Genomic DNA, 125,746 nt, shown 5'->3' with positions numbered 1-125,746 from the left:
TCTTGCAAAGTGTCTCCCAGAAGGTTGAGATGAAGATGTGAACATTGTCCAGATACACAAGGAGGGACTGAAATGAAGGTTGCCATAAGCTTTGCCCAACCATTCTGGATTTTTGCGGAGATCTCCATGGGGTGGGCGAAATCACTTCCTGATCCAGGAATATTGCTAGACCACCTGACTTGTTCTTTATCACCCACAACATTTTTCCAGATTTATCTGCTGTTATACATCACTTGAGTTGAATCTTTATCTTTGAAGTTACTTCAGCTGCTGTTAATAAAATGAAATAACGAGTGCAACTTATCTAGGGCCAGGAGATAGGAACCATATGAAATAATTATAAGGGAAACAAGTAAAACAATTACCAATACAGATGTATCAATGTAAACAGTCAGCAAAATTTACTAACAGGAGAAAGACAGAGAACCAATCTAATCACCCTGAAAATGATTTGAAACACGTTATGATTACAACTTTGGCTTGTCAGTAAGAAGTATCTAGTTTATAATTCTGTGAAGACATAAAACATATTTATTTATAAATATGATTAAGCTTTTCCATAAAATTAACTTTTGTACTTTCATTAACATTTTTACTCAAATGTCCCAGCATGGAATGGCATGGAATTTGATTCCTTTCCACAACTGCTAATCTCTCACCTTGAAGGGATTTTATTATGGTTTCCAGCATGCACCAGTTATTTTTTTTCTCTCATATATTTGTCATGGCCTGAAGAAATTATGAGGGTGTGTTTATTTCGGAATGACTTTCGAATTTGCTACAATAAAAGCATTTGAACTTATTGCAAAATTCTGGTGGGAAAAGCATGTTTACATGCTTATATTTACCTCAGATGGAGAAAGGGAGTCTGGTAGAGACTTAAGCAATAGAACCTTCACAATGGATTTTTCTCAGGTTGAATATTCAAAATGGATTGCTCATATGTATTTGCATATTAGCACTCTGGTGAAAATATCCACCTTTGGTGATTGATTAAAAGCATAAAAAGGAGGATATTTAAAGCTGTTATTTGTGAGCAATAAGCATGTGATGCATCCTGTTGACCTGATGTCATTCAAGATTAGCTCACTATGATAAGCATTTGGCCTGCGAGTGCTTAGCACATGATAAACTGAGTTAGCAGTTGGTTTATTAAGTGTGATGTGAGATTCCCCATGGTCCAGGGAGCTGTTGACTGCACATATATGGCCATTCACACCCCTTATTTAAACCTGAGGTGTTCAGGAACAGGAAGGAATTCCTCTTCCTCAATGTAACATTTGTGTGCAACTGACAGCAATGAGAGCTGCCACCGTGCATTTACAATGAGACAGTCATTTGACCCACAGACGCAGTGCATCATTCATGGTGTTTTTTTTTGTATTCCCTCATCGAATGTAGGCATCGCTGGTATTTATTGCCCGTCCTTGAGAAGGTAGTGATGAGCTGCCTTCTTGAGCTGCAACAGTCCATTTGCTGTTAGGGAAGGAATTTCAGGATCTTGAGAAGGTGCAGTGGGAAGGAGGGTGAATTGGAGTCAAATCAGGTACAGAAGGAATACTAAGGCGAGAAAAGGTCAACCAAACAAACACATAAAGATATAGAAAGAAATGTTTTGGAAGACTGTTTTCAATTCTGGTCTCACTGCTATAGAAGGATATCGTGAAACCTGAAAGGGTTCAGATAGGAGTTACAAGGATGTTACCAAGGTTGGAGGGTTTGAGCTATGGGGAGAGGCTGAATAAGCTGAGCTGTTTTCCTTGAAGCATCAGAGGCTGAGGGTTCACCTTATCAGTTTATAAAATCATGAGGGGCATGGTTAGGAGAAATAGACAAGATCTTTTCCCTGGGGTGGGGAAATTGAGAACTAGAGAGCATAGGTTTAGGGTGGGAGGGGAATAATTTAAAAGGGACCTAAGGGGCAACGTTTTCATACAGAGGGTGATGCATCTATGGGATAAGCTGCCAGAGGAAGTGATGGAGGCTGGCAGAATTACAGCATTTAAAAGGCTTCTGGATGGGTATATGAATAGGAAGGGTTTGGAGGGATAAGAGCCAAATGCTGGCAAATGGCACAGGATGAATTTAGGATATCTGGTTGGCATGGACGAGTTGGATCGAAGGGTCTGTTTCCATGCAGGACAACTCCCAAGACTCTATTAGTGTAGGAGCTAGAAAAATAATCTTTCGAAGGAGTTGACCACATTGACATCTTTCCTTTCAGATCAAAAATGTTTATTGGCGCTACTTTAAAGAATTAAGACATACATGTTCATGATCAGTGAAAATCTGTGGTTAGTTGAATAAGCAATTATTATGCAAGTTTTTGCAAATATTATGAAAATGCCATTTGCGTACTTGGTGACAAAAGATCTTCCATGCTATGTCTCTTGACACCTCTGAGAAACCACTAAACACCAGCTCTGCACTCTTATAGTGAAACTCAGCCACCAGAGCTAGCATGGAGCAGACCAAGGGGATCCTGAAGCTGGAGAATTAGGTGCCTGAACAGAAAAGGAGGTGTTGCACGGTATTTGGCCACAGAAGTGTCTAGATTCATGGTGACTTACTGCACTATTCACAATGTGTCATTATTGAAATACCAGCCATTTTCACCAGCAGTTGTGCCAGACAGTCAAACTAACGATTCTCAGAGGAGAAAGAGGGAAATGCAGGGGACAACAGCAAGCACCAGATGTGTTCGGGAAGTGAGCCAAACCAGATGCTCACTGCCATCTGTTTAAAAATTACTTTGGTGATATGTGATCCAGCATCAGCCCCTGGTGCATTGTTGCCACATGGGTGCTTGCTACAACTTACAGTGCATCACACCGTCCGTCATCTACTCTTAGTCATTTCAACCCCGTTCTTTTGCTTGTCACTATGCCTTGGTACACGTGACAATAAATTCAACTCAATTCTGAAGATCACAGTAAAAAAAAATCACAACCCAATATCATTCTTTATCTACATCAAAACCAAATAAACAAGGGAAACTGGCAACTTCACAATGCTATTAGGCCTTTACTCGTTTATATGTAATGAACTAAAACCAGCAAAACCATTCTAAAAGATGAAAGATTTAATCTAAGTTTGTTTAGTATACTTCAGCCACACGATGCTGTAACCTTTTGCTATAAATTCTGTGTCTTCTGGTCCTCCTCCACAACCACCTGATGAAGAAGCAGTACTTCAAAGGCTAGTGCTTTTAAATAAATCTATTGGACTATGACCTGGTGTTGTGTGATTTTTAACTTTGTCCACCCCAGTCCAATACTGGCTCCTCCGCATCATATAAAATGATACATTTTGCCCAGTGAATTTTTCTACATAGTCCTCAGCATTCTGCAATTACAGGTGAACATAACATTTCAACATACCTTTGTCGCTATTTCAGGTCTGTGTCACAAACTTTTATTGTAATTGCAGTTATCAGACATTTCATTATATCTCTGACCACTGGTTCAACTGTTTGAGGTAACTATACTTATTGCTTTTCAGTTTTCACAAGAGTGATAAATAAAACTTTCATGTACTGTTGACAATTTTGTGTCTGTTATTTTATTACTTTATTGATTGTTATATTTTACTACCTCTATAGTATCCTCTTGCAAAATGTCACAATTGATAATTATGCTGCTCACTGGTATAATGGGGAGGAGCTCTACCTTTGATAAATTGGTGTGAAGATTCTGGCTGGAACAAGACGATGGTTTACTAACAAAGGTTACTAACCAACAAAGCTGTAGGCCTCAAAATACTTACTATATATGCAGGATTCATTGATCTGCTATCAATGTCAAATCAAATATATCTACTTGTATTGTCCCTGACAATTATTGACATCACAAGGCAAGACAGGGTCCCTAAGTCATGTCCTCAAATTTTGCAATACAACTGGAATTGAGACTCCTGTGGAATGGAGACATTAAAGTCTCCATAGAGGTTGATAACTTTTCGAAAGATAGTTGAATTTCCAATGGTTGAGAGAAATGAATCACACAGAGTTTCAAGTTTTGAGGATAGTTACTAACCAACCTGTTCAGAGATGTTATTTCCAAACTCCAGAGCAGGTAGATCTGGAATGCTTGCCTCCTGTCCCAGAGATAGGGGTACTACCACTGTGTCATAGAGTAATAGAAATGTTCAACACGGAAATAGACCCTTCGGTCCAACTTGTCCGTGCTGAGCAGATATCCCAACCCAATCTAGTCCCACCTACCAGTACCCGGCCCATATCCCTCCAAACCCTTCCTATTCATATACCCAACCAGATGCTTTTTAAATGTTACAATTGTGCTAGCCTCTAACATTTCCTCTGGTAGCTCATTCCATACACGTGGCACCCTCTGTACGAAAATGTTGCCTCTTAGATCTCTTTTATATCTTTCCCCTCTCACCCTAAACCTATGCTCTCCAGTTTTGGACTCCCCTACCCTAGGGAAAAGACTTTGTCTATTTATCCTATCAATGCACCTCATGATTTTATAAACTTCTATAAGGTCACCCCTCAGCCTCTGACACTTCAGGGAGACCAGTCCTAGCCTATTCAATTTTTCCCTTTAGCTCAAATCCTCAAATCCTTGCAACATCATTGTAAATTTTTACTGAACCCTTTCAAGTTTCACAACATCCTTCCGATAGGAAGGAGACTCGAATTACACACAATATTCCAAAAGTATCCTAATTGATATCCTGTACAGTTGCAACATGACCTCCCAGCTCCTGTACTCAATACTCTGACCAATAAAGGAAAGCATACCAAACGCCTTCTTCACTATCCTATCTACCTGTGACTCTACTTTCAAGGAACCATGAACCTGCACTCCAAGGTCTCTTTGTTCAGCAGCACTCCCTAGGACCTTACCATTAAGTGTGTAAGTCCTACTAAGATTTGCTTTTCCAAAATGTAGCACTCGCATTTATCTAAATTAAACTCCATTTACCACTCCTTGGCCCATTTGCCCATCTGATCAAGATCCAGTTGTAATCCAAGGTAACCTTCCTCACTGTCCACTACACCTCCAATTTTGGTGTCATCTGCAAACTTACTAACTATACCTCTTACGCTCATATCCAAATCATTTACATAAATGATGAAATGTAGTGGACGCAACACTGATCCTTGTGGCATTCCACTGGTTACAGGCCTCCAACCCTCCACCACCACGCAGCCTGTGAGTTTTAATGCTTATACTGTAATAAATAAACTAAAAGCACCCTGTCTAAATATTATTCAAGTAGCAATTTATATCCTAAACCACAAAAAAGAGGCCCCATTTAAATTATTAAGCAACAAAATATCCCCTTGTGATTGTATTTTACTCTGTTGCTTTAAGTGTACATTTCATTCTCCAGTCCAAAGTTATTCTCAGTTTTAAATTATTTATTTCCACTGTCCTTTTGAAGCTAGATAATTACTGATTCTCAAACTACCTTCCACAGTGAGGGACTAATTGAAGATCCTTTCCTCTGTAGCCAAGTTACGTGAATCTTCCAATTTTCTTTTAATCATCACAAACCTGGTCTCCCCTATCTCGGGGCGAGCAACTATATATTTCATGGTTACTGACAGGACCGATGTTTTCTCTGTTTAAGGTATAGAACTAGCTGCTTATATTTTCTTTTTCTCTCTCATATACTGTCTCCTTCCTATTGTAAGGATATTGTGAAACTTGAAAGGGTTCACAAAAGATTTACAAACCTGTTGCCAGGGTGGGAGGGTTTGAGCTATAGGGAGAGGTTGAATAAGCTGGGGCTACTTTCCCTAGAACGTTGGAGGCTCAGGGGTGACATTGTAGAGGTTTATAAAATCACGAGGGGCATGGGTAGAGTAAATAGACAAGGTCTTTTCCCTAAGGTGGGAGAGTTCAAAACTAGAGGGCATAGGTTTAAGGTGAGATGGAAAGATATAAAAGAAACCTAAGGGGCAACTTTTTCACATAGAGGGTGTTGCGTGCATGGAATGAGATGCCAGAGGAAGTGGTGGAGACTGGTACGATTGCAACATTTAAGAGGCATCTGGATGGATATATGAACAAGAAGGGTTTGGAGGGATATGGGCTGAGTGCTGGCAGGTGGGACTAGAACGGGTTGAGATATCTGGTCAGCATAGACGAGTTGGACTGAAGGGTCTGTTTCCATGCTGTACACCTCATGATTCTATGTTCTTACAGCCTGATCTGTCTGGGAGATTCAGTTATCTTTCAACAAAAACATGAGTCAACTACAAATTGATTGCTTGTTCACTTCTCAGTACTAATCACTATGCAGCATGAATCACGTGGACCTTGAATCAGGTTGAAATGTTATGTCACAGACAAAAAGGAGGGGGCATTTAATTTTAGTGTCTTGGAGGTATATAACATTGAAATAAGCCCTTCAGACCCCGACATCTATGCTGTCCAACAAACACCAAACTACATCATTCCCATTTACCAGCACTTAATCCTGGCATTTAAGGACTCATCCAGATGATTCTTAATTGTTGAAAAAGTACCTGCCTCCACCATCCTCTCAGGCGGCATGTTCTATATTTCTACCACTGTCTGTGTGAAAAAAAATCTTTCTTAGATCTCCTCTAAATCACTTGCTGCTCACATTAAACGTATGCTTTCTGTTCTTAGGCATAGTTGGTTGGGGGAGAGATTTTCAGGATCTACTCTGTCCATACCTCCCATAATTTTGTATCCCTCAATCAGAAGCCCCCTTAGCCTGGTCTGCTCCAAGGGAAACAAACCTAGCCTATCCAGTATTTCTTCACAGTTGAGAGTTTTCATTCCAAATAAGATCCTGATGAATTTCCTATGCTCCATCTCCAATGCAATCATGTCTTTCTGATATTGTGGCGACCAGAACTGCACACAGTATTCCATCTGTGGCTTAAACATCATTGTATAAAGTCGTAACAATATCTCCTTGCTCCAGACATTTCGTATATCTTCTCCACTATCCTAACTACCTGTACTGACACCTTTGCGATCCATGGACTTGAACAGCAAGGTCCCTTTACTCCTTAGTAGACCCTTGGGACCCACCATTCATTGTGTATATCCTTCCCTGATTAGCCCTCTCAAAATGCATCACCTCTATTGGCATTAAACTCCATTTACCATTGCTCTGTCCAATTTACCAGCTGATCAATTTCAAACTGTAGCCTGGGACCATCTGCCTCAGTATCAATAGCACCACCAATTTTCATGTCATCCGCAAGCTTACTAAATATTCTTTCTAAATTCACATCCAAAGATCTCAGCACTAAACCCTATGGTTCACTGTGGGCCACAGGCTTCCAATTATACAAACAACCCTCCACCATCATCTTTGTTTCTTATTTGTGAGGCAATCTTGAATCCAGTTTGCTAACTTGCCTTGGATCCTATGGGCTCTTACCTTCTGGACCAGCCTTCCATGTGTGACCCAGTCAAAGACTTTACTGAAGCTCATATAAACCACATCAACTGCATTACCTTCATCAACATATTTAGCCACTTTTAAAAAAAATTAGATAGGACTGTGCCATTTAACAAATTCATGCAGACTATCCCTGATGGATCCTGTCTTTCCAATTATTGATTAATCATAGAATCCTAGAGTTATACATGGAAACAGAGCCTTCGGTCCAACTCATCCACATCGACCAAATATCCTAAACTGATCTAGTCTCACTTGCCAGCATTTGGTGCATATCCGTCTAACCCATTCCTGTTCATGTACCCATCCAGATGATGGGAGAAAGTAAGGACTACAAACACTGGAGATCAGAGTCAAAAAGTGTGGTGCTGGAAAAGCACAGCCAGTCAGGCAGCATCCGAGGAGCAAGAGCATCGACGTTTCAAGCACAAGCTGTTCATCAGAAATGTGATAAACAGCTTATCCAGATAACGTTGTCTTTCAGAACTCTTTCCAATAATTTCCCTGTCACTGATTTTAAACCAACTGGTCTGTAATTACTCAGGCTATCCCTGCTGCCTTTCTTGAACATAGGAACCACATTAGCTATCCACCAGATATCTTATTTTCACTCTTCTGTCTGGAACAAAAGTGTTCGATAATGTTATTTTCCCTTTTAATGTTATATTTCCGAAAACCCAGTTTGTGAAATCCAATTTAAAATGACTCACAGCAAATTCTTGAAGTTTCAAACGAAATAATGTTTATTTATATATCTAAAACCCAGGAGAATGATTCATAAGACACATCCACATACACATGCATCCAAGAAAGAAAGGAAAGGAAAAAAGTTATAAAGTCAAAATATCAAAGGCATCAGAATCACTTCACGTACGTTAGAAAGTCCAGTAAGTCAATGTCTAATGGAATTTCTTTTGGTTATCCCTTTTGGAAAACCTCAGATACAGTCAAATTTCTGATGAAAGTCAAATTGTCTAATTTGTAAATTGGTTTACTTCAGAGACAAAATACAGGATTCTTTCCAAGATACAGCCTTTGAGAGTGAGTTGAGATCAGTGGGTGCTGTTATTTGAGCCTGTAGCTACTTTGAGCTGGTGTTTTAATCTGACTAACAAAGAAATCAACAACTGCACAATTAAAGGCTATTCAAACAAGCCAGCTGTTTCACTCTAGTTCAGAGCTGGTTGAGGCTCTCACCTTGTGTATGATTCCTTTTGTTGACTTGGGTGGCGATGCAAGGAGTGTCTCTTTCTAGAAGGATGATGTAACCATTTGTCCTCTGGCTACTGCTGATCAGAATTTTTCAGAAATTGGTGTCAATAGCGTCATGTGATCAGCGATATCCATGTTCTGAGTTCAACAAAAGTGTCAATGTTTAATTAAAAATTTAGGATAGTGGGAATCCAAGATGGCGGTGTCCTGTTAGGGTTGCTTTTGCTGAGCTTCATGCCACAACACTGACCTGACAGAACTTGAACCCGTCCCATTCACTTTACTGTGAGTAAAAACACAGTAAAGGAGCTAGAAACCTGAAAAAACAATTTGCAGCTGAAGAATGCCAAAAAAAGGAGGAAGCTCACCTGGGGAGGTCCTGGGGAAGCAGATTGAGGAAAAAAATCGAAGGGAATCTGGCTCTTACATCTGCTACGCTGCAAGACCTGGGAAAAAAGACTGATGAACTCGAGCGCGCGCTGCAGGGATTGAGGCAGAGACTGACTTCTCCATGAAGCACTGGAAACACAGGTCTGTGGTCTGTTGGCTCTGTAAATGATGTCAAAAACAGGGGCAGGAGAAAGAACCTACGTGTTGTTGGCATACCGGAGGGACGGAAGACGAGCAAACGGTGAAGTTCTTCGAGACGTGGTTTCCGGAATTCCTTAATTTGGAGGCTGAAAAGAGAAGGATAACAATTGAGAAATCCCACCAGATCGTGGCATGAAAATCAGGTGCAGATCAGCATCCACGCCCTGTCCTGGTAAGGCTCCACCATTATAAAGACAAGCAGAGGGTCATGGAAGCCTCTAGAGTCTGGGGGAGGGATTTGAGGGGGTTGGTATGTGGTGGCTCTTTCAAGACTTCTTAGCGGCAGTGGTCTGGAAAAGAAAGTCCTACAATGGCATCAAGAGGAGATTGAGACAGCTTGGGATCCAGTTTTCTCTAAGATATCCAGCGGTGCTTCAGATCAATCATAATGGATCCATACATTTGTTCGACTCACCTAAGAAAGTATAGAACTTTGTGGATATATTGGCTTAAGTCGATTGGCTGAATAGGATAGAGAACAGAGCTGTTCGGGTTGGTTCTTCTTTAAAAAGGACTTGGTGGAGTCTCCTTTCTGGTAATAATGATGTCTGGGATGGATAGAGTATTTATCTTTAATCTCCAAGTTATGTTAAGGGATGGGTGACATATTTATTTTCAGTTTACTTGTCTATTGTACTAACCTTGCTCTTGGTATTTTCTTTCATTACCGAGTATGTGGTGCAACCCTAGCTGGTAGGAGTTGAGATGGTGGCTGGGATGGTTAGTAGGTTGTGGGATGTGTTGGTACCCCCTTTGAATGGGGTTGGGGAGGGTGGGTAAATTCCTCCAATCAGTGCTTTTGGCAATTTTTGTTTTTCTGTTTTTCCTGTATATAGTTTTTGTAAGCTTTGTAGATTTGTTGGCTGTACTTATTTTAGTCTATGGGTTTTGTAGATTCTTTTGCATTAAAGCTCAGTGATCTATAATTCAGGTTCTTCCTCTCTGGAGTCTAAACGGTGGTAGAGAAGGTTATGGCTCACGATGTGTTTAAATGGTGCACCTGGAACATTAAGGGGAGTCATTAACCGGTCAAGAAGACGAAGGTACATTCCAGTCTTAAACGGGAGAAGGTGAATGTTGCCTTATTACAAGAAACACACCTGAATGATGTAGAGCATTTGAAACTGCAACAGTATGGGTATGACCAAGTTTATTTTTCATCTTTCAATATGAGGCATAGAGGAGTGGCTATTTTAGTTAGAAAGAATCTCCCATTTAAGTTGTTAGAGTGCATTAAAGACACACACAGGTGATTTGTAATCCTTAAAGCTTTGATACATGGGGAAGAATATGGGATCTTGAATGTTTACTCTCCCCCAGCCCACCCTCTTAATTTCTTGACAGACATAATTTCTAGACTGGTGAACTTTGCATCTCAACATATTATCATAGGAAGGGATTTCAATTGTCTAATAGACCCAAAGATTGCCCAAAGGCCCGCCGATATCATCTTCATGATCTAAATAATTAAGAGATTTGTGTGCTGAAATAGGATCAGTAGATGTTTGGAGTCACCTTCACCCTACTGGCAGGGACTTCGCGTTCTTTCAACCCCACATAAATGCTACGCCAGGATTGATCTTTGTTTTACCCCCACAGCATATTGGGCTTTGTGGCGTAATGTACAATGGGCAATATGACTATTTCTGATCATGGCCCAGTGTATTTAATGGTTAAGAGTAAGTGGTAGGCTTGAGGCACTGGCGATTGGACCCTTTCTTCCTCAAGAATAGCAAGTTTATCAAATTCTTTTCTACTGAATTCAGGGATTTTTTTTTAGATGTTAATTCGGGCTTGGCCAGTCACCCATCTATTCTTTGGGAAACAGCTAAAGCCTATGCTAGGGGATTGGTTATTTCCTATTAGCCAGTAAGAAGTGCCAGATGGGTGAGCAGCAACGCTTGCTCAAGACACGTCTGAAAGCAGCTGAAAAGGCATACTTTGACAGACCCTGGCTGGCTAAACCAGTGAGGATCAGAACGCTTCAGTGTATGCTGAATTCCATGCTCACACAGACAGCCAAGAAGGAGCATATATTTGCAAGTCAAAGGTTGAGCAGGAGGATAAGCTGGGCAAGTACTTAGCGTACCCAAGCCATTACCGCGACCAGGGAAGACACTGGAAATTTAACCTAATCTAAAAGAATTAATGCAGCATTTCAGAAACGTTACTCTGAACTATACCAATCTGAAAGCTGTGAGGGTGGACGGGTTAGGATGGAGCTTTTTTTTAAAGAATTTGGATCTTCTGGGAGCGACCCTGAACAAGAATCTCTCCTCAATGCTCCATTGTCAGAGCAAGAGGTGCAGGAGTCTGTGAGGCAGCTCCAGAATGGAAAAGTGCTGGATCCTGACAGACTTCCCAATGAGTTCTATAAGGAATTCATAAGTATATTTTCAGGATTTATGCTTAGTAAGTTTAATGACTCATGTAGTTGTGGCCTCCTCCCGCCATCTCTAAGAGAGGTGATCATCTCTCTCATTCTTAAAAAAGGGAAGGCCCCAGAGGACTGCAATTCCCATAGGCCCATTTCACTCCTGAATGTTGATTTCGAAATCCTGTCTAAGACCCTGCTAGAAACTGTACTGCCCTCCATTATTAAGGAGGACCAGACAGGGTTCATAAAAGGTCGCAGATCAGTGGATAATATCAGGAGTTAACTTAACATTATTCAAGTACATCAGCAGCAATCAATACAGGATTGGTGATCTCCTTAAACGCATAAAAAGCATTTGACAGGTCGAGTGGCCATATCTTTTCCATACTTTGAAGTAGTTTGGCCTGGGCGAGACCTTCATCAGATGGGTGGAGGTTTTGTATAGTGACTCTCTTGCTGTGGTCCTCACCAATGATGTGTGGAAAAGCAATTTTAGTATTTGTTGGGGCAGTCGACAGGGCTGTCCCTTATCACCATTGCTTTGCACATTGGTGATCAAACTGCTGGTGGAGGCAATACGTAGGGATCCCAATATAACCGCTCCAGAAGTGGGGATGAAGTCACATAAGATCGCATTGTATGTTGATGGTGATCTTGTCTTCTTACCAAACCCAAAAGTCTCAGTGCCACACCTGATACAATGCATCAATCTATTTGGTGGCTTCTTGGGTTAGAAGATCAACTTTGCGAAATCAGAGGCCATGCCCACGGGTGGTCTCCTGAGAATGCCTGATCCTGAGGGTGGATCTCGGTTCCCCTTTAGATGGTCGCAGGAGGGCTTTCTCTATTTAGGTATATATATTATTCCCATTTTTGATCGGCTATTTAAAACCAATTTTGCCCATTTATTCGACAGAATCAAGCAGGACCTTTGTAGATGGAAGGTGCTTCCGATCTCTTGGTTAAGTCGGATAGCCATCATTAAAATGAACATTCTGGCCCACCTGTTGTATCCTATGTGAATGCTTTTTCTGTTTTTCACTGAGCAAATACTTAGAAGACTGAACAGCTGGTTCAGTTCTTTTATCCGGTATCGCAAGTGACCCCTAACTAAATTGACCAAATTGCAGTTATCTAACAGTTTGCAAAGACTGGGTCTCCCAGATATCAAAAACTATCAATTAAGCTTGTTGCTGTGTTACGTGAAAGATTGGGCCTGGGACAACCCACACTCACTTTGGTTGGACATCGAAGCATCTCAGGCAAGACACTCCTGCTGTTCTTGGACAAAATGAGAACAGTTAAGGACTATTGCCATAGCCCAGTGGCCATCAATACTGTCAAGGGCAATGCGTCAGGGTGAGGGCAATATTGCCAAAACATCATTTTTGATACCCATAGTTGGTATGCCGGGTTTTCAGCCAGGGATAATGGACTCTGGATTTAACGTATGGGCATGTCTTGCCTGGGTGATTTGTTTGAGTTGGTTCAGAAATACGAATTGCCCAGTAGGGACCTCTTTCATTTTTTCCAAATTAGAAACTCCATACAAAAACAGACCACACTTCCAACTGATCCTTATTGGACTGACATGTAGAAGAAGGTGTTGAGTGCTCAGGGTACATTATCTGTTAGCAAGGCTTATCATCTACTGGGAGAGCGTCTCTTGGATGAGACCGAACGTCTCTGTAAGATATGGGAGAGGGAGCTAGACGTTGACATCTCTTCTGAAATATGGGAGGATATCTGGGAAAATGCAAGAAGGATCTCAATTTGCAACAGAACTCACGCCTTGAGATTGAAAATTCTCCACATGGTCCATTTGGCTCCAGAATGCCTTGCTAAATTTAAAGTGGGAACATCTCCAGTGTGTCCTAAATGTAGAGTGAGCATGGGCACACTTACTCCTTGTCTTTGGTCCTGCCACAGACTGCGGGCATATTGGAGCGCTGTGGTTGGCGAAATAGAGAAGGCCTTGTGGAAGGAGGTAGAGATGTACCCACTATCTCTTCTTCTTGGCTTTGTTAATTCACGTTCATTAGATACACACAAAAAAAGCTTTTCAGTAACCTCACTCTTTGTGTAAGAAAGAACTTTCTATTAGAGTGGGTGTCAGAAAATCCCTTGGGGCTGTTTGGCTGACATAAGCTAGCCATGCAGCACATACTCTTGAACTTTCTTACAAGTATGGTTCACCATGAAACTGGGAATTTTTATAAGACATGACAGCCCTTTTTGAACTACCTGGATACGGATTTGTTTGCCATACTAATAACAGCCTTTGTATAGCCATGACAAATCTATGTAATGAATCTGGTATCCAGCGAGGAGGAACTATGAACATATGAATATGAATAAACTTATATGCTCAATGATTGAGGACTATTGCTTTGTTTCATTGAGTTGTGTTATTGTTATTATTATTACTGTTAAGATTTTCCTTTTTTAGCTCAGTTATTAATTATTTTTAATTTATCTATGTAATTAGTTGTTTTTTTTAAACATTGGTTTGAATTGTTTGGCTTTGTATTTGTTGTGATATTCAAAAAACATTTTTTTCCATCTTTTTTCAATCAAAATATATTTTAAAAATTTAGGTTAAGTGTCTTCCTGCTGTCTGATTGCCTTCTAAAGTCTAACTTCATTCTATCTTGGCATTAAATAGATGGTTTAAAATATAACCATTTTTATAAAATCATCCATTTTTATAAAATCATCCATTTAACATTTCCATGTTATTTGGTTATTAGTAATTATTACACCATTTCAAGAAACCTGTCCAGATCATTGAGATGCCAATATCCATTTTTCAAGGACCAATAGCATGAGGCAAAGTGTCTTAAATCAAGATTTGAACCCTAAAAACGTTCACTCCGCATCCATTGCATTGCAAATGGACAATATATTGATTGCAAATTAAATATTATTAATGTATGAGGAATACATTTGCCTCTTCAATGTCCTAATGTTTAGCAGGTATGGATCCTATACTTTCAAATTGATACAGAATTCACAACCCCATGGGCATTATCCTAGTTATTTACCAGTTGCAGTTAACGTCTGGTGAACAGCAAGTGATGGCAAGGAACATAGTTTATGTTGGACACTGTCCATGCCAGGTTCTGCCTGTTCGTCAGGTACTCTCCATTGTCTCCATGTACTGTATTACCTTGCAATGTCCTGACAGCCCATTTACACTCATCTCCCCATGTGGAGACCCAACACATTGAACTTTACATCCAACTTTCCTGATTGCCCTCCAAGCCCCAACATTATGCCTTACTGATACCATTTGTGGTCCTGCATGCCTCTCCTGTAAAAGTTATGGTAATAGTCACTGCCAATAACTCCTCCTGTAGCTAATAAAGCTCTCTGTTACTGTATCACAAACTCCCTTTATACCTTGCCCTTCCTCCACATCACTGTTCTTGTTCGCAAGATGCTGTTGTCAGATGCTGTTTCTCCTCCCACTGCCTTGACTGTCCCATGCCCTTTGGGCAACAAGCTCCCCATTACTCTGACAACTTCTTTGTATCTTCCCCACCAATTAATGCACAGAATCCCAGGGTTGTGTTCCTCATAATTGCCTTAAAGGAATAGCCCCTAGACATCACTGACCAGAATCCTGAGCACTGAGTCTGCAGTTCACCCAGCTGATGACACGCGATTCCCTGACTACTTCTGATGGTCCTATAGGACTGACTACTGGCCACCATGAACTGTAGTCAGATATATCACCTGATTGTGACTGGATTGAGCAGACCATTGACCAGACCAAGCTGGTGGACTGCTTACAGACTGAGCTTGTGACTTATATGACCATGATCCCCTGACTGACAGTGGATGGAGGATTACCTCCCACCTTTCAGGATAAGTTAGGCAAGCATTTCTTGCCCATCCCTAATTACCCATGAGAAGGTGTTGGCGAGTTGCCTTCTTGAACTGCTGCAGTCCGTTTGGTGTAGATAGACTCACAGTGCTGCAAGTGCCTTGATGACAAAGACAGTAACCCTAACTTCTCCTCTTCAGTTCAGCTCTTTTGGATAGATTTGGACCAAGGCTACAATGAGGCCAGGAGCTAATTAAGCCTAATGGAACCCAAACTGGGCATCGGGAGCAGAGTATTTTTGAGAACATGCTTGTCACATCATTGTTGATGACACCTTCTATCACTTTGCTCATAACTGAGAGCAGACTGATGGAGTTGTAATTGGCCAAGTGAGATTTCTCTTGAATTCTGTGGACAAAACACACATGGGCAATTTTCTACACTGCTGGGTAAATGGCAGTGTTGTAACTGTACCGAACAGCTTGGGTATAGTTATTGTAGTCCTGGAGCACATGTCTTCAGTTCTATTACTAGAATGTTGTCAGGACCCACAGCCTTTGTAGTATTCAGTATCTTCAGGCATTTCTTCACATCATGTGGAGTGAATCAAATTAACTGAAAGCAGGCATTTATGATAGGGACTTGAGATTGAGGTTGAGGTGTATTGTCCAATTTGCATGCCTGAATATAGATTCTTGCAAATGTTTCAATTTTGTTTTTTGCACTGATGTGCAAAATGGGCTTCCTCCACCAGTGAGGATAGAAACCTTTGTGAATTTTCCTTTTCCAATGAGATGCATAACTGTCCACCACCATCCATGACTCAATGAGAATGGACTATGGAGCTTCAATCTGATTCACTTGTTATGGGATCCTTTATCTCTGCCTATTACATTTTATTGTTTGCCATCTATGTTAACCTATGTTTAGCTTCACCCGCTTGACATCTCATTTATAAGTATGCCAGGTACTGCACTGGCATGTTCAACTCCATCTTCATTGATCCATTAGTTTGGTGGGAATGGTAGGGTGAGGACAACCTGGGCTTTATTGGTTATCAATTGTAGTTGAATATTATTCTGCTGTTGCTGATGCTCTTGAATTGCTTGATCTGTTCAAAATCTATTGCATGTGATACTGTAGGTAAAGTCCCATAATCCTACTGGACCATATGCCTATTGTCTCAGAGAGAAATAACTGTTGGTGGTTTAACCTGAGGGTCACCGTGCCTCAGGTGAAGGGAGAGGTTAAGAAGGAGAGTCCTTCATGGTAATCTCAGCTGGCACAGGAATTGAATCCACAGTATTGGCATCACTTTGCATCACAAAGTGATCATCCAGTAACTGAGCTAATTGACTCCTCTAATGTGTAGTGCCACAGATTGCAATGGAGACATCCTCAAAGTAAGAGCAGAAATTGGCCTCCACATTCACTGTGTCACCCTTACTGATAGTTGAGTGTAGTAAGCTCACAATAATATCACAGAGACATAGTCAGAGTAAAGATAAGTTTGTAGGAGACAGACAGGGAGCTACTGTGCTCTTAATAGTCTCTGTTGTAGTGTAGGACATATCCATATAATCTGTAAATAATTGCAGGGGTGCAATAAGCTCCATATTGCTTTTTTTAAAACAAGACTCTTCTAATAAAACCAGGATTCCTATCCACAACTGACATTCCTATCCACAACTGACCACTTCAGGCATGATTGAACTCACACACAACATACTGAGCAGCAATGGCTGACAGGTGCAAATCCTGCACACCTTCTCGCAACACTCAACACAGAGGAATACTTCAGAGAAGAATACAGAAAGCATTTCAGACCTGACAAAAGATGTGCAGGAACAGATAGGGACAACCTGCACCTCTAAAACAGAGGTATGTCGCAAGGTGATGGTCTGTGGGTCTAGTCCTGAATCCGCGTTGAGCCAAATTATTAACTAAACACTAAAACCAAAAATTCCTTTTAAAAAAGGGAAACCTTAAATGGTGAAGTAATTCAAAAGTAAAACAAGTTGCAGCTCTAGTTGAGTGGACAATACTACCTAACCTTTCCCAAAGTCCCACAGTCATTGTCAGTGTTCAACCTGACCCCCATGTAACATTAGGACACAGCCTGGTATATTGGTAAGTGCTGAGACTATGGTTCTGAAAACATTCAGGTCATGGTGCTGATGAGCTGTATGACAGGTAGCAGTTCATACATGATGCCACTTAAAGCTTTTTATTTCTCAGGACACCTATGAATGGACAGTAAATGTAACATCACCACCATCAACAACAAAAAGGGTCTTCGTAAAGGTAATTTACGTGAAATATTTCCCTGTTTCTTTTTCCATAGATGTGCCTGACTGGGTGAATATTTACAACAGTTTATTTTGACTAAAAAATGAGGGATTTGGCTTGAAACAGGCAAATAGAAAGTTGATCGGTTCCTCTCCTGATCCTAATTTAATGATTAAAATATAAATTTTCATTTTAAAGTAAAAAAAAGGCCACTGTGAGAAACTGAAAGTTTTCCTTCAGGTGCACTGGCTTCCTGCAGAAACTGGCCTCTTGCTTCTTGACCTCCTACCTTATCCGACCACCACTGTCACAGCTGAAACTTGATAACTCCCTCTCTTCCCTTACATTCTGTTTGGGGTGCTTCTTTTACATCAATACCTGACAAGATAGTTGTCACTTGCAACTTTCAGGTCCATTTTAAGAGAATGAAGTCAGCTCTAAGAGGCCTGGAATAGCTGATTTGTATTAATTATACAAACCTCTGGGTCTCCACTTAGGCATTCAGTCAGTCAGCACCATGGGCCACAAGTGACTGAATGCTATAATCACTCAAATGAGGAGCTGCATGATACTTGCATGGTTGCATGGTACCTGCTTCAGACACAGGCTGATTAGGAATCACATACCCAAAAATTCTCAGAAACAGGAACAAATCACATTTTTGTCTTGTGTGATATGCCATCAAAATGTCTAAACTTGAAATAAAAATTACATTCTGTACTGATATATTGATAAATCTTGATTGTAAATTATAGTTTCAATAATTAGTTGAAATTCACATTGTTAAATAGAACTTTGTAAATGCCATCATGTTCATGGCAAAGCTGAATCTGATTTCCTCAGTGGACAGGATGTAGCTTTTAATAGCATAGCGAAGAAGTATTAATAAATGAAATTATGCCTCAGGGAGGGGAATGTTAAATTGTTTTTAATGACTTTTAATTTGCCACAGTTCTCTGGACTGCATCTTTTTTTTGTTGAAAACTAAACATAAATGCACTTTAGTATATTTATAATTACTTATGTAAATTCAGTTCTGTGAGTAAGTTTCGTTCTTTCAGGAATGCATTTTAGCTCTGGAACTATGCCATTGAATATTAGAGCACAATTTTTTTTATGGGTTAATCATTCTTTTTTCTTGTTTAAAATAAATTGATTCTTGCCTCTCTGGAAAAACTGTGTTTAGAACTATTCTGTTAGTATTCCATGTAGTTTCAGGGCTTGATGCTGCTTAATATTGATAAGATTCAGCTTTCATCACCTTTATCTTTGCATATTGAGCAGTTTGGTCATGTGGTGATACAATATTCATTCACCTTTTAAAGCATGTTGGGTATTTTTCTTGTTCCATTTTAAAAATACTCATCAAATAAAAAGCTTAACCATGGCATGGGAAATTGGCAGTGACATAATGCAGTTTCCCATGTTTTATTTATTGGTTTTGTTCCTTTGATGGATTATAAAGAAATTGCATTGAATACCTTTCAACAAATATTGTAACAAATGAATTGAGAGTGTTACAGAAAGGATTTTTCAACTGTAACAAGGATTGTTCCTTGTTCTGGATTGATGTTTATTTTATAATAAATGTTGATAAAGAACTTGCATTGATAAAGTGCCTTTTACAATCTCTGAATTTCCCACAATGCATTATAATCAATTGAGTACTTTTGAAGTGTAGTCCCAAATGCAATATACATACATGGCCACACAAAAAGATAAATAATTGGATATTTAATCATTTTGTATTTGAATGTGTGTATTGAGGGATATATACTGGCTAGAAAACAGAAGAAATCCCTATTGATTTAAAGTCTCATCAAAAGGACACATCCTTCAGCACCCCTCCACCATTACTGTATTAAACTATCAGTTTGGATAATCTACTGTCTTCTAACCCAGAGACAGAAGTGCTATCACTCAGCTACGGTTCAGTTTACTTACCAACATCAACAAAGTGATGAAAGTGCAATTGTCAATTGTATCAAGTAGCACTCAGACAGCAATAAATTGCTTACCTACGGTCAATTTGGGCCCACCAACATCATTTGGTTCCTGACCTCATTACAGCCTTAGTTCAAATTAAACAATGAGAATTGAACTCAACTGGAATAGCCATATAAACACTGTGGCTATAAGACCAGGCGAGGGGCTGGAAATTCTGAGTGATTCACTTTTTGACTACCTGAAAGCAATTCCGCACATACAAGTCAGGAGTGTGATGGAATATGAAGCACTTGGCTGGAAAAGTGCAACTTCAATATCAGTCAAGAGCTCAACTTCAACCAGGATAAAGCAGTCAATTTAATTTACACATCATCCACCTTCTTAATCACTGACTCTCTCTGCCACCAACACAATACACAAAAGGTTAAAGGCACCAACATATGGGAACACAACCACCTCCAAACTTTTCTTCAACTCACAAACCATCCTGGCATAGAACTATATCACTGTTCTTTCACTGTTGCTCAGTGAAAATTCTGGAACTCCTTTCCTAAGAGCAACATTGGTGTACCTACATCACATGGGCTGCAGCAGTAGGGATGGGCAACACTGAACCTCACCCAGATTTACATCCTATAAAAGAATAAGCAAACTAAGAGTGGTATCTTATTAAAAAGACTTTTCTTTTATAGTGATGTGTAATTAATACACATACAGCACTTTGCTATCATTAAAGCAGTGCATCACCTCTCCATTGTTACTTGGGTTGCTATTTGCTGCAGAGCCAGGCAAAACAACATAGGTTTTAATTTTTACTATGTTTCTTAAACTGCAATAAGAACATCTTTCAAAAGACATTAAGATAACATTAGTTATATTGTTTGTCTATAAATAATCTAAGTATTAATACATAGATTTAACAGGCAGAGATGAGTGATATTTTAAAAGCCAACATATCAAATAAAATATTCCTGTTTCATATTAAAACAACAAACAGCTGCTGATTTTTGCATTGTCATTTTATTTCTTGGTTTCTAACAGCATTTTGTTGCAGTATTCTTTCCAGATGGTACATGCCTTCAGATATCTGGCATAGTACTCTGTTTATATTTCCTTAATTAATCCAACCCTTGTCTAATTTAAGCTCTCAGTCATAATTTATTTGCTGTAGCAACTTTTCAGCTTAGTTGCATGCATTTTTAGACATTAAAAAAATCTTTGATAAAATTACCAAAACACAGCTTGTACAAAAATGTAAATATTTTGTGAACATTAATCTGAGTATAAAACATAAAATCTGAAACATAAAAATAACATTTATTGTACAATATTCAGATGTTATTGAGGTATATGTGTGGACAATGATTACCTGTTTAAAACCTACAGCCACAAAACTTAAATACATGAATTTATTTGTCTCATACTTTAAGAACCTATTTTAAATAATTAATAATTTAAAAGAACACAGATGCAATATTATCAAAATATATTGCCGTAATTGACTAATATTTGCCCCATATATTTTAAAAATCATAATCTGGACTCAGCTACTGTATTAGCAATCTGACTTGCAATAAAGTTTGAATAAATGATTGAAAATCTAAGATAGTCTGACTGATATTGTTATTCTTTCTCCTACACTGTTATGCAACTATCCAAAGTAAACTTTACTGTTGAACTTATTCTAACACAGCTTGTGGTGTGATATATAAAACAACTTGTGCTTTTATGCGCTATTTCAACAGAAATGAGCACATCCATCTTTAAGAAATATTATGATATGATAAACAAAAACTTTTTTTATTGGAAGCAAATGTTTCAAAGCAAATTCCAACAATAGAAAATGACAGTTTAATATTTCAGCCAATGTAAATATGTTGTGAGTTTTCAAGTTGACTACAACAGGAAATGGAAGGACTGCTTGAGTACATGAAATAGTTTGAAAAGTATAGCTGCAAACCTGTAGGTTATTTGAATGTAGGTTTGGATGTTGATTCGTTGAATGTACTTTGTAAAAGAATACTTTTATTTAGCTCGTCTATATGACAAATCTAATAAGAATTTTAAAATGTCATACCATGCTATAAACTGTATAAAAATAAGATTGCAATGTTGTCCACAATAATCACTTATTCAGAAGTAAATTCATGCTTGAGAAAAAGATCTTTAATTTTGGATGAGAGATTTAACAAGCAATCCATACAATTTCAACATACAATTTCAGTTACATCACACTGTAAACTTTTGCTATAAATTTTGTGCCTTATGATGTTAACAAATTCCCTACAGTATGGAAACAGGCCCTTCAGCCCAACAAGTCCACACTGAATCTCCAAAGAGTAACCCACCCAGACCTATTCCCCTACGTTTGCCCCTCACTAACACTGTGGGCAATTTAGCATGGCCAATTCACCCAACCTGAACATCTTTGGATTGTGGAAGAAAACTCATGCAGACACGGGGAGAATGTGCAAACTCCATACAGACAGTTGCCCGAGGTGGGACACCAACGAGGGTCCCTGGCACTGTGAGGCAGCAGTGCTAACCACTGAGCCACCATGCCACCCTGCACTTATACTCCACAACCACCTGATGAAGGAACAGTGCTCTGAAAGCTAATGCTTCCAAATAAGCCTGCTGGACTATAACCTGGTGTTGTGTGATTTTTAACTTTAATTTTGAAAAGAGGCTGTGAAAACATGAATTTGCTGAGCCTCTCAAAAATAGAACCTCCAACTTTTAAATCCTGTAAAGATGGAAATGAAACTTACCATTTAAGGAGGTAGATCATTTTTAGGATTGTTGATCTGCATTATAAGGATTACTTCAAACCTTTTCAGAGAGTAAGGTTTAATAACACGGTGGCTCAGTGTATAGCACTGCAGCCTCACAGCACCAGGGTCTCAGGTTCGATTCCAGCCTTGGGTGACTGTCTGTGTGGAGTTTGCACATTCTCCCCGTGTCTGTGTGGGTTTCCTCCGGGTGCTCCCGTTTCCTCCCACAGTCCAAAGATGTGCAGGTCAGGTAAATTGGCCATGCTAAATTGCCCATAGTGTTAGCTGCATTAGTTAGAGGGAAATGAGTCTGGGTGGGTTACTCTTCAGAGGCTCGGTGTGGACTGGTTGGGCCAAAGGGCCTGTTTCCACACTGTAGGGAATCTAATTGAATCAAATGACGCTGTCCTGATAGTGAATAATGGGATGTTCCAGCACAATCAGCCCACAGTTATTTGGAAGGTCTCTGTGCCACTGTGTAAGTGCAACTTCTCCTTCTCCTCGCCAATTCCCACTCTCATAGGAAATTGCATATGGAATTGTTTTGCTTAGCTTTCATATCTAATCACAACTTCATGTAAATTTCCTCCATTTTTTGTGTTTCTTTCAAGATAGGTCCACCACACTCTTCTACAACTCGTTGATATGGACAGTAATTCATTCTGAACTGTTCCAGATTTTCTTCTGCTGTTTCCTGGTTTACTTGAGTAATGAAAGATTAACTGAGATTTTTGGAATTTTATAGCGATACTCCCATAATTTAAAAAAAACTGACCTGAACTAAACTTAACCAACCTATAATAGCAGGAGCAGCAGCTCCATTACTTTCACCCACATTGATGACTTTGTATTCACATTTGATTTATACCAGTTTTTAGATTTTGGTGCCATCAAAGGACTGGCACAGATCATTTGGCTGCAAGTTGCCATGGCAAGATTGTGGCATAAACCAGCATAAATTTCAGTATTGGACCCAGATCTTCTGATCTAACTCCGTAATCCTAGGTGCCAGGAGGCTGGACTGTCAGGTAATTGTGTACATGTTTAGAATATGTTGGTGGATTGGTGGTGTTAGTTGGGGGCTGCCAAGTTGGGTCCTGTTGGGGGGTGGGGGGGTGTGTGGGGCGGTGGGGAGGGTTGGCTTTCAGTTTGGAGGATTTCATGTCAAAGTTAGAAATGCAGGTCCCTTTAAGGTGCACAAAGCTTTGTTGATTGCAAAGTTGATTCTGGGCCAGAAGGTCCAAGTTCAACTCCCATCTGCCATAGATACAGGCATGTTTGAGTGTAGTTTACTGGCCAGCAAAGTTAGATGACTGAGGTTGGCCATGATAGCCAGATGTGCAGGTAATTCTATGGGAAAATATAAGAATTGGCTAAATGTTCAATATAAGGGACAAGGAGTGAGGGTTTTGGATTTGCAGCAGGGCATATGATAGTGAAGAACTAGAAAACAGTTCTAGTACTGATTTGGGGAATATATTTAAGTGGAAAAGGTCACACATAGTTTTCTGTCAATGTCAGCAACTAAAATACACATGGGCCAACTTAAGTTTTCAGTCAACTGGCACAGACGTTTCTTATCATGATCATTCTCAGAACTATCTGTTTCATGACTTACTTTAAATATGTAACTGCTCAAATGTTTAGCAGACATCCTGTTAGGAGTAGTGCAGAGAGATTTCAACCTGGGAAAAGGTTGCAGCCAGACAAAGCAACTGGGTAGCATGGTTAATGGAGAGCTTTCTCAAATGATAGATAATAGGAGAAATCCCCATGATCTCAAAGTGTTTGAGGCTACTAGTGGAATGGAAGATACATATCATGCAAAGGATTAAACTAAGGGAGTTACAGAAGTGGAAATAATCCAGCGTCTATTAGAAGGTTGATGATAGTGACTAACTTGCATTCTCACACAGGTGGATTTACATAGTAACCTCTTCCCAGATGGGACCTATAAAGCCAAGGCTAGCTTGATAGCTACAACTTTTATGGAATGTCTATGGAGAAGAGGGATTATGGGAGACTTTTCTGAATCTGGAAAGGAAATTTTCAAATATGCTTTAACTACTTTAACATCTTTTCAAATCTGTGAAGCTGCATAGATATCAAAGCAGCACTCCTTCTGGGCAAGCTGCTCAAGGGGAAAGTAGTTTTACAGGCCGCAGAAGCACCAGAATTACAGGAAAGAAAACACATGCATTTATGGGTTAAATGGTACTTCACGGGTTTTTATCAGAAAGGCCAGCTCAGTTAACTTCAGGGTGCTCATAAATGAAGGTGGACCTGACAATCTAATGGCAAAGTAATGGAAATCTTCCAGGCATCTTTATGATACAAGTAACTTTCTTTTTGTGGGAAGGGGGAAGAGTTGGGATGGTGCATCCAATTTTGACTATGAAGGAAATATCAGTCAAATTGGGAAAAATGTGCATTTGAAAATTAAGCAGGGTGAGCCAAATGTAATTCCAAAAGAATCATACTTCAACAATGCCAATTCTATTGCAATTAGTCATACTAGATCGGGACAGAAAGATGAGGCTGCTACCGAGGATGAGATGGAATAGCTGAGGAGCATCATTAAACAGTTGAACTGGTAAGGCTCACAGACCAGACCAGATGCAAGTTTTGCTGTGCTGAAGCTTAGTCTGGCCATTAAAAATCCAAAGTCAGATGATACCTTAACAACAAATATAACTTTAACAAAAACGAAAATAGTGATGTATAGGCTGAAGTTCTCAGCTTTGGGTGATCTCAATATTGCGACATTTATCATTTTTAGTGATGCACTGCATGCAAATCTTTGTGATGGATTTTCTAGTTGTGGTATTCCCTGGAGAAAATGAGAAATGTTGCTCACTGACATGGGCAGCAAAGAAAATAAGAAGAGTGATAATCTCTGGTTCTCATTGATGATGTTGGTATGGTATGGGATCCATTTGTCTAAGGTCTTGGAGGAAGTGTTACATGTAAAAACGACAAGAAAAAGAATCCGAATAGAATGCTCCAAAGATAATTGGTCCTTGTGATAATACACATTCTACAAAAAGTGTGAATGATAAAAAGGCTTAGGTTAGATGGAGCCAGTTTAAAGGAGAAGGCGGAATGGAAGGACATCTATAAGCTAAAGAGGATAGATCTGATCATCAACTATCAGAATGTTTTAATAAGAGTTTCAATAATGCCTCGACTGAAAAATTGTTGAAGGCTCTCGAAGGAGGATGACTCCCTCTCAAACACTGAGGATCTGATTTTGTTTCCGTAGCTACGTACTCTTGGATAATTACAATTTTCTCTAAAGGTAAGGGAGGCTGTCAGAGTTAGATATGCAGGTCCATTTTTGGAGCAAACAGGACAGCTCTAAAGTTAATTGAGAGAAAGTAATGCTCATTGGATTTGGGTATTTAAAAGCTGATTTCTCCTCTTTTCTCTGGCTGCATTCACACCAAGGTGCCCTTAAAGAGGGGAAGTGAACAGTGCATGGTGGAATACATTATTCCCCCCTCCAACTCCATTTTAATTTCGGACCCTCCTTCTCCCTACTTTTCTCTCGCTTTTGTTATCATTGCACTGTTCCTGATGGCTGTGTTTGTAAATTGTTCTCTGAACTAGAAACATGATTATGCCAAAAAAATACTGAGGTGCACAATAGCATTTCTGGAGAGAAAAAAATTCAAAAAAAGCTGAGTTGTAAGGGCTATGATGGTGCAGTGGCAATGCCCCAACTTCTCACAGTCATACTGCACGGGAACAGACCCTTTGGCCCAACTCATCCATGCTAATCAAGTTTCCTAACTAAACTATCCCCATTTGCCTGTGTTTGGTCTATAACCTCTAAAGCTCTATTCATTTACCCACCCAAATGCCTTTTACATTTTGTAACTGTACCTGCATCTACCACTTTCTCTGGCAGTTCATTTCACATAGAAGCCACCCTCTATGTGAAACGGTTGCCCGTCAGATCTCTTAAATCTTTCTCCTTTCAGCTTAAACCTATGTCCTTTAATTTTTAACTCCCCCATCCTAAGGAAAAGAGCTTTGCTATTTCCTTATCCTTGCCCCTCACGATTGTATAATCCTCTGTGAGATTATCCCTTAACCTCCTATGCTCTAGTGGAAAGAGTTCCAGCTTATTCAGCCTCTTCTCATAGCTCAAGTCCTAGCAACATCCTGGTAAACCTTTTCTGGACCCTCTCCAACTTAATAAAATCCTTCCTGTAGCAGGGCGACCAGGATTGTATGCATTATTTGAAAAGTGGCCTTACCAACACCCTGTACAACTGCAAGATGACATACCAACTCCTGTACTCAGTGCTCTGAGCAATGAAGTCAAGCGTGCTAAACACCTTCTCAACCACTCTACCTGTGATGCAACTTTCAAAGAACAATGCATCTGAAGCCCTGAGTCTCTCTAGTGTTTGGCAATGCTACCCAGGGCCTTACCATTAACCGTACCAGCCCTGCCTTTGTTTGTTTTACCAAAATGCAATACCTTGCATCTATCCAAACTAAACTCCATCTGCCACTCCTCAGCCCATTAAATAAAATGATCAAGATCCCTTTGTAATCCTTCTTCACTGTCCACTATACCACCAATGTTGCTGCTATCAGCAAACTTACTGATTGTGCCTCCTAAATTCTCATCCAAAAAGTTTACGCTGAGTCTGTGTGAAACCCCTGCCCTCCTTCCACCCTCCCCAGAGTTTAACTCCTTAGTCATTTGGTGGAAGAGAATGCTGTAATTGGGAAAGGCTCCTCATTGGTGGTGAACAACCATGTCCTGACAGAGAGGCAAGTGCTGGAGTGTGTGGACATAGAGCTTGTGAGGAAGCTCACTGGGGCCCAATGTCTGCACAAAGGAATGATTCTGAGCCGGGAGGCTTGAGTTCGAGTTCCACCTACTTCAGAGGTGTTATAACACATCCGAACAGGTCGATTTAAAAAAACAAATAACTGAGTTCTTTCCCAGTGAGATTTTGGCTCCTGGACAGGGAAGGGAAAGGGAGATATTGATGTTTGTGCTAAACCATAAACTTACAATAAGCTCTGTAAATCTCTGAATATGTTTTGCTGCCTAATTCATTGCATGGAGGTTGCTGTATGAAATAGGGTGGTGTGAGACTGGGTTGGATCAGGAGTGGAGGGATTTCTGATTCAGAGTGCAGGGAGGGAGAGGGGGCGGTGACAGGTTGAGTGGGTTTGGAGTGAACCTGATCTGGTCTAGTATGTGTTCATGTGGGTTATCCATTGGGAGTGAGGATGGTGGAGTCTGTGAGAGTGACTGTGGTGTCACTGAGTGAGATGCAGTTGTATAATTAGCCTGGAGTTACAGCAAGTTTTAAGTCTCATAACCTTTCCTGGCTAACTCAAAGAAGTAAATCAGTTAGAACCCACCAACTCTAATGCAGAGTTGGGTCTTTGTCAGAGGATTTCAGTGCTTGGTAATTGCCCATTTTAAGCTTCATATTCCAGGCCAATTGCTGCGTAGTGTGTCAGGACTTTTGCATGGTCCTGATATACATGTTATACAGTGACACAGTCATACAGATGTACAGCACGGAAACAGACCCTTCGGTCCAACTCATCCATGACAACCAGATATCCCAACCCAATCTAGTCCCACCTGCCAGCACCCGGCCCAGTTGTTGGGTACATCTAGTCTCCAACTATTCAGAGACCAGAATGTCGGGACCATTGCGTCGAGTAAATTACATAAATATACTTCTTCATGATAAGCATTATTTTCTCCTTTAAAAGTTACTAACATTCAACACACAAATTAGGAAATAACCTTTGTCAATGCGCTTCGGCGGGTCGGTGTGGACTTGTTGGGCCGAAGGGCCTGTTTCCACACTGTAAGTAATCTAATCTAATCTAATCTAATATTTGTGATGATTATTAAAATGTGTTTTATGTTATTTGATTTCCTCTATGTTCTGGTAAGTGTATGTCCATTAATATTGGAAACATGTAGATCAATAGTATTATGTGGTTTATGTTTCAGACATTGAACTTAAAAAGTCTGCCATTGCATAAGACAATAGTCATGGATTTTCTAAAATGATCAAACTACTCCATTAACTCAGATTTCCTCCTTTACAGAAAAGGAACTTGTCAGTTAAATGACAACTGCAAGTGGAGTTTTACTCCATCCTTTGAAATGCACATCTACAGTCCTGTTACATAGACCTCTTTGCCATCACCCGAAGTTAGTACTCGTGTATGGGTACGGCTCTGCTGCAGTTCATTGATGCTTTCATAATAGTTTTCTGTTTGTGCCTCACGTGCAATCTTCTGTATTTTGCCACTCTTAATAGCAACATTAATTTTCTTCCATTTTATGTTAATTGCTTCGTAGCCTGGGTCAGGTTCTTCTTCTTCCTCCTCCTCCTCTTCTTCTTCTCTTCCTCTTCCTCCTCCTTCATTTCTGAATTTCATTCCCCAGGTCCTCTCATTGACTGAGGCATAATCAGGTTCATCCCCTGTTATCTGAGTGCCTGAGTGCCACCGTGGGCTCTTGATGGACTCATATTCTGATTCTTCTTCATTTAAATTCCCAGTTGACCAGAAGTGATGATTCAACTTGCCTTCTTTTTGGAGTCCTGGATTCAGTGATAATGGTATTTCCTTTCTGGGACTTTTTTTAACCACCTTGGAATACATTGCTGCAATCTGTAAGAGAAAATGTATATCGAGTACAGAATATGATGGTATAGATTCCAAGAAGGAAATAACTTAAATTTGTGGAATATGAAGTTCATAATTAATGAAGTCTCATTAATGAAGTCAGAGAATTCCTCTCTGATATTTGCCCTGATCCTGGGCTTGTGATTAATGATGAACAATTACTTAAAACATCCATATGAACTATTACAGTTTATTATTAATTGATTGTCAATATTAAATGAGAGGAATTAAGGCCTTATTAAAATAAAAGCAACATTCTTACAAATTTGTCATGTTTACCTGACTCAATTTCAAAACAATGATTCCTATTGTCTCAATAATGCAGGGGAGGCAACAGCCTAGTAGCGTTATTGTTGGACTATTAGTCCAGAAATCCAGGTAATGTTCTGGGGAACTGGGTTTGAAGCCCGCCATGACGGACGATAGAATTTGAATTCAACAAAACTCTGGAATTAAGAGTCCAATGGATGACCATGAATCCATTGCTGATTGTTGGAAAAGCCCATCTGGTTTGCTAATGTTCTTTAGGGAAGGAAACTGCCATCCTTACCTGATCTGGCCTACGTGTGACTCCAGACACAACAATGGGGTTGATTTTTAACCGCCGTCTGGGCTATTATGGAGGGGAATTAATGCTGACTTAGGCAGTGATGCATGCATCCCATGAATAAATAGAAAAAACAATTATGTGGAAAATAATAATTATAGCTGAGTTACTGTGTCAAGACTCTTGTATGTAAATGATACAAATTAAATTAGGGGTCATAGCTTTAAGCGGGTTGGAGGCAAGTTTAGAGGGATGTCAGAGGCGGGTTCTTTGCACAGAGTGTTGTGAGAGCATGGAATGCGTTGCTAGCAGCAGTTATGGAAGCGAGGTCATTGGGGACATTTAAGAAACTGCTGGACATGCATATGGTCACAGAAATGTGAGGGTGTGCATACATGAGGATCAATGGTTGGCACAACATTGTGGGCTGAAGGGCCTGTTCTGTGCTGTACCTTTCTATGTTCTAAACAATTAAACAAGGAAATAACATTTGTATTGCGGTATAAATTCAATATTGCTTTATCATTCCAACTGGGATATAGGCAAAAGTGAGGACTGCAAATGCTGGAAATCAGAGTCTAGATTAGAGTGATGTTGGAAAAGTACAGCAGGTCAGGCAGCATCCGAGGAGCAGGATGCTCCTCAGATGCTGCCTGACCAACTGGGATATATCCTAATGGCTGATCCCTTATTCTCAAACTATGAACAATTGTTCTTAAATATCCAGCTAAGACATACAGCCTCTCAGCATCTACCCTGTCAAGGCCTCTAAGACTTTTATTCATTTCAATATGATCATCTCTCATTAATTGCAAGTCCAGATAATATAGTCTCATGCTATTCAATCTATTCACATCATTTCCTAGGATGCAAGGACTGTCCAGTCTAATAAATCTTTGTTGCACCCCTTCCTTCAGCGAGGACACCAAACTGTACATTGCATTCCAGCTGCAGTCTCACCAAAACTGTCTCTAGCTGCAGCAAGATTTGCTGATGTTCTGATCAAGTTGGATACCTATTTCCAATCCTGATCAGACAAAGTAAAGCACGCATTTATCTTGACAGGTGTTCTCTGTGTGGATATCCAAGGTGGTAGCTTTCTCAGCTGATGCAGTCTAGTCCAGGACAGAAATATACACAGAAATGTACAAAGTGCCTTGGTGCTGATGCCACTTTCACAGTCACTGAGACATGTAAAGGTAAGGGTGAGATTGGGTAAAGGCGTGTGGAGAATAGGGTGCTGAAATCATTGAGGTGGATGAAGGGGTAGGGTGCCAGGTGGATGCAAAGGCATGGTACCAGTTAGGTGAAGGAGGTGGTGCCAGGTAGGTAACTGAGTTGTGATGGCTAGTGGGTGAACGGGTGAAATGCCAAGTAAGTGAGGGGATCAGGTGGCAGAAGGGAGGAAAAGTAGGATAACAGATGAGTGACAAGTCAGGATTGCAGGTAGTGCTCAGAGTAAGTTGGGGTTGGGTCATATCCAGGGTTTGGGAGATTTGTGGGCTGTCGCGACCGATCTGGTCAGGGAGGGGGGGGCGGGGTGCAAAATGGTCTTCAGGAACAGGAAGGATGCAGTTGGGTCAAGTCAGGTTGGGGTGTGAGGTGTTTGGGTTTGTGGCCTGGAGGCAGGTTGTGTTTGGTCAGGCAGGAGGGATGTTGCTGGTTGCCTACAGATGTCTGAGGGTGGGGATCGATTGCAAAGGAGTTGGTGGGAGGCTGGCTTTCGGCTGGAGTGACTAGAGGAGGAATCAATTTAGGGGAAGAGCCAGGAGTCAGGTGCAGCAAGGTGGGTATTGGGTCCACTCAGGGTTGAAAAGTATGGTGCTAGAAAAGCACAGCAGGTCAAGCAGCATCTGAAGAGCAGGAGAGTCAATGTTTCAGGCATAAGCCCTTCATCAAGAATGTAAGCATTTGGAAGGGGGCTGAAAGATAAATAGGGTGAGGTGGGTGTGGGGGGAAGGTAACTAGGAAGGTAGTAAGTGAATGCAGGTGGGGAGTGATTGTGATAGGTTGGTGGGATGGTGGAGTGGATGGGTCGGAAGGAAAGTGGACAGGTAGGACAGGTCAAGAGGGCAGTGCTGAGTTGGAGGGTTGGATGTGGGATAAGGTTGGGGTAGGGGAGATTTGGAAACTAGTGAATTCGACGTTGATGCTGTGTGGTTAAAGGATCCCAAGGTGGAAGATGAGGCATTCTTCCTCCAGTCATTGGATGGCTTGGATTTTCCAGTGGAGGAGGCCCAGGACTTGAATGTCCTTGGTGGTGTGGGAGGGGGAGTTGAAGTAGTTGGCCACTGGGAGACGGGTTTGTTGAGTGTGTGTGTCCGAGAAACGTTCTCTGAAACACGCTATGAGTTGGTGTTCTGTCTCCCCAATGTAGAGGAGACCACATCAAGAGCAACGAACACAGTAGAGGAGGTAGGTGAATGTGCAGGAAAATCTCTGCCAGATGTGGTCCAGTCAGGTGGGTGAGAGATGAGGGGAGTAGTTGAGGATTTTTCAGTCTGTGGGTGGGAGAAATGGCTCTCCGAGGGGGTGGAGACTGGGATTGAAAGTAGAAGTCAATAGTGAATGATGGTCAATGTAACAGTTTTCCAGAAGTTAGAAGAGGTTTTTAATACCTCTAACCTTTCTTTAGTAACTATTTGAATAAAGGCAGTCTAAAGTCTTGGACTTTAGGGACGTTATTGGAGGCTTCCAGACACTGAGTAATTGCTTTTGGATGTTTCAACTAAAGGGTTCATCCTGAAGTTTAAGCTGTATCAAGATGTTCACATGGTCCTGATGCTCCAAACTCATGTCCACGCTGCTGCAATGACTATCCTCCCTTTAGAAGATTTCAGTCACAACTTCTGAGTAACTATGATAAAGGTTAACATGCGACTTACCTCCCTATTTGCTTGCAGTAACTGCATGTTGACTTTTTGTGATTTTGTACAAATACCCTGAAATCATTCTGCATAAACCAACAGAAGTATTTGGGTGCTTGCTGTTTAACAGTTGAAAACACATGGAATTGGTCATATGTGTCACATCAAGTCTGGAATATTGGCCTCTGGGAAGCTTGAACCTGATGCCTTAAAAGTAACTAATTAATGCTTTTTGGACTTAGCATGTGACCAAACAAATTACACCCTTGTTGATGTAATCCTTCTTATCAATGTATGTGGTTTAGATATCAATTAATGCTTAACTATTAGAAAAACATAGCAATGCTGCTGTACACGTACTGGTTTATTAGTATTAATGAGTCGATTTATTAAATGGGATTTCACCAAAATAATGAAATGAAGTTTGGATTCATTCTTGTTGATGGTAATTACATAATGGGATTCTCTCTTTACATTGAAGTAGATTCTATAAATTCAATTAAAAGATAGATCATTGCTTGAAACAAAGAAATACGAGGAGGCTGACAGCATGAGAGTAAAACCATCTGCAGATCAGTATTGCTTTTTTCATTCTGTAACATTTTATAATGTTTAAACAACTAAATTAAGTTTGAGTTTGCTTTTTTTTTGGTCTTTAGGACTGTTCATTTAATATAATCATTTTTAATGAAAAACAGAATTGTGGTTTGAAACATTGTTTGGATGAATCCCCTGCAAATATTGTCACACTCACAAGGACCCCATTTCCTCTCCATCAGAAAACACAATTTTAACTTCTTGCAAAGAAAACTTAGCGGCATTTTCTTTAAGTTCCATATAAATAGAACAATAATGTCAGTAAGTTATCATTAGTAAATTAATAACTATAAGAAGAACACAGAATTCTGAGAGAAATCTGATGATTATCCAAATTCCCTAAGATTTTGTTCCAAAACTCCTGGGTCCAGGGAATGAATTTGAAAAGTTACTTTGAATGAGATATTTTTGGATGTTTATCTGACAGATTTAGTTCTTAGGACATCCAGGGACAGCTTGTCCTGAAATATTGCTTTGGAAGAACTTAACAAGTTTATGCTACAACAGATGCAATATTTGCTGCATCATGAACTTTTGCAAATACATTTTTGGATAGCCCATGTTACTGTTTTAAATACAGTCTGTGATAATATCAGTAAGAATGTTAGCTCAGCTCTGTGTTGCAGCTGTGGTTACATATAATTGATAACAAATCTCATCTCTTGGATGTTGTATAGTATCTGCTACATGGTTGTCATCTGCTACATGACTGCAAATAAATAGTGGCAAGAAAGTGTAGTTGAAGAAGTCTAGGGGCCCTGAATAGGGTTTCCACAAAGGCCTTCAAGTACCTTGTATTGATGAATTTGATTCTTCAACTTGAGTCAAAATAACTGAGGTGAATGTGCAGTGAGGAACAAACTAAAACATGTTGGGGGAAAAAATGATTTTGAAAGACTTTTGAAAATAAAGAGTTTTTCAGTGGCAGTTCTAGACAGTGGATAATGACTACATAATTTTCCTCTTATGCTGCAAGATATGTGACAGAAAAAAAAGAACCAGAATTAATTTTGATTAACTCAACAGTTAACTGACATGTGCTGATCAGCCACATATTTTACATATATTCTGTTTTTTTATTGTTAATAGTTTTGTTTTATCTTCCAATTAATTGTACATATATTATGACTTCCTAAAATTTATATTGTTCTCTGTCATAGTGGAGGAGATCATCAGGACAAATAATAGTCACTGGTGACAGTAAACTAAAGTGGAGATGGTTAAAGAGTATTTTATTGGCAAGTGAAAGACTGAAAAAAATACTGTTAAGTTTATTTGTTAATCCACTGGTGTACTTTTAGTAGAAAGCCTAGTCTACAGCCATTAATTATTGGGTGAACAAATTTGATAATCATCCATCCCGAAAGTCAATGATGTATGCTCCAAAGCAGTCAAATGGCATACTGTAGTTCAAAACCACACAGTATTAACTCTTGAAGCCCACTGTGCTTTCCTCTTTACTCCCTTTCCTTGCCTTCCTGTCAGCTTCTTTTCACTTCTGTATGCAGTACACTTTCCCCAATTTGGTTTGTTATTAAGCTGAATTTTCCGAGCTCATCATTAAAAGCAATTTCCAATTGGTGTGCAGAATCAATGCTCATCTACTGCAGTCCACCACAGTCATCAGGATGATTAGATCTGTCAGTGATGGCACAAGTAGTACAATCTCGTACAATAATCAACCTAACAGTATGGAAATCAATAGTAGTAGTAAATTGATGCACTTTTTGGTTTGTTTCAATCTTTGCTGCTTCATTATACTTCTTATCTAGTCCAAACGGTATAACTGCATACAAAAGCGGAGCAAAACGTCCTTAACATTGCATGCCAAAGACAAAAATGTAAAATCAAACACCCCTTCACATGCGAATGTCTTTTTGGTGAGAATGCAGAGCTCATTGAACACAGTAAAGTAAAGCTTAACAACTTTGCAGTAACTTTTAATCTGGTTTGTGATGAATTCAGTTTAATTATTAGACTGAAAGACAATGACTTTGACACTATAGAGACTGAACCAAACATTTTAATAGCTAACACTGTCTTAGAAGTAGTACATGTTATGCTACTGAGGATCAGTTGTATATATAATTTAATTTTAGTTGTCAGTGTTAACTCAGTGACAGCATTTTTACCTCTGAGCCAGAAGATCATGGGTTGAAGCCTCATTCAAGACAATTGGTCACATAACTTAAGCTGACAGTCCAATAAGGTTCTGAGAGAGTGCTTCACTGCCAAAGATATTGCCTGAAATGTTAAGCTGAGGTCCTAAATGCCCTTTCAAATGCAATTTCAAAGACTGAATGACATGATTTGAAGGAGTGCAGGTAGACCCACATTGGCAATGTGACAATTGCTCAACATCACTAAAACTGAAAAAGGGTCACTGAACTCAAACATTGACTCTGCTTTCTCTCTACAAATGGTGCTATAGCTTCTGAGTTTCTCCAGCAATTTCTGTTTTTGTCACTAAAACAGATTTTTGATCATTATTACTTTGCTGTTTGGGAGCTCGCTGTGTGTAATTTTGGCTGCTGCATTTACTACATCACAATAAGTATACTTCAAAAGTGCAGACTTTGCTTTAAAGCACTTTAAGATGTTCAAATGTCATGAAAAGTACTTTATAAATGTAAGTAACCTATTTCTTTCCTGCACAGAAAAGGGAACAACTGCATTTGATCAATTGACTAACTTTGTGTAGGAATAGGAAGATAGACTTGCATTTATATAACAATTTAACATTACCATCAAATGTCTCAAAGCACTTCATCGCCAGTGCAGTATGTCTGAAATAGACATTATTATATTTTAGAAATTAACATTGAATACCACAGTATGAATTTGACAGATACATGTCCAATAACACTACACTTGCCAGTAAGATTGAGAGCATGGAAGTAAATTAACCGATTTCCACACTTGTTATCAAGATTATGTTCTAAGTATCAATTCAGAAAAAAAAATTCTTGACACCAAAGTACTCACAAAAAAACTATATTGCCAAATCTAATAACTTTTCTCAAACATGGTTATCTCCGTAGCTTGGATGGAAGATTGGCATATTTAAAGAATGAGTTGTGTGATTAATTGGCAGATTTAGACTCAGATTTAAAGATACTTGCAAGGGGCACCCAAAAGCTTTGAACACCAAAAAGCTTTGAGAACACCAATTAAAATTAAAATGATTTGTTTTCCTCATGAAATTAAGAAAAAAAATCTCTCCCCTTAAGGCTTGATGCATCTATAATGTCACTTCCTTGTAAACCTGTAGGCACTGTCAATCTGTCTCTTTCCTGTGGCCATGTCAATATTTAATAACAGCCCCATTAAGTAGTTGAAGAAAGTATTAATAAAGTCACATGGGAAAGAATAGGGTTAGGATTCCTACTTACATGGAAGATAACCACCAATAAAGATGATTTGGTTGAATGGCTTGTTTTGGTGTTGTCACTTGTAAGTTAGTCTATGTAGATCAAATTACTGGCTAAACAGCTTAGATTTAACCTTTTGAATACAGTAATCTACAGCTGAAAGAAATGATTCTTCATTCACATTTTAGAAAATAGGATATATTTGCAGGAATTAACAGTTAATATTCATTTGACGGCACAATTGTAAAAAGACACAATTTGTAGAAGCTTCACCTTGCACTCAACTGGACTATTTGAAAAAATTATCAAAGTAAGAGAAAAACAACATTTACGCTTGTTGGGAGGACTGTACTGATTAATGAACAAGAGGACTCTGACTGATAAAGGCATTGCCATGGAGAATGCACCAGCTAACACTAACTGCCAAGTTCTGTTTAACTTTTAACACAGGCTGCTTGACTCTGGTTTAGACATTGTCCTGAAAAATTAACTAGAGAATGGATGTCAACTATTCTGTTGAGATGAAACAGGTGTAATATATGTACATGTTCTTCTTATCAGCAAAGAACAGGGCCTTGTATATTAATGGAGGTAGCTTCCAGTATAGACAAGTATGCCACAATGCAATTCTAACTGACAATCCTAACATGGTTGTTAGTGTAATCTGTTGCACACTCAGGGTTCACAAACTTCTTAAGGGATATGCAAATTGATATAAATAGCCAGTGTTTGGATTGTATGACCTTCATACCTGCCATCATATTGGAACTGCAATTCATATACCATAGGGAACACCATTAGCTAGTGCATTATCCATGCCAATGCTTCTACCAATCAGAGTCTATTTGCCATCCAATCTGCAGTCTTCTTCCATACAGTATAACTGTTATTTTCCCTTTATTTGGGCATGTCATGTGAATTATCCTGATGAGTGCAGGATGAAAAAATTGACTGACTTGATATTGTTTACAGAATCAGACTGATTATGATCTGGCTCCTTTTCATTTATGCCAGATGGATACCTAAGTTTATACTGAATTGCCATACTCTGCTATTTACATAGAGGAAGCAGTCAGTATAAGCTAAAAGTATTGATATCTCTATAAAACCAACAGAAAAAGTAATCTGTTATGCAGCATTTGATTTATAACACTAACAGGTGACATTTATTCTGCCCATATGTCAGTTGCAAGTCTTGTTCTTTATCTGATAATTTAATAGTCTGTGCAACAATTATGCTTTCATTTTTGGCCCAGAATGATTGAGAAATGAATACAGAATGTTGTCTTTTAACAAGCACAGTCCGTTCCTGTTAATTCAAAACTTCTCCAAAACCCAAAGCATTTCCTTAAAAGCTTTTCTAATACTGTAGTAAAGGTATAAGAGTGATCGCTGTAGAAAACACAGCTGACACCTATTTATTTCTGGGGTCTTGGCAGAAGCACCACAGCATTACAAGAATTTTGAAATACATTCACAATTTATATATGAAGTTCAATGTATCACCTGGGCAGCTTTATTACTTGACTTACACTATATTGACATTAAATGTCAAGTTTCTGGAACAGATTTCTTGGTTTCAATATTTTCATTTCAAATAGTTTTATCTCCAAAGATAGCCCACTATTTAAGTGGCTGTGTGGAAGTAGCATTCTGCCTATATTCTAAGAATGGGACATATGCTTTTCTGCTTGCTCATGGCAAAAATGAATCAGAGATGGGACTGTAACATTAAATTTTATGACCTTGAAAAGTTACCCTTTGAACTCCAGTTCAAAACACTATTGTTAAAAGAAATTATCCGTTAAATCAAATTAAGCTTATCTTGTAAACTTATGAAGATAAAACCTGTAGTAATCTTAATATGTATGTATTTATGATGCATTGTTATGACAAAAAATTATAGCAAGTCAAGTCCTAGATTGGGTTTGTGGAGTATTATTATGTAGTCAGCTTATGAAGGAGTTGAGATAGATAAAAACAAAATAAATATGTTTCATTTACCTTAAGACATCACAAAGCTCCACAATGAATGAAGTTCTGCTTGAAATATAATAATTATTGTAATGTAGGATGAGCATCCTCAATTTACATATAGCAAATCCCCATGATTGACAATGAAATAAATGTTCATGTCATTTGTTTTGCTGATAATGACTGGGCCACAGAAAGTAGGGCAGAAGACCAGCCCATCACCTTCCTACCCACTTCCGAGATATGGAGAGTGGATGGGAGCCAAAATTGGCAGCTCACTCACCATATATAAACAAATAATAAGGATTGAATCAGCTTGTTGAAAGCTCAATTGACCCTAGAATTACATCAGAAAGTCTGGAATTCATGATCTGTTTGACTCTGTTTAAATGATTTCCAGCATCTGCAGTCCTCACTTTTGCCCTGTCCAAAAGTAATTATCTGTCCATCCCATAATGTGGTTAAAGTGGGTGGGAGGGCTTTATTTTACAAGTTTTTTAAAAAAAAAGTGCAGGAAAGAAGCTGGTTGTGAGGTGGTAGTGGTGGTGGTGGTGGTGGTGGTGGTGGCGGGGGGGGAGTTGGGGGGAGGCGGTGTGGATGGTGTGTGGAGGAGAAGTGCCATCTTCAGTGAGTGCCTTTTATGCATTGGGTGTACCACCCCTAGAAGGTAGTGTTCCCTGGTCCTTTCTCCTCACACAGAATTTAAAACTCCTCATTCTTCATTGCTTGATCCCCTTTATAAGCTGACCTAATGTTCCTTGCCCAATGCTCTCAACTTATTTGTGTTTCGGGATGCACTGGACCATATTTTTGGAACAGATTGCCTGCTGTTCTGGCAGCACCCATGACAGAGCTCTGGAGCTGCCAAGACTGCTGGAGATGCCATACAATCTGATTGCTGGCAGTTTGCCTCGATATAAACTTCTGCCCAAAGCCTGTGGCAAGTGACTTGAAACCATACTTTTAGACCGAGAGGCCAGTATGCAACCACGCTAGTAAAGACAATTAGAGCAGTAAAAACAAAAGCCATGTACAGACTCAGTTATAAGTAGATATTGATAGATCATAAGCAAACTTATAACCAGGTCAATAGGTATAGTTAAATAACTAAAGAAAGAAACAGGTTGACGGATTGATAGGTAGGAGACTTAAGAAGAATTTTCACCATTAGAAAGTTACAAACCTCTTCATCTGTGAGTGAATGGAGTTGTTCATGCGATTTGTTGAAACTGTAACCTTTTCCCTGTAATTTGGAAAATATTTCTATAAGTACAGTACAACATAATATTTTAACAGAATTCACCATTTCAAAACATACTTTATAGTTAGCTACAATTTATAAAAGAATCAAATTTAATTATATAACCTACTTCAGAACTGATGGCAATTATACTATTATGTCCTGTACCATGTGCTGGTACTTGAATTTTGTCTGTATAATCAGCATTTTAAAAATTATTCATTCACAGGATCCAGTTATCGTTGGCAAAGTCAGCATTTATTGTCAATCTTTAATTGCTAAGAAGGCAGTTATAGGTCAACTATATTGCCGTGGATCTGGAGTCATCTGAAGGCCAGACCAGATAAGGATGACAGATTTCTTTCCCTAAAGGACATTCATGAATCAGATGGGGTTTTATGTGAACTGACAGTATTCACGTGATCGCCATTATTTATTGTAGATTGTATTGAACTCAAATTTCGCTATCTGCTATAATGGGATTTAAATCCATATTCCCAGAACATTGGCCTGGGAATCTAGATAACTAATCCTGTGATATTACCACTATGTAATTTATTTCCATGTAACAAAGTAAAAGTCTGTACCAGAATCTATTTGAGAATTGCAAACAGGCAACACAATATTTATGTAACAGGCAGGAAAGTATGATAATCTTAGGCCATCTTAGTGTTTCATGGTTGGTCACTCATGCCTAATGGCAAGTCCTGAAATTCAATTTAGAAGCGATTTAATCCTTTGTACTTTCTCTGGTAGACTTCAACAGGCTGTGGAAATAAGACAAATCTTCATTTTAACTGAAAGCATTTTTAAAAAAAGAACTGAGCTAGCAAGCCTGGTGGGAGGTCATGAAAGAGGTCAATGTTTCCTCTGCCACTGACAGGACCTGGCATTAATATGATAGAAAGAAGACAGACCTAAAGCTCTAAGATAAAACTACAAATCAATTTGCCATGCCAATGTGACTGTCCCTAGCACACGTTATAGTGTTCCTCTGTAAACTGTTATTTTAGATTAGACTTACAGTGTGGAAACAGGCCCTTCGGCCCAACAAGTCCACACCGACCCGCCGAAGCGAAACCCACCCATACCCCTACATTACCCCTTACCTAACACTACGGGCAATTTAGCATGGCCAATTCACCTGACCCGCACATCTTTGGACTGTGGGAGGAAACCGGAGCACCCGGAGGAAACCCATGCAGACACGGGGAGAACGTGCAAACTCCACACAGTCAGTCGCCTGAGTCGGGAATTGAACCCGGGTCTTCAGGCGCTGTGAGGCAGCAGTGCTAACCACTGTGCCACCGTGCCGCCCACTTTCCTTCTACTACATTTGCAGCACTTAACCATGTTGAATATCACCGTCAAGGTCATAGCATGAATATGATATCTAAAATGGCCACAATACTGAAATCTTAAAGATATCCTTTTTAATACAGACAGAAAAAGTCCTTTTACTAATGCAAAGGGTTGGGTACATGTTTTCAGGACCATAGAAAAGTACAGCACATAAGGTAATCATTTGACACATCAAATCTATGCCAACTCTTTTGAAAAGAAAACCACTTAGTCATGTTCCCCTATTCTTGTCTTATATCACTGTAACTTTTTTCCTCTTTCATGTAAGCAAGTCATTAGAAAAGCAAATGGAACATTGAAAAACTCATAATTAGGATGTCAAATCGAAGGTCGACCATTATTGGAAAAGGGTTGGAGCTTAAAAGTAAGGAATTTTTCACAATGCACTGGGGATTGATAAAATCATATCCAGAGCTTCTGATCTCCTTTGGAAGAAATTTCTTAAAGGTTTCCTAGTTTGATTTCCTGGCGTGAAGGTATTAACTTATGAGAAAAGGTTGGGCAGTTTGGGTCGATAGTTATTTCGGTTTGGAAGACTAAGGTCATCCTATTGAAAAGTATCAGATTCTGAGGGGATTGACCAGGTAGATGCTGAGAGGAAATTAAAATAATGAAGGATTGCAGATATTGTAAATCTGAAACAAAATCATAAATTGCTGGAGAAAACACAACAAGTCGGCCAGTATTTGTGGACAGAAAGCAGAGTTAAGGTTTCGGGTCCAGTGGACCACCTTGAGAATGGTTCTGGTTTCCCAGCAATTGCTGTAGATGCTAAGAAGATGCTTCCCCACAGAAGGAAATCCAGAACTGGGTGATTTGGAGATGCCGGTGTTGGACTGGGGTGTACAAAGTTAAAAATCACACAACACCAGGGTATAGTCCAATACGTTTAATTGGATGCACACTAACTTCCGGAGCGACACTCCGTCATTACCCTGATGAAGGAGTGTCACTCCAAAAGCTAGTGTGCTTCCAATTAAACCTGTTGGATTATAACCTGCTGTTGTGTGATTTTTAACTCAGAACTGGGTGTGCACAGTTTCACAATAATGGAGCTCTCATTTGAATTGGACATGAGAAAAAACTTCCCTCAGAGGGTAATTAATGTCCAATTCTTTATCCCAATGGAGGCTGCATCTTTGAATATTCTGAAGGCTGAGTCAGACAAACTTTACAATGTAGTCAACTTTTATCGGGGCTGACAAGTAAGTGGAATTGAAGCCCTAGAATCAAATCAGCCATGAACGTATTGAATGATAAAGCAGGGTCAAAGCTTTGGATGGTGTATTCCTGCTCCTACTTCTTATGTTCTTTTTTTATTAAGTATTCTGATCCCAATGAAGTTCTTTTTATTTAAAAAAAACTGCTGACATGTTATGAAGCAATTCCTAGGCAGGTAGAACTTGAACTTATAGTCCGGTGGTAGGGAGACCATCAATCCACCATGAAACCCCTTCTAAAAATGATTTGGAGATGCTGGTGTTGGACTGGGGTGTACAAAGTTAACAATCACACAACACCAGGTTATAGTCCAATAGGTTTAATTGGAAGCACACTAACTTTCAGAGCGCCGCTTCTGAGCACCACACAACCACCTGATGAAGGAGCGGCGCTCCGAAGGCTAGTGTGCTTCCAATTAAACCTGTTGGACTATAACCTGGTGTTGTGTGATTTTTAACCTTCCAAAAATGTTTGCTAACTTTTGATTTTGGAATATTAATTAGTGAGCTTATCCCATCTACCTCTGTGTCCAGCCTTTAGTCGCCTAATATTGCTTCATGAGATTTAGTGCCACATTGTGCTTTGGAATGCATCTGTGAAGGATCTTTGGACATTTGATCATATTAAAGGTGTCATAAAAATATCCAAGTTTTTGTTGCAGTAAGAGGGTATCTTGCTGTATCCCTATTACAGCATTTTGCTGTTTCAGGGTCCTGGCCTCAATCACTCCTCTTGGCAATTTGTTCCAGCTGTTAAATCTGTGTCTATGCAAAGAAATATCCCCTTGACATCTGTCCTAAATCTGCTTTTCCCAAGCCTGATCTCAGCTGAGTCTTTGAGTGTAATCCTCCTTTTGACCCTTAAACCCGTCAGAGTACTCAAAGAGCTAAACAGCAAACCATAGCAAGGGAGTTAATCTCATAAAATATTCATGACCGAAAATGGTGAAAAACTGCAGTAAGTTACAAAGAGTTTCTTGTTTATTCAGAATAATAGAGCAGGAACTGGGTTAGTTAAGTCCTTGCTGGACAAGCAGTGTGGGGCTTATTCGTGATCTGTCCTGCAAATGTTGTGACTGCTGGCTGCCTTAATGCTATATCCCTCAGGCTTTGGGGGATTTACTCAGACCCGGTGCTGCCATCTGCACCTAACTGCGATGGATTTGAGTCCAGTGAATTATGTTATGGATCAGACCAGACCCCCTTAAAATACATTAAGAGGATTGCTTAGACCCTAATGTTTTCTTATTTTAAAGGCAAATACCAGGCATTTCCTTTTGCATGCCATTCAATTGGCCAAACTACCAGGTTTGTCAACTAATCAGCACCCTTTTCCTCTAGCATAAATAGTTATGATTGTTAGAAAATTAGTTTTTGTGGTTTTGTCCTGATGAGTGCAAAATAAAGGCTTTAGCAACATCGTTTCAGTAAAATTCAAGATTTGTTTCATCATGCAACTGATTTGACTTTTTTTGACAATTTTGCTCCAATGAAGTGGGTCTGTGCTGCTCAGAGCAAAGCTAATAAGGCACAAGCAAAATGCAGAAGGGGAAGATGGGCAGTGTAAAAATAATAAGTGCAGTTATCATACTCTGAAGTTGTGGAACTCAGTATTGAGTCCTAGAGACTGTAAAGTTCCTAAGTGGAAAATTAGGTATTGTTCACCCAGCCCATTTGAGCTTCATTGGAATACCATAGTAGGTCAAGAATGGAAATACTAACAAGGAAGTGAGGTGATTTATTGAAATGGCAAGCTACTGGAAGTTTGGAAGTCATTCTTATTGATAGATAGGAAGTGTTTCACAAAGCAGTCACCCCAATCTGTATTTGGTCTTAACAGTGTAAAATTTATATTATGATTAAAAGAACTACAAGTACAAAATTTCTTCATCATTGGGGCCTTGGACAGTGAGGAAGGAGGAAGTGAATGGGTAAGTGTTAAATCCTCTGTGATTGCATGGGAAGGTGCCTTGGGGGGAATGAGGAGGTGTTAGGAGTGATGGAAGACTGGGCCAAGGTGTCAGAGAGGGAATAATCCCTGAAGAATACTGACAGTTTGGGGTGGGGTGTGGGGGGTGGGGTGGGGTGGGGTGGGGTGGGGAGATGCTTTTGGTGGTGGCAGCCTGCTGGAGGTCCAAATGGCTGAAGACATGGAGTTCTTGGTGGCAAGTGAGGACAAGGGGAACCCTACTGTCCTTCCAATAGGAAGGGAAAGGGTGAGGGCAGAAGTGCAAAAGATGAGCCAGACACAGTTGAGGCCCCTATAACCATACTCTTGTATAAGGAAAAAGGAGGATATGTCAGAGGCAGCAGTGGAAGGTGACATTTAGATACTTTGCCTTTCCAGGGTTATTTGAGGTATACCAAGCACTACTTAGGTCCAAACATGACAGCTTTGTCTCACTTGTGAGGTTGTGCAATGTATCATGATAGCCAGGTTTCCAGAATAACTCCAATACACTTCATTTTTGTGAACAAATGGCAAGGGCCCTATGTATGAGATTGCTGATAGATTAATCTTAGAACACATGAAACTGCCCAGGTTGAACACACTTGTAGAGTTCAGTGGCTACGCAAGTTGTATTTTTAATTCACATCTTGCTAGTCAGTCAAGAAAAGAGATGAAGCCAGTTTCCTGGCCTTACTCTTGGCCTGAACATTGACTCATGACAAAGAGAGCTTTGGAAATGAAATGGATAAAAATAGTAAACTACGATTCACATGCAGCCTTTGTGACATTCAGGAAAACCCTAAAGACTTCATAGACAGATACTTTTAAAGTGCTGTCACAATTGGAATGTTACGTGAGGGAGAACATTATTTGAACATAAACATGTGAGAAATAACAATAGGAATAGACCAATCAAACCTGGTTGGCTGCACAGCAAGATGCTAACTGATTGGATTTTGGCCTTAACTCCACTTGCCTGCCTGTTCCCCATAACATATTCAATTACTCAGTCTGCATAGCACTCTAGGGTATAGAATTTCGGAGATTCATAGCCCTGTGAGATAAGAGATTCCTCCTAATCTCCTCCTTAAATAGGTCATTATCTTATATTGAAGCTGTGATCTCAGTTCTAGACTCCCTCTCTGAGAGTAACATTCTCACAGCATGTACCCTGTCCAACCCGTTCAAAAATTTATATTCAGTAGGTTCACCTCCTAGTCATCTAAACTCTGATGAGAACTCCAATCTACTTAACTTCTCCTTATTAAATAAGCATTTCATTCCAGGAAACAGGTTCTCCAAACTACCTCCAATAGTTTCATTCTCCATGCCTTAAACATGGAGAATGAAATTATGCCCAATATTCTAGGTGTGGCTTTATCAATGCCCTGTATAACTGTATCAAGACTTTAATACTTGTATATTCCATCTCTCCTGCAATAATGGCCAATGTATCTTCTGAATAACTTGCATTCTAACTTTGTTTGATTTATGTGAACATTCAGAATCTTCTCTGTTCTCAAATAAAAGCAAAATATGGCAGATACTGGAAATCTGCATTACACAGAATGCTGGAGAAATTCAGCAGGTATGGCAGCACTATGTGGAGAAAAAAAAAACAAAGTTAATGCTACGAATCTGATAAGACACCTTCAGAACGTTTCTGTTCTCACTCTCTACTTCAATTTTTTTTTATTTTTGATTCTCCCACCATTATAGATATCTTCTCAATGTATATTCCATCTGCCAAATTTTTATCCACCCACTTAACTATCCATACCTCTTTGCAGACTATTTATTTCCTCTTCATAACTTGTTTTCCCAGCAATCTTCATAGTCAGCAAACTTAGCTACATTAAAATTGGTCATTTGATTCAACTCTTTAATGAGGATTCTTAATGGTTGAGACCTCAGCATTGACCACTATTAAGTTTACCAATCTAAAAATCACCCATTGATCCATAGTTTCTGTTTCCTGTGAGTTAAGGGGTAGCACAGTGGCATAGCATGTTGACTCAGTGGTTAGCACTGCTGCCTCATAGCACTAATGATCCTGACTTCAATTCCAGCCATGGATGACAGTCTATAGGGAGTCTGCATATTTTACCGGTGTCTGTGTGCCTTCCTCGGGTGTTTTTTTTCCCCCACAGACGAAAAAATGTGCAGGTCAGGTAGATGACCATACTCGATTGCCCATTGTGTCCAGGGGTGTGCAAGCTCGGTGGATTAGCCATGGGAAATGCAGCTACAGGGATAGTCTGGGTGGGATACTCTTCAGAGTATTGATGCAGACTTGATGAACTGAATAGCCTCTATCTGCACTCTAGGGATTCTATGCTTTATTTCCTTATTCCCTACTTAAAACTAAGAAGTTTGGCACTGGAAAAGCACAGCAGTTCAGGCAGCATTTGAGGAGCAGCAGAGTCGACTTTTCGAACATAAGCCCTTCATCAGGAACGAATTTCTGACATCATCAGCCTCTGACATACTCTTGCAACCATAGTATTTACATTCCTGATGAAGGGCTAATGCCCAAAATGTCAACTCTCCTGCTCCTTGGATGCTGCCTGACGTGCCGTGTTTTTCCAGTGCCACATGTTTGTACTCTTGACTCTCCAGCATCTGTAGTCCTCACTTCCTCCTTAAAACTACGGAGGTCTGCAACGTGTAACTTTTAACCTTCTTTCATATGTTTTATGTAATACTATAATTACTGCAATATTTAACTTTTAACTTTGTTCTTTCTTTCTATCTTATTCTTAAGATTCTGCACCTCGGTACTTATACCTAAGATGTTGCCTTGTGTGCCAATATTACACAGCTTTCACTTTACTCCTGTACTTGAGTACCTGTAACAATAAAATCAAAATCAATTCAAATGATGAGTCAATCCTCGAACTATTCTATTACCCTTGACTTGATGAGCTCTGATCTTGTGCAGTAATGTTTTGTGGCATTTATTGAATACCTTTTTTGAGATCCAAGAGCTCTACATCTCTTGCTTGCCCTTTGCCCAGCCTGTTTCCTATCTCTTCACGGATCTCTAATATATTGATCAAACAAAATTGCCCTTTCACAAAACCATGTTCACTCTGATGCATTACCTGCAGAGTTTTCTAAATATCCTGGTACGTCGACGCTCCTGCTCCTTGGATGCTGCCTGACCTGCTGCGCTTTTCCAGCAACACATTTTTCAGCTTATAGCTCAGGTTGTTGATAAGTATGTAAGTTAGCTCGCTGAGCTGGAAGGTGTGCTTTCAGATGTTTCGTCACCATGACTAGGTAACATCACCAGTGAGAGTCTCCAGTGAAGCACTCCTGGTATGTCCTGCCTCTTTATTTATAGGTCTTGGTTTCTTAAGATGGGTGATGTCATTTCTGGTTCGTTTTTCAAGGGGAGGTAGATGGAATCTAAATCCATGTGTTTATTGATGGAGTTTTGGTTAGAACGCCATGCCTCTAAGAATTCTCGTGCATATCTTTATTTCACCTGGTCTAGGATGTGTGTGTTGTCCCAGTCAAAGTGGTGTCATTCTTTGTCTATATGTCTGTAAACTAGTATAGTGGGTTGTGTCTTTTGGTGGCTAGTTTGTGTTCATGTATCCTGGCGGCAGGTTTCCTGCTTGTTTGTCCGATGTAGTGTTTTTTGCAGTTCTTGCATAGTATCTTGTAATATACAATGTATTCAAGAAAAACAGGTATCCAATATATACAATCCTCCTATTCCTCAGAAACAAACCCAAACAAGCAACTAAAAACTATAGCCACATTACCTTCCATCAAAGAAATATCAGAAATGATTTCCAGACTACTCAGACCCCTTGGCATCATTAGATTAGATTAATTACAGTGTGGAAACAGGCCCTTCAGCCCAACAAGTCCACACCGGCACTCTGAAGAGCAACCCACCCAGACCCATTCACCTACATTTACCCCTTCACCTATGGGAAATTTAGCGTGGCCAATTCACCTAACTTGCACATTTTTGAGGAAACCAGAGCACCCGGAGGAAATGCACGCAGACACGGGGAGAATGTGCAAATTCCACATAGACAGTTGCTTGAGGCGGAGAATTGAACCAAGGTCTCTGGCGCTGTGAGGCAGCAGTGTTAACCACTGTGCCACCGTGCTGCCCATCATGGTAGCCCACAAAGCTACCAATACACTTAAACAGCGACTAATAACCTAAAGGATCCATTATATACTACCAGCAAAACTAACATCATTTACAAGATACCATGCAAGAAATGTAAAAAAACACTATATCGGACAAACAAGCAGGAAACTTGCCACCAGGATACATGAACACCAACTGGCCACCAAAAGACAGGATCCACTATCACTAGTTTCCATACATACAAACAAAGAAGGACACCACTTTGACTAGGACAACACATACATCCCAGGACATGCGAAACAAAGATACTCATGAGAATTTTTACAGGAGTGGCATTCCAACCAGAACTTCATCATTAAACGCATCGATTTAGATCCCATCCACCTTCCCTTGTAAAAAAGAATTGGAGATGACATCACTTATCTTAAGAAACCAAGACCTATATATAGAGAGAGGCGGGACTTACTACCAGCGCTTCATGGAGACTCTCACTGATGACGTTACCTAGTCATGGTGACGAAATGTCTGAAAACAAACCTTCAGCTCAGTGAGCTAACTTACATACTTATTTTGAATCATCTTGACAAGATGGGCATGAAGCAGATGTTTACTGTTGCAAGTAAGTCCAGAACTAGGGTACACTTATAAAATCAGGGAGTGGTCCTTTCTTTCCAGGAGGGAAGGGAATTCTTTTCTCTCTCTCAGAGGGTTGTATGCATAGGAAACGTTCTTATATGAAACTTTCTAATATGACACTTTCTACCTCAGAAGATGGTGGAGGCAGAGTCGTTGAATATTTTTAAGCAGCGGAATCAAACATTATCGGGGATGGATGGGAATTTGGAACACAAACACAAGTAGACTTGAAGGGCTGAATGGCCTACTTCAGCTCCTCATTCGAATGTTCATATGTTAGTATTGCCATTTCTTCTTCTTCTCACCTTGCTGCCATCTTAAGTACAGCATGTGAGATGTTGGTGACCTGCCTGCTTGTGGGACAATTAATGACTAATTAAGGGCCTCTTCCCACTTCTGCTGCTTGATGGACAGACGTCAGTGTCAATTGTGAAATCATATTGCTCTCACTGCTTGGGCTACTGTCAGACAAGGAGAACAAGGGTACCCTCTTCCACGATCAGCAACACCATACCACTCTGTGCACACACATACACACCATTTTGCTATTAACCTGCTCTTTGTCCAGTCCACTCTAGAATACTATCCACCCATCGCACCCAGGCCAAAGAAGCTTTCTTTTCTGTCACTAAGTAGCTATTGCAAAAGAATTACCTTGGAAGGAAACAAGGAAACAACCAGGCTCTAATTGAAGTGGGTGAATTTGGTTTCTAATATTGGGCTGACTAAAGTCAAAGTCGTGTCATTTTCTTTTCAGTTTACTGTTCCTCAAATTTGAACTCTTAAAAGACAGGCCAAAGTTTATTTACAGCAATGATACAATGCTGTATTAGAATCCGTTTAGATTCACAATCACAAGTAATTGTTGCTGCTGCAAAGATCCCCCTCCCCCCAAATTATTACTTAGAGTTGTCAAATACATTTTACAACAGCTGTATTCCAGCAATAAAAATATCCTTTGGTATTTTAAATAAATATAGAATACTTAAAATGCACACAGGCTGGGTATTTGATTATATCTCAGAAGTTGCTTAGGTTGGCATCACTCTATATGTTCACACGTCCCACATTCACACTTTCACTGGTGCTCGCACATGTTCTATAATTAGAGTTTAATGTTTGCTGTGGAATTTTGCAACCATAACATATCTCGGATTTTTAGGGCAAGGAAAACTCATAAATCAGTTGACCTCGTACACAACACAGGAATTGATGTCCTAAATTGAAACTGTGTTAACATCAGTATGAACTCTGAGAAAGGAGGTTTCAGGTCATATCTTTGTCATCTATCCAACTCAAACACTGCCCAGCAGCTTCATTCCTATCAAGAAGGATCTGCAGTTCTCCATTAGATTGTCATACCATTGCTAAACTGGGAACAAATGCAGAACTGTCATAAGAGCAATGAGACAGAAAGTTCCAGAAAATCAATACCTATACTTCTTTACTTTTTTTTAAGTCTTCAATATTAAACCTTTGATGAGAAATGACTGTGGTTCAGTTCTTTAAGTAAATTTAATGTAAATGGAAGGCTTAGATTATAGGTAACATCAACTCTTTCCTTAACCAGCAAAGTTTCAGCTCTCCCTTGGCAGAATCTGTTCTTTGAGTCTGATTACAACCATTAATACTCGACGTTTTTACTAATGATCTCTTCATTTTTCAATCATTTACTCTGGTTTCTCACAAAAATGCTAGTTTCAAAGTAACTAATCCTCTTCAGTTGCTATTTAATTTCATTACGAACTCTAATGTTTGCTATTTGACTTTTAGGCCTTCAAACTGTCCCATAACCTCAGTAACCATTTATTTCTGGCATTTCCTTTCTTTATTAATATCTAAACAATTTTGGGAACAACACTAAGAACTTAATTTACAAGTTATTTACGATTCTTCCTTTTGTTTCACTGCTCACTTCAACCTGGAAATTAATAACTTATTCCTCCATTTCTTAGCTGCCAGAAGATGTAAAGCAAAATTGCAAAAAACAATTGGCTAAACAACCAAGCCAGTTGGTAATACTGTCAAGTTACTATCGACTTTTGGAAGGTTCACTTTCTCTTCCTTAGCGTAGTCCTTTTGCATCCTACTCAAAACTGTGCATACATTCTCAATCCATAATGTTCTGGGCTACTGATGTATTAATACTGGTAAATGTTCTTTATAATGCAATAACATAGGAACAGAAATGGTCTAAGGTGCAGGAGCTTAGCACTTTGACTCTACTCTGCCATTCAATAAAATCATACCATGGCTGATCTGATTGTGGTTTCAACTCCACTTTCTTGTCAACCTCCCACAATCAAAAATCTGTCCCACTTACCTACCTTAATTATATTCAATGATCTAGCCTTTACAGCTATCTAGGTTAGAAAATTCTTCAGACATAATAATATAGTTTTGTGAACCTCCTTGTATTCATGTTTAAGGGGATACGTAATACTTTTAAACTGTGTTCCCTAGTTCTAGTCTCTCCCAAAAGATGAAAGGTCCTCACTGCATTGACTCTCTCAAGTTCCCTCAAGATCTTATATGGTTGAATAAAACTGCCTCATTCTTCAAAACACAAATGAATTTAGGCCGAAACTGTTCAACTTTTCTTCATAAGATAAGGTCTTTATCCTAGGAATGAGGCACATGAAACCTTCTCCTCCAGCAACGTAATTTTTAAAAATAAGTTGATCAAAATTCTGCACAGGACACCAGGTATGTCTCACCAAGACCCTGTAAAGCTGCAGGAAATCTTTGTTTTCAAATCCCTTCCCCTTGCAATAAACAACATTCCATTTGCCTCCTAATCACTGGCTGTACTCGCAAAGTATCTTTTTGTGGCTTATGTACTAAGATATCCAAATGCTTTTGTATCACTGAGTTCTGCAGTTTTTCAGACTTAAATAGTACGCTGCCTTTCTATTCTTCCTTCGAGAATGCATAAGTTCATGATATTTTCTACATTATATCTGTCAAAACTTTCGACCACTTACTTAACTAGTCTATATTGCTTTACAGGTTCTTTACCTCCTCTTGAAAACTTATTTTCCTACCTATATTGGTGTCACTGACACATCTAGCTCCCAAACCTTCAGATCCTTCATCCAAGCCATCAGTGTAGATTGTAAATAGTTGATGCCACAGCTCTAATTCCTGAGGTACTCCCCTTCATACAGTCTCCTAACTCAAAAAATACTCATTTATCCGTATTTTGCTACCTGTGAACTAATCATTCATATACCCATGATTATATGTTATCCCCTACACCATGATTTTATGCAGTAAACTTTGATGAGGCACTTTATCAGATGCCATTTTGGAAATCCAAGTATACCACATCTAGAGGTTCTCCTTTATCTAGATAACTTGTTATTCTGCAATGAACTTCAATAAATGAGTTGAACACAATTCCTCTTTCACAAAACTATATTGACTCTGCTTGGTTCCATTCCATTTTTTAAAAATATCCTTCTATAACCTCCTTAATAATGGATTTACATAAATTTCTTTAGTGGGTCTTATGTTCATTCTTTCCTGAATGAAGGTATTGGATTTACTAATTTCCAATCTGCTGCCACTCTTCTGGAATTAAGAAATTTAGGAGGACTGTCTCTGTAGACATTACTTTTGAGACCGTAGGATGCAAGCTATCAACTCCTCATCAAGCCATTGGGTGGCATGGTCCCTCAGTAGTTAGTACTGCTGCCCCACTGCGCCAGAGGCCTGGGTTTGATTCCCACCTCAGGCGACTGTCTGTGTGGAGTTTGCACATTCTCCCTGTATCTGCATGGCTTTCCTTTGGGTGCTCCAGTTTCCTCCCACATTCCAAAGATGCGTAGGTCAGGTGAATTGACCATGCTAAGTTTCCCATAGTGTTAGGTGCATTAGTCAGGTGTAAACGTAGGGTAATGGGTCAGGGTGGGTTACCCCTAAGAGGGTTGGTGTGGGCTTGTTGGGCTGAAGGGCCTGTTTCCATACTGTAGGGAATTTAATCCATAGAACTAGTCAGTCTATATTGTGGGCGGCATGGTGGCACAGTGGTCAGCACTGCTGCCTCACAGCCCACCAGAGACCCGGGTTCAATTCCTGACTCAGGTGACTGACTGGGTGGAGTTTGCACATTCTCTGCGTGCGTGCGCTCAGGTTTCCTCCCACAGTCCAAAGATGTGCAGTTAAGGTGAATTGGCCATGCTAAATTGCCCGTAGTGTTATGTAAAGGGGTAAATGTAGGGGAATGGGTGGGTTGCGCTTTGGCGGGTCGGTGTGGATTTGTTGGGCTGAAGGGCCTGTTTCCACACTGTATCTAATCTAATTCCTCCAATAGTTTTCCCAGTACTGTATTTTCTGGTCATGGTATTTATTTTAAATTCTTGCCTTCAATTCATCTCTTGAGTTTAAAGTACTTAGGAGAAGTTTTCTAAATTGTCTACACTCAAAACAGCCACAAAATACCAGTGTAACACTTGCACCATTTCCTGGTTTTTCATAATTAACTTCCCAGATTCAATCTCCACAGAAGCAATACATGTTTTAGGCATAAAAAACAGAAATTGCTGGAGAGAAACAGCAGGCCTGGCAGCATCTGTGAAGAAAGAAGTAGTTAACATTTCAAGTCCAATATGACTCTTCTTCAAAACCAGAAGAGTCACATTGGCCTCATAACATTCACTTTTCTCTGCGCAAATGCTGCCAAACTTGCTGAGTTTCTCCAGCAATTTTAATACTTCCAGAAACACTTGCTATTTATTTTTATATTTCTAACTAGTTTTCTCTCATATTCTAATTTCTCTCTCCTTTTCCTTTGTCATTCTTTTCTGAAAATCTATCCGATCATCAGACCGAACAATAACTTTCTTAGATTTGTGTAGTGTTTCTTTCCATTTGATATTATTGTTAACTTCTTTATTTAGCCATAGAAGAAGCATTCTTCTAGAGACTTTCTTTCACTAGGCCAAATCTTTGCTGAGGTGTATATGTACCTTCTTAAAAGGTCTGTTACTCTATTTCTTTTGCCACTATATTTCTATTATTTTACTTTTTAACCTGGTTTCCTTGTTCATCATTGCCAATTCAGCTCCATAACCTTACCTAAATCTTTATTTAGGTTAAAATACTACTTTAGATCCACACTTCTCATCTCAATCTGAATGTGAATTTCTATCATTATGATTGCTCTTGCCCAGAGGTCCTTATCATGAGGTTATTGATTAATCTTGTCTCAATACACAATACTAGGTCTAGAATTGGTCATTGGTGCTGAACAAGCTGCACTAAGAAATTGCTCCAAATTTATTATTTCCTTTTCCAGGCTATCAATTTTTGCCAATCTGACTTGTTCAATTTATATCTGGATTAATTGTACATATTATTGCAGCATCATGCTTACAAATGACTACCTTGCCTCATACTGCTATCCAATAACCCCAACATGTTACAGCTACAACACATCATCTGCCCCGCTATCCATATTAATTTCCAATAAATAAATCCTATTACTAATAAGCTTTATTATTCAGAGTAAACTTTACCATCAATAAAACCTTAGAATTATTAATAAATAACCTGAGTTTCAGAAGGTAAATTAAAAATATGCCCACCAACTAATCACTTGTGTTTCTCTGTGACATTATATGTTGGCTTTCTTAGAATGCTGTCCATCCACTCTGGAGTCACAGTTTGGCCAGAATGTTTTAAAGGTGGCCCACTCCTTTTCCTCACATCCGTTTGAATGGTGTCCCATTGCTTTATCCCTATGTGCTTTATTAAAACGGTATTTCTTCACTCTCACTCTTTGTGTACTTCTAATGGAATCCTTCTGCTGTTACTCTTCAGGTTCTTTTTACTGATGCCCCACTTTTTAAGCAATGTCGCCGAGCATCCTTTCCCTCTGCTGTTTTGAATGCTGTCCCATTATACCAGCAATAACACAATTATTTCCAATGTTAATCCATCACTTGCTGAAGCACCACCTTCTACTTGTCCTTATTTACAAATCTTCTGTGGGCTTTTGTAGTCACCTCTCATTTACAGGTGAATCTGGATATTCCTTTGATTCTAGATTCCTGGAGTTCCTCATCTGCTGTCAGTGCATTTCACTTTCTCATTTCTCCCCTCTGACAATCTCACTATGATTGGGTGGAAAGCAAAGATAGAAATCCCATAATTCTCTGATATCCCAACTGGCAACTTGGACTTAGAATATTCAATCTTCTGTATGTAACTAACAAAATATTAATAAATAAAGATTATGTTCTTTAAGTAGATAGAAACTGTACAATCTAGTTGGCAAAAGGCACCTAATGACATTCATTTAATAGTCTTCTGATCAATATATTAGCCGAGGCAATTTAAAGAAAATGGATTATTTTTTTTTCATTGGGATGACTGACAAATAGTGTATTAAAGATTCATGCACTAATCTTATCCAATAATATGTTCTAGATTGATGAAGCTTTTAAATTTTATTTTGAGAAATTATGTTGACAGTTTGGCTGTCGTTTTCAAACTGATCAAATATGTAGCGGTGGATAACAGAATGGGCTGGTGATCATTCTGTTGCTGCTTCACAACTTCTGTTACTCATCAAATTTTCTAAATGACAAAGTATGACAAGAAATAAATCAAATTGTAACAAGCAGTAAACCATAATTGGCTGCACATGAAATAAAAAAAAAATGAATTTCATTATAAAAGTAAGGGCATTGTACTGTTTAGTTCAGCCAATTCTAACTGATCAGCAATGCTCCTTGAAAGGTTCTTGTCTTATGTTGTACATACCTTAAACCAGGCATTATCAGCATTTGGCCATCCTTCAGTTAGATTGGCGCATGGAATTCTCTCCTCCCTACATTCTTTTCGGGATTTTGTTGCTTCACATTCTGTGATAGATTTCAGGCTGCCTTGTATCGCAGAACTGTGATTCTGGAATGTGAAACAGATTAAAGGATGCTGCTAACATCTGATTACCATTTTAACAAGAAAGGCATTATGCCAGAAGGGGGAGAAATGAGATTTGCAAATAAGCTTGCATTTTAAAACATAAAGAAGGGACAAAATATAAACACACTTTAATTTAGAACTACACAATTTGGTTTTTGTGTTTTATAATCTTCACTGTCTGTTTTAATGCAATAGATTCAAGAAGATGTTCTAATTCCGAAATACAGAAGGCAAACATTTCCTCTTGCCCATTTCTAAAAATGCATCTTACTTACAACCTGGCAGTATACACACAACTCTGTGTTAGTAGGAGAATAGGCAAATTGTTCTGTTTGGGCTGATCCATATACTATAGGTCAAGCTTAAAACTGTTTTCCCAAATGGAAATTCAATCTGCTGAATGAATAAATTCAAGTATTGATAACCTATTATCAGGGATGTATGTGTTTTTGCTAAATAATTATGATAGTGTTGTACCCCTATCTTAGAATTTTAAATAAATCATGTTCCATATTGAATGAAGCATTTGTCAAGGTTTAAGCCAATTCACCTTGTACAGAGGAACTGAGGAAGAAAGACATTTCTTCTCAGTGAAGTAACAAGACATCACTGTAAACAGTTCGTTATGGATAATAGCTATTTAAAAAGTATGAACGGCAGAAAGTCCTAATGTAAAAAGACCATGTCAATGTCTGAATTCCTCTGATAGGTGTTGTCATTTGTTCAATTAAGTAGTTGCAATGGAAATGACAAACACAGCCCCTGATGAGCCTGTAGTAAGATGACAAAGGAATGTTTTTTGCATTTCAGAGACCTTTGATATGATTCATTTGATCTGATATATCTATCTGAGGATTATTGCAGAAAAACCATTTTGAGAGCAGAGACATAAACATTTAGTGGATAACTCAATAATATGTTGCTTTGGGATATTAGATGTCATGGTTTTAAGACATGAGTGTGTCATATATCACTCATGACCAATGGCTGGGGATGAGAATACAATTTCTTTCAAAGTGTCAGTTACATTGTGTGTACTATGTTTGTGCACATCAAGACTGCTAAAGTAATCTTGATGCCATCATATTACCTCCAACTTGAAACAACCAGACACCTTACATTTGTTTGGTACAGCCATTGAAAGGTTGACATGGTCTATAACTGTATATTTACATTGAACAAAAATGAATTAATTTGTGAAAGACTACAGATTTGTAATTTTAAGTAAAGAGAGAAATGATATACCTTATTCTGTAAAAAGGTAGGTTTTTCTTCAATTCTTAATTGTTTCCCATAGTTTCTAGGTCCTGGTAACAACACACAACCATTTGTTACATTTGTTCTTGGTTGTTGTTCCTGTACACCCTCCAGATTGAATGTCTTTTCTTTCTTCTTCATTTTCCGAATTGAGGCATATTCTGGTGCGTCCATGTTTTCCGCTGGCTCCTGCAAACCTTGTGCAAGTTGTCTTTGAGGCATGAAAGATGCTTCCATTTCATTAGCTCTATATTCAGGTTTTGATTGCCTAACATGTTGATGATTATTATAATCTACTTCGTGCTTTGTTCCAACACTTTCATACAATGTGTCTTCAATAGAGTTCTCTTGACAAGGATATTTTTCTGCATTGGCATAGATACAATCCATATCAGCTGTTGTTCTCAAAGCAGGCAGGTTTCCTCCTTTGTAATTATTTCCAGGAAGTCTGGGTAACTCTCTGGTCTGTTGAATTCTTGAATTTCCCTCCTCACCTGCTTCGTCCTCTAAATGTTCTGTTCCTGGTAGATGTAGATAATCCATACTAGCTGACCAGCTTCTGAGGCCATCTACTCACAAAATGATAATACCAAATTATTATATCCAAAAATATAATACCACGAGCAATTCTTTCTTACAATCTTTTAGGATTAGAATTTATGCCAGACATTATTGATACTTGTCCAGTAAATTTATCACTGGGACATCAAGCAGGATTTTGGCAGGAGAGTATGTGTAGGTATCCAAAATTTGAAGAAATATTTTGAGGAGATTTTTGAAAGTGGAAGTGTTGAAACAAAGCATGAAACAACATGTTGGAAAAAATTTCATAGAAGTGATTCATGACCATCGAGAGCCCCAGGACTAGTGGTTAAGGGGACAGGGTGAGCATGGTGTGGGAAAGGCAAGGTAGACATGGAGATGGGAAGCACAGACAATTGAACCAACTCATTGGTTATGCAGCCAAAACCAGGTCATAACCAGTTTTTATCCAAAATGTCGTTGACAGTAACTGTTCAAGGTGAAGGAAATTAAAATCAGGGCAAAGGGAGATGGAGCTATATCATTAAAATAATATATCTTATATATAAGTTGATTGACTGTGAATTTACTTTCAATTTTGTCATTGACTATTGCATCCTATCAAAGTCAGGTTATGTCAAGATGGCATAGTCCAGTAACTCATTGGGTTGAATTTTACCAACATATCAGCTCAGAGTCAATTTCAGGGAATTTCCCAGAGGGTTTCCCTCTGTGAGCTCCAGCATATTATGTCACACAATTCTTTGCTGCTCACCTCATTAAGTGTGCACTGCAGCTCATTGGTGTCTGTCTCATACTATCCCGGTGGCAGATGTGCTCACCGCTGGCCAGATCTTCTGGGAGTTGTGCCACTGGTATCATACTTGAAAGTTCAACCATGCAACCATTCAATTGCTGTCAGCCCTTCACAGTGTGTGTGGTGTGGGGGAAATTAGAAAAGGCATTGCTTCTGAGGGCATCAAGGTGCACAGCGAGAAGTCATTGAAAATAGAAGCTCTCACTTGTAAATGTATTGCTACTTAACGTTATCCCTGACTCAGCACCAGGAGTCAAGCTACAAAGTCTACCCCTCCTTAGTGCCATACTATCTTAGAACCCTGTCTAAGAGAGTCCTACTATTTCTGTAATGCCGAGTGTAACATAACATCTTGTGTCAATGTTAAAGCATCACATGGTGAAAGTCTTCGAACAGTTGAAAATATTTACTTTTATTGAACACCTGACAAGGTGAAGACAAAAACAGAAAAAGAACCCTATTACTTCTAAAAGATAAATGGGATTGCTTGCTTTTCAAGCATCAACAGATTTACAGTCAGTGAACGATCAGTACACCCAACTCATACCTACAGAAACCGGGCTTTAATATTATGTCCAATCTAGTTGTTGCATCTGACTCATTGGCATTCTGTCATGCTGAAGGGGAGGTTTTTCCTGCTCAGTATCCTCATCTTCCTCCTCAGAAAGTTGATGCCACACCCCAGTCCTTCAGCATCTACCATATCCTCTCTTTCCCAGCTTCCATTGTGCAGAGCATAGCAAGCTAGGGGTATGTAGCATATAGGGTGTGGACCGTACTGCAATGCCCATCCCCACCTCCAGATCAGTCCAAGCATTGGAATCTCATGTTCAGCAATCTTATCAGCTGCCCCACCATGGCTTTGGTGGAAAAATGGACAGCATTGCATTTACACTGAGCCTTAGTTAGGGCTTGTGCAAGAGAATCAGCAGTCATGTTTGCAAAGTGTAGCCTTTGTCTCCTTGATGAAGCCATCTTTGTAAGGTATTCAACCCTTGCAATGAGACAGGATCATGAGAGTTCTCAAAGCTATAGGGCAATGAGGACAATAAACTCTGCTTTCCCTGTATCTCCTCCACATCCCAAGGAAACCTTTAACTGCGACCTCTTCATGGGCAGCTACTGAAGGTTGCATTTGGTCTTGGGCTTGCTGAAACATCTATTACTCTTCAATATTTCTGTGCCTTAGGCACATGACAATGACTCCTGCTGTGGCTGGATCCATTGCTTCATTGGAAAAGTGACCCATGCAGGAAATACCAGAAACATAACAGTTTTCGTAATGTGAACATTCTGGATGTATATCACCGACAAATTACCATTTTGCTTAGCCATGGATACAGTGCAACATGGAGGACTCTGATAGGGAGAGTAAAGGAATACATCTACATGGATCTACATGCTCATCATCGAGAATTGCATTATCCCAACTCTGTTCTATTTTTCCAACTAACTCGCCATTGCCCATGCTGGGGAAAATTTAGCCCCTTTAGATCCATTCCTTTAAATAAATCTACAACCCTCCTATAGTACAATATAATGGCTCCTCTGTTTTCAATTTGTTTTACTGCCCTGGACAGTAAATCATTCCAGGTGAATGGCGTGCCCATCATCTACAAAGCCATGTCAGGAGTGCAACTGAATACTCCCTGCTTGCTTGGATGGGTGCAGCTCCATCAACACTCAAGAAGCTTGATACTATCTAGGCCAAGGCAGCCCTTATTAATTGACACTGCATCCAAAAACATTCACTTCTTCTGCCACCTACTTCCAGCAATGGCAGCATTGTGTACCATCCACAAGATGCACTACTGAAATCATCCCAGGGTCTTTACCCAGCACCTTCCAACCAAATCTGCAATCTCTACCAACAGAAGGACAAGAGCTGTATACCACCATCTGCAAATTCCCCACCAAGACACTCATCATCCTGATGGTTGTTCCTTAAGTGTTGCTGTGTTAAAATCCTGGAACTCCCTCCATAGTGGCATTATGAGTGTGCCCACAGCAAATGTATGGCAGCGCACCACCACCTTCTCAAAGGCAATTAAGAATGGCCAATAAATGCTGGGCCAACCAGTAATACCCATATCAATGAATGAATTTTTTAAAAATCAACTCCACGTATATGGAGGGCAGCTTCTAGACATTAGCCCTGAACCATGTCTCTTTATCTCGTAATCTTAATTCAGCTTGAAATAATGTTCAGAATTAAGTGTCTTTATTCCATTGAGAATAGAATGTACTGCTCTAGTTCACCTCCTTTCAAGCATGAAGAGTTCAACTTTGTTTTGACATTTCTTCCTAACTTTGTTCTCTTACCTCTTTCTACTTTAAAAGTGCAAGGAAGTACCATTTATATAAAACACATTTTATATTTTACTTACTTTCACCATGGTAAGACACTCTGTTAAGATTGCGTGCTCCCAGTTCAGGTGTATTAACAGGTCGAAGCTGTTGTATGCGCCCTACGGACTAAACACAATAAAGTTTAATCAAAATACACTTGGCCTTTTTACCCTATTAGTTTTATTTACCATATTTCATATCTAAAACTAGGATGGAGACAAAAGCTGAATGGACTTCAACAATGGATAACTCATGAGCTGATCGCTCTAGGTTTTAATTTTCATCCAATCAATGTCCTGCAAACCATCTTTTATCCCACTATTTTGTCTCTGGACAGAGTGCCACTAGCTTTTGATCAGAGAAGCAATTCACTGTCCTCTGAGGAAACAGAAGTTTATTATGCAAGTTAGACATGCTACCTTGCTCTAGATAGGTTTGAAGACAGTACTCAACTGTGTCAGAAGGTGGGGCTAACTCTCATTCAGACTAACTGATTCTGATATTTATACTCTTGAGCTCAGGGAAATATTAATAGAGTTGAGTTGCTGTAAAAGCTATCAAAATAAAACTGTGGTTAAACAAATTGGAGAAATGCAATTTACAATATACTTCTATTGGGTTCATGCTTAAAGGTCTAGATTAGAGTGGTGCTGGAAAGTGCAGGAATGGCCTGATGAAGGGCTTTTGTCCGAAATGCCGATTTTCCTGCTCCTCGGATGCTGCCTGACCTGCTGTGCTTTTCCAGCACCACTCTAATCTAGACTCTGATCTCCAGCATCTGCAGTCCTTACTTTCACAGTTAAAGGTACTTACCATACCAACTAACTTCACACCGTCAATCTTGACTTTCTTTTCTTTGTTGTTTCTGCTAAATATAGAAGATACAAATTTGTTTGGTCACATGCAAAAGTTTCAGAATTACCGAGTTTCTCTCATTTATGTACCAAAGTATCCCAAACTCATTTTGAATGTCTCACTGGGCTTTGTTCAACAAAATTTATGAGAAGATCCAAAAGTCTTCTATTTAAGTTGTAGAATGTTATTAAAAGAATGTTTGGTGCCTCTTAGTGCCCTAAGAAGGGAAATTGCACATGGAGCTAGAGGGAATGGCAAAGAGACTAGGTAGGCACTTTGCATCTGTCTTTATTATGAAGAAAGTCCTGCCAAGGTCCTTAGAGAGGAGGCTTAATATTTGAGAAATGGGTTGGATTACAAATTGAAAACGAGGAACGGTATTGTATCCTCACTTAGGTTTGAATTTTTGAAAATCACAACTTTAGTCGTAACAACTTCAAGTAAAGCATGGTTTTCTATAGGAATCAAATGTTAAAGCCAGATTCAGGTTCTTAAGGAGGGTCTTTGTCCAAAACCAATGTAAAAGTTGAAATACTGTTTTTCATAATTTGCAGCATTGTTCATTACTAGCTGGAGTAAATTGAAAAACACAGCAAGGAAACTCGGTGAAGAAAACAGAATCTATGCAGGATGTTGCCATGGTTGGAAGGTTTAAGCTATAAGGAGAGGCTGAATAGGCTGGGGCTGTTTTCTCTGCAGTGTCGGAGGCTGAGGGCGACTTTGTAAAGATTTATAAAATCATGACGGGTATGAATAGGATAATAGAATATGAATGGGGTGGAGGAGTCCATAGGTTTGGGGTGAGAAGGGAATGATTTAAAAGACATCTAATGGGTAGCCTTTACACACAGAGGGTGATGAGTGTATGGAAAGAGCTGGCAGATGAAGTGGTGGAGGCTGGTACAATTACAACATTTAAAAGGCATCTGGATGGGTATTTGAATAGGAAGAGTTTAGAGGGACATCAGCCAAATGCTGGCAAATGTGACTAGATTCATTTGGGATGTCCGGATGGCATGGACAAGTTGGACCGAAGGGTTTGTTTCTCTGCTGTACATCTCTGACTCTTTGACTTTGCTTGCAAAGAAATCTTGATCACAATTTAGAGTACATTACATGTTTGGTAAAAGTTCTGCAACTTTTTAAAAAATTCATTCACAGGATGAGGGCCAGCAGTTAGGATAGTTAAGAGTCAACCAAATGTGAATGGAGTTACGTGGAGGCCAGATCAGGTAAGCATGACAATTCCGTTCCCTAAAGAGCATTTATGAACCAGATCTTTTTTCCCCTGACGATCAACAATGGTTTCATTAGAAACTTAATTCCAGATTTTATTGGATTCAAACTCTACCATCTGCTGTGGTGAGATTTGAACCCAGTCCCCAGAACATTATTTGAGTTTCTCAATTAATAGTCTAACAATAATACCGCTGGGCCTTCACCTCCCCTAATATTGTGCTGTATGGGTAAAGTACTTCAGAGGGCAGTACAGCTGAAAATTCTCTTTAAAAGCCACAACAGTTCTTCTAGTGCGATAAGTACAAACTGCAGAGAAATTTAAAAAGAACAATTCGAAAGTGCAGCTCCCTTCAGTACATTAGCAGAGAATGTTTTAAGAAAATTATACTTTTCGACTGCAGGCACAATGGCACCAACACTCGGAGCACAATCATGGGGCCTCGCTGAAGATGTGATGACATGAGCTCACTTGATGATGTGAGAGGTAGAATGACGTGAGATGTCAGAAGCAACCAAGAAATAAGGAAATTTAAAATGGGGAATGGCACTTTCAGTAAGGTAAGAGAATTTTTAAAAGAAACAATTTCAATGTGAAGAAACGTTAAAAGGGGAGACTCACTATATTTAAAAAGTGGTTATTTATAATTAATAAGTCATTAGGGCCAGATCAGATGCATCTGAGGATGCTAACAACAATATGGGTAGAGACTGAAGAAACACTGTCCATAATCCTCTGATTCTCTCTCCCCCCATCCAGATACCGATGGTGTTAGGAGATTAGAGCATTGTGAATGTAACACCTTGTTAAAAAATAGTTGTAAGGCTTATGATCCCAAATGATATTATTTTTGGTGAAGTCAGATCTGAGACTGAAATCTGGTTTGATAGATTATGTTTTGTTTCTTTAGATTTTAATGAGGTGGTCTCTCCACTGAAACATAAGCACACACTATTACAGGGTTTGGGTTTAAGAATAAAACAATGGTTAATTGTGCAAACAAAATGAACGTAAAAACAAAATAGACTGAAAAAGTTGCACATAACACAAGTTTAAACATTTTGAAACACAGGTAAAAAGATAATCCCCTTAGTCTCCAAAACACTCCTTTATTAATCACTAAAACATTCTTAATGGATCTGAAAACAATCCTTTACAGATCTCCAAAATACTCCTTTAAAATACTCACAGCAAAGAGAATCTCTTTTCTATCACCACTATCAGGCTTAATTTAGTTGTGACTTCAACTCCCAGTTTGGAGAATCTGATAGTTTCTTTGGATCCTTCACACAATCTATTTTTAAACTAAGCTAAAGTATCTTCTCCCTTTCTTTGGAGAAACTGCATTACACATTGATCTTCAGCTAAAAGCCCTATGTGACAGCCCTAACTTGAAACTAAATGTTACTCTCCAGGCTATGGGTGTTGCTCTTCTGCTTAAAATTAAAAGTTCAGTATCTTCCATCAGAAAACCTGTTGTACTTCATTGCATTATTCATACATTTATAAACTCTCTGAATGTAAACAAAACCTATTAGTTCATCGAGACCCTCTCAAATTATTTTTTTAAATCACCATGGTTACATAAATACTTAATCATTAAACTTCTTTAAACACACAGAAAACCCATATGCCACCAGTTTAAATTTCAAAAATCTAAACTTGAAAATAACTGGTATTAAAATACATATCAATCACACGTATTACATTACAGGATGTACCCAGTAATTCCAGATCAGTCACTTTATCCTCAATTGTGAGAAAGCTTTGAGAAAAAAATAATCACTTGGCCAAATGTGAGTAACTAAGGAAATCAAGCTAAAGGCAAAAATGTGTATAATTAACTTATTTCAGCTTTTTTGATGAGGTAACAGAGAGAGGATATGATTAGGATAAAGGTAAAGTCAACACAGTCTCAGAGGACCATAGGGCTGTTCTCTCAGTTATGCCCAGTTGTGGTTTAATTTGGGGGTCATCATATTTTAGGTGAGAGGAACAGCCAAGAAGGCAAGATTCCACAGTAACCTCAATCTGTGTGGGAAGTGAACCCATGCTGTCTGCTGTTATGCTACATCACAAACTAGCTATCCAGAGAAATGAGCTAACTGACCCTCATTCACATAGTTGTTGTGGTGATATCTGAACTAAAAAGTGCATAATTCAAAAAGAGGTGGAGCATCAGAGGGACCTAGGGGGAATCTGCATAAATCATTGGCAGGGCTGACTGAAGGACTGCACTGTTTGGCCTCAACAGGAAATGCTGCATCCATTTCTGGCAACTCCATTTAAGATGGATGTGAAGGCATTTGACACAACACAGACTGAATTCAAATAAATATTCCCTTTATACAGCTTCACATGTTCCCGTTTCAGGAGAGGATTTGGACATTCTTTTGACCTCTCTAGTTTGAAAATATTAATTTGGTGCCATTAAAACACAAATTAAAAGGGAAACAGAGAGGGAGAGAAAGAGAGACAGAAAGAATAAGAGAATACATTCAAAGCTAAATGTTAGAGGTAAATCAATTATCTTCTTAACAAATCTGCTGTCTTGGCTCTGTTTTGATTATCATTTAATTTCATTTTTTGATGCTGTTGACCACCAATATTGGTTTAATTAATGTTACTGCTTTTGTACCTTAGTTATCTCTCATTTACCTGCCTCTCTTAGAAGTTAATATTCCTCAGTGTCAAGTTTAGCATATAGGAAATATAGATATACATACTTTGTAAACTGAGTTAAAGTATCTGAAGATGAAATCGAAGATTAAAGAGTTTTAGCTGGCTTGATAACAACCAATCAAATAGTAAGTGATTAGATTACATTACAGTGTGGAACAGGCCCTTCGGCCCAACAAGTCCACACCAACCCGCAACCCACCCATACCCCTAACCTAACACTACAGGCAATTTAGCATGGCCAATTCACCTCACCTCCCACAGAATACTGTGGGAGGAAACCAGAGCACCTGGAGGAAACCCACGCAGACACGGGGAAAATATGCAAACTCCACACAGTCAGTCGCCTGAGGCGGGAATTGAACCCGGGTCTCTGGCACTGTGAGGCAGCAGTGCTAACCACTGTGCCACCGTGCCAACCACAAAGTAAGTGTGAGCATTAGATAAAGAGCAGACATCAACCACACAAACAGAATGCTGAATTAAATATCCAGAATAGCAAAAAGAATTGGCATTATATCAGAATCATAGTAACCTCAGTGAGTCTAAAACACATCACAGTTACTTTGTGAAGTGTTCTCATCACTATAATCTGGGAAATCATGACAAGTTTCTGCATAAAGTTTTTATACTTTAAAAGATTTGTATTTCCACTTTTTGGCTCACGTGCAAAGAATGATCATTTTGATATGTCGATTCAATGGATGAAATTCCACTTTGGCAATAGGAGTCTCACCAGCTGGCTGGAGAACTGGCAGAAAAGCATTGCTTCCTTTGGGGAAGACACACTGGATAAAGTGCCTGTCAGACACTTATCTGGTTAACACTGATCCTTCCCCAGGATTTAGGATCACAGGAGTGGGAATCTTACATCTCTCTCAAAATACTAGCTAAACAGAGGCCAGACAGAATTTCTTTGCCCTTCCCCACTGATATTGGTAATTGATTTGCCAGAGGTCGAGGATCAATGAGGGGTCAAGGTCACAGGCAAATAAGGGCAGGATCCCCTGGAATCCTGCTTCAGGCTCCATGCAAGCTAACTTCCTGCTTGCCACTGTTTGTTTACCAATGGCCCACTTTAGGTTTCGTTGGGTCAGATTAGCATTTGGCAGATACTGATCCTTCCCAGGCAGAGGCTGAACGACAGAAAGCAATGCCTATCCAACTGAATACACCCTGCCATCTAACCCATTTCTGGGAGGAGGGGCATTAAACTCTGCTTTATAGGTCAATACTCAGCTCAACTTGGGAGAAAATAGACAAGAAAAAACATTGCTTCTACCTAAGTGGATGGCAAAATCATTAATTGTAATCATGTTTAATAGTCTAAAAAGAAAACTTATATCCAACTTCTTATGGTATAAGCATATCTTTCATGCCCTTTTGGTAATGACCATTCCCTGTTTCAGTGAGTAAGCAAGTAATCCACTTGCAAAACTATTAATATTGGAACCAACTCTAAGGTAGTATTCAAAAATAGCATGTACTAACTTGCCCGTTAATTGCTCTCCTTCACAGTTGCATGGGAAAAAAAGTCTGCAATTTTCTAGTTCTGAGGAATCTGGGAACAGATTTGTGAGGATCTGCTGGTTCAGGTCTGTATTATTATATCATTCCCAACCTCTTTTGAAATAAAGTTTATTATCTGTACATATACAAATGACACTGTTTTATTTGAAAACATTTTCTGATTCTTGTTCATGTTTTCTAATTCCACGTTGCTGTTCAATAAATGTTCCACGTGGATTGAGACAAATTATTGTGATTGCAGAGAATGGCTCAGTATATTATACAGAACTCACTCTGTGTAGAAGACATTGTATTCATTAGAAAACTCAAGATCATTACTGTGATTGCCGCTCCCTTGAAACTGTCACAAAATGTGATGTCAATTTTACAAACTGTTAACTCACTCATGAAATTTGCAGCCAACAAGGTTGAGCTGAACAAGAAATGTAGATTATTTAACGGCTGTAATTATGTGGCTGTCAGTGAGCAGTAGATGGTTTCGAAGAACATTTTCATACAAAGTATGAAAGAAACAATTACTATCTCCTTATAGATAAAAACAGAATTCCATGTGATAATGTAAAAATCAAATGTTGTCTCCACAGACTGTATGAGCTTAACTGTGGCACTAAAAAGCCAGTAAATACCTTATTTGGAACCCCTACCAAAGACAGCAATTAATGAGGAGTTTGCTGACAGAACAGATGCTGGGAATTATGAACCTCTTTTAAAAGTTGCTGTCTTCAATGCCAATTAATATTTGTTTAGTCTTGCTCAGTGAGAAAAACTGAGTCAATCAAGCTTAAAAAGCAACTATTATGTTCTGAGTTTGCGTTAAATACAAAGTAAAAGTAATGGCAATGTTTCTCTTCTCCTTTACTCTCAAAGCCTTAACTTATTTACATTGCTTTGATTGCCATGTCCTTGATGTGCATCTCACTGTTAACTGCCATTTATGCATCTGCCCCTACTACCTAGTGTGATTCTAAAATAGTATTGCTTCTGTTGAAACTAAGATGTGGTCTTGTTAATTGATTTAAGGTGCAGTCATTATTTACATTAGTTCTGAGAGTTCACAGGTTTGATCTTCTAGTGGTAAACCAACTTGTCCCACCGAGGTAGATTTTGACTTTGCAACATGCTGTAAAACAAATGGTAGAGATGTGACGGTTCACTTTACATATTTCCTGAAATTTTACTTCAGTTGGCATCAATGGAAGTAATGTGACTCCAGAAACACAAAAAAAGTGGTTGATTCTCAACTGCCATTTGGGAAATTAAGCACAGGTAATAAAAGCTGGCTCAGAGTAACGCTCACATCTCATGAACTAATGAAAGAACAAAAAAGTCCTGACAAGAGGTCCATTAGATCTGATACCTATTATTTGAATCAACATACATTCCCTAAAAGATTCTACATGCTGCCAAGCGAAGTAATTAGACTGATTACTGAAATAAAAGTAATTACAAAATGGACCATGTGATAGATGGACATTTTAATACATGCGAGTATGGAAATTAGTCTTCATATTGCACACAAACATACAACCTTATTAGTCTGGAGCAGAAGTAGGCCATTCAGTCTTCAAGGAGGAGAAATTGAGGACTGCAGATGCTGGAGATCAGAGTGGCGAGTGTGTGCTGGAAAAGCACAGCAAGTCAAGCAACATCCGAGGAGCAGGAGAATTAAGGTTTCAGGCAAGAGCCCTTCATCAGGAAAAACATTCCTGATGAAGGGCTCTTGCCTGAAACATTTATGCTCCTGCTCCTCGGATGCTGCCTGACTGCTGTGCTTTTCCAATACCACACTCTCGACTCAGTCTTTAAGCCATCTGCGTGGGTTTACTCTGGGCGCTCCGGTTTCCTCCCACAATCCAAAGACGTGCAGGTCAGGTGAATTGGCCATACTAAATTGCCCATAGTGTTAGGTGCATTAGTCAGAGGGAAATGGGTCTGGGTGGGTTGCTCTTTGGAGGGTTGGTGTGGACTGATTGGGCCGAATGGCCTGTTTTCACACTGTAGGGAATCTAATCTAATCTATTCTGCCATTTAATAAGATCATTGTTGACCTATATGTGTTTTGAATTTCACATCCCCATATATCCTTGACAATTTCTGATTCCCCTGCTTAACAAGCGCTTTTCTACTTCTAACTTTAAAATATTCAATGAATATCCAGTCCTCCACAGTCTCTGAGGCAGAGGGTTCCAAGATCACAAAATCATCCATAAGAAAAGAATTCCATCATCACCAATGACTCACATTACTTTTTTCAAGGCAACAGGGATTTTGCAACAAATGCTGGCCCAGCCAATGGTGCTCAAATGACATGAATGAATTAATTAAAAAAGGAAAGTTTGAAAACAGTGACTCCTAATTTTTCAACACTTTTGGACTGACCCACTAGATAAACATCCTTTCCATGTCCACTTTGGCAAGACTTTGGAGGATCTTATAAATTTAAATTAAATTAACCCTCATTCTTCTAAATTGTAATGGAAAGAGGTCCAGCCTGACCAATCTTTCCATTCCCCGCTGACACGCTGCATGGCTTCGTGTCTGCACTGAACAGCGTGGCAAGACAGAAGTTCTTTGGGCCTTTAAAGCTGAAGAAGAAATTCAAAAAAGGCAAGGCAGGGATGCTGTGAACATCCAGTCAGTGCAAAGTTGGTGAGTGCTAAGGTAAAGAGCGAACAGCCCTGAGATTCCCTAGCCAAGTCAGTAAACGGAGCAGCTATCACTACACTTTAATGCGTCCTCACAGCAGCATTGCAAAGAAAGGTTCTGGTGCATTGAGAGTAGAGCATGGCAGTGTAGAGGCAAATTGTCAGTGGATTGGAGATGTGCCATGATATAGTGAGACTGGTGCTGATCAGGTGCCAATCTCCGTTGATGTGGGGTGCATGCAGCTACTGGTCATGCCTGAAATATTAGAGATGGGTATCCAGAGAAACCAGCGGTGAGACGGAGTTGCCAGGTACTCACTCAGACTTTCATGTCAGGCATTCTCAGTGTTTCATTTTTACAGCTGTGACAGCTTGCATGTTAATGAGGTGAGCTTAAGTAATAATGAGGGTGGTAATTAGTCATGATCTCTGATAAGAGATGACTTTCCAGTTACAGAATCTTATCTCAACCTCCAGGACTTGATTTGAAAATGTGACATTTTGATTCCAGTTATGTTCCAAGACATGAGAATACTCCATCCATTTTTTAACACACCATCTGCACCTTTTATAGTTTTAAAAATTGATCTATCTTTATTTTAGCTTCTATTCTAATCCAGCCAGTATCATTTTGACACTTGAAAATTGAAATTATAACTGAAGAAATATTAAATGTCTTTAACCTTCTGCTTTGGAGTGTGAGAGAATACTTTCAGTGATTGACAGCTTTACCCAGCTTGCTGATATCACCACTACCAGGCCAGGGCACCTCCTTGGCATGGTGCCAGATTTAACCTGCTGCCAGGAAAGGTGAAAACCATGCCATAGAGATCACTAGATCATTGTAGGCAGCTTTCCAAACAAGCAGCAGTGGGTACTGTTGCTTGCCACTGACTGTAAAATGTACTTGGAGATTTTAGCTCATTATTTACCAGAGATTTCCTTGACTACTAGGGTCAGCAAATCTGTCAGATTTACTCTGGCATTTCTTTTAACTGCATAAACTTCACACATTAAGAATTTGTACTGGAACAATATAAATATAAATCAGAAGAGATTTCAGGTGGGTATTGGTAGGACATTCCTTTCTTATGTTGTGTAACAGTGCCCTCAGGTGGCTATCATCAATTCTTATTAACACTGAGACATCCAGAATCAAAATTATTGATGAGATCCTAATCTTCATTCACCTTAAGGGAAGAAAGGCGTCTTTTTTTTTAACACAACTATTATTAAATAACATGGGAGAAAATCCAGGTTTTTTTATACATAGCAATACAAAACAGTATTTTTACTTTCAGACCTCATATGTACCTTTAATTCATTTTTACCTTTTACAAAAAAAAACTTTCTTAGCTACCTCAGATCAACCCAGACAATCAACTGGCTTTTTGGTCAGTTAATTTGCCTATTGTAAAATCTTGGATTTTAAAATCATCAATTCATTGACTTTTCTCCAATTTAAGGGCAATTCTATTCTAATTACAGATTAAATGCTGGTCTTCTCTGTGACACCCACATGCCATTAAAGAATTAAAAAAAATCCTTATTTGCCAAGTGCCTAGGAGCTTATAAATATTTTAATTGATATAAGTCCAGTGTGTTTTGGAGCAGTACATTTTCCTAACACTATGAATACATTTTATACAGATTTCTTTTGATCAGCTCATTGTGAATTGTAAGATTGTGTTCTTGGAATTTCAGCATAGTTCTGAATTGGACTATTGTGACCAGAAAAGAGAGGTCAGTATTCAAAATCCAGAAAAGGGAGAATCTGGTCATATTTCATTTGGGAAGCATAACTTAGGTGACATTGAGTGACTTTTCTAGGAAGTATGATAAGCAGATATTCCTGACCTGAGGCAAAAGCTACTCCAATACCATCAGTGTAAAATGCTAAATACTTTGGATGTCACAGTAGAGTCTGTTCTGCATACTGGATGTTAACCTCAGGCAGAAGATAATAGTCGTGGCAGTTATTGTGTGGACCAGGACTTAAATGACAATAACTTGATTAATCTGATTTGAGAGATTTTAACTGTTGTTTATATAATGTTTCAGCATTCCTATCATTTGTTGTTTGTACAATGCTTCAGGGTAACTTGTTAGCTCCCGATTCCTGAATTGCTTGCATGTGGTTTACATTTTTAGACCAATCTAGAATATACACTTGGACAATTTTTTTTGAGGGAAGTAATCTGCAATCTGTTGAGTTATTTGTCATTTGTGGGTTCTTCAATGTCTAACAGAAAGAATGAACACTTTGTTCAGTGTCATCCTCATCCCCACATTAGCTTTGAAGCTTTCATCCTGAGATGACATGACCCTGCATTTAAGAGAAGTTTACAAGTCTTGAGGGAAATAGAAGCTGTTACAAAATCACTCTATTTTTCACCAAGAAAATGTTATGATTCATAGGAAGCTAGGGAGAAGCCTTTTCAGTGATATGAGGACAGGGAGTGAATAGCTTTCTTTCAGCTGAAGAAGCTGCTGGATCTGGGTAGGTGTTGGTGGAAAATGGGGTCACCATAAGGAGTTTGGGGGCAATAGAGACTGAGGATGTAAAGCTGAAAAAACAGTTTCAAACTGTCAACAAATAAATATTCAGATAAATAGAAAATCTTGAACCATGAAGGTTCTGATTTATTTGAAATGAATTTGACACCTCTATCCTAAGGCTGAACATCTTCAAGAGTTACAACAGGGAAAAATGTAATGGATGCTATTGTAATGAATTCAGTGTCAATTGTTAAATTTAAATCTGAAGTTGGAAACTGAAATGCAGCAAAGACATGTATTAATTGCCTGGTTAAAATATTCTAGCTGTGTGCATGTACAATGGAAACACATTACCAATGATCTCACCAATCTGTGTTGGTGTTCACAGCGATGGCTTTTTGTGTGCAGATGTGTGTCAATTTTGTTTAACCACTTACTGCTAATGTATACCTGTTGTCTTGTGCCAATTTAAATATGGTGGTCTGTAGGATATTAATGCTTTTCTTGCCTAGTGTGGCTTAAAGTTTAATGGAAGTTAATATTGTTTTTGGAGAAATTGGTGAATTTTTCAAATTCTACTTTTGTTTCAAAATATCTGACATGTCAAGGAGCAATGAGTCCTATACTGAGAATATCATGTGTAATAAAGTACTTTTAAAAGAAACAATTCATTCATAACTTCCATGTTAAAGCAAAATACATTCACTGCTGTCCAATAAAAGTGTCAATCATCCAGACATTTAGAGTTTAATACTTGAAATGTCAAGCCCCTTGAAACCACTTAACAATGTGTAAATAAATAGCTTGAAATTGAGCAGCCATCAGATAGCCATCCCTGAGGAAGGGCTGATGCCCAAAACGTCGATTCTCCTGCTCCTCAACTCCGCCTGACCTGCTCTGTTTTTCCAGCAGCCACCTCTCAACTCTAATCTCCAGCATCTGCAGTCCTCATTTTCTCCCATGCCTTCAGATAGCTAGGGAGGTCAGTCAAACAGGGGCTCAGATGTTTTAGCCTCTGATGAGTATCTAGCCTTTCAACCGAGAATGCACAATGAAGCTTGGCTGGGAGCCTGGCCATCCGTTAGCCTGTTGAAATATTTGAACCCAGAGAAAACATTGTTTGGTGAACATCACTGGCTCCCTGATCTTTTTTGTCAATTATACAAGGTTTATTTATACAACATGGTGGTTGCAAGGGCTTGCAGCTCCGTTCTGAATGATTAACTGCGAGCTGGTATAAGTATCAAAGGAGTTTTCTTTTAAAGCAAGGGGTAAATAATTGACTTTTTAAAAAAAGCATACTTTTGACAATTCTATTATCTCTTTTGAGTTAATTATTTTATACAGTGTGTGGTAGGTGAATAGACATGTTGGTATCTTAGCTGAATGTAAGCATGGTTTGGGGTTAGTTAGTGGGTCATTGTCTAACATAGGGCTGTGATGCATGAGAAGGACGTTTTGAGCTAATTATCAGGAGGTTACCTCATGAAGACTATTGTTCATTACATTCTGGAGTTGCCATGGAGCACAATGTTTGAAGACCTGGCCTGATTCCATGAACATTGCAGATTAGGATACATCTATCATCTCAATAAATCCAGAGAGGTTGAGAGTGCATGATGTGGGTTCACAACTTGAACCTCCCCTCATCCTTAATTGGTTTCACTTGCCAAGTTATTACAACTCAATGAAAATCCAAATACCTGCTGTCCACATTGTGGATTCAAAGAACGTACAGATTAAGCATACGTAGTTGGTCTCAAGACCATTTTCCTCCAGAAATAAAATATTTCTCTTCTGCACCCTGAAATCTCTTTGGCTGCATTTTCTTATTGTATGGAGTTCATTGCTTTTATATTTCTTCTACGATACGTTCATGTTTGGTTTTCATCTCTGCAGAATTGTTTCTGTTCTACAGCAAGGTGAAAGTTACAGAATAAATCTGCAGTTAGTTATTGACATGGTCTGGAAGAGAAGTAATGGGAAGACCTGAAAGCAGGTAATCTTATACTAATTGAGCTTGACACCATTTTCAGTGCAATTCCAGTTTAATGTGTCCCAGAGGAGTTTCTTTGACCTTGTGAGCTTTCATATGCATTATTTCCAAGTATTTATATTGTAACCATGGTGGGGTGAACTGCTCAGAATATTGGATAGATCTGACCTGGTCAGGAGAATTTCAGGGCCAGGACTGCGATTAGCAATCTCAAGCACATTGCTTCAATAAAAATAATGTATTTGCTTATATGCAGCCAGTAGCCCTCAAGGTATTTACCAACAAACGCTTGTGTAAACCACCACATTCACACAGCCATCCCACTAAGGATCACTTTATCCATCCTGAACAGTAATCGAAAAGGCAGAAAAGCAGACAGAATGAGAAACAGTTTACCAGAAATAACTGTACAATGGAGCTGAGGTGATCATTATTTCTTACCTTTGACAGTTATTACAGAGAAATGTGAGCAGCACCAGTAGCAGGAAGGCTCCCCCAGCCACCAACAAACCACAGACCAGGATTTGAGGCTGACTTTCCTGAGAAAATCCTGTCTCCTTTTTAAACACGTGCAGAGGAGAAGGAGCCATAATCTTCCCTTAGTTGTGCCCTGTTAACTGTGAAACAATAAAACAAAGTGTCATGAATCTGCCAAGTAGTCCCATTTTACAATTATTACAGGTATATCAACACTTGACTTATATACTTTATTGCCATTTTGAGTCACAAATTAAACGCTAATTGAAATGTTAGACAGTGTCATTCCAAAGCGACAGAGCTGTTAATGATTCCATTGCAACATCTTTATTGTTTTGTTAGCTGTTGCTTTGTAGATAGCACTCTTGCTTCTTGGGTCGTAGAGTTTTGTGTTCAAGTCCTGTTCCAGGGCTGCACAGAGAATAAAAATCAAGGCTGGTATTCCAGTGAAGAACTGAGGAAGTCCTGCAGAGTTGGCGATGCTGTCTTTCAAACCCTATCTGCCTGTTTGGGCTAAGCTAAAGATTCTGAAGAAGTGCAAGGCAGTTACTTCTAGTGACCCGGTCAATATTTATCCTTCAACCAAGATTATGAAAACTGATGACCCCATCTTTACCACATTGCTGTTGGTGGAAGGTTGTTGCATACAAATTGGCTGCTGCGTTTCTCACGGAACAATAGAGGCTAAACTTCAAAGGGACTTCATTGTCTATACAGCTTTTGAAATATCTGGTCATCATGAAAATAAATGCAAGTCATTATTTTGTTTGCAATGTTTAATCAAATTTTAAATCTATTAATCTATTGAAGTATTTTGACATCTATTTTAACTCTGCTCCACAGTACTCTTAACCTGAGGAGAACATCCTGACTCTGACTGTCCTGAATAGTTAACAAACTGTTTCCAAGGCCCTATTCTGGTATCAGAGGATTGTCCAGAAATTATTGTGCCAGCACTCCCTGAGTGAAGTGCTATCTCTTGACTTGATTGAGCGAGGCCTGCTGACAACCACGACAAGCATCCTTATAATAGATTATCATGGGAGGGTAAACTGGGAGGAGGATGCAGCGATGCTTCAATGTGATTTTGAAAAGCTGAGTGAGTGGGCACATGGATGACAGATGCAGTATAATGTGGATAAATGAGAGGCTATTCATTTCAGAAGCAAAAATAGGAAGGCAGATTATTATGTGAATAATTTGTGGGCGGCACGGTGGCACAGTGGTTAGCACTGCTGCCTCACAGCGCCTGAGACCTGGGTTCAATTCCCGACTCAGGCGATTGACTGTGTGGAGTTTGCATGTTCTCCCCGTGTCTGCGTGGGTTTCCTCCGGGTGCTCCGGTTTCCTCCCACAGTCCAAAGATGTGCGGGTCAGGTGAATTGGCCATGCTAAATTGCCCGTAGTGTTAGGTAAGGGGTAAATGTAGGGGTATGGGTGTGTTGCGCTTCGGCGGGTCGGTGTGGACTTGTTGGGCCGAAGGGCCTGTTTCCACACTGCAAGTAATCTAATCGATTTTTTAAATTATAAATTGAAATAAGGGAATATACAATGAAACTTAGATGTCCTCGAACACCAGTTGCTGAAGGCAAGTGTGCAGGTGGTAAGAGTGCACATGGTATCCTGGCCTTCATAGCAAGAGAATTCAAGTACAGGATGTCATACTGCAATTATACAGGGCCTTGATGGGATTACACCTGCATGCAAATTTGGTCCCGTCATCTGAGAAAGGATGTTCCTCCTAGAAAGAGAGTGCAGTGAGGGTTTGTCAGACTGATTCCTAGAATGGCAGAAACAAAACCAGAAACTACTGAAAAAACTCAGCAGGTCTGGAGCATCTGTGGAGAGAAATCAGATCAATGTTATTCCGGTAGGAAGTGTCACTCAATCCGAAACATAAACTCGGATTTCTCTCTGCAGATACCGCCAGACCTGCTGAGCTTTTCCAGAAATTTCTGGTTTTGTTTCTGATTGACAGCATCTGCAGTTCTTTTGGTTTTTGGTTCACAGTCTAAGGATATGGAGTAAACCATTCAGAAGAGGAGAAATCTCTTCATCCAGACAGTAGTGAGCATGTGGGATTCACTTCTGCAGAAAGCAGTCGAGGCTAAATATTGTATGATTTCAAGAAGGAGTTGAATATAGCACTTGGAGCTATGGGGGAGAGGCAGGATCACACCATTGCTCATCAGCCATGATCATAATAAATGGCAGTGCAGGTTTGAGGGCCAAATGGCCTACTCCTGTTTCTATTTTCTATGTTTCTATGTGTCTGTACAAAATGCAAAGCAAGATAGAAGTAATGTGTGTATCCAGGTAGGCTCAATGTGAGTAAATATGATGACCGTGAGTAAAGAAGCCCGAGGCCTGGTCCAGTCCATGAGCTGGGTGTGTCCTCCTGAGCACCCAGGCTCCTTGCTACAGCATTACAATGAGAGTTGTCAGTGTTGCCTGAGGTGCAGCTTTGAAGAGCAGTAACATCCCAGAGGTGGATCCGAAATGTGCCTTGAGGGAAGGTTAGAGGTTGACATATATCAGATACCAGGGACAAGGGGTGCATGTCACTCATGCCCATGGAATGTGCCACAGGATGTTGATGCTCAGTGTCCAAAATGGAGATCTCTGAGAACAAGCAGCAAGCTGAATTTGTTAGATACTGCTCTGATTTAACTTCATATTTTCACAACTATTAGCTTATTTGGTGTGTTTGGTAAGATTGAAAACAGAATATTAATAAGTTAAATTGAATTGTTAACAAGGCCTTTAACAAATGATAATCGTCCTTAATCAAACTGTTGCTGCAGCCTAGTGAGAATCATGCCAAATTGTTTGTGAGAATCATAAGAGGTGGCACAAGTTGCTCCTGATGTCGAGATGTCCCTCATTGGAACTTTTGTCTAGTCCTGTCACAAATCTCCCAATAGTCCACCTTGCTCTGACCCAACGTTCCCTCTAATCCATTTCTTACTTGCACTGACCACTGATGCCCATGTGTAGCAATGACTTTTGGAAGTAGAAGTCAGTGTGATGATCCATGCCAGCTTGACAATTGCTGTGTGCAGAATGTCAGAGCAGCTTAGAGGGAATATTGCTCTGACCCCTGTTAAACTTCCCCATAAACCTCTATGGGATGCTCTATGGGATGCGAATTTCATTCAAAGTTGAAGCTTCTTTTCATTTCAAGTTCTGTTCAGTTGAAGTTAATCAAAAAAAACAGGGCAAGTGTGAGCAAAGATGAGCTTGGCAAGACGGCTTAAAAAACAGGTGAATCTTTGATGGATCTACCTTAAATTGAATAAGTTATTAAAGTTATAAGTAACATAAGTTATTTCATTGGCTATATTTATAAAACTGGACACCTTAACGTAAGTATAGGCAGGACGCAACAGCAAACGTTATCTCCTTTTTCCATAATTCAAAACATCAGGAATAAAATGAGCATTAATGCTATCACATAACAACACAGAAAGTTGCTGCAACTTCCAAATGGTCCCAGAGAAATCAGAAATTTAGATACAGAGATTAGATAAAGAATGAAAGGGAAATACATGCATTTACATAATTACTTTCATGACCTCAATATGTTTTATCACCTTTCATTTACACAATTACATGCCTTGTAAAGTAGGAAACTGCCCAATCTTCGTACTATAGTTCAATAATGATGTTTGGAAGTATAGAAAAGGCTTATCCCATTTTCTATCATATCTGTTCTAACCATTTCAAATTGCTTCGCATACAACTAATTTAGAAATATAGTTGCAGCCATTATGTTGATAGCTAACATTTTATGGCTGAGAGTTAAGAAGTTGTACCACAATTTCAGCATGGAAAATAATTTAAACATTTCTGAATTTAATTATACTAAAATGCTGTGCTAACAAAGTAATTCTAATACCCAGTAAATGCTAACAAAAGCACAACTAAACAGAAATGTTCAATTTTTGAGATGTGTAGCTTAGGTTGATGATAAGTCTGTAAGTTTGCTCACTGAGCTTGAAGGTTTGTTTTCACCATACTAGGTAACATCATCCAGTGAGAGTCTCCAGTGAAGCATTGTTCAATCTTTTGTATTTATGGGCTATGCAGATACACAACATGGACACTGTCATTGTTACACACGCTGTTTTAAAATTTATGTTCCCATTAATTTGCTCAGCCATGCTAACAAATCCTGGTGAATGGATTTAGGATTTATCTAACTCATGGTGTGATTACTAAAAATATATCTTTCCAAAATCTAAATACATAAATTTTAAATTAGGTCAAACAAGAATGTAAAAAAATCAAATTGGTCTTCAATAGCCAGCTTGCTAGCATTCTGGGCCAACATATGGACATTCCTCATTCATCAATTATCAAAGTTGATGGCCACTGGTTTTTTTTTGTGTATGTTCCAGACAGTCTCTTGACAATCACTTTCAAAAACGTAGCAAGTTAATCTCATCCCAGACAAGATTAGATAGGATTTTGTTGTTCAAATAAATGTTCCTTGAAGGGAATCCTGTGAAGATGACTTAAATAGGAGAAAGTGAGGACTGCAGATGCTGGAGATCAGAGCTTAAAAATGTGTTGCTGGAAAAGCGCAGCAGGTCAGGCAGCATCATAGGAACATCCTGAAGAAGGGCTTATGCCCGACACGTCGATTTTCCTGTTCCTTTGATGCTGCCTAACCTGCTGTGCTTTTCTAGCAACACATTTTTAAGGTGGTTTAAATGTCTATTATTAAAAGCTTACTATATTTCAGACTCAAGAGGCTCATAATTCAACATAACTCATAAAAAAACAACAGAGTTACGGTGATCACAACAAATCTGTTACGTTATGCCACAATTATATCAAAATAGCACCAAAGAAAATAAACTGGTTTTCCCAGATGTCAAGCAAACCTTGAAATTAAGTGCACTTTATTCTACTTGCTATAGAGTTCATAGCTTTCTGGACAAATTCACAGAAGTGGTAATGGAGTCTGTGTGCTAAAATAAACCATCGGGCATTGTAATCCATGGCCACAAGCCAACACTAAGCTGTCCAACTACATAAAGGTCGGGAGTCTGATGGAGCAGAAAACCACAGCAGTAGGGGATTTAAGGAAACTAACTTGGACTGATTGAATGCTAGAGTTCAGAATGCATGAATTACTTTCACATCTTTAAGGACAATCGCTTGGAACTCTACATATTACAGCTCTGAAATTGACCATCTGGCTCATTTTGCCATTACCAGTGTCAGTCTTCAACTGAAAAACTGTTTAACCTCGACATAATTTGTGCCCTTGAACTATATTCTTCTGCATTTTCTGCAAGGATTTCCTCAAATCCTGGGCAACGTACTTCAATAACCTTCCGGTTAAAAAAAAGACTTGATGCCCTAACATGCTTGCAAACATTTTTCTAATCTTCCCTATTTCACACCCCAAATGATGTTCCGAAGACTTTAGCTAAAGGTCATTATGGAAACCAAAACCAAATATGGTGAAAAGAAATAACATTGCACAGGATTTCACAGTTAAGTGAACAACTTTAGTAAACAGTGGGAAAAGGTAAATGAATCCAAATTATTATTTTAAGGAAGAGATGAGAGTCATTCCTGCTGCCTTGGTTAATATTTACCCCTCAGTCAATATTATATAAACAGATTCTCAAATCAGCATCACATTTTTGATTGAGACAGCCTGCTGTATAAAATCGGTTGCCACATCTCCTGCATTACAATAGTGATTCCAATTCAAAATTACTTCATTGAGTGTCAACCACTTTGACACATCCTGTGGTCATTAGCAATTCAATATAAATGGAAATCATTCTTTTTTCAAGGATTTCGCCAGGAATTGAATTGAATTGAATTTATTGTCACATGCACTGAGGCACAGTGAAAAACTTTGTCTTGCGAGCAGTACAGGCAGATCACAGAGTTAAGTAGCATAGATAAGTAAATAATAGGCAAACAGCGGCAAACACAGGTACAGGCGAATGTTAAGAGTTTGTGAGTCCATTCAGTATTCTAACAACAGGAGGGTAGAAACTGTTACAAAACTGGCTGGTGCGTGTGTTCAGGGTTCTGTACCTTCTCCCTGGTGGTAGAGGTTATAGAAAAACATTGCCAGGGTGGTATGGATCTTTGAGAATGCTAGCGGCCTTTCCTTGACAGGGGGCCTGGTAGATGGATACTTATGGATGGGAGGATGGCCTTTGTGATTGTCTGGGCCGAGTTCACCACTCTCTGTAACTGTCTGAATGGTACAGTTGCCATACCAGGTAGTGATACATCCACACATGATGCTTTCGATGGTGCATCTATAAAAGTTGGCAAGGGTATTTGCTGTCATGCCAAATTTCCTCAGCTGCCGGAGCAAGAAGAGACATTGTGGGCCTTTGTAACCAGTGTGTCCACATGAAGAGTCCAAGAAAGCTTGTTGTGGATGACCACTCCCAGGAGCTTAACACTCTCCACTCGTTCCACCTCTGTGCTGTTAATGGTTAGGGGCACATGAGTAACATCCCACTGAAAGTCAATAATGAGTTCCTTGGTTTTGCTGGCATTGAGAGCTAGGTTGTTCTCAGTGCACCATTTTTCCAGGTCTTCCACCTCCCGTCTGTAGTGTGTTTCGTTGCCATCTGAGATTCGACCAACTATGGTGGTGTCATCAGCAAACTTGTAAATGTCATTAGTCTGGGATTTGGCGACGCAATCATGGGTATACAGTGAGTATGGTAGGGGGCTGAATACACACCCCTGGGGGCTCCAGCAATGAGTGTTAGTGATGATGAAACATTGTCCCCAATTTTCACTGACTGTGGCCTGTGGGTCAGGAAACTGAGGATCCAGTTGCAGAGAGTGGGGTTTAGTCCGAGATTATTAAGTTCAGTAATCAGTCTCGAGGTGATAATAGTGTTGAAGGCTGTAATATAGTCAATGAGCAGGATTCTTATGTAGCTGTTCTTGGTGTCAAGATATTCTAGGGAGGAGTGAAGGGCAAGTGATATGGCATCTCATGTGGATCTATTGGTCCGATAGGCAAATTGGAGTGGGTCAAGAATAGTGGGGAGGCTGGAATTGATTAGTGCCATGACCAGCCTTTCAAAGCACTTCATGACCACCAAAGTTAGGACCACTGGGCGGTAGTCATTGAGACATGCTGCGTGATCCTTCTTAGGCACAGGGATAATGTTGGCCCTATTGAAACAGGCAGGGACATTGACCTGCTGCAGGGAGAGGGTGAAAATGTCAGAGAAGACCTCAGCCAGTTGATCTGCACATACTCTGAGTGTACGTCCTGGTACTCTGTCTGGTCCCATCACTTTCCTTGGATTCACATGAAGGAAAACTGATCTGACCTCTGATGCAGTAACTGTTGGGATAAGTTTGTCAGGACTTGTCAGAAAAGGTGTTACCTCTCCATCAAAATTCTGCTTAAAGCAAGCATAGAAGGTATTGAGACGATCTGAGAGGGATGTGTCATTGTCTGTTATCATGCACCGTCTCTTTTTAGAAGCTGTGATGTCATTCTGTCATTGCCATAGTTGCTGGTTGTCTGTATGTGTCTCTAGTTTGGATCGGTATTGATCCTTGGCTGTCTAATGGCTCTGCAAAGGTTATATTTGGATTCCTTATATTTGAGTGGGTCTCCTGATCTGAAGCCTACGCCTGGTTTTTAGCAGGTTCTGTATGTCCTGATTCATCCAGGCTTTCCTGTTGGGGAACACCTGGACTGACTTCCTCAGTATGCAGTCCTCCACACACTTGCTGATCAAGTCTGTGACAGTGGCGGCACACTCGTCCAAGGTACCTGTGGACTGTTTGTATATGGCCCAATCAGCTGATTCCAGACAGCACCGGAGTTGATTCTTTGCCTCCTCTGATCAGCATTTAACCTATATCCGCAAGGGGTTCTCCTGCTTGAGATTTTGCCTGTAAGCCAGGAGAAGAAGCACGGCATTGTAGTCGGACTTCCCGAAGGTGAATAATGCTTAAAACAAATGATAACACTTTAGTTTGTTGTGTGACTCCTGAAAGTTTGTATATGCGTACACAATTTTTTACAAGTTGGAACATGCAATAGACATGGCAAGAAAAGCCTGACAATGCTGGAAGAAACATATTGCACTAGAAGTGTCCCAATGAAATGTCTATATCTGAGGTATTCACCTGGTTGTTCTTTTCTCAAATAGACTAGCTGTGTATTTGTTTTGTGTCTTCATTTTAAATTCAGAACTATGCACAGCATAACAACATATCAGGAATGTAAATGTTGTGATCCATGAGCTGATTCACAGTTTGCATGTTAAAATTAAGGGATGAAAAGTGTACTGATTGCGAACCCTTCATTCCTAATATTCAAAGTGCCAACAACATGTTTTACTGATACTGTCATGTTTGACATGTGAAGAAATACTGACATCTGTGGTCTAAAAGAAGAACAACACCTTCAGATTTTATTCTCAACTCGGGAGTCTTATCAAATGTATGAACTGACTGACTGACTGACTGTTTCTGATTAGATTAGATTACTTACAGTATGGAAACAGGCCCTTCAGTCCAACAAGTCCGCACCGACCATCTGAAGAGTAACCCACCCAGACCCATTCCCCAATCCTATATTTATCCCATACTAATGCACCTAACACTACGGGCAATTTAGCATGGCCAATTCACCTAACCTACACATCTTTGGATCGTGTTGAAGCAATGGAATTGAAACTCAACAGAGAACAATGTGGAACAAGTTCTTGCAGTTTCTCAGGTTCAACAGTTTGATTTGGTAGAGTAGACAATTTCAGTTCATGAGGGGGATGTTTGGGGTGTTGGATGTTCTAACAAAATATTATATTAAAGCTAATTTTTAAATCTTGCCTGCCTGACCTGTGCTCACAGAGTAAGGGTTTATTATGATACCTGTCATGATCAGACCCTGGGCAATGTTCCACAGTTTATTGTGGTTCCAGGCAGGCTCAACCCATTGTCAAGGTCCAGCTTAGAAACAATGAACTGGCTCCCCTTCTTTATTCACCCACCCCTTCAGTCCATTGTATCAAGGTTAATTTACAAAGGAAAATGATTCATTTTCTTGTGGAAGCTTTGCTCCTAGACCAAATGAACTGATGTTTGAAAAGGAGCCAATTTAAGAGGCTTTCTGGAGCTACCAAAAAAATGACTATTAAACATGAAAAGAAATAATAAGACAGTACACACAGGTTAGAATTGAGAAGTGAGTCCAAAAGAACATCAAAAATGTAAAATATATGTTGGTCAGTCCCTGGGTCATTCATGACATATAGATAGTGTAATGTTGCGGCTGATACTGTGGATGTTATTGATAGCATCGTTATTGATAACTCAACAGTCAAGTTTGAGATTGCTGGCTTTTCAGGTTGATAAAATTCACGTGTTCTGATTTCTTTCAACAGTGCTGGCTAGTAGCATTCAGAGGAGAGAACATCTCTTCCCTTTCAGTACATGCAATGCAGGGTTAACTAGTTGGTGGTACTTCAACTGTAACCTTCACAGAACACGAGAGCTCAAAGTCAGGCTAACCTGTGTGGGTGTCTCAGCTCAGGAGCACATCTTCCACTCGCATACCTTGCACTGGAACACTTTCTTCCACTAGCATAGGCAGACCCGGGTTTCAACTGGCTTTTAACTCCTGTTCTTGTGCGTTCTTGATGGGGGATGATTTGATACATGGCTTTCTCTCAGACTACTCTCTTTTTCTCTATTGTGTTCACAATCTGATCATTTCCAAGAGATTACAGTGCAGCTTGTAATGCATTTTATTCCTTTGAAGCTAGACACCTGCAGGTGTGGTATTTGCAAGTTTCTTTCCAGACAACCACTGGATTTACAGTCATTTTGACTCACTCAGCCTTCTTTTAAAAGTTTGCTATATTCTGAGGTGAATCACATTTATAATCAGTGGTCATGTCACAGAACAGAAATTATTTAAAGTACATTTCATGTCTTTTCTATTGCGATAACTTGGATTACTGAATTTATTGAATCCTGATTAAATTATTTTAAAAAATCTTTTTCATGGCATTATTCAGATGCCTGTCACTAGGACTGAAGAGCAGCAAGATAGAAAAGCTGCCCTGATATACTGCAATACAGTATGTAGTATTCATAATCTTGTTCAGTCGACACAAATCACCCTCAGCAACTTCATCAAGGACCAAACTTTATATTAATCTTCAGTGGGAAAGTTATTGCAGCTTTCCTTCACGATTATTTTGTTCAAAAATGAATCAAAGCCATATGGCCCAGAAAGTACTTTTCCTCTCATTATGAGGCCAAGATAAGAACAATCGTGTTTTTGGTCCTCAAAAGGAACATTTAGGCCTTCTCTATCCCAGACTCCCCATTACTTGCTCACAAATGACAATCCCCCCACCCCCCCCCCAAGTTGTCTGATGAGATATATTCTGAGTGATGACCTCATGATATGTCACATTCCATTCTCTCCTGCAGCTTCTTGCTGGGATGCTATATCAAAGACCTGAAGTTCTGGTCGTTGTGGGCCTCATGCTGCTGAGGTCAGGAAAGTTTGTGTCCCGCTGCATGCACCCGCCTAGGGTTAAAATAAAAGCCATTGGTACTTCATTCCCCAAACAAATCACCAGGAAAATCAGATGGCCAATTCTCTCAGGAGTAAACAGGGATTAGCAGCTACCTGGAGATTGCATCACCCTCACTAACCGCTCACATCCCCAGACCAACGGGATGACCACCACTGACCTAAAAATTAGATGGTCACTTCAACACTGTGCTGGAATAGGTAAGTAATGAGAGCAATGATTTTCCACTGCATCACTACATCTAGTAGCTTGATTTTCTCTTTTTTGTTGCTGTTGCAATCTCTTTTACATTTAGATTAGAATAGATTACTTACAGTATGGAAACAGGCTCTGAAGTCAATTTACCCCATGTTCAGATAAACTATTACACAAAGTCATGATCTACCTCAATGGGTGTTTCCACCCAATATGGAAGTATAGCTGGAATCTGATAGGGGTCTGAGCGATGTGGCTATGGCAAGGTTTGCGGCACCTTGGAGTGCAGGTTCATATTACTTGAAAGTGGAGTTGCAGGTGGATTGGATCATGAAGACATCATTCGTTATGTTTTCCTTTATTGATTCGAGTATTGAGTACAGGATTTGGGAGGTCATGTTGTGGCTGTACAGGACATTGGTTCGGCCACTAATGGAATATTGTGTGCAATTCTGGTCTCCTTCCTATCAGAAGGATGTTGTGAAACCTGAAAGGGTTCAGAAAAGATTTACACGGATGTTGCCAGGGAGAGGCTGAATAGACTGAGGCAGTTTTCCCTGGAGCATCAGAGGCTGAGGGGTGACCTTATAGAGGTTTATAAAATCATGATGGGCATGGATAGGGTAACTAGACAAGGTCCTTTCCCTGGGGTGGAGGAATCCAGAACTAGAGGGCATAGGTTTAAGATGAGAGGGGAAAGATATAAAAGGGACCTAAGGGGCAACTTTTTCACGCAGAGTGTGGTGCATGTATGGAATGAGCTGCCAGTGGAAGTGGTAGAGTAGACAGGCAGGAGTCTGAAAGAACACAACAAGCCAGGCGGCATCAAGAGCTGGAGACTTCTCCATGTCCTGATGCTGCCTGGCTTGCTGTGTTCTTCCAGCCTCTTGCCTGTCCACTTTGAATTCCGGCACCTGCAGCTTTTTTGTCTCGAGAGGAAGTGTTGGAGGCTGTTATAATAACAACATTTAAAACAACATCTATATGGGTAAATGAATAGGAAGGGTTTAGAGGGATATGGGTCAAGTGAAGGCAAAATGGATAGGATTAGGTTGGGATATCTGGTTCTGGATTAGAGTGGTGCTGGAAAAGCACAGCAGGTCAGGCAGCATCCGAGGAGCAGGAAAACCAATGTTTTGGGCAAAAGCCCTTCATCTGCAGTCCTTGTTTTTACCTGGGATATCTGGTTGGCAGGGCCAAGTTGGACTGAAGGGTCTGTTTCTGTGCAGTTCATCTCGATGACTCTAAGTGGGTGAGAAGGCTGATGAAGCCAATTTCAATGTTTGGAGTCTCTCCCTCCATCCTTTATGCCATCTCCCAGTGCTATGACACGTTTCTCACTCAGAGGAATGTTACCAATTAAGGAGAATTATTATTTGATAAAATCACTATGGTTGCTATGGATTCTTTAATGTAGCCACATATCAGACTGCTTGTCAGTATGGATCTGTCTATGAGGGAAAGGGGACAGGGACAGTGATGGCAATGGACATCTTTCTGTAGTAACACCAAGACATCAACCTAACGCACATAGTATGTGCCAGCTGCCTCTGCGGCAAACACACTACACATTCATTCAACAAATGGCCATGTCAGGAACCAGTGGGAACCAGCAAAAGCTCAGGAGCAGCAATAGCCCAGGTTAGGGGACAAGGTGCCCCCTTGTCCAGGGAGAGTTTGATGCTGCATGATCTCTCAGGTTGTATGGAGTGCACTGGAGGCTCAGAGTTATCTGTACTTCACTGTAGTTCCTGGGCATGAGTAAGTCCCAATGCTGAAGCAGGCTCTGCACATCCTAGGGCACAATGATGGAACTGTGCCTGATTTTGGAGCTGAGGCTGTCATCTCCCAGCAGCTGTGAAAGCCATTGCCACCCTGAATGTCTATGCTGCAGGAATTTTCCAGGAAGGAATGTGTGACCTCTAAGCTCTCTCTTAGTTGTGCACTCATAGCTGCATCAGGACAGTGACCAATGCCATCTGTGCAGGTTGCCCCAGTTCATTTCATTCTCCCATGACAAGGTCAATGCTGCAGGATTCAGAAACATAACTGGTCAATCCAGGTGCAGGGTGCCTACATGTGCATAAATGCAGCAATGAAAGGGTGGTATTACAACACTGTGGAATTCATCACCATTTGATTATCCATTTGATTAACGTGCAGACGATCTGTGATCACCGTTATCACTTCCTGGAGGTATGTGCTCATGTCCCTGGCACTACCCTTCCTATATTCTAGAGCATTTTCATGTACCGGGTGCTTCTGATGCTGTTGCATAAGCCCCTGACCGACATTGAGCTCAGCTGCACCTTTGTAGAGCACATGATGGGGCTGCTGAAGATACTGTTCCACTGCATGGGGAGCTAATCTGGGGAAGGGCCTTCTAGTAGAGGTTGGATAGACTGTGCTGCATCAGCCTGGCATAAAAAGTTCTGTACAATTGAAGCAGGTAACAAGGTGATGTGCTGGATGCAGAGGAACTGGGCGAATGGAAGCAGTCATTGAAAAGGAGGATGAAAATATTGGGAAGGAGGAAGCTGTGAATGTCTACAACAGAGCTCAGGTGCTACAGGCCAGACTGAAACTCATTGACATCTGTTTCCATTAATAAGAGCTGGGTACAGCAGACAATCATGGACTGTAAAATAATTGTTGGTTATTATGCTAAAATATGGTTTCCATTGCGGGGGTGATCTTATTCTTGGTTTGGTTTGTTGTGATCGCTTTTGATTTCTGTAAATAAAAGCTCATGTTTGGATTTGTCCAACTGATTGCGTGTATGTGATGTCCACGTTACGGTCGATAAGAAGGTGAGGGTCTTCAGTGGGCATTGGGCACAGGCTAGCACTGACTTATAGCATGTTTCAGCACTGCAGATGCATTAAACATTTATTTGCGTACTAAAGTGGTTCTGCCACATGGCAATACGCTAATGGACGTGAAATATGGCATTTTGCTTCAGCCCATTGAATAGATTACCAGAGTGAGATGGCTCGAGTTCTGTTAGCAACCCACTCAGTCTCCATCATCCTTTGTCTGCATTTTGCAGGATTATATCCCTTACCTTGCAATGGCAAGAAACTGGATAGAAAGCTAAAGATCTGAACCCAATTTTAAACCGTGCTCATGTTGGAATGACTTATCACCAAAATAACATTTTCCCCTTTAATTATCACAGCAATGGAAAATTCCTTCAAATGACACAGGCTCTGTAAATACTGTGCATCTTGTCAGCTGGTACTTGGCAAACACTTCAGCATTCTGAAAAAAAATATCATTTCTGTCAACTCGTTAGTGATGTACGACTCAGTTGTTCTGTACATGTGTAAAACCTACTTTCCAAGTCTGTGGTTTTGACTTTGTTGCATTTAGAAATGCTATGAATTTGGGACAAAACAAGATGACTACACAGATAGGGCATGATAAATTCTACCTGCAAAAAAACCTAATGTGCATGAATGTGGTCTAGCTTCTGCACACAGCCCTGTCAAAGACTTGATTTCATGACAACTTGCACAGAACCACTTCCTCTGTCAAAGAAGACATACTCAAAATAAATTGATCATAATTGAACAACAACCAATGCTCAGATTTCCTTGCTGCCCAAGTACCATACCGCAGGAATGGCAGGATTATGAGGATAGTACACTTGATTTGATACTGGGAGAGGTCAGTGTAATAGAGTTAAAGTGAGCAGCTTCAAGCTTGAAGAGCTCATGTATAATAGGTCTGATGTTATTCTGCACTTTAATTTGTGATTCAGTTAAAAACTTTGAGAATATGTGGAAATGGTTAGTTAGATTGTAGTTGGAAATTATGCCAAAAGCAGAGGTTTGTTCCCTACTCTGGCTGACAAGATCTGGGATCTGCACCTCTTTCAGCCCATATAAAATCACAACATAAGCTCTGGTTTAACAACCCTCAAGTAATTGTGGGTACTACCTAGAGAAGATGAATTGAGAACACAGTCAGTAAAAATGTTATTTTGACCATGGAAATAAAGGTAAAAGACTGCTTTGTATCAAGTAATATGTCCATCACATTTTAAACAAATGGGGCATTTTCTGTTATATAAGCTGTTCTGTGCTGAAAACGACCTGAGAACAATTATAACACAACCAATATATCAATTAATTAGAACTGGGAGATGATTTATCCTTTTCATCAATTCAGGCACCAAACTAAATATCATTGTGGAGAATATTCTCCTCTGTACATTAATGGCAGCAACATCTTACTACTTTAAATATTTATCATATATTTTCTCTACACTGAACCCTCCTGGAATTAACTTGGAATTTGCACACAATATACATCCAAGCATTAAGTTGATATCATCTCTACTGTAAAAAAGTCTCAGTCTTTTAGAATATTCTCATTTTTTTGTACGGTTGAACAAAGTGAAGTACTTAAAAATACACATGGTCAAATTGAATTCCATTCCGAAAGTCACCCCTATTTCTATGTTGAGAGTGTGGTGCTGAAAAAGCACAACAGGCCAGGCAGCATCTGAGGAGCAGGAGAATCAGCGTTTCGGACATAAAGCCTTCATCAGGATGATGAAGGTCTTATGCCTGAAATGTCCATTCTCCTGCTCCTTGGATGCTGCCTGATCTGCTGTTCTTTTCCAGCACCACACTCTTGACTCTGATCTCCAGCATCTGCAGTCTTCACTTTCTCCTATTTCTATCTGTGCATATATTCATGAAAGCCTTAAATTTGGGCAACTTATATAAATTTAAGCTCTAACAGGTTTGTTTATTTCAAAGCATATAAAAAAAAATCAGGATACAAAATGTCTTTTGTAAGCAAAATGGGAATTCTCCTCTGTTGTTTCAGATTGCCATATAGCCTCTGTTTTCTCTGCTGACCTATTTGGCACTGTCCTTGGGCAGAACAATGATCAATGGTTACACCCTTTCGGAGTAGAGGAATTAGTGCACACTTCATTACTCAATTACATAGACATTGTCCACTCGCATCTGAAATAAAAGCAGAAAATGCTGGAAACAATCAGCAAGTCAGGCGGTACCTGTAGTGAGAGGAACAATTAATGTTTTACGGACCAGCTGGGTATTTCCAGCACTTTCTGCTTTTATTTCAGACTTTCAGCATTTAGCATCTGGGTTGTATTTACTATCTTTTGCTTCTGTCTTGTTAGAGTTACAGAATCATAGATTCATACAACACGGAAACAGATCCTTCGGTCCAACTCATCCATACCAACCAGATATCTTAAATTGATCTAATCCCATTTGCCAGCATTTGGCTCATATCCCTCTAAACACTTCCTTTTTTTATACCCATCTTTTTAAATGTTGTAATTGTACCAGCCTCCACCACCTCCTCTGGCAGCCTATTCCATACACGCTCCACATTTTGAGTGAAAACGTAGCCCATCAGGTCCCTTTTAAATCTTTCCCCTCTCACCTTAACACCACGCTCTCCAGTTTTTGACTACTCTACCCTAGGATAAAGACTTTGCCTATTCATCCTATCCATGCCCCTCATGATTTTATAAACTCCTACAAGGTCACCCCTTAGCCTCCAATGCTCCAGAGAAAAAAAGCCCCAGCCTATACAGCCTCTGCTCAAACCCTACAATCCCTTGTAAATCTTTGCTGACCCCTTTCAATCGAAACAACATCTTTTGTATAGTTGGGAGACCAGAACTGAATACAATATTCTAAAAGTGGCCTGACCAATGTCCTGTACTGCTGCAACATGACATTACAACTCCTATACTCAATACACTGACCAATGAAGGCAATGATGCCAAACACCTTCACCACCCTGTCTATCTGTGATTCCACTTCCAAACAGCTATGAATCTGCATCCCTAAGTCCCTTTGTCTGGCAACACTCTCCAGGGGCCTATCATTAACTGTGTAAGTCATGTCATGGTTTCCCTTACCAAAATGCACCACTTCGTATTTATTTAAATTAAACTCCATCTGCCATTCCTTCGCCCATTACTCCATCTAATCAAGATCCTGTTGTAAATGAGAACTGGTCGAGCAGGAATTCAGAGCATATGGAGCCTCAGTTTAACAGCTCAAGTGTAGCAACATACCAGGAAATCACCTGCTGAGTGAAATGACACAGGGAGAGCAAACCATACCAAATCAGACTCTCTAACACTGAATATCATAACCCAATGAAATCACAATGTTTAATGACCCTGTAAATTGGCCAACTATTCCTAAGCAGACTTTATGAATAAATATATCAGACAGCAAGTTCATAGCTTAAACAGAAATTAACAATTTATTATTGATACTTAACTTTAGCAGAGCAAAGGTAAACAACAAGGCAATCTAATTCGTGTCTATGATTTAAATCCAATCTTCTTCGATCACAGCTCCCAATTTCACATATGGACACAATCAAGGGATAACTTAACAAAAAAGTGTCCACTTCAGCAGTTTTGAACAGTAGTTGCTAAACCCTTATGCAGTGCTTAAACAATGTTCACAGGCCACATGGGACCATGTATCTTTAAGTCACCGGTTAATGCAAACAGCTTTTGCAAATGGCTGGACACTCTTATTTATATTTCACAGACTAGGGTTCTTTTCTCAGAAGTTTTAATAGTTTGCATTCTGGATAAACTGAGTGCAATTAAAACTCCATCCAGCGGCTTTTGCAGCAGCCAATACCTTCTGTCCAAAATCCAGTCCAAACCAATTCAAGAATTAGTTTCCCTTTCTATTTTTTCAACATTTTCCTTCTTTCTTTGACCATCCTCCTTTTGATTGGCCCTTATAACTTCCAAGAAGTTGCCAGTCTTTGAGTGTAATACATATTGGGTGCCAAAATATCTGCAGTGTTCTTAGAACAGTAAACAATTTGCAATTAACTTTCAGGCTAGTTCCCACAAACAAACATCAGTTTGTTTGTTCTTTCCTAAAGAAGCTACTGCTCAAAGCACAAAATTCAGCACTCACCTTCAGTTCATAATTCAAACCAAAAATGAGAAAAATACAGATGTTATCAACACCAGTAAGTCATCTCAAATGATATCAGAACTGTGGTTTGAACTCATGACTGTTTTCCCCCAGTGAAGGATCAGGCCACATTACTTAAAACTCACCAGTTAAAGAGTTAAGAGCCATGTAACCCATTGAATCGGCTCTGCCATTTGATAATTTGCCATTTAGTCAAGAATAGGAGAGGGTACTAGCGACAATGGTTGGGGAGGGTTCAAACTAGTGTGGCAGGGGAATGGGAACTAGAGGAGTAGCGCAGTAGATGCAGGAATTGAGAGAGAGAAATAAACCATGGCAAACATGACTAAGAATAAGAATAGGCGGGGAAACACTGCTGAAAAGAACGAGGGAGTAGTGAGCATAATACTGTGAGTTTTAAGATACTCATGGATAGCGAAATCAGCCATCCTTGGGTGAAGGTGTTAAATTGGGGGAAGACGAACTACAACAACATTTAGGCAGGAATTGGAGAATGTTGATTGGAGATGTCCGTTTAAGGGTAAATCTACATCGGACATGTGGAGGTATTTCAAACGGCAGTTGATAAGAGTTCAGAAGCAGCATATTCCTGTGTGAATGAAGGATAGGTATAGCAAGTTATGTGAACCTTGGATGACCAGGGATGTTGCGACCTTGGTCAAAAAAAAAGAAGCATATGTAAAGTCTAGGAGGATGAGAACTGACAAAGCTCCAGAAGTATGTAAGAAAAGTAGGAAAGAAACTAAACAAAGAATTAGAAGGGCTAAGAGTGGTCATGAAAAATCATTAGTAAACAGGATTATGGAGATTCCCAATGGCCCACTCAAGGACAAAAGAAGGAATTTATATGTGGAGTCAGAAGAGGTAGGTGAGGTCCTAAATGAATACTTTATATCAATATTTACCAAAGAGAAGGAATTGGTGGAGGGTGATCTCAGGGAAGGGAGTGTCGAACCTCTAAGCCAAACTGCTATTAAAAAAAAAGAGGCGTTGTATATCTTAAAAAGCATTAAGTAGATAAATCCCCAGGACCTGATGATCTATCCCACAATATTGAGGGAGGCAAAAGAACAAATTTCTGGAGCACTGATAGACATTTTTGTATTCACTTTGGTCACAGCTGAGATCACAGAGGACTGGAGAAGAGTCAATATTATCCCTTGGTTAAGAAGAGTAACAGGGATAAACCTGGAAATTTCAGGCTTGTGAGCCTCACATTGATGGTAGGGAAGCTATTGGGAAAGATGCTTAAGGAAAAGAACTATATGCGTTTAGAAGCAAATGGACATGTTAGTGATAGACAACATGGTTTTGTGTGGGGGAGGTTGTGCCTCACTAACTCGATTGAGTTTTTTGAGGAGGTAATAAAGATGATTGATGAGGGAAAGCGGTTGATGTCATCTACGTGGACTTCAATAAAGCCTTTGACAAGGTCCCTCATGGCAGATTGGTACAAAGGTGAAGATGCATGGGAACAGGGTGAGTTGGCAAGATGGATACAGAACTGGCTTAGTCATAGAAGACAGAGGGTGGTGGTGGAAGAATGTTTTTTGGAATGGAGGATTGTGACTAGCAGTGTTCCACAGGGATCAGTGCTGGGACCTCTGCTGATCGTAGTCTATGTAAATGATTTTGAGGAAAATGTAACTGGTCTAATTAGCAATTTTGCTGATGATACAAAGATTGGTATTGTTGTAGATAGTGAGGAGGATTGATCAGAGGATACAGCAGGATATAGATCAGGTGGAGGCATGGGCAGAAATGGAAGATTGAGTTGAATTGGACAAATGTGAGGTGACACATTTTGGAAGGACAAGTACTAGTGGAAATTATACAATGAATGGTAGAAACCTTATGAGTATTGAAATATAGAGGGATCTGGGTGTGCAGGTCCACAGATCACTGCAGGTGGCAGCACAGGTAGACAAGGTGTTAAAGAAGTTTATGGCATGCTTGCCTTCATTGGAAGGGGCAATGAGTACAGGGATTCTGAAGCTTTTCAGAATTTTAGTTAGGCCACACTTGGAATGTTGCATACAGTTCTGGTCACCATATTATCAGAAGGACGTCAATGCTTTGGAGAGGGAACGGAAAAAGTTTACAAGGATGACGTGGGTAAGTGCTTTGAATGCAATTGGGAAACTGGCTGCAAATTGTGCTTGAGCTTGTGTTCATTAGAACACAGTTCAGGTCTCTACTAATGATAATTTGCATAATCACAAGTATAAAATCCTTCATTGGCCAGTGCTGTCTGTCAGCATAACAGAATGCAACAATGCTTATCGTTACATAAAATATTCTTTAACCATATTAATGTGTTTTGATCCACATTAATTAAGTTGTGAATGTGTTGATCATAAAAAAAAGTCAATGTCTGGCCTTCAAACACTGAAAATGACTTAACACACTATGCTTCACCATTTAATAGTTTCATTTGTGTACACCAGTCATTTTCTAAGTAAATTGACTGCTTTGAAAGGGCAGAAAGGGTAGAGGATTCGCTTGTGTTTTTTGAAAATTATTTGATGGAATGTGAGCATTGCTGGCAAGGCCAGTATTTGTTGTCCAACCATAACTGCCTCTGAAAACTGAATGGCTCACTTGCCATTTCAGAGGGCAGTTGAGGGTCTGGAGTGGGACTGCTGTGGGACTGGAGTCACATGTAGGCCCAGCCAGATAAAGACAGCAAATCTCCTTGCTGAAACCAAATAGGTTTTTACATAAATCAATGACAGCTTCATGGTAACCATCTGGGATGAACAGACTGACTTAGCAGTAATGGCTAAACAGCTTAGGTCCTTATTCATGACATTTAGAAAAATATGAATTAGAAGAATTATTGAAGCATACAAGTTTCTGGGAGGTGGCTTGACAGGATAGACATTAAGAAGAAATTCCACTCATGGGTGATTCTCAAACGAGGGGGCATAGTTACAAAATAACTGGACATTCATTTAAATCTGAGATATAAAGGAACTTCTTTCACCCAGAGGGTATTTTATGTCTGGAATTCCTTCGAGGGTTATGGAGACTACGTCACTGGAAATACGTAAAACTGAGTTAGATTTTTGAATAATTAGGGAGTTGAGAGCAATGAGGAGCTGAGTACTTCATATCTTCTTTACATGGGAGAACCAGGATGCAAGTACAGGACTCGAGAAGGTGGAATGTGAAATTCTAGAGCAGATACATATAAGAAGCAAGGAGGTTTTGGCAGATTTAAAGTGGACATATTCTCAGGACTGAATGAGTTTTATCCCAGGCTGCAGTGGGAAATGAGGAAAGAAATCGCAAGGACCCTGACCCAAATTTTTAAATCATCGCTGCCACAGGGAAGGTCCCAGAGGACAACTGTTGTGGTCCCACTTTACAAGAAAGGTGGTAGAGACAAACCAGAGAACTATGGTAATGACCAGGGAGTCTCATGTCAGTAGTCGGGAAATTATTGAAGAAAACAGTGAAGAAGAAAATTATTCTCCATTTAGAGAGGCAACATTTGATCAGGGATAGTCAGCATAGCTGTGTCACAGGGAGGTCACGCCTCACAAATCTGGTGGAATTTTTCCGGGATGTGAGGGTGGGGCAGTTGATATAGTTTATAAGGATTTTAGCAAAGCTTTTGACAATGATCCCATGTGGGAAACTGATAAAGAAGGTAACGGTTCATGGGATCCAAGATAAGATGGACCCAGAATTGGCTTCATGACAGGAGGAAGGGCATGGTGATAGAAAGTTGTGTGTGATTGGAGCACAGTGTATGGTGTCATACCCTCCCTGTTTGTGATTTTCATGAATTATGTAGATAAGAATGTGAGAGAGAGGAAAATTTGAGGAGAAACTTTTTTTACCCAGGGAGTGGTGGATGTCTGGAATGCAACATACTCACAACCTTCCAAAGGCCCTTGGTTGAGTAATCAAAGTGTCATATTATTCAAGGCTATGGGTCTACTGTAGGAAGCAGAATATTTTGGCAGTGCAGACTTGATGGGTCAAAGGGCCTCTTCTATACTAAATAATTCTATGATTCAGATTTTGGCATGAAAGGCAAGTTGAAGATTGGACAAATCATCCATGATCGTAATGGCAGGGTCGTCCTGAGGAAATAATGGCCTACTCCTGCTTCTACTTTTCATGTTCTTATCATGGAGACCAGTTTTATATTTATATTATTTACATTCAAAATCCACCAGCTGTCAGAGTGGGATTTGCAGTGAGAGCAATAGTCAGGGCCTCTGTGAGGGTATGGACATTAGCACTAAACAACCACATTATTCCTCTGGAGATCAGAAGAATAAGAAATGGTTGAATTGAAACACACAAGATCCTGATGCATCTTGACAATGTGAATGTGGAAAACATGTTTCCTCTTCTGGGGGAGTCAGGAAGTGACCCTTCATTGAAGGCAGAATGAGAAGAAACATTTCTTAAAGTGAATGATGAGTCTCTGGAACACTTGTTCAAAAGGGGGAGCAAGGAGAGGCTAGAAATATTTTTAAAGCTGAGGTAGTTGGATTCTTGATTAGTAAAGACAGGACAGGCATGGGGTTGGTGGGAAAATGAAAGAATCAGGTCAGCCATGATCTTATTGCATAGCAGAGTAGGCTGAAGGAGCTAAGTTGCTGACTGTTTGAAAGTCAAATGTTCGAAAGTCCTTTTTTAACATGGAAAAGATTCTTAAAATGAGCCTATTGTGCCTCCCAACCTGTGAAAAGATTACAGTTTAGAAGTCCAGATCAAACTGCCACAAAATGTCACCTCATCAATGGAAATGTGTCCACCTACTTTTTCAATCTGGGAGCATGGTTGTTTTTTACACAGGGCTGTCTTCAGGCAAAATGATTTTAAAATTAGTATTAAAGATCTCAGATACTCAACAGACAGATTCTTCTGCACTGATGTTGCTGAGTTTAAGATTCCTCTTAAAACTGAAGGAAAACATACCAAAACAAACCCAATACTATTTAGAGTTATAGAGTCATAGAAATGTACAGCATGCAAACAGATCCTTCGGTCCAACCCATCTAGGCGGACCAGAAATCCCAACCCAATCTAGTCCCACCTGCTAGCACCTTGCCCATATTCCTCCAAACCCTTCCTATTCATATACCCATCCAAATGCCTCTTAAATGTTGCAATTGTACCAGCCTCCACCACTTCCTCTGGCAGCTCATTCCATACCTGTACCACCCTCTGTGTGAAAAGGTTGCTCCTTAAGTCTCTTTTATATCTTTCCCCTCTCACCCTGAACCTATGCCCTCTAGTTCTGGATTCCTTGACCCCAGGGAAAAGACTTTGTCTATTTATCTTATCCATGCCCCTCATAATTTTGTAAACCTCTATAAGGTCACCCCTCAGCCTCCAACGCTCCCGGGAAAACAGCCACAGCCTGTTCAGCCTCTCCGTATAGCCCAAATCCTCCAACACTGGCAACATCCTTGTAAATCTTTTCTGAACCCTTTCAAGTTTCACAACATCTATCCAATAGGAAGGAGACCAGAATTGCACACAATATTCCAACAGTGGCCTAACCAATGTCCTGTACAGCCGCAACATGATTTCCCAACTTCTGTACTCAATACTCTGACCAATAAAAGAAAGCATACCAAACACCTTTTTCACTAACCTATCTACCTGTGACTCCACTTTCAAGGAGTTATGAACCTGTACTCCAAGGTCTCTTTGTTCAGCAACACTCCCTGGAACCTTACCATTAAGTGTATAAGTCCTGCTAAGATTTGCTTTCCCAAAATGCAGCACCTCGCATTTATCTGAATTAAACTCCATCTGCCACTTCTCAGCCCATTGGCCCATCTGGTCAAGATCCTGTTGTAATCTGAGGTAACCCTCTTCGCTGTCCACTACACCTCCAATTTTGGTGTCATCTGCAAACTTACTAACTGTACCTCTTATGCTCTCATCCAAATCATTTATGTAAATGACAAAAAGTAGAGTGTGAGTTTTATGTGAGTTGCTTCATTTCTGTAGGTGTAAATGGAAGCCATTTTTCCCTTTAAAGATTAACTAAATGGCTGAGAAACATTTATATAAATCACTAAAAGTAGCAATACAAGCTGATAAAGCCATAAAGTGCACAGATATGATTAAAAAATCAAGAAATGGTCAGTCTTGTGACGTTTCTGTAAAATATTGGTGAGACCACACTATAAAGATTATTGAAACACTGGAGTAACTATTGGAAAAATCTAAAGCATATTACTAGAATTGGAAGGATGCAACTATCGGGAAAGGTTGAGAATGATGGGGTTCATTTGACTAAGAGAGGATCTGGTAAATTCTTTAATCGGTTCAATAATTAGATTAGATTACTTACAATGTGGAAACAGGCCCTTCAGCCCAACAAGTCCACACCGATCCTCCAAAAAGCAACCCACCCAGTCCCATTCCCCTAACACTACAGGCAATTTAGCGTGGCCAATTCACCTACCCTGCACATTTTTGGACTGTGGGAAGAAACCAAAGCACCCGGAGGAAACCCACAACATGCAAACTCCCCACAGACAGATGCCTGAGGTGGGAATTGAACCCGAGACTCTAGCACTGTGAAGCAGTAGTGCTAACCACTGTGCCAAACCATGGAAACATACAAAAAAAGCATTTCAACTTATTGCTGAGACCAGAACAATGGAGCATATATGATAATCACTACCAAATCTGTTAAAGGGCTTGGGACAAATTTCTCTGTGCAGAAAGTAATGAGGATGCTGGGCTGGTTGCTACATGGTACAGGTGCATGGTTGCCTTGCTATATTTAAGGGAAGGTTAATAGTTGCACGTGAAAAATTTGAAGAATACTGGACAAAATGTGGAAAGGTGAGTACAATAGATGGAAGTTTCTATTTTTTTTAGAACCCTTGACACTCCTATTCTTTCTTTTACCCTCACACTACCGCCTAACAGCGGTAGTGCTTATATTTTCCCCAGCACCCATTTTGTGTGTGAGATGAAAGTTTGTATGATGCTAAGAACTGTCAAGGACCAATCATATTGAATTAGTTCTTTGCAATTTTCTGCAAAAAGTGAGACTTTTGTCCAGGCACAGGGGATTTGAATTCCTTTTTAAACATTTATTTCTTAGCTACATCTCTCTTTTTTTGAGAAAAAGCTGATTTGCCTTGATTCATGTTGAGCTATTAATACATTACACCATTCAGCTTCAGTAGATGGATGAAATGAATTGCTAAATGAGATGTGATGTTTTAGAGAGATGAAACAAGAATGGCCCAGGGTTCTGCTGCATTCCAGTATTAATAAATATTTACACCATGTATTATATCTTGTTTCTGTGCATCTGTTTTTCACTTAGCAAACTAAATGCTGCTGTTGTTGAAACCATTAGTATTAATTAGAGGTTACAAATGTTGTTGACTAACTGCACAATAACTTTGGATTAGAGTGGTGCTGGAAAAGCACAGCAGTTCAGGCAGCATCCAAGGAGCAGGAAAATCCGATGTTTTGGGCAAAAGCCCTTCATCAGGAATACAGGCAGAGAGCCTGAAGAGTGGAGAGATAAATGAGAGGAGGGTGAGGGTGGGAGCTCTATGCTACTTTCTCCCCATCCCCACCTTCCTCTCATTTATCTCTCCACCTACAGGCACTCTGCCTGTATTCCTGACAAAGAGCTTTTGCCCGAAACGTCGGATTTTCCTACTCCTTGGGTGCTGCCTGAACTGCGCGCTTTTCCAGCACCACTCTACTCCAGAATCTGGTTTCCAGCATCTACAGTCATTGTTTTTACCCTGCACAATAACTTTGCAAACCTGCTTTTAATTGGACACCACAATGAAATTGCTGTCACTTGAAATAAGACTTTACAAGGCCCTATTCACATAGTATGGCAGTTCAAAGTTTGTGAAAAGATTTGTAGCTCAGGTGCTTGTTGTTGTGGTTCTGTTCGCTGAGCTGGGAATTTGTGTTGCAGATGTTTCGTCCCCGGTCTAGGTGACATCCTCAGTGCTTGGGAGCCTCCTGTGAAGCGCTTCTGTGATCTTTACTCCACCATTTGTAGTGGTTTGAATCTGCTGCTTCCCGTTGTCAGTTCCAGCTGTCCGTTGCAGTGGTCGGCAAATTGGGTCCAGGTCGATGTGCTTATTGATTGAATCTGTGGATGAGTGCCATGCCTCTAGGAATTCCCTAGCTGTTCTCTGTTTGGCTTGTCCTATCATAGTAGTGTTGTCCCAGTCGAATTCATATTGCTTGTCATCTGCGTGTGTGGCTACTAAGGATAGCTGGTCGTGTCATTTCGTGGCTAGTTGGTGTTCATGGATGCAGATCGCTAGCTGTCTTCCTGTTTGTCCTATGTAGTGTTTTGTGCAGTCCTTGTATGGGATTTTGTACACTACATTTGTTTTGCTCATGCTGGGTATTGGGTCCTTCGTTCTGGTGAGTTGTTGTCTGAGAGTGGCCACTGCAATGGACAGCTGGAACTGACAACCAGAAGCGGCAGATTCAAACCACTACAAGTGCTGGAGGAAAGATCACAGAAGCGTTTCACAGGAGGCTTCCAAGCACTGGGGATGTCACCTAGACAGGGGGTGAAACGTCTGCAACACAAATTCCCAGCTCGGCGAACAGAACCACAACATACTATGGCAGTGGTTGCATGTTTGAAAATTGAAAGATTACTGCTAAATTTCCAATTTTCATACTTATTAAATATTTTACCACTTTCAGAAGCAGTGGGAAGCTATCTTACTCTAGCTGTTCATAGATCACATTAACAGATCCTAGATCTAATTTCACGGATTTTGACAAAGATTTCCAGGACATTAGTTCACAAATCTTATTATGAGTACTTAGCAAGCTACACTGACTTCATACTGCTTAAATTCAATGGAGAGAAAAATCGAGATATGCTAACTCCTCCGGTTTTACACTTGCACAATTACTTTTAAAAAACCCAGTGTCTTTCAGTTCTAAAATTCCAAAAACTTTATCAGTTAGAGGTTAAGAGCAATATATTGATAAAATGTATAATTAGCTTACTGGAATTAAGGATGGAATCTGGACCTTCTTTAGAATTCTGCTTTTACTAATTAAAGCATTCTACTTAAATGTCTATTTAGATAATGTTAAGTATCCTGCTTGTGATGGATGCTGTATTCCTATATATGACCAACAGCTGTTGAAAGTGTCTGCACTTAGGACTGTGAGGTGTCTTTGGAAGTGAGTTATTGTCTTGGCAAAGTGTGCAGGAACTAAACAAGGAAAGTGAAATTTAAATAAACCAGATTGGGTTAAGGCTGTGATGAGATTAAGGCCAGGAGCTGACTGGCCTTGGTAGAACCCAAACTGTGTCACTCAGTAGATCATACTTTTCCAAGCACTGCCTGACAGCAGTATCAATGACCTCTCCCATCTCTTAACTGCTGATAGTCAATGGGTAAGTAATTGACCAAACAAAATTAGAAATTGTGGAGAAATTCAGAATGTCTGGCAGAATCTGTACAGAGAAAGCAGTATTGACACTTTGAACCCAGTTCCCTTCAATTCGTTACTTCAGTCTTCAGCATCCATAGTTCTTTGTTTTAGTTAACTTAAGTGGTCAAGTTATATTTGTCTTGTATTTTGTGGACAGGACATACCTGAGTAGTTTTCCACATTGTTGGGTTGATGCCAGTGTTGTAATTGTGCTGGAACAGCTTGGCTAGGGACATGGCTACTCCTGGACCACAAGCCTTCATATTTTTGATGGAATGTTGTCAGGGCCCATAACAATTGCAATATCCATTGTTTACATCATGATATCATGGGGAGTGAAAAAAATTGTTTGAAGACTGGCAACTCCAATGTTGGAAACTTCAGGAGGAGACAGAAATGGATCATCCACCCGGCACTTGTCATTTGCAATGATTTACTTGGATCCCTATCATTGAAGCTGGTGATAATTGTGTATCTTTTTTCTTCAATGAATTGTTTAATTGTCCACCATCACTCATGACAGAGCTTGGATCTGATTGTTTGATCAGGGAATTCCTTAGTCCTGTTTGTTGCATTCTGCTTCTGCTCTTGGCATGTAAGGAGTCCTATATAGTAGATGCACCAGGTTAACACCTCAATTTTAGGTTTACCTGATATTGGTCCTGCATTCTTCAGTTAACCAGGGTTTACCTCCCAGCATGATGGTGATTGTAGAATGGTGGTAAACTGGATGATGAAGTTACATATTGTGGTTGAATACAATTCTGTTGCTGTTGATGGCCTACAATGCCTTGTGGATGCCCAGTTTTGAGTTCTAGATCTGTTCAAACCGATCCCATTTAGCATGATGATTGTTGCACCCAACAGGAGGCAGGGATCCTCAACGTGAAAACGTAGCCTTGGCCAGGACTGTGAGGCTGTCACTCCTATCAATAGGCAAGCCCTAGGCAAACGCAGCTACGACATGTAGATTGATGAGGAGGGGGTCAAATAGATTTTTCCCTCTTGTTGTTTCCCTCAGCACTTACCACAGACCCAACCTGCAGTTATGTCCTTTGGGACTTGACCAGCAGTCAGTACTAGTGTTACTGAGTCAGTCTTGGCAATGAATATTGAAGTCCCCACCAGACTACGGTCTTTCCATCCAAGTGCTTCACCTCAGTGGTATTCAACATGGACAAATGCTGGTTTATCAGCTGAACTGAAGTAGTAGATAGAAAACAGCAGGTTTCCTTGTCCATGTTTGACTTCCACAGTTTCAAAATCAATATTGAGGATTCCTAGGGCAATTTCTTTCTGAGTGCACACCATGTGCTGTCCCACCACCTCTGGTGGCTCTGTCCAGGTAGTGGGGCAGGACACACCAGGGATAATAATAGTGATGTCTAAGACATTGAATATAAGTACATTTGATGTTGCTTGACCAGAACTGGGACAACTCTCTAAACTTTGGCACAAATCCCCAGTTGTTGACAAGGAAGACAGTGTAAGATTGCCAGAGCTGTGTTTGCTGTCATAATCTCTGATGCCAAGGTCAGTGCCAATTTTTTATTGTTTTGCTTTCATAATGTTTCAAGACAATTGAATGATTTGCTTAGCTATTTCAGAGGGCAGTTGAGATCATTATTCCCATTATTTTGTTTACATGCTCTTTAATTTCAAGTGCACATTGTACTCAAACTTTACTGTCTGCCATGGCAGGTTTGAATCCACATCTCCAGAACAACAGTCTGGGTTCTGGATTATAAGTGCAGAGCCATTACTACTGTGCCACTGCCTCCTGATATTTATTATCTTTGTGGATGCTCTGAACTGATGCTCTGGACTGATCACATTTCGAGATTTTTGACAAATTTAATCAAAAAAATTAATATCTTTTATATATAAGTGTTTACAATTAAGCTCTACAGAGGTTAACTCCACAAAATACCATTTTTAGAACTGTGGAAGTTATTTTAAGTATACGGCATTAGAGGATGGACCGGCCGCTAATATCCACTTTCATTGACTCCCACAGTTACCTGGATTATACATCCTCTCACTCTGCTTCCACTAAAGACTCTATCACATTCTTCCGGTTACTCTGTTTCTGTGCATATGTTCCAAAGATGCCAACTTTGACAAGGAAGCCTCTATAATATCCACCTTCATCACCAACCAAGGATTCCTCAGAACCATTGTTGACATGGCCCTGAACTGGGTCTGACCCATCTCCCAAATTTCGGCGCTCAGCCCCTCTCTTCCTCCCACACAACAGTGAAAGGATTTCACTTCTCCTTACCTACTATCCCATCTGCATCCACATCCAGAGTCATTAGCCACCATTTCTGCCACCTCCAGTGAGATGCTACCACCATTCATATATTCCCTCCCCTCCCTTGTCCACCTTCTACAGGGACCATTCCTTCCAGGACACCCTGATTTACTCTTCTTTCACTCCCAACACTCCCCCACAGGCCAACAGCATCTTCCTCTGAAATTGCTGAATGTGTAACATCTGCCTATTTACTTTCTCCATCTTCGGTATCCAAGGACCCAAAATATACCTTCCAGATGAAGTAGCGCTTTACCTGCACTTCACACAATCTAGTCTTCTACATTTACTGCTCACAATGTGGTCTCCTCTACACTGGGGAAACTAAGCATAGTGTCACAAAGCCGGTCCCTTTTCTCAAGGAGACCGTGTCCTTAGTTTTTTTCAGAGGGGTCATAAACCAGCTCCTAGTTCTGATTAGACTGGTTTGGTACAGAGATTAAAGGGTATCAAGAGGCCTTTTTGTTAATATTTAAACAGATGAGACTTCAGGCAAATTGGTCATGTTTTAGAAATGACCTGTACAATGAATGGGGAGTGGGCAGGTCTCTAGCTGAATAGTTACGAATTCAGCTGTGTGGAAACTGGCTCTCTCTCTCTCTCTCTCTCTTTCTGCCCTTCTGACTTCAACCTGTAAGCATCTCTTCCAGTTTTTTTTACTGTTTTTTAAAGAAGTTTGCTTATTGGGACTTTTATATATGTTCAGAACAGCATAATTAAGTCTAGTGTGGACAGACTGAGTTCTGTAGGGTTTTTTTATTCTGTTCTTTGTGTTTCATTGTAATTTTGTGAATACATTTTTGTCTGTTTCAAAACCTAGAAGTCAACCTCGCTAACTTACTCCAGGTAATTTTCACTGTACACTTACTGAAACAAATTGCAAAGTTATGATCTGGGCTGCCTGCTTAAGAATGTTTGGAGTGGTTTGGAGTAGTCCATAACAATAGACTGGGTGAATGCTTCACATAACAGCTGACAAAAGTGACCCTGAGCCTCCAGTTGCCTGCCTTTTCAAAACCCCACCGTGTTCCCTGGCCAGTATCTCTGTCTCAGGCCTGCTGCAGTGCTCCAGTGAAACTCTGCGCAGGCTGGAAGAACAGCATCTCATTTTCCACTTAGCGACCCTGCAGCCTTCTGGTCATAATACTGAGTTCAATAACTTTAGAGCTTGATTTCCCCCATGTTCTAGCCTGCTACCACACACACTAGGCCTTGTGATCATAGAGTCTGCTCTTACACCGCCCATTATTAGTCAATATCAGTCTCCATTAATAGTTATTCACCTTCCTCGTTAGTCACTCCTTTGTCTGTCCAATTGTTCTTCTCTCACTTTTGGCTCTATTCCACACCTGTCATTTACTCCTTCCCCCATTCCCCCACCATATCATCTGCATAAAAACTGGAGTTTTCCTAGCTACCATCAGTTCTGAGGAAGGGTCACTGGACCTGAAACATTACCTCTGATTTCTCTTTACAGATGCTTTCAGACCTGCTGAGCATTCCAGCAATTTCTGTTTTTGTTGGTGATTTACAACATCCGTAGTCCTTTTGGTTTTTATTTAGATTCAGTTGAACTGGCTGAACATAAAGCCTTATGTCATAATTTGCATCCCTTTGTACCTTAGGACTACAATCATTGCCTTATTTATGCAAACAATTCTGGTTCTTATGGTACACAACCTGAAATTGCAGGGGCTAGATCAGCAATGTTAACAGCAGTAAGTAACTGCAGTAACAAAGGACAGTAAATGTAAGCAGCAAGATTGTAAATAATTAAAAGCCATTTTGGCAATTCCTGCTTCACCTTTTTTTCAGCAGAGGTAGGTAAAATTGGTCTCCAGTGTTTCCATGTATCAGATCCCTTTAGACAATGGGGTATCACAGCGTTACATAAATGGAGTTGCTTTCTTTCTTTCCTGAAGAAACCTTTTCTCCCCACCTTAATATTATTTCTCTCCATATACTATCAAGTCCATAGACCAAAGCATCATATCAGATTATATTTGCATAAAGTCTTCTGTTTGATAAGAATAGCAGTTTAATACATTGCCTGTTGCAAATTTCACTTCTGATTTGCATCATGTCCTTTACAGAATTTGCCCCAGGTGTCTTAAATGTGACTCAACTCAACGGATGACTGATAACCACAGGGTCATGCATCTGCTCTGAGGCACTGCACATTGAGGTGCTACTGCTGCAGATAAAAATGAGAGCAACATTTGGTGTATGGAAGACAAGGCACGTCACAATTTTCATCTAAACATTCATAAGCACCAGACCCTTTGTAGTTGGTGTTTGTTAAAGGGCGTGTTACTTTTAAAGACTCCATGTTAAGGAAAGTAAAACAAACACTGTACTGCTTGCAAGTTCATTAAGAATAATGATTGGTCTTTTCCACAATTAGCATTTTTCTTCTGTGAAGAATGCCTTAATGTACCACAGCATACCCATACCCACATATGGATATAACTGGCAATAGTGTTGGAAATACAAGTTCCATGTGTGCATACTAGATCACTGAGACTGCAATATCAGCAAGTGAAAGTGCATCCAGTGTATATAATTTCCTTGCCATTATGTCACTTAAAAAGTGGGTCATTTTTATACCCGCCTTCAGCTGTTACTTTAAATTTTAGGCCTTGATTGCACAGATGAATGGGCCCTGCCTCTTTCGGGTGGAGTCACCATACTATTTCCTGATCAAGTCCAAAATGGTGCTGGGTGGGGATAGTGTGGTCAAATACTACACTGTTATCTTAGTCTCACTTGGGTCATATTCATGTTGTATGAAGATCTTCACCTCAATCAGTTTGGCAAAGCTATATCAGATGAATTTGCTGCCGTAGGGATTTAAAGGACATGGCTAGTGTAGTGGAGAAAAGTATTACTTGTTGCTTAGTGAGTACAGGGTCTTGTTTTAAACAAGATGTAGTTTATTACATGATAGTAATCAGATACAGGTTACAATAATCTAATAGACATTGTATTGAGTCTGTGAGGGAGATTGAAATGATTTCCTTCGAGATAGAGTTGTTCTCCTGGTCAAGTCAACATTACAGTATCACACCGAGCTATGTTTAAAGCACTCCTCAGCATTAATGTTTTCAGAGACCATTGCTGATGATGTAGTGCCATTGACAGCTGCTGGAATTGAAACTCAATGAATAAAATCTAGAATGTAATACATTTGCAGGTGACACCAAAACTGGAGGTGTAGTGAACAGCGAAGAAGGTTACCTCAGATTACAACTGGATCCTGATCAAATGGGCCAATGTGGTGAGGAGTGACAAATGGAGTTTAGTTTAGATAAATGTGAGGTGCTACATTTTGGAAAAGCAAATCTTAGCAGGGCTTAAACACTTAATGGTAAGGTCCTACTGAGTGCTGCAGAACAAAGAGATCTTAGAGTGCAGATTCATAGTTCTTTGAAAATAGAGTCGCAGGTAGATAGGATAGTGAAGAAGGTATTTGTTATACTTTTCTTTATTGAGTATAGGATTTGGGAGGACATGTTATGGCTGTACAGGACGTTGCTTAGGCCACTTTTGGAGTATTGCATGCAGTTCTGGTCTCCTTCTTATCAGAAGGAAGTTGTGAAACTTGAAATGGTTCAGAAAGAATTTGAGAGAGGCTGAAGTGGCTGAGGTTGTTTTCCTTGGTGTGTTGAAAGCTGAGGGGTGACCTTATAGAGGTTTATAAGATCATGAGGAGCATGGATAGGATAAATATATAAAGTCATTTCCCTGGTGAGGAGGAGTCCAGAACTAGAAGGCATAGGTTTAGGGTGAGAGGGAAAAGATATAAAAGGGACATAAGGGACAACTTTTTCCATGCAGACGGTTGTGTGTGCATGGAATGAGCAACTAGAGGAAGTGGTGGAGGCTGGTACAATTGCAGCATTAAAAGGCATTTGGATGGTGACATGAATAGGAAGGGTTTAGAGGGATATGGGCCAAGTGCTGACAAATGGGACTAGATTAGGTTAGGATATGTAGTCAGCATTGACGATTGGACCAAAGAGTCTGTTTCCATGCTGTACCTCTCTATGACTGTATGACTCTATGCTCTATAAAAGGTGACTATGAAACCATCATTGATTGATGTAAAATACCCTTTGATTTATTCATGTCATTTAGGGAAGGAAATTTGCCACCCTTACCCGGTCTGGCCTAGCTAGGAGTTCAAACCCATAAAATGTCATTGACTCTTAGTTGCCCTCTGAAATGGACCAACAAGCCACACAGTTCAAAATCAATAATGGATGGGCAACAAATGCCTCCGACACTAGTAACGCCTGATTCTGCTGAAAGAATAAACTTTTAAAAAACATGTACCACTACCCCATGTCCACAAATGTGGGTGGTCTGGTGGTTTTGTTATTTTGCTTGAATGTGTTCTTTTCAGATTGTGGTCCTTTGGCTTCAAGGCTGTTGATCCTGGTTCAGATCCTAATAATGCGTCATCGGTGAAGCATTGACATGATGATGTTCCTTGTTGGGTTTGTCCCATTCAAATTTTTGTGGCTGATTGATCTACAATGGGATAAGATTCCTGCTGTTTGTTTGTACAACAATAAGTATAATGGGTGGGCCACTTAGGATTGAATTGAAGAGAAGTTTCTTCACCCAGAGAGTGGTGAATGCTCGACCACAGAAAGTGGTTGAAGCCAAAACATTTAATGTTTTCAAGGAGGAGTTAGATTTTGTTTTTGGGGCTAACGGATCGAAGGGTATGGAGCAAAAGAAAGAACAAGTTTCAGCCATGATCACAATGAATGGTGGAGCAAGCTCAAAGAAGCTAAATGGCTCACTCTTGTTACTAAACTTCATTGTTAGCTCTTTCAGCTGCACAAATGATGCCTCTTTAATGACTGTACCTTTCCTATTATAAGTCCAGTATCCATCACCTGGTGCGCTTTACCAAAGGTGCCAATGTGCTTGAAAAGGACCAACAAAGAATATCAGATTAATTTGCATAAAATTTTTCTGTTTGGTAAGAATAGCACATTAACATGCTGCAAATTGCACTTCTGATTTGCATCATCTCCTTTACAGAAGTTGATGACGACTATTATAGTGAGTTGCCTTCTACTCCTGATAAAACTATTCCATCTTACGTGCATTGTTAAACTCCCGTGGACCTGACTGTAGGGTTAATTTCTTTGGTAAAATAGGAAATGGAGTCTTCAGGCTCCATCAGCACTTCTGATATGGATAAGCCACACAATGGAGTGAGGTGTGGTGGTGATTTAGCAACATTGTATAAAAGTTAGCATTTTTCTCAAAAGTCATTTAGCTGTTCAGACCTCAGGTTTGGCTTCCCCATTTGACAGCTGGTAACTTAGAGAACTTATGACATGTTCAATACCAGAAATACCTGCAAAATGGCTGAAGCACTTGTTAACAAACTGTGGGCTATTATTAGTCACATCCAGGTCAAGGATCCCTACTGTAGTGACCATTTCATGCAAGACACTAATCACTCCATCAGTAGTGGGAGCTGATAATATTTTCACCTCTATCCTCTCTGAAAAATAATCAACAGCTATATGATAAGACCTTTGGTCAAATGTACATAGGTCTGTTCCCAAGTTCTGGTGGGAAAAGTGTTAGGTATGAGTGGCACACTCTGCTCAAGTTTGAGAATAATGCAAATTATTAACAATGTTTCATCAGTCATGGTCTATTATCTGTTAAAATACATCCAACCTGTATCAGGTTTAAAATTAGTGAGATGTCTATTGACTTAAATATCTTCTTGTCAAAATATTTGGGTTCGATCCTCCAGGAATACTTTCAGCTTTTCTTCTGTTGTCACTTGACCAACCTTAATAACTTCTTGTGGGAATAACTATTTCACATTTTGCTGTGCTTGAAGATTTCTTCAAAGCTCACTGCAATTTGCACCACTGCTCATTATGTTATATGATGGATCCTCACCACCAATCAAGTTGGTAAAAGATTTTGAGAAAGGTCCTGAGTGGTGTTGTGTGGCAGAGAAAGAAAACACTTGATAGTCCATTGACAAGCGGGCCAATATATAGTTTATAACATTATTAGCAATCTAGTTCAAATTATATTGTAAGATAAACAACAAACCTGTCACTAAAATTCTGAGGGAGATCTAGATGATAGGGCTTCAATCTCCTTTAATAAGATCTATCCCAACCCCTTTTTATTTCTTCCCATTTCTTTGATTATTACTTTATCCTACCATGAAATTACTGACACTTGCTCAGCAAGCCATGATCCAGTCTGAGTTCTCCTCTCATGCCCAGGGATATTCACTAATCTCCTGCTGCCCAGAGTGGGAGTTGCCTTCAATCATAGCAGTGGAGAATTTGGCTTTCCTTTCTCATTGCTACATAGGATGTAGACATTGTTAGTAGTGTTGTCCATCCTTAATTTTCCTTTACTAGATTACTTGGTCAATTCAGAGCATGGTTAAAAGACAACCACATTGCTTTGCGTCTTCAGTCACATGTGAGTCAGACTAGGTAAGGACAGTGGATTTCTCTACCTAAGGGGCAATAGTGAGCCAGATGGGTTTTTATAATTGATAATAGTTTGTTAGCTTTATGTTCCAGATTTATTGATTGAATTCAAATTCCATTTGCTAATATGGTGGGATTTGAATCCATGTACCCAGAGCATTCCCAGAGTCCCTGGATTACTAATCTAGTGATATTACTCCTTCACCAGTGCCTCAGCCACAAGATCCAATGCTGGTCTCCCACCTACCACTGTTTGAGATTATCATATTGGGTGGTGCATAATGTACTCCTTAGCATTAACCTTTTCTCAGAGCAATACCTTATACAACAATTACCATCCAAACTGAAAGTGAAATCAGTCCCAATAGTCTCCTACTGCTGTACCATTATCAAAATCATTCTCTGCGCAATTCCAGTATTAATTTATAACAAAAGGATAAATGTCTGGAAAACTCAGCAGGTCTGGCAGCTTTTGTGGAGAAACATCAGAGATAACATTTCGAGTTCAGTGGCTGAAGAAGTTTCACTGGACCCGAAATGTTAACTCTGCTTTTTCTCCACAGATGCTGCCTGACTTGTTGAGATTTTCCAGCAATTCCTGATTTTGCTTCTGATTTCCAGCATCCACAGTTCTTTTAGTTTTCAGTTTATAATGCACATTTTCTCTAAATTTTGCATTCTAGCTAGGAATCTTAAACAGCAATCTATTAGGAGACCCAATAGACTAGGTCAAATAGAAGGACTTCATGCACTGCTTAGCTGTTTTACTTGACCCAAGATTTAAAATGCAACTGAGGGGCAACTTTTTCATGCAGAGGGTGGTTTGTAAGTGGAATAAGCAGCCAGAGTAAGTGGTAGATGCAGGTAAAGTTGTAAATTTGAAAAGACATTTAAATAAGTACATGAATAAGAATGTTTGGAGGGATATGGGCCTAGTGGAGGAATGTGGGACTAGTTTAGTTTGGGAAATGGTTGGCATGGACAGATTGGACTGAAAATTCTGTTTCATCCTATATTACTTTCACATCTCACTTAATTCCCCATGCAGAAATTTTCTTACAGAAATTCATGTTATGGCACAGAAGACTAATTTTAATATTTTACAGATGGCAAGCAAACCATAAAATAATAGGCATGAGAGATTCTCCTTTACTGAACCAGGCATAGTAACCTACAAGGGGTTCAGCAAATAATTCAGGCTGACACTTCAGAAATTGCTGCATGATTGGAAGTGCCAACTTTTTCATGAAGCATGCTCTGTTGACCTGCTCAGTTAGAACTGAAGACTTGGGAAAAACTGCTAATTTTCCAAGTGTCTTGGTCAATATATTGTTTTCAGCAAACATCACCAAAATAGACTGGTTATTCACCACATTACTGCATGAAGAGTCTTATTGACCACTTGTTATGTTCACCTTCTCAACAATAACTGCATTTTATATTTATGAATTGTAGGTAAAGTGATTTGGAACATCTTGAGAAATTACAGCATACTTCATACATTCAAGTTCTGCTTTACAAAGAGGTATAGGTGCCCTCTGATTCATGTCAACAGTTGACAGAAAACAATAGTTACATGGCTTAACTTATTTTCTCCATTTTTCACAAAGAATACTTGTTCAATAGCGTTAAAAGGAAAGAGCTGCTTCAGCGGCTAAACACAATAGCCCCATGAATGCTGGGAAGCTTCACTCAGCTGCCATAAAGTTGTTAGGATGAAATCTTTGATCCTACCTCAAAATTTCGTAACAGGTAATTGATGAGCAAGGAATGATGCCTCTGCCACTTTGTTGCTTCTTATGGATTAGTTCAGTTGGGACACTGCAATTCCTTTCTGTTCCATAATTGATCTGACCCATGTATCGAAGGGTAAGAATCTTTGGAGATAGTTTACCATCACCCTCATCATAATTGCTTTCTACCCTGAGTCGGGATTTCTCACTGAGTTCAGCGAGGGACTTCACCCTAAATTCCTCTCCTCAATCTAAAATATTTTGCTCTGTACCAGACTTTTACCTCTACTGCTGTGCTGCAGGTCCCTACAAAGTGGCACTACAAAAAATCAGCTAGCATTATAAATAAGAGATGCTAAAGCAGTGTTGTCCACTAAGTTAGCCACAACCGATATGTGGCTGATCAGGAATCCAGGTGTGGATAACAGTATCTTTGATCAGTAAATAATAAAATTCAATAAAGCATACTGTAGGAGGTGAGGGGGAGGTGGTGGTAGTAGTGTTGAGTGCTCAACAAGGTATAAGAAAGGATTTCACGTTATATTCCACGACAGATGAAAGCATAGTCATCAACAGTGTGATGAGGAGGGGGAAACACACAAGAGACCAAAGTCAGAAGAAGGCAGAGCTTATGAAGATGTAAGAGAATTTAAAAAGTAGGAGGGCCATGAACGAATTTAAATACGAGGACGGTCGTTTTAAACTAGGGTAAAGTTTGACCCAGGGAGATCATTGCAATAGTCAAGCCTGGGGATGATAGAGGCATGAATAAGGGTATCACTAGCAGATGAGCTGAAGCAACATTGGAAGTGTTTGATATTATGCTGTGCAAGTAGATGGATATTTGGGATCATGAGGATTTAAATCAGTCTGGTACAGTCTGAAACAGTGACTAGGTATGTGCTGGAATCAGTTAGAAGGATATGACTTCATGCTAGCGAGCAAATATTGTGGTTTTGATCTTCCCAACATTTAGCTGAAACAACATACAGCTCTTGCAATACCGGATGTCAAAGTCAAACAGTCTGACAACACAGAGGCAATGACGGGATCAAGAAAAATAATGGAGAGGTAAAGCTGGGTGTTTTTGACATACATAGGAGCTTCAATGGTGCAAAGTGTTATCACAGAATCCTAACAGCATGGAAATAGGCCATTTGGCCCAACAAGTCCACACCAACCCTCTGAAGATTATCCCTCCCCTACTACTTAACATTTCACCTGACAAATTAGTGGCAAAATCTTTACAGAATAGCTAGATTTAGAGATTCAAAAGTATAAATCTTTTTACTTGGTGTAACTAAAATAAAACAAATTTCCATCTGCCTTTATAGTTTTTTTTGTAATTTTCTAGTGAGGCAACTTATATGAATTATCAGTCAAAAATTGCTTTAGGAATTAATTTAATGATGTATCTTTTTAGTTTGACTTGCCAGTCTAGGTGTTTTAATATTTTTGTATTATAAAATTGCTGAATGTTGAACATTGCACTAAGAGAAACTGGGCACAGAGAGCCAAGTGATCAGGTCAAGTAACTCCATGTCTTCCAAACGAATCTAAAGGCTGCAAAATGAATGGCACAGATATCAAGAAGGACATATAAAATGGAATGGTTAAATCTGGTGTCAATTTACTGACACAAAGAGAAATAAAGAGATAGAGAGAAATATTGGATTAGGGAGCAGAAAAATAAAACAACTCAGAAGTTTATTTCTGTTTCAGTTTCTAGATTTTTAAAAGCTCCTATCGGTAATTAGGACCTGAAGAAGAAAAGTTACATTTCTAATAGTTAGCTTCCAGTGTTAGAATTGTAATAATTAGCTGTTATATTGATAAAAGAGTCAAAGACTAAAATAGACAAGAATTAATCTTCAGTGGCAAATTTAGTTCATATCTACCATACAAATACAGCAATACTATTCAAAGAGTTACCATGGTGAACCAGACACCAAGATGCAGTTTTTACAATGCTAAATTACAACGCAGAGTTCCAACAACAACATTTTGATATCTATGTTCAACGACACACTTGCACCTCACCAGAAATTGCTGCAACATTTGCATTTAACAACAGCAAGTGCTATAAGCATAGCAACCATTTTGACAATAAATTATGGGCCAGTGTCCCATAATTAGGTGCAAGAGTGAAAATATTTGCTATTTATTCTTGGATTAAAACTTGAGTGATCTGCCACTGAAAACTACCTGTCATATCTGCAGTTAATTTAGTGAACACGTAGGTGAACTGGTCTCTAAAACTAAAAATATTATGCCCAGAGGGAAAAAAAAAGCAAGATTATTATTGTTCTTGGAAAACACATCTTCTATGAGACCATTGTAAAGACTGGCACTTTTAGACTTGCTCTAAATATAACCAAGCCTCTTTATTAGTTATATAATCTTCAGAACACAGTGCACTGGCACTATTGATCGCATACATTTTGTTTGACAACTGGAAGCCAAGGCATTATTAAAAAGACAACTTAAAGGAAATAGCTTCTTTAAAATGGGAGATGGTACAAATACAGCATCAGATAGACTCATTGAAAATAAAATTTGTCATAATTTTAGCTGTTGAAGCAGTTAATTTTCAGTGCCAGAAAGTTTTGTTGGTAATAATTAACACTAGCCTATCTTTAACATAGTATTTAGATAATTCAATCTTCAACTTATTTATCTAATGAGAATGGAATAATTGATTCTCATTAAAACAAATTCATATGATTGCATTCTTTCATCATCACAATAGTCATTGGCCAAAATCAGTTTCACGTTGTATCCAACTAAAAACATAAACCTTATTTAGCATTGATTGCTCTCATTCACCATCTCTATTTTGACTGACTTAGTTGATTAGACTGCATTTCTATAAAATCATTAGTTGATACTAAAAGTGACAAAACATCATCCACTAGAATGAATGCATAGCAAATGCCTTTATATAGATAAAACATTAACTCTTTACAACATACATAATTCAGCCAATATTTTAATAGTGTGTTTTTTTCGTGAAGAAAACAAATGGATACTGGAAGATGATTTACTTATGAAATAAAATACTAAATGCCCTGCTGCAGTAATTCATTTTAAAATACAAGAAAGAATACAAGATAATATCCAATTGTCTCACAAGCCAATTCAACTTTTCAACTCTAACTATTTCTGAAATCTAACAAAGATGTTATTGTAAACTCTGTAAAGCTTCAAATGGCAACTATTAGCTTCTTGCATACTACTAAACATTTACTGATCACTCTCATGGTCTTCACAAGGCCAGCTCAAATTATAATATGACTACATATTACCAATTTGTTTAAAATGAGATCCTGAACCATGCCCTTTGAGCCTAAACCTTTTGTGAACTCAGACCCAAATGACATTTTCTTATTGATAATCTAAAATTTCTATCAATAAATGACTGTCACCAATGAACTGAGTCCTTATTCAATGGGAAAGCAGAGAAGAGGATGTAGACAAAAAAAAACTCAGACACATTATTTTCTTGGACAGAAGAAGAAAGCACTCTTGTAATCTGCACAATTTAACCTGATGAAGCCAAATAAAATTTCATGAATGTTAAAATTTGAAACTGTAGAAATACTACCATCTTGACAATAGGAATCTTTACTACAAGTAATTTTGAGCCAGGCATTGTATCTTAACTAAAAAAGGTGATAGGATAAGTATTTGGAAAGAAAGTATCACAGAATTTGAGGAAGGGCAGGCAAGAATTAGAAAAGATAATCTCTAGTTGATGAGCTGACACCAGCTCAGGAACGATAGGCTGACATAATATTTTGCAAATAAACAATCTTCAAAAATATGTGCTAATGCAATGGATTTCAACATGAAATTCTTTGCTGAATACCCCATTCATTGTGATTCAACATGTTTTAAAATTGTTGATGGCCTAACCATTACTTCAGACACTGATAATATCTACACTTCGATGTTAAATCACACTGTTTTTCTCATGATGAAGCTCACAAAAATACACCTGTTTCCATTAAACTACACAGATGAAAATTTATTTCAAATTATGACTTACTGAATGTATCTTTTGCTGTAGGAAGAAATTCTACCAAATCTGTGATTGTATTAATTTTTAGTGCAGCGTGAATGTTTTTCAGTATCATCGAGTCATAGAGTCATGGAGATGTACAGCTTAGAAACAGACCCTTCTATCTAACTCATCCATACCGATCAGATTTCTAACCTAATCTAGTCCCATTTGCTAGCACCTGGCCCATATCCCTTGATATGCACATTCTCCCCGTGTCTGCGTGGGTTTCCTCCGGGTGCTCCGGTTTCCTCCCACAGTCCAAAGATGTGCGGGTCAGGTGAATTGGCCATGCTAAATTGCCCATAGCGTTAGGTAAGGGGTAAATGTAGGGGTATGGGTAGGTTGTGCTTCGGCGGGTCGGTGTGGACTTGTTGGGTCGAAGGGCCTGTTTCCACACAGTAAGTAATCTAATCTAATATTCGTATACCCATTCAGGTGCCTTTTAAATGTTGTTATTGTACCTGCTTCCAAACCTTCCTCTGCCAGTTCAATCCATACATGCACCGTCCTCTGTGTGAAAAGGTTGCCCCTTAGGTCCCTTTTAAATTTTTTCCATCTCATTCTAAACCTATGCCCTCTAGGTTTGGACTCTCCCAACCCAGGAAAAAGATCTTGTCTATTTTCCCGATCCATGCCCCTCATTTTTTTTATAAATCTCTACAAGGTCACCCCTCAGCCTTTGACGCTCCAGGGAAAACAACCCCGAATCATTCAGCCTCTCCCTATAGCTCAAGCCCTGGCAACTTCCTTGTAAATCTTTGCTGAATCCTTTCAAGTTTCACAACACCCTTTCAATATGTACAAAAAATAAACTTCTGTAACAATTTTAAGAAGGCGCAATGAAAATAAGCCCTAGTCTAGAACTGATATGGATGATGATTTTATAAAAATGTTTAAAAGATTTTTTTCTGGCATTTCACTCTGCTCTTGTAATGAAGACACCAACTCGGTTAAAATGCCACTTGTTAAAGAGAAGAAGGTTATATAAAACTGTTCATTGTCATATCATCAACAGTAATTTCTAGTTCTCAATGGGGAAATCTGTGGTAAGGATTTAATGATAAGATTTTGTAAAATTCTATAAGAAAAGTATTTTAGTTAGTGGAATGGTGAAGTATGAAGTTGAAGCACTAATTCTTATTTTGTTCCTAAAATCTACTCTGGCTTCTGCCTAGTCCATCCGTATGGAAATACAACTGAGATTAGCAACTCAGTAGCATCACCAGTGACAGTAATTTCACTCTTGTCTGCTTCTTGTTAATAATTTTAAGAGCCAGACTAGAACTGACCTATAAGTAGACCATAAAGAAAGTGGTCTAAAGAGAGAAAGTGAGGATATAAAAAAAGAGGCTGACATTCTCTAGAAAGAAACTTAAATAATTGTCTCAAAACAAGGTTTTTTTCTCAATATCCCAGAGGTATGGCAGACCTAAATGTAAATGCAGTTTCAACTCTACAACAGTTGGAAGTTATACACTGTATTAGTAATAAATAATTAATGGACCTAAAATTAAACTGCAGTATATGAATTTGAATAAGACTGTCTTTAAATAACATGACCTCAAAAGCTTCACAACAAATAATTTAATGATTCAAGTAATAATTGCATGCCAGTTTATGAACAAAAACAGTGACCTGATTTTGTTTTTAATGAATTGGTTAATGCCTTTGCTGACATACCTGAGGCAGAATTTCAGTGGAAAGCTCAAATACACCAGAAACCATACTTTGCCTTCAAGGCTGTAAAGCTTCAAAACCAAACAGTCCAGCTTTCAGGCACCTTCCTTTATTCTGTTTGTGTTAGAGAACACTTTTCATTCTTTAAATTGAACTGAAATGTACTTATTTCCATAGTATTTTCAGATGTATACCAATTACACTCCACATTCAGATTCCAATATTTGTCACATTTTTCTCCTACATTTGTAAAATTAAGGTAGCCAGCTGTTAGAGTGGGATGAACATGATACAATTTTAATATTCCTAGTTGCTTTAATTCCAAATATTCTTGGACTGAGATCTGCTCTTCATTCTCATGCTCTGCAGTAACATATCAAAGTAGCAAAGTGAGCTTAACAGTCTGTGTGCAATTTGTGTCATCTTGGAATGAATGTAAAAACTATCTTCAAAGTGAATAGTGCATGAAAGACAATCTCACTCCCTTGAAACTGACCTGCTTTTGCATCTCTGTCCTTCTAAATCAAGGCTTATTTTCCTATAGATATGAATCATTGATGTTTAAGCCCTCAAAACAGCTTGTGCATTTCTTTTAGAATAGAGAAGGCAGTTGGCTAACCTAATAGAAAACTTTATGATTATGAAAAGATTTGAAGAGGTAGATGTAAGAAAGGTGATTTCATTTGCAAAAGATTCTAAGAAAGAAGACTCAAATATAAGATTACTACTAATAAGTCAGATACAATATACCAGATTTAGATTTGGCCATTATATACAGATGCATTAAGGATGAGTTAAATAATGAGGGAGAAACAATTATAATATTTTACAGTGTAAGATGATAGTGTTGGAATCAATTGTAAAGGCAGCAGTAACAGGACATTTGGAAAGTCCAAACACAATCCATCAGATTCAGCATGGTTTTTATGAAGGGTAAATCACGTTTGACTAATTTGCTACAGTTCTTTGAAGATCAAACTAACAAAGTGGATAATAGGTGTTCTGTAGATGTGGTATAGCTGGATTTTCAGAAGGCATTTGATAAGGCATCACACAAAAGGTTAATGTGAGATCACATTGGATTACGATTAATATATTTGCTTAGAAAGAGATTGGTTAAGGAACAGAAAGCAGAAATTCAGGATAAATGGGTGTTTTTCTGGTTGGCAAGCTATGACTAATGGGGTGTCACAGTGCTCAGGTCATGTGCCCCAACTGTTAACAATTTATATTAATGATTTAAATGTAGGGATAGAATGAGTCATTGCCAAATTTGCAGATGACAGTAAGATAGGTGGGAAGGTAAATTGTAAATGGATATGGATAGATTAAGTGAACAGGTCAAAATTTGGGAGATGGAGTTTAAAATGGATAAGTATGAGGTTATCCAATTTGGTTTGAAGAATAAAAAATGCAAATTATCTCAATGGAAAGATACTTCGAAATGCTTTAGTGCAAATGGATCTGGGTGTCTGCATGCAGGAATTGCAGAAAGTTAACATACAGGCAATGAAGAGGAAAAAAATCAAATCTTGGTGTTTATTGCACAAGGAACGGAGTATAAAAGAAGGGAAGTGTTATTGTAATTATAACAGGTATAAGTAAGATCACATCTGGAGTACCATGTACAGTTTTGGCTCTCTTCCTTGAGGAAGGATGTAATCACTTGAAGGAAGTTCAGAGAAGGTTCACTAGATTAATTTCAAAAATGAAAGGCTTGTTTTACAAAGAGAAATTGAGCTGTTTAGGCGCATAATCACTAACGTTTAGATGGACTAGAGGAGATCTAATTGAGGTACATAAGATTCTGAAGGGGATTGACAAAGTAAATGTAAAGCAGATATTTCCGTTTGTGGAATGATCTAGAATGAGAGGCCTTGGGAAAAGGATAACAAATTTAAAACATTGATGATGAGGAATTACTTCTGTCAAACAGTAGCAAGTCTGTGGAATTAATTACACCAAGTGTAATGGATGCTGGAACACTGAACATATTTAAGGAGGAAATAGACAAAGATTTCTAATTAATAACAGGTTAAAAGGTTATAGGAAAGTCAAGTTGAGGCTGAAAAAAGATCAGCTATGATGGTATGAAATAGCAGAACAGGCTAGAGGGGCTGAATGGCCTACTTCTGCTCCTAGTTCTTATGTTCTTCTGAAGTCCGGTGAGAGGAGATCCTTTCTGTCTAAACACCAGCACAGCCCAGTTTGGCCGAATGGCTAGTTCTGAAGAAGGGTCACTGGTCCTGGAAGTTAACTCTGTTTTCTCTTGACAGATGCAGCCAACCCTGCTGAGGTTCTCCAGCAGTTTGTGTTTTTTGTTTCAGATATTCAGGATTAGGACAGGATTTATACAATTAAAAGTAGGGCCTTGGGTAGTTTTGTAGAACAGAGAGACCTAGGGCTTCAGTGACATAATGTTTTGAAGTTTGTGTCACATCTAGACAGGGTGGTTAAGAAGGAGTTTAGCAACTCGCTTTCATTGCTCAGACCTTTGATTATAGGAGTTGGGATTTCATATTGAGGTTGTACAGGATGTTGGTAAGGCCTCTTCTAGACTACTGTGCCCAGTTCTGGTCACCCTGCTATAGGAAGGATATTATTAAGCTGGAGAGGGTTAAAAAAAGATTACCAGGATGTTGCTGGGAATGGAGGTTTTGAGTTGTACAGAGGGGCTAGATAGGTTGAGACTTTCTTTCACTGGAGTGTAGGAGGTTGAGGGGTGACCTTATGGAGGAAAATCATGATGAATATGGATAAGGTGAATTGCAGACGGTTTTTCTCTGTGGTGGGGGAGTTCAAGACGAGGAGGCATATTTTTAAAGTGAAAGGAGAAAGATTTAAAATAGACACAAAGGATGACGTTTAGACACAGAGGGTAGTTTGTGTGTGGAAGTAAATTCCAGAGGAAGTGATGGATGTGGGTACAGTTAGAACATTTAAAAAGTATTTGGATAAGTGCAAGACTAGGAAAGGTTTAGAGAGATAGGAGGTGAGCACAGGCAGGTGGGACTAGTTTGTTTGAGGTTATGGTTGGCATGGTTAGATGGAAGGGTCTGTTTCCAAGCAAATGACTCTATGACTTTGTTGGCAGGTCTTTGTTTTATTACATTGGTCTGTTCCTTTGTTATGAATTATATATAGTTATTATTGTGGTCCTTCGATTTTCTTTAACTAAATGGAAATTAACATTTCCCAATCTCAAATAACTGAAATGAACAACTTGATCTGTAACTGCATTCAATAACACAGAAGCGGAAACTATTATTCAGTAATCAACACCTGATTGTTTGTTTTAAAAAGGTCAGTTATAAATAGACGGATTGAACAATACATGAAGGAACAACTATACTGAAGAGGAACAGTATCACCAGAAAACAGCTGCAGATGAAAACGCTATGAATTTGATCGTCGACATCAATATGATGCTGCGATTGCAACAGTTTTATTAACACTTCAAAGCCGAGCAAACAGGACAATTTCACGTTTGAGAGTTTCTTCAGATTTTAGGAGAATACGCGAGAAAAATCCGTTTTGAGATTCACATTAAGCAGCTTCTGCCGGCGGGCAGTTACCTTTAGTTTAAATCGTATAGTGTGGTTGTTGAGCACTCTGACAAGAAGGTCTGCGTTACTGCATTCATTAGGAGACACTGTATATATTTGCATAAAATAAGTTCTCTATCATATCCAAACTGAAATGGTTATTGCAAAACTGCATCTTTTTAAAATATGCTATCTATCTATTTATATATATATATGAACAGGTTGGGATATCTGGCTGTCTTAAAACACACACCATTAAATGAGAAATGAATTATTACACAATCACAGAGTCATACTTCATGGAAATAGACCCTTTGGTCCAACCAATCCATGCCGACCATGTTTTGGATTCGTGGTACTAGAAGAGCACAGCAGTTCAGGCAGCATCCGAGCAGCAGTAAAATCGATGTTTCGGGCAAAAGCCCTTCATCAGGAATAAAGGCCTGAAGAGAGCCTGAAGCGTGGAGAGATAAGCTAGAGGACCATGTTCCCAGCTCAACTATTGGGACATTTCACCAAAACAGTTCGCTGACAGATAGCATGGAATTAGCTCCTCGTAATACATCAAAGGGTTAACAGGTTGAAAACTTCATCTCTCAGTTCAAAGTCTAAAACAATTCTCTTACGAAGACAATGCGACTGTTAGCAAACTGGGTCATCGCAAAACATACAAGACTGATAAACTGAATACTCACAAAAAAGAAGTTATGTCAGAGTGATGAACCGCCTCTTGATGTCAGAGTTATAAACCTTTCACTTTCCCTTAAGTGAATACTTTTAGTGCGAGAGCATTGTCCGGCATTAGTTCCAACACATTTATTGCTTCGCATTCTCAAGTCATGGTGTAAATAACGCAACCACAACGCTCGGGGAGAGTAATGATCACTTCATGCTGTACGGATGTTCACCTTACAGCTGGTGTATTCACTCATCTTTCAGTAAATGGGACTCAGGAACTCTGCTTGGGATGAAACGTCGCCGCGGCTGAGAGAAAGCTGTAGCGTCCCCTACAGTGATTTCAATCAGCCAAGACTCACAGAGCAGCCGCATCTGATGTAGGTCTGCTGGCAGTTTGTTAACCCGCCCTTTCAAATGGCGAGGGGATGTTTTCACTGTGATCAATTTTTACCACACTGCACGGAAATATTGAAAAAAAATTATCAAATTGCACAACTTTAGAGCCACTGAAAAGACAAACAAGTGCCTGTAACACAATGGCTAATGTGCTTAGAGACAGACACAAGCCATACACGCAATCTGTACTCTTCCCATTCGACAACTTATAGCGTAAGGGATTGAACCTTGTTTAATAACTGGCCCGCTAGAACATTGAGTGGCTGAAAAAGTTTAGAATAAAAGGCAATCGTGCCTAGTGTAATTCGGATTCATAAAATAGAACACAAAAAGACTCCTGAAAAAACCCAACAACCCAGGCACTATCTGTAGAATGAACCAATTTATGTTTCAGGTAGATGATCTTTCATCAGAACTCTGTGGAAGAAAGAGTGCAGTTAGATAAAAGACGTGACATGTCTCTCTAAAACCATGGTCAAACCCTTACCACCTGACGCCTGGAGGAAGAATGACTCATATTCCACCTTAGGACTCTGCAACCATAGGGTTAAATGTGGATTTCAACAGTTTCCTCATTTCCCCTCCCCTCACATTATCACAGTCCCAAGCCTCCAACTTGGCACAGCCCTTCTGACCTGTCCATCACCTTTCCCATCTATCCACTTCACCCCCTCCCCCCCACCCCTGACCTATATCAGCCTGCACCTGTCCCACCGAGCTCAATCTCTGTCTACCTTAACTATCTCTGTCCCCTGTAGTCCAGGAACTCCCCACCTACGTTTGGGACACCACCCACTTCCTTCACCTCCTCCAAGATTTTCATTTCCCTGACCCCCATCTTCACCATGAGCTTCTAGTCCCTCTACACATTGATCTGCCATGAAAAAAGGTCACCAAGCCCTCTGTTTCTTCCTCTCACGCCTTCCCAACCAGTACCCTTCCATCGACACCCTCATCTGTCTGGTTGAACTGGTCCTTACTCTCAACAACTTCTCTTTCCAATTCTCCCACTTCCTCCAAACCAAAGGAATAGCCATGGGCACCCGCATGGGACCCAGCTATGCCTGCCTCTTTGTCAGGTACGTGGAACAGTTCATCTTCCACAGTTACAGTGGCACCACCCCCACAACTGTTCCTCCGCTATATAACTAACTGTATCGAGCTATCATGAGGAGATTGAACAGTTCATCAACTTTACCAACACCTTCCACCCTGATCTCAAATTCACCTGGACCATCTCAGACACCTCCGTTCCCTTCCTGGACCTCTTCATCACCATTTCCAGCAACCGATCATATACAGACATCTACTACAATCCCACCTAGACTATACTTCCTCCCATGCTACCTCCTGTAAAACACCATGCCTTATTCCCAATTCCTCCATCTTTGCCGCATCTGTTCCCAGGATGACCAATTCCACCTTTAAAAAATCACAGACCTCTCTCTTCCAAGATCACAATTTCCCTTCCCACATGGTTGACAATGCTTTCTAGTGCATCACCCCCACTTCCCGCACAACTGTCCTTGAATCCCACCACCCCCAAAGCAATAAGGACAGAACTCCCCCAGTCCTCACCTTCTACCCCACCAACCTCCGCATATATTGCATCATCCTCTGCCACTTTTGGCACCTCCAAACGGTTCCCACCACCAGAGAGATAATTTGGTCCCTAATCCTATCAGTGTTCCGAAGAGACCACTCCCTCTGTGACTCCTTCGTCAGATTCACACCCTCACTAGCCCATACCCCACTCTCGGCACCTTCCCCTGCCACTGCAGAAATTGCAAAACCTGCGGACACACCATTCCTCTCACCTCTGTCCAAGGCCCCAAAGGATCCTTCCACATTCCACATACCTTTATCAAAATTGTCTACTGTATCCATTGCACCTGATGTGATCTCCTCCAGATAGGGGAGACAGGATACCTTCTTGTGGACTGTTTCAGAGCACATCTCTGGGATACCCTCAGCCAACAACCCCACCGCTCCATGGTTGAACACTTCAACTCCCTCATCCACTCCATTAAGGACATGCAGATTCTGGGCCGCCTCCACCGCCAAACCGTTACCACCTGGCGCCTGGAGGAAGAATGTCTCTTTTCCGCCTTGGGATCCTGCAAACACACAGGACCAATGTGAATTCCAACAGTTTCCTCATTTCCTATCCCTCCACATTATCCCAGGATCGAGCCTCCAGCTCGGCACCGCCCTCCTGACCTGTTCATCACCTTGCCCATCTATCCGCTCCACACGCACCCCCCCCCTCGACTTATCACCTTCTCTCTCACCTTCATCTACCTATCGCTTTCTCAGCTACCTTCCCCCCAACCCCATCCCCCTCCCATTTATATCTCAGCCCCCTGGCCCACAGGCCCCATTCCTGATGAAGAGCTTATGCCCGAAACATCAATTCTCCTGCTTCTGGATGTTGCCTGACCTGCTGTGCTTTTCCAGCATCACATTCATGATACAAACTAAATAGAACTGGCATTAAAACAGTACAGCCTGGATGCCCATTTCAGCAGCACTTTGAATCATTTTGAAGAGTACTTTTTGTTAGCTAGTGTTATGAAGATGTGGGTGAACTATACCTTTTAAGAGAGTTAAAAGCTAGCAGTGACAGCACCAAGTGTTCTCAATAAGACACAATGTAACATGTGCTCCCAAATAAAATACCAATTTCCAATCAAGTTTGAATAGAGTACATTGACAATCTTAAAAGCCAGTGATACAATCTGATGCTCTGGGGTATAAGACTGGTGAAATTGAACAGTTAGGAGGAGAACTGCCAAGTCCCAGTGGGTAAAAGATTGTTTGAAAAATAGCTCTTTTAAAGGTACCTTTTTTGATCAGTAACCTGAGATGCAGAAATTCCTAAGA

At 39.6% G+C, this 125,746-nt stretch overlaps 1 protein-coding gene across 1 annotated transcript; it reads right to left on the bottom strand.

Annotated features, from left to right (window-relative positions):
* Positions 1-28,529: 28,529 nt before the first annotated feature.
* On the bottom strand, positions 28,530-122,702 carry LOC132822667 (phosphoprotein associated with glycosphingolipid-enriched microdomains 1-like). Its single transcript, XM_060835916.1, has 8 exons — positions 122,485-122,702; positions 74,756-74,931; positions 61,687-61,738; positions 60,912-60,999; positions 57,174-57,754; positions 55,767-55,910; positions 39,656-39,715; positions 28,530-29,101 (listed from the first exon to the last, which is right to left on the bottom strand). The coding sequence occupies exons 2-8, from the start codon at positions 74,902-74,904 to the stop codon at positions 28,598-28,600; spliced, it is 1,578 nt and encodes a 525-aa protein (XP_060691899.1). The 5' UTR covers positions 74,905-74,931; positions 122,485-122,702; the 3' UTR covers positions 28,530-28,597.
* Positions 122,703-125,746: the final 3,044 nt, after the last annotated feature.

This window comes from Hemiscyllium ocellatum, chromosome 15 (genome assembly GCF_020745735.1).
Source record: "Hemiscyllium ocellatum isolate sHemOce1 chromosome 15, sHemOce1.pat.X.cur, whole genome shotgun sequence".
Lineage (NCBI taxonomy): Eukaryota > Metazoa > Chordata > Chondrichthyes > Orectolobiformes > Hemiscylliidae > Hemiscyllium > Hemiscyllium ocellatum.
Note: the sequence above shows the minus strand (reverse complement) of the source record. Positions and strands in the feature narration are given on the sequence as shown.

Bases quoted from the DNA above. Each gene is read 5' to 3' on its own strand.
- LOC132822667 (XM_060835916.1), bottom strand. From the start codon at position 74,904: ATGGCTCCTTCTCCTCTGCACGTGTTTAAAAAGGAGACAGGATTTTCT. The intron at 57,755-60,911 runs GTAAGTAAAATA...TTTTGTGAGTAG, and splicing joins AGTGTCTTACCATGGTGAAA to ATGGCCTCAGAAGCTGGTCA. The intron at 55,911-57,173 runs GTATATCATTTC...TTCACATTCCAG, and splicing joins CTACCTTTTTACAGAATAAG to AATCACAGTTCTGCGATACA.